This window comes from Zophobas morio, unplaced genomic scaffold (assembly GCF_036711695.1).
Source record: "Zophobas morio isolate AGI-343-1 ecotype UQ-CSIRO unplaced genomic scaffold, CSIRO_AGI_Zmor_V1 ptg000014l, whole genome shotgun sequence".
NCBI classification, from domain to species: domain Eukaryota; kingdom Metazoa; phylum Arthropoda; class Insecta; order Coleoptera; family Tenebrionidae; genus Zophobas; species Zophobas morio.
In genome coordinates, this window is record NW_026972119.1 from 6568600 (window position 1) to 6712778 (window position 144179).

At 31.9% G+C, this 144179-nt stretch overlaps 1 protein-coding gene across 2 annotated transcripts; it reads left to right on the top strand.

The window, feature by feature from the left end:
* The first annotated feature begins 19396 nt into the window (after positions 1-19396).
* LOC135128941 (homeotic protein proboscipedia) lies at positions 19397-100703 on the top strand. Of its 2 annotated transcripts, none has more exons than XM_064056020.1 (3): positions 19397-19885; positions 98905-99047; positions 99098-100703. In XM_064056020.1, exons 1-3 carry the CDS (start codon positions 19480-19482, stop codon positions 100646-100648), a joined length of 2100 nt encoding a protein of 699 aa, XP_063912090.1. In that variant the 5' UTR covers positions 19397-19479; the 3' UTR covers positions 100649-100703. The 2 variants fall into 2 exon arrangements, with proteins under 2 accessions (XP_063912090.1, XP_063912091.1); XM_064056021.1 differs by lacking the exon at positions 19397-19885 and adding an exon at positions 88802-88848.
* The last annotated feature ends 43476 nt before the right edge of the window (positions 100704-144179 follow it).

Sequence of the window (144179 nt, forward strand, 5' to 3'; positions counted from 1 at the left end):
ATCTGAAAGTCAATTTTCTCTGTAATTTTCAATCAATGTTTTGTGATGAAATATAGCAAAATAAATAGTGACAAACATATACTTACACAAAATAATGCCATAATTGTTTTAATAAAGCAAACAATATAATTCACAAAAAATGAAGCTTCTGGTTTACCGTTTAGCTTAAAAATTTAACATTTAAAACAACGTTATTCTTAAACTTGCGATAAACTACTGCCCAAATAGATTCTTAGTAACTAAATGAATGCCTCTTTCATTCAGAACTAATTACCAAGTTAATGTAAACAGTATTCCTAAGAACCCTGTACGGTAGACAAATCTAAGAATAACAGTCCTCCCTGGGGACGGCCGAAATGAAAAATGAGCCTGACGAGTAGACACTGGTGGTCAAAGCGTGTCCAACACATGCAGCAAGTGCGGGAATATTAATGTCTTGGACTACCGCGTTCTTACCACCCTTCCGCAGGCCCTGACCAGGACATAGATCATGCATTCACCCTCCAGACTCCAAGTTGGTGCGGCCCGATTTTATTGCTTAACCAAATATAAATTAAATTAACTACTGCTTCAGTAAGCAATTAAGAATTAAGGGAGTTTAGCGCGCGGAATAAAAAGCGATTTAGGTGACTTTTATTTTGAATGCAGCGGCCGAAATATAAATCACCCATAATTTTGCGGTGACGACGCAAATACTATTTTTGTTTGTTTCGCTTCCGCTTTTATTTACATATTTTCTGATTCGATTAAAGCAACGTTTTCTAGATCTTGCGGGGAACGTAAGTCGTTATTTGAAGACGATGAATGTACACATGGTTCCCACACTTCGAGCCTACTTTAACCCACTTGTTCTCACGTCATTTGACATTTAGTGATGTTGCGTTGTCCTGAAAGTTTCAAGGAAGGGAAGCTAAATGAACAACGAAGAATGATTATTTTATGTCTAATAGTAAATTTCAGATTTTTTTTAATAGCTGACGTTTTCGGCGATGATGTAAAACCCATATACCTACCTGTCAAAAATAGGAAACATACTAAATAAGTATAACTTTACATAAAATTTTGTTTGTTTCATTTGCATAATTGCTTCGTTAAACCTGCAAAAACATATTAAGTCATACTACATTACGAAAAATTCTAGGTCTGATACTGGAAAACAGATGTGTTTGATATTTTTGGGGTAACATTGACGATCAGGCAGGTAGGTACATACTATGTTAAATATTGCAGCTGTAGTTTCATACGAAACTGATTTTTCTATTTACCCAGTTATTTCAACGTTTCTAATGGAACACAGATTTTCTTTCCAAATTTTAAAGAAGGTATGATCTATAAGATCTCTAAGGAAAAGCAGAATAATTTTAGTTTTAATTTAAAATGATATACTTCGACAAATACTTACAGCTGATGACTGCTTTTAAAACGTCTTTGTTATGAAACTCATTCATTGCTTGTTCGTAATTAATTAAATACAACTTAAAACTGTTAAAAAAAACGTAATACTATACTGTAAATCAACAAAGACCCGTTTGTGGTGTACCTACTTAAATTTGTATTAGAAAAATTAGTTCTTCCAAAATATAATTCAGAATTTTAGTGTAGATTTAGGGCTGTTGCTACACTAAAATCAGTAAGAAATAAGCACCAACTGGTATAAGAATCAATGGTCAAACAACAATTGGTGGCGTTTACGGAAAAAACTAACTTGTGTTGTTTGAGAATTTTATATATGTACTTACAATCGGTCAATCGTAGTCATAATACCTGATTAAAAGTTAACCTAAAATTATAAATTTATTGTACCGACTTCAGATTTTTCTTCTAGGGTGTCACTAAGCGCGCTGTCGTCATATCTCGATAATTATTAGAAATAGAAGAAAAATTCAAAGACCAAAGTTGAACGATTCTCTGAGAACTATGGTTTGAAATTAAGTAGGTATTTGTAAATATGCAGAGTGATATAGTTTTAAGGCATAAATCTCAAGTTTTTTTTAACGAAACACCCTATATGATTTAGACGTTTTCCGGTTACTTTTGAAATTCCGATCCGACGTTGCCACGTTATTCCAATTTTCTTGAATTTTTTTAGCAATGGAAGGGTTCACAATAAAACGCAACTGAGTTATTTTGAAGTCTGCCTTACAATATTTTGTGGAAAGATAATTAAGGGTAGGTACGCGCTTTGTTGTGGTATCAAATAAATCAGATTTTAAAATACCGAGTGTTTATAAAAATTCTAAAACTTTACAATCTTAAAATACGGATATTTCAGTTTTTTTAAGTGGAACATCCTGTATTTTGTCACTATATCTAACTCAACTTTAAATACACAAAATACTCAACAAAAAGAAAGAGAAAAAGACTAGAATAAGATGCGGTAATAAAATACATTATGTTCTACTTGAAAAAATTGAAATATCGAATTTGAAAAATAATGATTAAAACGTTTTTTTATAAATACCTACTCTATATATGAAAATTTAATATCATTTAAACCACAACAAATCGCGTACCCGTCTTTATCTCTCAAAATACTGCAGACAGACTTGAAAAATAACCCTACTCTAATTTTTTTGTGAACACTTCTATTACTAAAAATTTCAAGAAAATTGGAATAACGTGGCAACATCACATCATAATGTCAAAAACAAACTATCGTTATAAGGCCTGAGAAACGGTCAATCAAACTATGTAAATATATATAGGGTGTTTTATTTTAAAAAATGAAGTTTTGTGTTACACCTTAAAAACAGAAAGTTCTGGGTAGTTAAAAATAATTTTACAGTATAGCCCTCAAAGCCCCATAGATCTGTGTTTTCTAACTTTTATTTCTAGTTCTAATAATTAACAAAATATGGAAGAATTGATTTACCCTGTGTATATAACTATTAATGTTATTGATTCCAATTTACACTTCTAAAACTAATTTTTGTAAGACTTTATTATTATTGTCGTTTAACTTTTCTTGTCTATTTTTTTACTCTTGATGCTCTTTGTACTATATTGAACTCTTCTTTTTAACTTTTACTGGGTTCCTATAGGTACCTGCAATTCAATTTACGTCCTGTTAAGGTTTCCAGAATACCGCAAAAAACTAGCACCATAAAGAGTGATAAATCAGAAGATCAGCAAGACGAAACGAAACGTTTACTGAAGGAACTCTTAAAACGAGATAACAAACATACGTAAAGATAACAAAGATCTAATCAAGAAATAAATGAGTTGCAAAAAGAGAATAATATATATTTTAAAGAAGGAATTAGTTGAAACAAAGGGAAAACACAGGCAAATAGAGAAAAGCTTAGAGTATTATGAGAAAGGATAAAAAAAGAATAATGAATAAAAGTAAATACTAATAATGAAACAAATCTCAAACATGACCTAAAAAATCTCATTAAACAACCTTGACAAGAAGAAATTAAAATAGAATATGCGGAGAAAATTGCTTAGCCAAGATGTTTAACAGAGGAGACAAAGACAGAATAATGGGAAAAAAGAGAAATTTGAGATTTGAGGAGATAACTGATACAAGTAAAATATTCCAGAATCGCAGGACTCCATTGAAGAGAGTCTTCAAAACTCACAGTAGATGAAGATGCATGGAGGTGGGATAAGGATGGCAAAATAGATAAAGAAGCACCCCAAAAAACAAATAGCATTCCATGGACTGAAGACAATAACTATAGGGGAAAAAAAGACCGCAGCAAAGCAAAAAGTTTATGAGAAGGAGAAAAGAAAGTGTAAATAATAATAGAAATAAGATAAATAGAATAACTGTAGAAGAGCTTAAAACAGAGGTTAAAACACATTAACGAAGATGAAGCTGTGAAATCCGCTAACAATAATAAGGAGTAGTTTGATGAAGAATGCAAAGCTATGAATAACCGACCGAAATGGGGCTAAAAAGAAAATATTAATAAAGAATCCGACCATGGGTGTTGTGCCCCGGTCATAAAAACCTGTAGGTTGTCCTAATCCCACTGGACAGTTGTGCACAAACTACCTGAAAGGTAAGGGACAGTTGCGCGCAGCGGTCAAAAAAAATTTCCATATAATTTTAGGTTAATATCGTAAGCAGTTTTTGCGTGTCGCAGTCAGAATTGCCAACTGGCGAACAATTGCAAATAATTTTCTTACTAGCGAATTCTGCGGGGATGCTTTTAAATGCCGAATAAAGATATTTATCTCAATTATTAATTCGATCACAATTCACCGTGGATTAACTTATGTAATATAATATTTTAATTTTTGCAAATCTATAAGAACAAAAGTAGATCTGCTGATTTTCTTATCCCTGTACTACTAAACTTACTCTGAAACTCATGGAGCTCTAAGCAGGACGTTTCTTATCAGCTAGGTACCTGTAGAAAATGACAATCTTTATAATAATCTATTTGCGGGCAAGTATTGGGGATGAGAGCTGCTACATGGGGTACCCATACTAACCGTGGTGCGCAAGTGACCAACACCCGAAAATATAAACAAGCCTCTTGATTTAAGAAGAAAATTCTCAAAGGTCTGTAGAAAGGAGAAAATTAAATATTCATATCAAAAGATTAAAAAGACTTCAAAAATTAATATTTTGCAAAGACAAAGTAAACTTAGTGGAAGGAGCTAAAGAAATGGAGAACCGGAAAGATATGCTCAAAGAAATATACGACAGAATCCTTGGAGGAAGTTATGAGTGACTCGAAAATTTAAGAATACCGCTGAAATTGATTCGATAGACAAAAATCACACTTGGGAACACGGAAAGTAAAATAATCATGAATAGGCAAAAATAAAAAATGGTCAACATTTAAAGTCAAAAGGGGGTGCTATTGCTATTCAACATAGTACTAAAATTCACAGACGAGGAATATTAATTAACCTGAATCGCCAAGGTTTAGCGTTCGTAGACGACCTGCCTTTTGTAACAATAACAAAGAAAGAATTCAAGGATATAACCAGAAGGTTAAAAGCTACATAAGAATGGAAGTAGAAATTAATGAAGAAAATTCTAAATATATATGATGCTGAGGTCTGGTGAAAGAACAGGAGAAGAAAAAATAGTATACACAACTGTTTAAAACAGTCATCTAAGAGACCAAAGAACAAAAATTAGGGATGTGGGAAAGAAAAATCTCACGAAGAATATGTGGGAAAATAAAAATAGGAGAGGTTTGGCTATAGACCCACGATTTTAGATCAAATTAAATCACAAAAAATTAGATGGTCAAGACTACTACACTAGCCGCGAAGAAAATCCTGAAAGTGGAGATAGGTGGAAAGAAAAGAAAAGAAAAGAAAGGCCAAGAAAAAAGTGGATACATGCAGTAGAAGAAGATTTAGATAAGTGAATATTAAAGTCTGGAAGAGAAAAACTGCAAACAAGAAGAAATAATGGAGAAAAATTGCCAAACAAGTCTACAATGCCTGTAGATCTACAATATATGTATTAGGAATATACTGTAAATGGTATTACGCTAACCAAAATTTGTCTGATCAACTCCACCAACGATTTGATGAGTTTATTTAAAAATTTTGCATGGTAAACACTATTTAAATTTTGTAAAATGATATATTCCTGTTCCTATGGTTTATGAATCTGTCGATTTTTTTCCTTAAGCATCCACATTTTTACAAAAAAATAATTGTATAACCATTACGGAGCAACCACTCAGTAGCTTCTTTTTTCATATATTGTGACTAAAACTACGCATATTTTTTTTCTAAAAAACTTGATTTGTTTTTGTTTGATTGTAGGTACTTCAGAGGTGATGGAAATTCTATCAAATAACATGAGCCCAATTCTTAGAATAAATATTATTTATGAATTGACTAACCTCGAATAGGCTGGTTTCGTTATAAATAAAATTCTTTATTACTATTTTCTCCCAAAGTACAGCTAGTTGCATAACATTTTTTTAAATTAATTCTAATTTAGTTTTCCTACCTTGGCTGAAATAATTGTAACTGTAGGAACATAGTTTTTATGATCAGTTTTTCGTTCAACAATAAACTGGTTCACGTAATAACTTGAAAACTTTGTTACGCAACCCACCATAAATTCCGTCTTATTTGTCATGAAACAATAATGTTCTTTGAAAAAAATAGTGAAAGAAACGATAGCACCACTCATAAAACAGAAATCCAAAAGCGATAGTCGACAGTAAAAACAAGAAAGTTACTAACCTGGGATAGTAAATAATTTATTAATACTTAGATCTATATTTTTTATTAAAAAAAGACGCGCCTAGAAATATAAAACGCACAGACTATGAATCGAAACGAATATTTTTTGAAAAAAAATCTTAAACAAGACAAATTTATTTTTTAATATTACACATTTCTATCTTCAGTCACTTAGTTACATTTATTTGTCCTATTTATTTGTACGAATTCTAGTTTATTTGATTCTTCGACCAACTTTTAAGAACAAATCATTAATAGTTCTTAGAGTTCTGGTACTTACAACATTTAAATCTAAAATAAATGTCACTCCTGACTTGATTTAACAGATAAGAAACATTTTCCAATTTCTGTACCTACATACATTTTATATATAGATATTAATTTATTTCGTCTTTGCTAGATAGGTCTCAAGCAAATATTTTATTAGCAGATCATATTTGATGATTTGTTAATACAATATAATAAATTTTTTATCGTTCATTCGTCTCTGTCAGAGACGTTTTAAGATATTTAACACTAACACTACCTCTGAAAACCTGTAGCAGATATTTCTCTATTGACCGACTCCCTTCAAGAAATTGATGACGTCATTTAAAAATATTTTTATGCAAATCTAACTACGAATGTGCAGCAGAATATAATCCTTTACCTATGACTTAAAAATCCATTCCTTTTTTTATACAATATACTCCTAGTTCTACAAGAGTTGTTATAAAAAAAAAACAAAGTTTCAAACATCAAAAATTGTAATGCACTGGATAATATTATTATAACAAATATTAAAAGTAAAACAAAACGTTCCTAAAAGTGCTAAACAATAAAAATGAACAAAAATGAGAACTAACTATACAAACATTTAGAGCAATTTCACAGTGACTTAACTTTACCGAATGAGAGCATTTTTTTAGAAACTTCTTTACTATAATACCAATTTCTTGTTAGTTCAAATTAATTTATGAATTATTTATCGTAAGACCCTTCAAAACGCCGTGTGCTGGCTTATTTTCTTCGTTTTTGTTCATAAAGTCTTGAATCCAGCTTAAAATATATTAAATCAATTTGCAAACAAATTAATTACTCAAAAATAAAAAGAAACTAGTTTAAAAGACACACGACAAAAAACCTAAAACTTATTAAACTTCCAAGCCATGCTTTTACATAAATGACGAACTTTTCCGAAGATTAAATTAAGCAAAGCAATCTTAACATGCACGGAATAGAGACCTGGCGTCTAGCCGATATTTTTCTTCTTGACATACTTTATATACAGGCGTCAATTCAACTACCTGGCATCCCTCTAAATATTAATTTAAGTAAATGTTCCCGTCTTTGTTTTTCTTTTGCACCCAAATGAAAAGAACGAGCTTTGTAGTAAAATTCATTTTCGAACATCTATCGATCACCTGTACTAAGAACACGCCTACCTTTAAAAATATTATTTCCAAACCAACGGCTTGCTTTCGGAACGTTGCACCTAAAGGTATCTCTTACATCACTCGAGAGATTAACGTAATTTCCTTTTTTTCTATATGAATCGAAAATTGTGATTTTTGGCAGCACGTATTCACTGCGCTCTTTGAAAAAAAAAAGCATGTTCGTTTAGCAACTGAAAAAATACTCACATGAGGATGACAGTAACCGCAATTCCTTCTTCTTTCATATCTGTCAAATCAGTGCGTCGATCCATCATGTCCGTCCTCACATTACTGGGGCGCACGTTACACATCGAACTTAAAACATGCACAAAGCACAAAAGATTTATTAGAGCATTGTATTTACGTTTTTTTTTTCGTATGCTGACATTTGCTGCAGTTTGTCTGATCGATTGTGAGAAATCGTCATTGATCGTCGATACCAATCTAACGGTCGAAAATAAAAATCCGCGTTCACACAGAGGCAAAAATGCGCGTTGCAACAGTATTACAAAACGATACACATCCGTATGAATGACGGGGAATGACTGAACATCACTAATGCCAGTGCCATCATCAACTGCTAATTTAGAAACCCTTTTAAACGAATTATCCTCCGCTTCACTAATGTGCTTTTGTGTTGATGTAAGTCATAATATGTTCAACAGTAAAACAAAGCTAATATCAATATGTCCGAAGAAAAAACGAGCTGTTAATGAGTTCGCTACCTGTAGTCATCACGTTGAGGTTCATTTTACCTTGACAGTTTTCATAATTTCTGCATTATTCGTGGTTTGTGGATTTGGCCATTGAGCGATGGATGCAGAAAGTTTGGCTGAACAATTTACACAAAACTCATTTTCTAGTTTACTATCATTAGTCGTTTATGTATTTTTAAAATGATGTGTGCCACTGTCTGCGGATCTATCAGCACGTGTAGGTTTGTGAATGACAACTCAAAAATGTCTCCCAGTGAATTTCAGGCTGAAGTAAACACAGCTAAAATATACATTGAAGAAATTTTGAGGTCAGGTATTTACAAATACATATATTTTAAGTTCTTGTTTTTGATTCCGAAATATGTTACACGTGTTAGTTAGTAATTTATGATGGTAAAGTACTCCAAATTTGGATAAAGTGACCATTGAAGAAAAGGAGGTTTTGCTTGATTACAATTTTAGAATAAGTTAGATACTATGTATTAATTATTTTAGTTTATTTTTCCAACAATAACATAAAATACCTATAGTTTTTCACAAAAAAATTTTTTTGCCCAGAAATTTTAAAATTTGATTTTGTGATTTTTTTACGATAACCTCTAAGTTAATAAGTTAAAATAAACATATATGTGGACTGTAAAAGGTACACAATATTTTGTACATTTTAATAAACAGATAAATTTTAATTAACGATTTACTATTTACTTAATAATAAAATAACCTAAAAATATTGCAAGGTGTCAGACAATTCGCTTTTGCAATTTGTGTTAAATTGTAAAAAAAGTAACACAATTTTGATTTTTTTTTTTACAAAAATCTACGTGTGTATAGTAAAGAATAATGGCGGATTCATAAACCACAAGTATTGAAATAACTTATTTTATAAAAATTTGTGTAGCGTTTACTATGGAAAATAAAATAAAATTTCAAAACAATCATTCCAGTAGTTTCGAAGATTATCTTTCTAACAAAATCGACACAGACAGACAGCCAGAAACGGGCGCCTTATTTTACGTAGTCTAGCTTCTTGTTGTGAGCTCGGTAACTAGAAAAAAAAGGTTATATTCATTTTAGCTGGACAAAATATACCTCAGATAACCATGTGTTAAACATTTTTTTACTTGAATACGAAAAAAATTGCAAATGCTTCATTTTATTATTTTTTTTTTTTTAAAATATATGAGTTCCTGTTTACTTTACTACTTTATTAGACAACTAATCCTCGAAACGCGCGAATCGTCTACTTTAAAATTTTTGACGGGTTTATGTAATCATCGTAAATCATTAATCCAAATTTTGCTTTTCCTGTCTTTCATCTAATTTTGCTGGAACTCGAGGAATATAATATAACTAATGTTACATTCTGCCAAATGAAATATGTATTTGTTATATACAGGGTGCGTAATTAAGCGCACGGTCTTCGATATCTCGTTAATTATTAAAGAAAGAACGAAAGAAAGAAAGAAAAAAGGGCTAAAACTGTACAACTGTACAGTTTTTCGAGCAACATATATTAAAATTATTTTTTTTGCTAGACAGAGCGTTTTGTTTTTAAGGCATAACCCACAAATTAGTTTCTTTAAAAAAGCCTATGTATTTTTACATATTCTTATTAGTCTCACATGGTTCTACTTTTCTTGAATTGCTTCAACAATGTAAGGGTTCACAAAAAAATCGTCATAATGTTATTTTTAAGCGATAAAAAGAAGTTGGGGTATCATCAAATTTTTTATCAAACAATTTTAAAACACAATTTTCATATATCGATATTTATTTTTTTTTCAAACAGAACACTCTGTTTTTTAGTGTTATTGCATATTACTCTATTTGAATTATCTTTCTTTCAATATGTCGGTGTGTCTCTTTAAAAAGTACGAAATCGCAATAACTATCAATTTTAAATATAAAAAAAAAATTGGATTGACAGAACTTTCCTCGCCCCCAAAGCACAATAAAACAAATCCAGCTTTTTCGAAAAATTATAAAATTTGGTGATGAGTATTTTATTTATTTTTTTTATGAGAACCCTTATAAGTTAAAATAAAGATATTGTACTATAAGCGTTAAAGTAATTGTAAAGAATCATGCTGTGCGTATTTTTTAAATCAGTTTTCCCTTAACAAAATTTTGTTAATGAAGTCATCAGCATTTTTGCAAACAGAAGTATACCACTTTGGATGGGTGCAGTGTAATATCGATTATAACAGTGGTGTATTCCCAAATTTTCGGGAAAATCGAATCAGCCGTTCTAGATTTAATCAATAAAATAAATTGACTCATTCATTATTTTTTTACGAGTCTCTGTAAGAAGTTTAAACATTTTTAATGCAAGGATAAATCACAAGTAGAGACTTACCATATTTTGTACATTTTGGATAGCATTTATTCGACAAAATTTTGAGATGACGTTATCAATCTTTTGAAGGAGATAAACAAATATATTTTGATTGAAAATTTATCACATATGCGTAGGATAAGTTTAAAACGTCTGCAAGATTTCAAAGCATTCGGTTGTGCAGTTCTTAATTTAATCAATAAAATAAATTTACACTTTCATTAACGTTTGAGCCACCCTGTATAAGTAATTTCAAAAACTATGGGTGCGTTGAGAAACCACAAGTATACACTCATAATATTTTGCGTATTTCAGAGAGCAAAATTTTGAGATGACAAGATTTCAGAGCATTTTTAAAGTTATATTGCAAAATATAGATACAGTTTTGAATTTTTTCCAAAAATTCTGAGTGTCTAGGGTGAAAATTCGACACGGATTCACACACCATATGTGCAGGATTTTCTTATTTTATAAAATTTAAAACAACTTACTATTATAAATTTTGAAAATGACGTCATCCCATTGCTGGTGGGGATGATTAGCCAAATTTTAGTTAGCATTTAACCATCTACATGAGATTCCTAACATACATAACATACAAAATGTGGCAAAAATCGGTTCAGTAGTTTCGGAAATTATTTGTGTAACAAAAATGGATACAGACGCCAGACAGATAAACAGACCGACAGACAGACAGACGGAAACGGGGGATCACTTTTTTTCGTACTCTAGAGGTCATTACACGTCGAGAAATTATGAAACTGGCAAGAACAAAAAAACAGAATAAGATGCAGTAAAATACAGCGTGTTCTATTTGGACATCTTTAATATAGATATTTGAAAACTGTATAATAATTCAATTAATTTGTATAAAACACTCTTTATATTAAGATTCAATTTTATTTATAGCAGAACAAAACTCAAAGTTTTGTAACACATATTTAAAAAAATATATTGGGTTTTTTTATGAACCCTTCCACGGCTAAAATATTTCCAAAAATTGGAATAATGTGGAAATGTCACATCGAAATTTCAAAAATAAATGTTATTATAAAGCCCAAAAAGAGGTCAATCAGAATATGTGAAAATATACAATATAGGTACTTACAAATATGCTGTTCCATTAAAAACAAGTATCAACTTTAGTGTAAGTAATAATTAATGAGATATCGTGTCTCTCTATGTACGTACCTTTAACAAAAAAGTTGATGATGTACCTACTTGAGAAAAAAATTTGACAAATGTTATTTAGAAATGAAAGATCTTTCCTGCCTCCTGGAACACAATTAGACACCCAATTTGTTAAACAAGATTTTTTTTATGAAATGAGCAATTTTTTAGTACAGAAAAATATATCAATTTAGATAGAACAGTAGTAATATTATAACAGTACCTACTCCAGTAAAACAAATTCACTAATTTTTTTCGGAACCCCCTGTATAAGCAAATCAAAAAAATATGAAAACAACTGTTGATATTTTGCACATTTTAGGCAGGATTTTTCTAGCAAAATATGGACATGAATGGCGTCCCATTAAATTTTAAACAGTTGGTGTTGTAGCTTCGAGTTACATTCTAAAACGCTGTAAAATTTCTATTTTTTGCAAAAAGCTAAATGTATAATAGGTAAAAAATAAGAACAGATTAATAAACCACAAAAATATGAAAGTTCATTATTTCATAAAATTTAAACATAGCAAAAATTTGTGGTTTCAGGGTTTATTTCTATAATAAAATCGCCGACAGAAAACAGACGGCAGACATACGAGTACGAAAGTGGGCGATCTACTATTTCATACTCTAGAAGTTGTGATGAAATGTCGAGAAAACATGCACTTAGTCATTACTTCATTAGCTAAATGAATCCTGTTGAGTGTACCTAATACTTATTTAGTTTTGGTTCGATAAGTAAAAAAAGGTTTTAAAATATTTTGATCAAAAACATAATTAAAATAATTGCAATTCATATCAGTCTAAGAGATACTTTGTTAAATCTGCTTTTTTTAAATTTTTATAATACACTGATACTCACTTAATGCTTATAGATCATCTAAAAAAGTTACTGTTTTAACATCGGAAATACCTGCCATATATTAACGTGATTCTGTAAGTAGCGTAGGCTTTCGAAATTCTTGGGACCTAAATAATGTTAAGGTTATACACAAAAAAATTATGTGTATATTACAAAAAAATTCTAAATAATTTTTATTGAAAAAAATGTTTTAACATGAGCTGGTTGTGTATCAGAGGCGAGGGTATTTCTGTGTGATGAACTTTAAACCACTTTCCTCGTTACACAATAATAATAATTAGCCCTACACACCCTGATTTGCAAAAACAGATATATCTAAGAAATATTCAGGAGTTACTTATTTTCATAAAAAATTGGTATTTACAAATATTTTTATAACAATATTTTGAAAATTTCTAGTTAATTCCTAGACACCTAGTTGAACAGAGGAGAAATGCATGGGTTACAAAAAAATTGCGCACAGACACAAGATATTAAAATATTTAGTATTTTTCTCACACTCAAATAAGACTGTGTTAGTCTGTTTATTTTTTAAATCACATAATTGGATATACCTATGGACTTAGGTATATCTATACAACGTAAACAATCATTCTTAAAATTAACACTAAGTAAATAAATGTTACTTCTGTTGTTTTGTTAATTCAAAGTATTAGATCGAAACCTATCGTGCGCGTCCTTCAGTACCACTTAAAACAACACTTTAAAATTTAACGAAATAATTAATTACTCCTATTATTTAAGTACATTTTTGCCAAATAAAATTAATCCAAGAAATGTTTTGCTTGGAAAAACTTAACATGTACTTAAAATAGCTGCATCCATGTTTTCAACAAGAAGAAAACAAGACCCGTAAACCCCTCTTATGTGAACGTTCAGTTTCTATTAATCCTCAACACAATTCAAACATTCTCCAAATGTCAAGAATGTGTCGCAAACTCGAGTAAAATATTTTTGAAATACGAACCGTCAAAAACACAATCCTTATGAATCTAATACGGTTTGAAATTCTGACTGCCCAAAGCGTTGTTATTAGACATCATTAATCAAGTGTTGGTCAGGAAATGAGTCAACCCTTCGGCCCTTGTACGGCCGCACTCCAACACTTTACATACTCTCTCGGACATTGCGGCGGCCGTCTTAAGACACATGGGCACTATGCATCTTTTCATACTTTAATGCGTTAAAGATGTGAATTCAGCTGGAGTTGGTATTGTGGGAGATGATTAGCTTCTGGGTGGTACTTTGCTTGAATGCACACTTAATTTATCATTTTATTATTGAATAGGATTAAACTGGCTGTGGGTTGGTACACACAAATGGTAGCATTGGAAAAAATATTTTGAAAGGAGATGGGTTTGTAAAAAGTTATGTGTAGTGATGCAATATATTCTCTTTAAATTTTTTTTAGGCTGAACATACGTAACGGTATGGGTCGCTGTTACGATAAGTGTCATACTCATAATAATCGACTAATAGTTACCTTCCTGTAACAAACTGTGATGTTGTTGTAATCGCCAGTATTAAGCTGACATTTTCGTACGTAAAAAGTTCATTTTGTTAATTGGAAGTAACGTATAATTTTAAGTAACACCGTGACAACGTTGTTGTCGGTAAGTCGTGTTCTGTACTCTTACAAATCTGACATTAAAATACAGTTAATCGGTAAATACAAAAATTGAATGAGCAAGTGATTTTAAATGATGATGGCAGTAATAGCCACAGGAGCTTAAATATAACTATTATATTCGTGTAAAACTCATCCAAGTGAATAACCGTACAAAAAGATTATATTCGTACTAGATAAAACGACCAAAATGAGCAAAGTTCTCAAAGAGTCGATTGTATGTTTTGTTTTACCCTTTTTAAAAATAAATAATGAAAAAAGTGGGTAAAACTGTTTATACTTTTCTTTTCATTTCTAAGACATTTTTAAAGAATAAACATTAAACAGTGTATATATTAGGTCATATACATAAAGATTAAAATTATTGTACTTAATTAATGTAATGGATCTCTTAAAACAATATTAAAAAAGTGATTTAACAATTTTTTTTTAATTAAATTGTGTCTTTAAGATAAGCAACACCAAAATAACAAGAGTAACATACCATTTAAAATATGTAATAATATCTATTTAATATATTTTTTTAATTAACTTAAACTTTCCGAAAGAGATAAATATACAAATATTATTTTTGTTGACTTTCTATGGTATTTAGTAGATATTGTTTAATATTTTTAGGGTAATTTGTAAAGGTAAAGGGGATTAAACCGCAGATCAACTAGCATATCACGATGCTGCATAAATCAATTATGAATTATTATCAATAATGTTATGGAATAAATTAATCATATTTTGTTGAGATTAATGGACAAATTTTGGTCAAGGTTTTACCATCTTCAATAAATTAACTTAAAGTAGGTACACATAATAATATATCAAATACATTAATTTCTATCCCCAAGAACATCAGAGGGAAACGGAAAACTACTTCTTGTTACTGCATGAGAATCAAAAGTCAAAAAAATAAACGAATTAAAACAACCCCTTTGAATGACACAGTACTTTCTTCAGATATAATTTGACATCTAAAAGTAATTTGTGATTTTTTTACTTCTACAGAATAAGCTAAGGAAGTATTGTCCATCGGGCGACTGGCTACTTTTACATTTTGAAAGACAAAGGTCTCCCGTTTCTGTCTGTCTGTCCGTCCACCGTTCTTGTGAATTTTTGTTAGACAAATAATCTCGGAAACTACCGCACCGATTGTTGTCAAATTTTATATGTGTATTATAAATATCATAAGGATGGTAGAACGCTAACCAAACTTTGTCTAGTCATCGCCATCAAAATTTAAAGGGTGTTAAATTGCAAATTTCCATAGTAACGAGTTAAATTCGTAAATCTGGTTGGCTATTTATTTTTTAACAACCTTTAAATTTTAACCGGTTTGATTCATTTTATTATTAAATTAGGAACGGCTCACTTCATTTTCCCGATATTTTCGGAATACAATACTGCTATTATTATTAATATTACAGTGCGCCTACCCAAATTGATATAAAGTATTCCAAAAGCTATAAGGTTATATGGCCATCATAAAATTATCCCATTGTGTCGAAGTTAAGTTGTTTACAATAGAAAAGGTTTTAAAGTCGTAAATAACGTGTCCTCTGCAGCTTGATCGGCTGCTGTCGGTTTGTTCAGGGGTGGCTTTCACTAAATATCTGAGTACCTACTACTACTACTACTACCTGCAGCCACAAAGGGTTCCTAAATAACCAGTTGTTTTGAAAGCCGGCCCTGTTAAATGTGAGCAAGAAATGTTTAGAAGACGATTTATTGCAAACCGGTAAGCTTAGTGCGTACCATAAAAAGGGGGTATTTATTTGTGGTCAACTACTTTTATGATGGTCATATAACCTTATAGTTTTGGGCTACTACACATACCCTTGCAAAAATGTTGATGCTTTCATCAGAAAATTTTGTAAAGGAAAAATTCATTTGAAACAGGCCTAGCACGCTTCTTTACATTTACTTGAATACTACATACATATGTATATTTATTATAACTTATAGCCTTTTTCATAAAAAAAAAATAATAATAATATAACGCGCTAAAGAAAATTTCATAATTTTTCAAAAAATCTGGATATGATTTATTATACCCTATGAAGGAGAAAAGTTCTGTCGAAAAGTTTTGGATCAATTTTTTAATTTTCCTTTGCAATTTTTGAGTTCTAAATTTTTCATTGATCCTATTAATAGGTAGGTATATATTTTTCGACATGAAAACATTGTTATTTAAAAAAAAAATTGCGTCGTTGGCCAGAAAAAATCTTTATGATGGTTATAGTGCGTCATAATGCCTCGTTAACGCCTCTCTTAGTTAACCTTCATGTTGAATGTCAGAAAACTGAACATAATACCTACTCGTAATATCTTTAACCATATTGAACAGCATAAAAAAGTCTTATTTACAGAATCCGTATCGTTAAAAAAAGATTTCTGCCCAAAAGATAAACATTTTTCACTGTCAATACTTGTTTGACATTGAATTTAGTCGTAATTAAAATAATGTATTTTCAAGTTTTTATTATGTTGTTACACTGATGTTAAAGTAAAAAAATTGAATTTTTTTTTCAACCTTCGACATATTAAAATATATTTTAATCGCTTTAATGTGAGCTAAGTTCTAAGAATATGTCTATAGCAGTTTAACTTAAAAAATATATATATTTCCTGATGGAGTAGGAAGAAACGTTTATAAACAAAAAAACAAGACATTTTTAAATTTAGTTCTTGTTGTTTGATTCTTTTTCATAGTGGACAGAGAAAATGAATTGTCAAAAGCTGTAACAGAACACTGAAACACAAATTACAAAAAAAAATATCGCGACCGTAGTAATTTCATATTGTTCACAAAAGATTTCAGTACCTACTGAGTCCCGTGAAGTTTGCCTCAAATTCAACTTTATGTTCGATAAAAGTTTAATTAAAAGTTAGTGTATTGGTTTATTTTATTACTCTAATTTATTATTATTTCTTTTATTATATTTCATTCCTTATTTCCTCTGTGTTGTAAATAATAATGGGGAGTAGTTTTAATACAATTGTCTAGAGGAATACCTATAGTTGTGAAGATAAGTAGGTACACATCAAATCAAAAAGTTATAAAAACATTCTAATCAAAAGTTTACTCTATAAATGTTCAAGTCGCGAATCTTATTAACTAAATACATTCAATTAAAAATTTGTGTAAAGTTAGTTATCAAAATTGTACTCTAAAGTGGCATGTCCAACTTTAGACTTTACTTTTCTATAAAGCCCATTTTTTTTGTATTCGAGTCCTTCTAAATTGCATGAAATAATTTATAAATTATCTACACTTATCATTTTATTATTAACTATCAATTATCATTCTTATCTTATTATCATTTTCTGACTTTGAAGCTAATTGTACAAAAAATATACGAAAAGTCCTCCCAAAAGATAAAATTACTAAATTTTTCATTCACCAAAACGCTAAAATAATGCACAGTTAATGCATTTCATTATGACTTATCTAATTTATCTATCAAAATACAGAAATTAACAATTTAATTTAGAATTCTAAAATTGGTACTTAGCTAGTTAGGTATAGGTATACCTACATTTTTTATACTCCTACTCTTTTTTATACTCCTATACTTTGCCAAATATTTAGCAATTTTTTTAATGATTCAATTCGTATGATAAAAAACATGTCTTATGTAAGTATTACTTATACTTATACACCTTTAGTTCTAACAGAACTTGTTTTATGTCTGAAAAACATAAGCAACTTTTATTTATTTTTATTTCAAACAGATTATAAATGGTTTACGCCCGATTAATAAACCACATTAATTCCATTTTACCTGTCTATTATAGTTTTGAAACGTTGATAAATGATTTTTTAAATTTTTGCACAAAAATCTTATACAATTTTATTTTAGAGTACTTAGTAGAATTTTCGCCACATGCGGCATTAACCTCATACCTACTTACAATAAATTGGATGGTTTTAACTAGGTACACACTGCAAGTATAAATTCAACTACACTACAGACGTGGCAGGTAATCAAGAACACACAGTAAGTAAATCTTATTTACTTATAACTTTTACTAAAAAAATTCAATCGAAACTGAGAAAGATTTGAAGAAATCCAAAAAGTAAGTATTTAGAATAATATTTGGTTACATTTTTTTTCTCACAGTCCACACTTACCTCATGCGGGGTCAAAGCGCATATCTACTACCTATGTGCCATCATTATGATAATTTTCATAATTATTACCTAGAACCAATACGTGAAACAAATAATAACGGCCTGCGTAGGTATGATATGACTACAAAGGTATTGGCGGTAGGTAATTTCAATGCGTAACAACCACTATAGTCGAGACGCAGTAAAACTCAGAAAACCGTAAAAGAACAACAAAACTATATAAGATATTCTTCGTCCGAAGTTGTTCCTCACCGTGGAAGCGAATTCCTTCGACGTCGATGTGTTTAACAGCTTGAAAACATTTCTTTTCGCTTTTGCGGTTAAAATGTGAGTCAGTATGTTGAGTGTGTCCGAAACGTCGTCGTCTCCGTCAGCTGATGACGGCATTATTGATATTTAAGAATAAGATGTAAAGGAACATCAAATGATAAGAGATACTTACGCCCCTCCAGCAGCATTTCAGAAGCGCGCGTCGTCAGCGCCACGACGCTCGACGTCCCTCGGTATTTAACAGCGCATCGGCGAGCACGCGGTGCATACCATTCTTGTTCGTGACGTGTACATTGCAATAAACTCACACAACACTTATCTCGATGTACTTTTTTCGAATTTTCGGCGTGGTCGTGGCCGTGTTTTCCCCCGCACCGGGCACTAATTTGCATAAAATTTGTCCGAGTGTAATTTGAGCCGTGGCGATTTTGGCGTTCGACGCGTTCCACAAAACCAGGTATTCCTTTATTTTTTAATAATTTTTACCTTGTAATTGCGGCCAGCTCGTCACGCTAACGCAAATCCCGCCTCCCGGAGCCGGCCGGCCCACGGAGCGGCTCCGGCCGTCCCCATTGGCCCGCGCGGGCCCACGTGACCGGCCATCATCCTCCTCAATGAGAAAGAAACAAAAACAACCGTCACTAACAGTAACTGTGAACACACACGTAACAATCGTTTCCTATTTCTGGCGAGCAGCGCTTGAATTTCGCGGGTTCGCTGGTGACGTAGTGCGAGTGGTCCAGTGACTGGCAGTGATTGTGATGGTTCGCGGCGGCGGCGGTCCATGAGAGTCAAACACCCGCTCCGGATGCCGACGGGACACTTGGACGAGGACGACTTCGTGGTGGTCAAGACGAGGTCCAACAGCCCGGAGAGCGCCGGCGGCGGCGGCGGCTTCTGGTTGTCGGCGGTATCCGCCGCCTCCGGGGCGCCGCATCCCGGCTTGCCCATCGAGGGATGCAGCGAGACGGGCTTCATCAACAGCCAACCGTCCATGGCGGAGTTCATGACGGCGCTGCCTCACCTCTCGGGAGACATGGCCCATGGGCCTTCCATCAGCCCCCAGAACACGCCTCCGGGAACCGGCTACCCCATGGACGTGCCGCACGGGATGGGATCGCCGGGGGTCAACGTGCCGGAGTACCCCTGGATGAAGGAGAAGAAGACCACGAGGAAAAGTAGCCAGCAAGGTAATTCGGGTAGAGATGCGTAGGGGAGGTTGGGGGCAGTGCGGATAACGTTCGGAAATAAGTAACAAGCGATTTTGGAAAGATCTCCTCACCACACCGTCAAAATAGCTCCGGCCAATACATGTACCGGATAAAATAACACCGCAGTGAAGAAATGGTTTTTGAGTGGAGTTTCCTTAAGAGTTTAGGCAAAAGATACATTGAAAAGTTCTCTTGTTTATTTTGAGAAAAGTTAAAGCAATGAACAATATTTTGAGTGGTTCTATATAACTTTATTCTTTAGATTAAAGTAATTTCAACGCTTAAAAACATAAAAGCGTACCAGAACATAAAAATATCTGATGTTATTGGGACTCACGCTGAACTATGGGTCAGTTGGTGAACATAGATGAAATGGTGAATTTGGAACAGTTGCCAAATTTTTGACTTCTAGAGTTTGGAAATCGAGGGTTAAAACATAATACTGTGAAAATCCGGGGGTTTATCAAAGTCCAAATTTGTCTTCATAAATTATCACTGCTTTTTAGTCAATAGCTTTGTGATTGTTGCCTAATTTTTATTCAAAAGTAGATCAAAATGGCACTTAGATTTTCAAAACAGTTTCATAAGTGGTTTTAATTGGAGAAATGTATGCCTTTTTTCAAATCAATATCTAATGACTTCATAATTATTTTTATGTTATATTATTATCAATAATTATGATTATTTATTTTTCAAAACATTTTATCTATTTCATCATATTTAATACAGGCTAAATGATGACAATAAATGACATTAATATATAGGTACCACCGAACAACTTCTTGGACCCTTTTAAACCTTCAAATGTGAGACTATAGCAATAGAAGTTAATAATAATGCATTATTAACCAATCGTCTGTGAATTAGCTTAAAAATTGGTTGGCCTTATAATAAATAAAAAGTGAACGTTTGAATCCAATAGCTTCAATTATTGGTTATGTTATTTTAAATGTGTTACTAAATAAGTATAGTGGACATTTTTTATAAAACCAACTCAGCAATAACAAAATAGCAACTTGGTCATTCCAGTTTTCTCACAGTTGTTGACGATAACTGGGTTATAGGTAATCAAAATTTTCGGCAGATTTTTTCAGTTCACTACTTTGACTTTCAACTAGAATCAATCTTTGACTTAGTGAAATTGTGTTGAGTGAATTCGTAGAATTTGTCTTCAAAATCCAACACCGCAACTGTGACCACAGCGAAATTTCTTCTTGTGCTGTCAATAGTTTATTAATTTAGCCTGCCTGGTTTACTTAAAAAACCAGCTGGTATTTGTAAATAAATAATAATTACATAATTTAAACATCCATGACTAACAGTGTATTGACAACCTTTGTCCAAATTTATAGTACCTACTTATAGCTTTTTAGCTTAAAATGTTGGCAAAATTTTGAGTTAAGTTTCAAAATACAGTTACAACTTCTTTTTTTTACTACTACGATAGTTAAAATTAAAGGTCAAATGTGTTCTTTTATTATTATAAACAATTTTTTAGAAACATAGATGCACGATCTGACAGATCCATAACGTTATTTTGTCGAGGACTTGTTTGTGCGGAGCTATTTTGACGGAACAAATACATAAAAGTGACTAAATGTAGGTATGGGTTACAACAACCAGAAAATAATTTTTAAATACTACGTTTATTATTTCTCCATAGGTATAGACACATAAGTGCAGACATAATTGTTTTATTACCAGGCGAACTATACCTATCGAAATAAAATATTTAATGTTATTACAATTTTCTAATTAATTAATTAATTTATTTTTGAATTATATTTTGACCAAGGGTCGAATGAGGAATAACTGATTTTGTGAAAATCTACTCAATACAGGATATTACCAGGTGCATGCGATTCATGCTGTACGGGCTAAGAATATTTATGTATATTTAATATAGACAGCTACTTCTATCACTATCAGCATTATTTCTGAGCTGTTTAACATGATGACTTACCTGCATCAGTTTTAATTGTCATTTATTTTCAAAAAATGTTTCTGCTATTCGTCACACATCGTACAATTTTTTTTTATTAAGAAAAATTTGTAAATTTGATAACAGAAATTTTGATGTATACCGTCGGGCGATACATTACAATATTTTATGCAACACTTTAAAGCTTTATATATTTTTTTTATTGTTCTTAACTTAAATCCTTTTCCAATTAGCTATACATACCTAATTAATTCTTTGACGATGTACAAAAGTGCGTAATTTAAGCACACATTATGAAAGTGCAAACTTTGTAAACAGTAATTAGAAAAGTTAAAGGTTTTGAATTTTGTTTCCATATTTTTTCTTTTGTTATCGACTACTTAGTTTAATGTCTCAGGAAAAAATATTAGTACATTTTTTTATATATGCAGGAATACCGTTCAGAAAATTATACTTACAGTGTTTGATGTCCAGTATTTACCAAAATTACATATATTTCTTTAAACTATTATGATTATAAAAACATTACGAGAATACACAGTATGAAAAATGCTACAATATCTTAACAAAACTTCTTGATCAATACTCATACTTAATCATTTAATAAACTTATTTACGAAAGCTAAACTTTTTTAATTTTCTTCATTTCTGCTTAAGATATTTAGAGTTGATTGACTTTTAAGCTGACGGCTGCAAATTTGAAATTCGCATTATAAAAATTCCATTGAATATCGAATTACCTCATGATTTTTTAAAAATATACGTAACAGTGTGCATGCATTATAAATAAATAAAGTGGATGCGATACTTTGTAGATTCCTTTTAGTGTCGCTGCTATATACTTTTAATTGTTGACTACTGGTAAACTAAAAATTTACCAAAATTTAAATTGTTTTTGGCGTTTGGTCAAACATTTCATTTGTCTGACGCTTACTGCAACAAAGTTTGGCAAGTAGTTAAGGATAGTGATGTCAAAAAGCTACAAAATATTTGCTTCCGTAATAATAATGTGACATATTCACTCATTTTCGATCATCACGTTATAAATACGTCTCTATTATTGTGCACTAGACGTTGAATACATAATGCGACTGAAAATTTTAACCAAAGCCAAAACATGTCTTTCGAAAATTGTGTTATTTACAATCCGTATAAATATTCAAGCCCACTTCAACTATTTTATAAATGTTGTAGTATTTTACTTCTAGAATTTATAAATTCTATCGTCACCACAATACAACTTTTTCAAATCCACGAGTTCGCCTCTATTTCCATTTCCATCGCTGTGTTTTAAAAAATTGCTTTATTGTTAATGGCTACAAAAACCATTCGTGATGTTCCTACAGTTGTACCGTGTATCATATTGCAGAAAGACATTAAAATATTATTGCCTTTAAGCATGCAATGCTACTGTAGGCGTTGACATTTCTGCACGCACCTCTTCTTTACTTGCTTTTTCAGATATTAATTTTTTTAACAGAGAACATACGACTTCCTTTTATGTTTTATCTATATAATTGACTGTATGTAAGGGCAAACTAAATTACCTTGGATTAAACCTTCATCATGACGGTGTTAATTGTAATCATAGTGTATGTACGCGGCTACTGAAATACGCACTGCTGATATTTTATATAGATAATGTCTATTGAAAGTGTTGCATAACTTGCAGAAAAATTAAATTACAGTAATAAATGTTCTTTTGCAATATTGAAAAAGACAGTGATTTAATAAATCGTTTTTTCCATGCAAGCGTTCAGTTGAAGTTCAAATTTCAATAAAAAAATCGCTTTCAAAATCGAGTATGTACACAAAATATTTCAGGCTAAACCAAAAATAGACAAAAAGTAAATATTCGTCAAAATTTACTCAAAAATTGCAAAGTAATTTTTAATCAAAAGGAACTAATTCATGAAAACATAGCACTAAGTCAATAAAGACATCTTTTTTTTTGTAATAAATTTAGTAATATTTTGACAGTTATTTATAGAGAACATTTGTAAATATTGGTATGACTTCGTCAATATAAAAACACTTCGTTAAAATAATCGTCATCAGCTAAAGGTTATATTATAAATATGGTACGACTAAAAACTTTTTTTATTTTTTAAAATCAACCAACACGTAAAAACTGACTACAGACTATTAACTTCTTATAGCCCTATACTTATTTATCGCGTCTAAACATTGCAAGTATCGAAAATAAATCTTCCACAGAGAATCAATCGGTTTTTTTTACAAACTTCGTGTCTTAATATTTTTATTAATTAGTACAGGTTAGATATACCTAAATATTCGACCAAATTCGAATTTAACTGTAACGGTAATTGAGTCATTAATTTTTTATTCAAAAATAGTAATTTTCTCAAAAGTGCTTTTATGTAATCTAATGTGTATTTCACATTACAATGTATTTAAAAAATATAAACTTTTCAAAGAAATATAATTTCCTAAAAGTGATGCACAGTATTATCAGTTTTCTTCGACAAATTTATTTTTGCAGATTTAGTAGTTGTGAGGTAGTGACCACAGTTGCGGTATATATCGCACAGCAGTGACAATGTTGAATTTTTAAATATTTATAATCATTAATGATTTTTAAATTATGAATTTATTAATTTTTAAAACAAGCTTGTAATGTAATGAGAATTGAGGAACGAAGCCGACGCGACGGACAGACAATCGAATAACATCATTAAAGCCTAGTAGCCACAGACGTTTTGTGAGTTAAATTATTATCATCAGATCATTAGTATAATTGTTTTGTGATGGCTTTAAATCCTAAAAAGGGATGGCAATTTCTACTGCAGCAAGATTCAAATTTATAAAACAGTAGAAATGAAGAGACTAACAAAAATATTTTTAAGTCCGTTGATTAATAAGTAGAATATTTTCAGACTTATAAAGCAAAAATTTAAAAGCGACTTTTACGCTAAATGTAACTAAAATGAACTGAGTTTTGTTCAACACGTTCTTAGTTCACGTGAAAATTCTGACCTAAGTACAATAAAAAGTGCTTTTGATTAAAATTTTATTTTTACTTTTCCCATTGCCTATGATCGACTTTTTTTTCAAAAATTAATCCCTGAGTATGAGTTTATGTGATGCACGCTGATTTGGTTAAATCTACTTATAATAAAGAAATTACTTACTTAAATATACTTAGTAACTGAAAATTTTCAGTTTAAAAAAAAATGCGTATGATATGATGTCACCAAATAGTTTTAATTTTTCAGCCACTAATTTAAGGTGAAGGTGACAGTGTATAATTTATGTTATGAATTTCGACATTTTCATTGCATCATAACATTCAACACATCATTAAAAGTGACTTTTATCGTATATCGATATTTCTATTAATGAATGAAAATGAGTGATAGTCACAGAAATACTTTATGATAAGGTTTAAAGAGCGAAATTATTAGCGAAAATGTTTATTAAACTTTATGTTTAGTAAAATTTGGAAATCTCCGTGGCTATATTTTTATTATTATTTTATTATCTTCATGTGCAGTCCCAAAAATGCAGATGATACTCTGGTTTTTAATACAGATGTAGAACTTCCATCATTAGCCTATATTACAGTGTATGTGGAGAAAAATTTTGTACAAGGAATTGAAAGAAAAACAAAAAAAAAGGAAAACAAGAACCTAAAAAATTTATTTTATCGTATGTATGAGTCATATAAACATAATTACTTATTTTGAATGTAGCAGAAACGATTTTTTTTCTATAGTCTTCTATAACATTGTGACATACTGTCAAAATTCGGCTACATTTTGTTTGAGCTGCGCAATTGTATGGAGAGAGCAATAAAAACACCGTCAAAGAAAGCCACGGATTTTTGAAAGTTTGACTTTGATCGTTGCATTTTCAACTCAGATTTTCAAATTCATAAAATTATTTCTACAATTACTATACACGTGTTAAAAAAATTGGTCGAAAATAGTTTCGACAGAACTTCGCCCGCTTTTGAAATACAATGATATTTTTTTTAAGTCACCGTGTATACGCAAATCTAAAAAATATTAATGGAATGATAAATCACAAGTACAGACTCATCATATTTTGTACATTATAGATAGGATTTATTCAAACAACTGTTGAGCTGACGTCATAAATTTTTTGAACGGGAAGAGCAATTATATTTTGACTAAAAATTTATTATCCTTTTTATAACCTTAAAACATCTCCAAGATTTCAAAGCATTCGGTTTAGCAGATTCAAAATTAAATTGCAAAATGTTGTTTTATAATTTTGATTTTTTTTTCCAAAAATGTAGACGTTTCGGGAAAACACTCTTTTTGGTGCCATAAACAACATGTTTAGGACTATGCTATTTTATACAATTTAAAAGTCATTTACTATGTACAAATTTGAAGTGACGTCATCGCATCAGTGGTGGGGATGATTAGACAAATTTTGGTTAGCGTTTTACCATCTACATGATATTCCTAATATAAATACAAATTTTCACAACAATCGGTCCTTTACTTTCAGACATTATCTATCTAATAAAAATCCGTAACGGCAGACAGACGGAGCGACGGACAGACGGACAGACGGACAGACAGACAGACGGAAACGGCAGACCTATTTCTTCGTCCTGTAGGGGTCATGAAAGGTCGAGAAAAATTAAAAGTAGAGAGTCGGCCGACGGACTCGATTACAATACTTCCTCTGGCTACGCTCAGGAACCCTTCACTAAAACAGAATAGGGCTGATAATATACTTATTATAAGCAAAAGAACTTTATTTGTATAAATTGTATACAAATAAAGTTCTTTTAATTCTTTAAAATTGTTTGCTTGAACTAACTTATGTTGACGATTATTATAGAAACGTCGTATCCCAAACTATGGCAAATCTAAAATAGTTGATGACGTTCAAAACATTATATAATACATTTCAGATTTGAAGAACATTTGGAAACTATACTTTCCACTTATACCGAATTTTATTTACAAATACCACAAAAACTGTCCTTAAGTTTCCTTAAAATTTCTGCATATATAGTTAATTTTCTTGTGTTATAAGTTAAATTTCACTTGCTGTTTTTTTTAATTGTAAGTGTTGTTATTGATCACGAATTTTTTCACTGACACTATTCAGTTTTGGTTCTGCTGTTCCACTGGCATAAAAACCAGGGCATTTTTGTGTAACTTAGCGTCCCTCATGTCACTTTAATATTTATGCCAATTCTGTCAGATTACCATAAATCTTAATAATCTTATACGTACCCGATATTCCAGTTTTCCAGAAATTTTAGGAATACAGTAAGGTTCGTGTCCATGTCACAACCAGTTTATTTAAGTATTCCCACCATGAAAACTGATGACGTCACTTTAAAAAATATTAGACAAAACGTTATTGAAGCGGACTTTATGAGATATGTGTGGTTATTTTTTTTTGTCCAGACTCGCGAAAACTGTGTGAATAATTTAATATTTGCGCACTTTTTACAATTAGTTACACATCAGGGTCTTTGAAAAAAGTATATGAACCTATTAGTTTGTCCACGGTACATTTAATTTTCTTGAAGTTCTGGGAACACAGTCTAAAGCTATGTGCACACTGCTACAATTACATTTAACATGCTGATCCGACCAAAAAGTCGACGACCTTATTTGAAGAAGGAAATGAGTATTCCTTATTTGAAATAAATATTTTACATGCCACTTTATTTGAATTGTACCTATCCTATAGTTTGCTACTTTTATGATATCAATTATCCATGCCCCAGAAAATGCCAAAGGCACACAAAAAATGTCTAAACTACATTACCGTTTTTTTTTTGGAGCCAGTAAAGTGGTCACGAAATCTCCTAGAATTTTAAAATTTTAAGATAATCATTTCTTCATCATACAAGATATTAAACCGGAAATATTTGTCAATGAACAAATGAGAAGTGAAGTTCATGGCCATAAATTTGTACACTACTGCTAGATGACTTATTTGCCCCAAATGAAAAATCCTTTACTATATTTATAACGAATGAAACATTAAAAAATAATATTCTTAGATACTCGAAAAGGTCAAAAATTACATATAAACAGTTTTCATTTTCAGGGTCTACCTACTCTGTATTCAGTTTACGTTACCAATGCTTATTTTATTCGGGTTGCTTACAAGTGGGTCAAAAAATGCTCAAATTTGGTTCAAAAATTTTACCAAAAAAATTATTTCCGTATTTGAGAGTACAACGTTCAAAAATTGTCAAAAAATTCCAGTCAACAGCTCATAGAAATTTACCTTTAGACATAGTTGTATGGTCTATGGTGTTCCAATACCGGGACTAAGACTAAAGTTATAACAAATTATTTTTAAAAGAAATCTGAATTTTAATGAAAGTGTGTTCTCTTCAAGAAGTGGAGTGTCGTTTTCCGCTCATCCAGCATTTCTTCGAGTGTTAATTTATTCATTGCTTGCTCGCCTTCACCCTTCATTTTCCGTCCAAGAAATCCTTCTCGGCCCACCACCTATAAATAAAGCAATAAAGTTTAGTGTTAACAAATGGTGTGTTATCAAGACGTTAGCGGGTCAATTGACGGGCATTAACGACGTGCTTACAATGTGGCGGAAGATGAAGTGGGCAAACGGGCAGTGGTTCGCCGGAATGATCTGTAAATGGAGTGTCGGATGTCGAGCCTGGCCATAACTCATGCCGCCGTCGGCGTCGGGACGGTAGCGTCGTGTGCTCCCTGCTGAAACGAGTGGCTCCCGCTGGGCCTCCGCGGCCTCCCGATACGATGTTTAGCGCTGTTATGTTTGCAAGGGTGCGACACGACGATATGAATGAACCTGTGGATTCACATTTGTTGAGCTTATTAAATCGACCAGTTATCATTTAGCGAAGAGCGATTGTGCTAGACAATGTTAATTGAATGATATTACCACCCGCGACGTTTGAATGATTAACGTTCACGACCGACGTGACGGTAATGCTTTACAACATCACAGGTTTTCAGCGGTGGCTTTTTAAAAAGGTTCTATACACTTGACAATTATTTCATTTTGGTTTTTATGAGGTTGGCGGTGTGAAGTGTGACGAGTGAAAAGAACGACCACGTGGGTGATGAATGATTTTCAGGAAATCGTTAGGACGATCTTCAAACTGATGGATTTTGGAATGGTGATGGCGATGGACAGGAATCTGAATCTAATAAGTAAACGTGCAACTCTGTTGCACTTGCATAAACAGAAATGCAAATAGTAACAGCTTAGAAAGAATTACTTTGCCTACGACTGGATTACGAATCTGCAAACTGTTTTTTCAAAAATATTTTTAAATTCATGATAGGTGTATGATCATGAAATTAAAAATATTTAAGTATATTCAGTTCTCTCTCTTTATACGTCTTTTTCTCAGTTAACTGATCAAATCTTATCATAAAAAACTGGTCGAAGGTTATTTGACAGGACCTTCCTCGCTCCTGATATACCTACAGCCAAGCAAATCCTGTTACTTTGAAATATAAAAAAAAATTGAATTTAGATATCTGAGTAATACCTGTAACAGTCTAAAAAACTAAAAGACATCCTATAAATATGTTTTGGCATTATTCTATTTTTTTTTTGTTTGTCTAATACCTCCCAAAGTTTTTTTAATGATACGCTAAACATTTCATTATGTTACAGAAACATACTTGTTTATATTTCAGCCGAAGTGACCATGGCAGAAAACGGATTAACAATTGCTCCAAAAATATAAATAAGTTCATAAAGATAGATTCTGTAACTACAATTCTGTAAACACTTATTACATTTAAAGTGTGTTAAATTGCAAATTTCATCACGTCGTTGGTGCGGATGATTAGAAAAAATAACTTTATCATCTCCATGATATTCCTAATATACCCACAAAATTTGGCAACAATCAGTCCAGTAATTTCGGAGATTACGTATCCAACAAGTGATGCAGACAGCAGACAGACAGACAGACAGGCGGAAACGGGAAATCACTTTTTTCGTAGTCTAGGGGTCATGAAACGTCGAGAAAATATGAAAATAGCAATTTGTCAGAATGATGGACTTGATTAGTGATTACTGTACTTCTTCAGCTTGCGCCCGGAAAGTAAAAAACTAAACTTCTAAATTAAAGTACATAATCTCAATAGGTTTAAACTATGAGCTTAGAATAAACTTAGATCTACAAGTAGATTGTTATCATTTAAGAACAATTTAGTAATTTCGCCTCTTGATGAATTCTCAAAGAAGAGTAACTTATGCCTTTATGAAGTACTAATATTATTGACAGTGAAAGCGCAAAAATAAGAAAACGCAGATTTGAAACAGGAAAAATCATGTTGATTTATATCAACGAACAGGTTTTTTCTAAGATTCTGTTATATGTATACAGTAGAACTGAAAATCATTTTATTAAATTAATACACAGGCATTTATACCTATTTATAATATAAATATATATAAAAATCGCAGTACTACATGTGTAGATAATTCTGTACTTTCTCCAACCGATATTTCTGAGCTTTGGACAAAGTGCAAACTGTGTCGACATAAATGAACTCCTGTACTTGTGGTTTACGAATTTACCTTGCTTTTGTTTATTATTATTAGAGAATGTATATAAGAATACAGTAATGTCGCACCTGTTTATATTTATTAACAACAACATAATAATTATAATAACGGCTCGCCCAAAATTATAATCGTTCCGTTTAGCTACATTGCAGCTTAAATTAGTATTTTCCTTTGTTTTCAGGAGACAAAATCAATAAAACTTCGTTTTTATTTAGCGTAGATGCATGTTATGGGAGCGTACTAGTAGTGGAATTCTCTCGAATTATAATCATAAACGGTCGAAGTTACGCATGTAATTGAAAAAACATATTTATCTGTTTCAAACATAGATGATATTTTCCACACTCGTGTGAACTGCGCCCCCGCGGTGCAGGGGCTGCGGGGGTGTTGTTTACGCCACTGATATTATCTACTTTTTTGTGTATAGTGATTATCACAAATAAAATGTCGCAAAAACAAATTGTATAATTTTTCAGAGAAAGGAATATGGGGCTGTATAGTGGGATTCCATTAATTTTGGCAAGGTGTTGTAAAACATGTGTTTGTCCGCATCATATGAATGAAAAATACTATACAACTGAATGTCGTCCGCATGCATGTGCATCTATACCACAATACAGTGCAACTTGAAGTAAGTTAGTCATGTATATAGAGAATACAACTGAATTAAGATGGAACCATGGGGAATACCAGAAAGTAGATGTAGACGAACTGATTTATTATTATTTTTATAGCCAAGAATTAGTTGAAGATCAGTTAAATAATTACAAAGTCAACTTAATGAAGTACCAGTCACACCGTAATAATTAAGTTTAATGCGAAGTAATACGATATTTAAACTATCAAATGCTTTTTACATGTCAGGTAAAATTATAGTAGTAATTTTGCCATCACAAAGTCCAGACGGATAGCATCAATTAAAGAAGAAATAAGAATGATAGAGTTAATATTTTGCAAAAAATTGCTTCGATCTGCTCTATTATTACAGTTTTTTTTTGGTTCAACATTTGACTCTAAAAGCAGTTTTTCTATCTTCAAACATTTGTTTAAAATTTTGTGAGAGTGTTTCCGTTGTTTTTCAAGCAACTTTACATCCTACATGGAAACTGTAACAGACAGTAACAGAGTAACATAATAGATCAATAAATTGTCAGCTAATAGTTTTTGTACACAAGTTCTAAATAATTAGCAAATTTTTTTGCGTTTTACTTGCCTCGCCCGTACAATAAAAAAATAATAGCATTTTATTTTGCAAATTAATTTTTTGTATACCCCTATAACATTAGCTGAAAACATGTGGACTGATAAATTTTTGTATCACGTTTCCTTAAAAATCAATATATCATTTGTTTATGGAAATTTCGGAACACAGTTTTCAACATAGTTTACAACTTAGAAACCTCTGGAAATTGTATCAGATACGCTGTCTACCATTTTTATTGGAAATGAGATATAGTAAAAATAAACTTGTGTCGTAGAAGCTGCTAGAGGTTTCATTTTACTATATCTCATTTCCAACAAAAAAAGTCAAAGATTCTAGTTCAATTTCTAATCTGAAAAAAGTGATGGAAATCGCATTCCAAAATATCCATGGTTGCTTGAAACATTTTTCAATATACCTGATGTAAAAATTTCAACAAAATAAAAAAAACTAATAAGCTGTTTAAAAGAAAAAGTTCCCTTGCATTATATAGTGAAAGTTATGGACAGGTTATATTTAAATTTTCATAACAATAACTATGTTCATAATGGAGATATTGCTTTCTGAAAATCTACTGACAACGTCATAAGAACCAAACGTAGCGACTCTTCTTAAAGCACATGCAATGCGTATGTTATTTTTTCAGAACAAAGTTTAGTGAAGGCTTCATCAACATTTTTTTGGCAAGGACAATTATCAGTTTGAGTAAGTATGTACAATATAATTGTATTCCCAAATTTTCGAAAAAATGGGTTGAGCCCTTCTTAATTTGATCAATAAAATAACTTGCTTCGTTCAATTTTTATTTTGACTCATTTCTAAAAAATATAAATGCATTAATAAATCACAACCCATAATATTGTGTAGGTTTTAAGTAGAATTTATGCATCGTTTAATTAAACATGATTTATATTTAATTAAACGATAGATCATGTTTACAAGATTTTAGACAAGTTGAAGCTGATAAGTTAAATTGTTAAATCTTGTATGCAATTTTGATTTTTTCCAAAAATATGAATATCTAGGATAAAAAATCAAGACGGATACATAGACCACAACTACAGAAGTATGTTATTTTATAAAATTTAATTTTGCAAAATTTCCAGATAGCATCAAAATTGATGATTAACATTTTACCATTTACACGATAGGCGACGGTCAGATGGGAGATCAACTTTTTCTGATTCAAGACATCGGTAAACCTCGAGAAAATAAGTCAGTAGATGTTCGTCGTATGAACCCTAGCTTACACTCAGGAAGTAGAATAATTATTTTAAATCTGAAGTACAAAATTGTTTTTTAGTAAGACTAGCATCTCACCAAGCAAAGAAAACTCTTAATACTTTTTTTAATTGGTTATTTCAATTCGTTTGGCAAATGTATCCGATGAACTGTTAATGCCATACATATTTGTTTTTATAATTTTCTTCTAAGTTAAGTAGGTAATATGTTAATGCAGCAGTTTATTTTTTCTTTCAAGGGTTCGTACTCTCTGTTTATTTGAGAAATACATATTGTTTCTTAAATCCACGCAGACCGATCATTTCCATATAAATTCGCCGCTTTTTAGGTTGGAATAAGATCTTATGCACTAAATAAACATAACAATAGTAGAACAGCAATTCATGAAGACAAAACAATGACAAAAGAATACCAAAAATGTTAAAAATCAAACATCAAAAACTGTTATTTCTGGATATACTCATATGGTCATATGCAGATGGTGTTCAAAACTAATAGATTGATTACTGCGAAATTCTAAGAGTTAGTACTTTAAAATTATTATTTAGGTAGTAAATCATAAACAAAATTTGTTTGTTCATCCCTATAGAAAAGTAAATGATGTAGCCCCAAAAATTTGCTTGGAATCTGTACTCCAACATGCTCGTTTCTACGTGGTACTTAAATATTAACGATATTTACAATCATGAACATACAATCCGTAGAATGAAATTTTACATTTTGTTCTAGAATCTACTTAACGAATTTTTTAACATTTTGGTGATACACTAATTAATTGTTCAACTTACTTCAAATATACACAGTGTAGTCCAATTATAGTACATATTTCTACTAGTACCTAATGTGAAAAGCCCCCGATTTGATCCGTCGCATTTCCATTTAATTCCTTCGAAATTGTTAGAACGGAGAATCTCAAATAAAAAATAATGTCCATTATAAGTAGTACCCCAATTTTAATTCAAAAATATGCTTTCTATGCATCAATTGTGTTTCAGAAGAGAGACAAGTTCTGACAAATAACTTTAGACCATTTTTTAACCTGCAGTATAAAATTTTTGAAAACGATTAATTGATTCTGTTTAGTGGTGGTTAATCCGCACTGGCTCAGTAACCTTAACCAAATTTTAAAATTCACCGAAAATTTAACACTCAACCAATAGAGGAGAGGCAGACAATAAATAAACAGTTGCTGAAATAATCGGCCTCGTTACAACTAATTAAAAATAAATGAAGAAAACGTGAAAACGTAATTAATGTCGGTGCATGACGTTTACAAAAACTAACACTTGTTCAAAAACTTATTAATTTTGTCAAGGAAGTAATATGTCAAATAAGTCAATATATTTGTTTAATATAACGATACAGTAGATTTATATCCGAAAAAATAAAATTTTAATTATAATTTATTTCTATAAGAGCAGCTTAAACTACCGGACCATAGACTTGTGAAATTAATGAATACTATACCTACTACTTCCGCAGATCTAAAGTGTCAAGGACTTGTCCATATAAGTAAGACCATTGAAAAATTACTCCATTTAAGAAGTATGGCGTATTTTTGTTGTACTTGTTTCAAATCTTCTTATTAACCTTAGGTTAATCGCACTTCTTCATTAATCATTACGTATACTTTTGTGAAGCACTTTTAAAGTCATCTTAAAAAATATTGAATGAATGTTTTTTATATTTTGCCGATGATTAAATAAAGCTAAAACTATCTAAGAATGAAAACACGGATAAAAAATTAAAATATTTGTCTCCACTGAGAGTAATAATTAAGTATTTCTCGCAATGTCACAAGCAAATAAATTATTTCATGTATTTTATTAATTATATTCTAATTTCTGCATAATTCTTATTAGGAACACAGTAGCATAACTATTAGTGTTATGTCTTATATATCAACATTAATATATTTTTTATCGGTGCGGAAAGTGACCAAGAAAAGTACCTATGCTATTTTTTTAACATTTATATATTTGGTTGAAAATAATTGTGAATTGCAAAATATGGTACCGCTATATTTTATAAATGTATTTAGTAATTAAAAACACGTACCTATGTACCTATGTACCCAGTAAATTGTCCGAAAATGTTTTCCGTTTGCTTTGGCAACTAATGATAACAAATAGTTAAATAGTTAAATAATTAAATAATTAATAAATAATACCCCATTCCTTACCTTTCTTTTTCATGCCAGAGTAGCTACAAAACCTAAAAAACATATCTTTTATAAAGCTTTCAAGAACGGTTACACATTTTCCATGTTGAATTGGAAGTTTGGGAACCATGTACTAATAATAATTTTCCCTATTAAAGTTAAACGGAGACGAAATAACTTTTCTGTATTTTATTGTTCAAAATTGTAGTGTAAAATTACTGTCTCATAAAACGTACGTTTAACAATATATAAAACGAACATAAGTAGTGAAACGTTTTTTTGTTGACAAGAATAGCGTTAATTAATATTGTATAATATGGTAGACAATATAATAATCATCAAGAAAATTTATCAGACAAATACCATGTTTTTCTACATATTAGTACAAATATCTAATAGTATCTACTTCTAAAAAAACATGCAACAATAATGGCGTTGATGATACATTAATCATATAAAATTCACAACCATATTAGCATTTCCCAGATAGTATCACACAGATCGTCACATTTGTACACAACTAACATTTGAACGATATGACAGAAGACAAAATTACAACCTATGCTTTGTCAGAAGAGACCCACAGATAATAACTATGTATCATCATTACGTCCTAGCCTATGTAGGAATGTGGAGAATGACCACCAAAACCAAGCTCCAAGTAAATGTTTACTTGTGCAAGCGGGACACGGACAGTCGAATAGAAGCAGTAAATAAAACATTGTAAGCAACAATACAGAGCACACTTTCGCTAACAAGATTACAATAAACGACACCACAAACGCTAGTATTATAAAATAGATTATAAAATAGGTCCTGATTCCACCAGCAGGTATGAACCAAATCATCACTAAAAGGTAACATAACCACACTACTCTATTTGTTAACATACTGTACCATTCCTGAAAAAATAAATTGAAGTAAAAGCAGCAAATGTTTATGGAAATACCAGAATTTCCACCATGGTTTCGAAAATTGCCATAATGTAAAGTCGAATTTGTTGTAATCACTGTAGAATCCTGTCCTTGGTAAAGAATATAGTGCCTAAACTGTAGTGTTAACTTTCACAGTATCTGTATTGTCTTGTCAAGAAAATTTCAAATCAACCAAACCAACAAGAAGATTTCATTGGAATCGACCTTGTCGATGGCATTCATTAATCCTTAAAACTCTAAAATATTAACCAAATTAACCACAAACTTGAGAAAAAAAGGAACGTATGTCAACTTACATGGAATGTCCGAGCAGAATACAATCACCAACATAATCAGCGAAATTCAGTTACAGATGGTCAAACTAGAGCCACATTCTCCGACACAAAACAAACATAAAACCTGTATCAGCTGTTAAAACGATATGAGCGCTCAAACAAGCAGTAAAAAAAGTTGGTTTTGATAAAAATAAAAGTGACGAGCCTCCAAAACCGAGCGATGGCAACAGGGATAAAAAATCCAAAGAAAGGTCTTGTAGACGAGGTAAGTAAAGATGATAAAGTTTAAAAACGAAAATAAGAAAGTTAACGCCAACAGCGTTTGTAAAAAAAGAATAAGTCACAGATAAACGAAACAACTCAAACAAAAAAGGAAACGTGAAGGTTCACTGGAACAAACACTAAGAAAAAAAAAACAAACCAATGAGAGAACAGCAACAAATATAGATACAAATTAGGTAACGATTTACCATGTTCGCAACATTGCTCAACATCGCTTCAGTTTCTGATTTAAATTGTTTAACTCCAAATTTTTTTCCAAAAAACCTATTCGTAAAAAATGATGATCGATTAATAAATTACAGGCATAGAAGCGTACAATTCCTGATTAGCGTTTTACCATCTACACCGACCTGTTTGAAACACTTCTAAAATTTTACAACACTCGGTAGTGTCTGGAATTATGTGAAAGAAAACATTGGTTCGACTTTTTCTTATTCTAGCTACAAATTGAAGACGTAATAGTTCTTGGCTATTTCAAGAAGAGCATTTTAAAACAATTATATCTACTTATTTCCAAGAAAAACAGAATTTATTCAAATTTTAGTAAAAAGTTATAAAATAACCAATGATTAATTTTGCAGTCGGTTCTTCTTCGTTACGTTTCATAAAAATGGAAGCACCTACCAATTTATTCCAGCATGCACATTTTAATAACCTTGTTACTACTGCATGAATGATAATTCATTAAAAGTTAAACAACAAGAGGCGGCAGGAAACCAAGCCTCAAAATCAGTACGTAGGTATAGACCGAATAATAATGCTTTCAACGCTTCATGTTGACTTTTACAATATATGACGTTGCTCTATCAAGTACTACGTCAAGCCATGTTTTTTTAGTATAGTACTTTGCGGATCTATTCGCTGTTAAATTGTTACTAACTTATGTGTTACAGTTAATCTAATCGTAATTGATAGAGAAATTCTTCCTTCTTTAAAAATTTTCCGTTTTATTCGTTACCACTAAATTAACCACGTGCTCCGTACATTATCACAATCCTCTCCAGATAACGTTGTTAACGAAAACCAGATTATAATTTAACACTTCCACTAAATCGTACTAAATACAGAGAAAACTTCCGCAAAGGATTTAAATTCCGATCCCGCAAAAATGTAGCTGTCGCCTCCTAAAACAGGCCGTGTGCACACGGGAGCAGGATCCAATTTAAAGGATTCCCAGGACACTAAATCCGTCTCAAATTAGAGATAACTCCTCAGTAATCCCTGCTCCAACTACTCATTGGCTGTCGTTGTACCCATATCTCGGCCTATCCTTCTTCATTACCTTGCACGTATAATCCTTGCTCGTCTCCTTCTTGTTCTAGCGTTGATATTACAACATCGGAAACAGATTTCCTTTAAATATATGCGCCGGTTGTTCACAGTCATGCAGGCGTGTTTCCGATATCGACTGCGAGATTTATTCTGTTGCATTTTTCCTTAAGAAAGGAAGAAGAAAATTCATATAAGGACACATTCACAATAAATTTTGAATTCGAAATTTGAACCTGAGGTACTGCTGCTACCAATTTATTATGCCCACTGACTACAATAGTTAGTAATTTTTCAGTTAAGACGAATTTTAATTGAAATTGCTTTATAAAAGTCTATGTTATCTACAAAAACACTTCGCATTCTTTTGTTAAATTATTGGTTGCTAAAAATAAAACAAATTACTGCGACTGTTATAATACAGAACGTGACGAATTGTGCAAAATCGACAACTACCTAGAAATTTACAGTTGTGGATATTCATCAAAAAAATGTGTGCTGTTGTTAAAACTGTAACAGTTTTGTTTCCTTTTTGATATCACTAAAATTTTGTTTAATGTGACAATCAGGTAGACTATTTCCTATAATTTTGGTCTCCACTTGACAATTTTTGTCGAATTTATCCGTTACAAGTTGATCGGAATCAGTATCGTTTTGGTGCAAGACATTTTTAAGTTTATATTTTGCTCAGTTTGTTTATTTAAATCAATTTTGTGGCGCCTACATTCTTATAATGTATTTATCTTATTCAAAATTTATTTGAATATCATGTTAGTTTGTTTATTTTACAGTAATTTTTGTCCTACATCACTTTTTCCGCATTTTATTATTAACATTATATTGGATGTGAAGGAATTGACATACATGTCCTTGCTGATGCTTCACTTTTTTATAACAACCTAATTAAATAGTTAAAACTATCTCTGAAAAAATGTATTAAAATATGCACGACACTGACATATGAGTGATAACTTTATAAACAATGAATAAAATAAAAGTTCGATTATTTTTATGTAATGATCCCTATAAATTAAACAAAAATACAAACAACAGTTTGAAATTCGCTTTATGTTACAACATTTCAACAGAAGTTACAATAGTTCCGCAACCGGCCTGACCCAAGGTTCGTTATTAACACAACAACAAGCAGTTCGTAGTATGCTTTTAAATTCGAAGATGGCGAATTTTACTTCCTAATAAAAATTGTATGTCCTCCACATGGCCATGAACATAATTATAAAACATTATGAGTGGGTTTGTTACCGGTATAAAAATTTTAACGCCACTGTTAAGGCGTATTCAACATGTCGTTAAATTTGAGTTCTACCTCAAGCAGATATTTTACTGAAAAAACAAAATACGACAACTTAACGAAATCTGAAACCCGGTACAAAAATGAATCAAACTTAACTTGATTTCGTTTTCCATCAAAGTAAAATTTAATGCACTTTTTGCTAATCAATTAAGCCGACCTAATGCACAAATTGATTAAGTCATATATAAGTTGTCATAAATATAATGTGATATATATATTTTTTTAGTTTAGAATTCAAAAAGTCAGTAGGTAGAGTGTAATCGTTACTCATAGGTATTTAATATAACTACATAAACGATGTAGTTATATTAATTCCCGATCATTTTGTAGTCATACAATTAATAATGTATATCCGTAGGATATGCATGTATGAAAAACAAACTTCACTAGTCGGAAAAAAAAAACATTTTAGCAGTGAAGTATTTGTTGCCAGATTTAGTATTTATTTGCACTAAAGAGCAGGACCTTCGTCCAAACGACGTTTTTAAAATCTAACGTTTTCCTTGGCGAAATTTTCAAACTGGATATGAGATCTAGAAATAAAAAGATGTCCCAAACTCTTTTCGCTTCATGCCAATATTATTATACTTATTAAGTATGTTCAAAAATATGTTGAAAGAATAGTGATTTAACACGTAATTTGTCACTCTGCGTTTAAGTAACTTTAGCATTTTAGAACTTCATCAGGTACTTAATATTATGTATATCTGGCTTTTGAGCCACATTTAAGTCAATATGCTTCAAATGTCAAATACAGAATCAGACTGAACTGAAGTTAAATATATTTATATGTAAAGAGTATCTATTATATTGATTGCTGATTGAAATTATAAAAAAGTACGAAGAATGCGAACCTCGCTTTAGAAGATATATTTTTACAACACTTTATTAATTTGTTATGAGTCCGGCCTTTCACTGTACCCTTCCGCCCACCTCGTACCCATAGAAAATCAACGTCAAACCAGAAATTTAAAATGTGTTCCGAAAATGCCACAATTGATCATTAGCAAAAAAGATATTTCGTCTCATTGAAGCGTGACTAATAAACCTTTTGTCTTGACAAAATTAATCTTCCCTGTGAGAAAAAACGTATTTCTATAATTTCGGAACATATGCCGCTATTTTAAAACATCGTGGAAGGGCAGGTCAATGATGTCGATATGATGACGCGTCACCTTGCGGCTACAGATTGATTTATGACGGGCCTGGATTAATTAACGGCACCGAGGGACATATCCCGCATCACCCACAGCACTCCCAACGCCTGCCGAACATCCCGACCACTGTCGGCTGTCGCAGAACGCTCATAATTGTTTCTTGCACGGTACAATTTAGTCATCAATCATTAAGTGTACCCTTCGTGAGCTGCATCTCCCACGAAAAATAGCCATCTTTTGGACGTTTAACGTTTACAACACTCTTCGCCTTCTTCACTGCCTCCTCCGGCCGATCGATTCAAATAATTAATTTCGTCTTCATGATCTAACTAGAGGCATAACAATATTGTGCATGTGGATGCTGGAGGCATAGGAATATAATGCATGTGAATAATGGTCGAAGCGCATTTCATCTCTCTAACTACTATAATGTAATGTAATTCGCTCAAACATTTTTATTGACAGCTGTATCCCATAATTATCATTTTTTCTAACATATTTACATTTCAATTTCCTTAGAAGCGAAAAATCAAAACACAATCAAGTCCTTTCTGTTTTTCTTTTTGAATTATTTTTAACAACCGTCTGGTAAACAAAAAAAAATACAAACTGAGACACAAATTTTTTAGTGGCAAAATATTATCACGATTCTAATAAATGTACGACACTTACATTAATAACCAATGTAGCTTCCATTCACTTGAATTAGTTTCTTCATTCATTTCTTCATAGAATTGACTAGATGCAGATATAAATTCATCCTTCATCGATCGAACTAGATATAGAAGATATAACCACGTCCAAGTTACTCCAAGCATTCAAAATAGCGTGTTTAAGTTCGCTAATTTTCGAATATTGTTTTCCACTTTTATACACACATTTATATATACGTACGTATATGTAGGTATATACATTTTCAATAGGATTAAGATCAGGACTTTTCGCAGGCCGTAGTAATAGTCTTTAATTTTCATTGGCAAACCATTCTTTGGAGGATTTAAAGACATGGATGTGTGCATTATCTTGCAAAATGTTACTTTAATGTTGTTGAACAAGTATATGTGTGGTTTAAGGTGCACTTCCAGAATTTCTTGATAATCTGTGGTTTTATTTGAAACGAATACCAAAGTGCTAGTTCCTAAGCTACTAAAGATCCCCCAAAGCATTACATTGTGTCCTTTCCTTAAATAAATGTGTTCGTTCCATAGACCATGCGACTAGTAACAGAATCCAGTGAGTCCATTAATTTTTTTTTTTTCATCAAAAAACAGTGCAGTGGCACTGTAGTACAGTGTTTCTACAAATGATTATAGGGTCGAAGCAGGCCATAGAAGCGTGCCGCCTATCACTTTATATGTATTTTACTAAATGCCCAACGGCGCACGACAAATACTAGACGCACCTGTATAACTGGTGGTCTAAGTACATTACATATTATGTTATTAAAAAATAAAACTTATATGTACGAGTCCTCATCCCTTGTTGGAATGTCGTTCCTTTACTTAAAATAGTGATTTCTTATTATATTTTGAGTATTTTCCATTTTTATTGCTTTGAAGCGTATGTAACAAAATTGTTATTCCAATCTGTCAAATATTAAAAAAGTAAAAACTGAAACAAATGAAGGAAGGAAATGTGAGTCAAATTTTTCTCCAAAAAAAAAATAAAATTTATAAATTTAACACACGTGTAATATAAAGAAATACTTAATTTAGAAATGTTGGAGTCAAATAACCGAAGAATTCAACTCGGCACCACCTAGTGGATTGTTAAAAGGTATCAGGAATAACAACATAGTTTAACCAACAAGAAAAACAGGTAATGAAAAAAAAAGAGAACAGTAGAAAACGGTAGGAGGTGTACAAATGACCACTTCTAATAATAATTAATAAATAAAACAACACATAATTTCACAAACCAATTTTATTGTGATGCAAACAAATGAACTACTTTGAGTGACAGTAATGAAACATGTTCAATTTAATTGTTTAGAACAAGTTTGAAGTAAATAATACTCTGTTAAACATACTTAGTAATTATAATGGCACCTCAAACCATTATATAGCAAAAGGGGCATATCTAGCTTAAATTTATAGAGCGAAAATTCTCATCAAACACTTTAGTCATAACATAAGAAACAATTTCTTTAAAGCTTGATGGAATAAATTCGGTTATAGCGAACCAAAATACTGAAGAACCTAGCAAATTATGATGAAAGGAATTGCGTTTTCTACAGAACGAGAATATAGAAAGGTTAGATAAAATCAAGAAATTTAAAAAATCATGATCATGACGCTATCCGTAGCAGGCACGCAATCAATATCAAACATGGCTGAATAGTATGAAAAACTACTTAAATAATGTATTTAAGGCAACAAGTTGCTGACAATAAAGCTAGGAACAACAAAACAGCAAAAATATATAAAAAGCAGGAAAAATTAGGTCGTTTGCTGCCAAAAATTGTTGTTTCAAAGAGAAAACTGAACCACGAATAAATCATATGTTTTTTAATTTCAAATTGTTAATACCGTATAGTGACTATTCATGATTGATGTAAATTTTTGTGTAGGAAATTCTGTTGACAGTTAAGAGTTGTTAAATTTACTTACTGTAGTTACTAACTTGATGTCATAAATGTCACTTTGACAATCAGGTATGGCATTATAAATAAAAAAAAATCACAATCATTGTAATAGTCACTCTGTATTTAGAACAATTTTCTGAATTATATTGTGCTTATTCAGGAATTTGGCCTTCGTCTCTCTAAAATAACAGTTCTTGGGTAATTCTCTCTGCTACTGGTAGTTCGGTTTCTGGAAAAAGTTGAGTTCCTACAAATCATGAAATAATTAGATCTCACGTATAGCAAAAGAGACAATCCACCGACAATAATCTCTAAAATGTCTAGATCGTTGGCGAAGATATTGATGTCTTGGAATAATGGACAATCTCTATTCTAACTTTTCCTCTGCATATAGAGTTTCAATAATTCTTTTGTGTTAAAAATAACAAAAATAAGATGATATAGAACAAAAAGAAAAGGAATACTTTTATTCCCCAAATTTATTCAATTTTATTTTTAACAAAAAATGTATTTAGAAATAAAATGTTTATGGAGTTATATGAAGCGTCTGACCCATGTTGTTTATTAGCAGAATTCAGCATACAGGGTGATTCTAAATATGTGCCAAAAATTTGAGAAAAGTTTTCCTGACATGAAAATAAAAACAATATATTTTGTATTAACATATGTCAAAAGAACCTACAGGGTCACTCACGAGAAGCTCCACGCATAAAAAATTCAACATGCAACAAACAATGCAATTGCAAAGCAGTCTTTGATATTTACTCTAATAAGGGCCGATTTATACAAAGCGAATTAAATATTTAATCGCGAATTAAAGTTAATTCTATAAACCGGGTCTAAGTATTTTTTAAGTAAAACAAGGTTAACTGTTCTTCCAAAAAAAATCTACTTCAACACGATAGTATTTGACATTGCGTCAGTGTTTTTACAACTAAACTATGTTTTACTTTTTTACATCCCCAGCTAAAGAAATCTCATAAAAGAGTCCATCGGACGAATGGATACTTTCATGTTTTCTCAACGTTTCATGACCCCTAGAGTACGAAAAAAATGGTCTCCCGTTTCCGTCTGCCTGTTGTCTACCGACTGTGTCGATTTTTATTAAACAGATAATAATCTCCCAAACTACTCAACTGATTGTTGTCAAATTTGTATGTATATTAGGAATATCATATTTCATGTAGGTAGTAAAACGCTGACCAAAATTTCGGTAATCATCCTCACCAACAATGAGTAGACGCCATCTCTAAAATTTACAATAGTAAATGTTATTTAAATTTTAGGAAATAAGATATTCCTGGACTTCTAATTTATGAATTCGTCTTGAGTTTTTACCCTTAATTTTTGGAAAAAAAAAATTATAACAACATTTTGCGATTCAACATTGAGACTGCAGAACCGAATGTTGGGAAATTTTGCTAACATTTTAAGGTTTTCGTAAAAGGTAAGCATGGTAAATCGTTAATCAAAATTTATCCTTTTATCCTCTCCTAAACAATTAATAACGTCACCTCAAAATTTTGCCTAGTAAATCCTGTCTGAAATATGCAAAATTCACTGATAAGGCAATTTATTTTACTCACTACATCACAAAAGCATTTTCCTGCTAAGAGTTTTGATCGAAGAGGCAGAACTTTAACTTTATTTTCACAAATGAATACAATAAAAATTATCTTTTTCTGCGTTTAAAACGATTACATTACATTATAAAATTTCCTTGCCAGTAGGAAAACTAAAAGTTTCATCAATTTTCCTGCAATTAGATTGATTAATGATTAAGAATTAGCTCCTTGTATCCTGAAAAAATATTCAGAAATTTAAAATCTTTTAAATTTAGTTGTATTTGGTAACATTTTAATTTATGGGAACGGGAACTAATTACTCTCAGAAGTTATCGATAAATTATTGCTGTCAGCACTTTTACGCACAAACTTTTAAATAATTGTCCATAAAAATCCCCGAATGAGTCACTATATTTTCCCGAAATTTTGGAAGTTCATTATTAGTATTTCACTGCATCTATCCAAATTGATCAGATACCTACATGTTCTGGCAAAAATGTTGATGGCGTCATCACAAAATTTTGAAATGGGAAAACTCAGCTTCTTTACATTTACCTACTTTAACAAAAAAATCTAATTTTTATTGCACTTCAGGGACGTAGAACAATTTATTAAAAATGGTATGAAATATCAAAGATGGTTTTGAAATTTTATTACAGGTTGCGTGTTCAATTGTTTAATTTTTTTCAATCAAAAATTATTTTTCAAAGTAAGTGACCAAAACTGTCTACAAACTTATACACCTCGGCATTTCTCAATATTGTAGTTGCCTTTAAACTGTTGTAAATAAGAAAGTTATATTTAGTATTAAAAAGTTGGTCGCTATATAGAGAATGCCATTTTCAACTCTACCACATTTATAGTATGGATTATAACTTTTGTAACATTATCGCTCTTTACGTAAAAAACTTTTCAAGTAATTTAAATTTTGAAATGTTTACATCAATATCCTAGTAAACGAAAACGGATTAAAAATTACTCTGACTCAGTAGCTTTAGAAAAAATTAATAGACATGAGCAAGAGTTACTTTGTGACTTACAGTTTACTGATAGAGTTGTGAACGCAGAAAGTAACTTCTGTCTTGAATTTTGAAAAAACGAGTTATCTAAAAAAATTATTAGAAGTTAAGTGTAAGTAAATATATAATTAAAAATTTGAGGTAGTGGTTCAAAAAAATTATTCATTAAATAGGCACAAATACAGTGAAACTCATGTGAAGGAGATTGTACTTCAGATGTTAGGGAAGTTAGCTATTATTAACATTTTAGACTTTTTGGCATTAACAATGTCCATCTACAAAAGGAGCGTTTACCGAATAAACAAAAAGCTTTCATACGTATATAGTTGTTTTGGCTGTTAGGTTAAATTTGATACAAGTGGGGAAATCCTACTGTGTTTTGCAAAATAAGGCCCAAGGCCGAGTATAGCATAACAAAATAATCTGTGTATGTGAAATTAGAACCATTATTTTCTAGCACTTAAAAAATTCATAAAACTATTAACTGATTAATTAATGTGACATTACTTCTCACAATTAGTGCTTAAATTAGTATTAACAAATAAATCATAAAATCGAAGAAATAAAAACTGGTTATTAGTTCTGTAAAATTTTACCCAGTCTCTTGGTGCTCTATTCTTTAATAATGAATATTAGCGTAATTAATATGTAAATATTATGAGTAATTTAGTGGTAATTAAAATTCAAGATGTTCTGATAAAAGCACTCTTAACATTATTTTCTTCAAAGTCGCACTTACGTTACGAATAGTGTAATAAGCTTACATAATTAAGACTTCATCAAAATTCAACTAAATTTTTTAACGGTGTGGTGGTCTGAAACCCTAGTAAAAAATCGAAAAAATAATTACATTTTTGCTTAAGCAATTTGTAATATGTTTCGTATGTATTAATAAAAAGTTTTCACTTTGGTATAATCATTTTTAATTTAGGTATATAAAATTTAAATACTTTATTAAAGTGTGAGAATTAGTCGTCCTACGAGGTATACATTTTCCACGTCAAACTGAGTGACGTTTACTTCATAAATAAAACATCTTTTCTGCTGAATTTGTAAGACTTAAATTAACAGAGTTCAGATTGTTGAGGTTTTTTTTTTGACTAAAATGTTCGAACTTGGAAACATTTATATGTATCCAACAAATTTTAAAATAGTTTGAGTTGCCTTACGGTTTTGGTTACGTTACGAATTGGGCGTATTTAGGCAACACTCCCCTATGAGGACTCTCCACAGTACAGCCACCGCCTACCGAAAATCCCGACAGTGTCGGCTGTCGCAGAACGCTCATAATTGTTTCTTGCACGGTACAATTTAATCATCAATCATTAAGTGTACCCTTCGTGAGCTGCATCTCCCACGAAAAATACCTATCTTTTAGAACGTTTAACGTTTACAACACTCTTCTCCTCCTCCACTGCCTCCTCCGGCTGACATTATTAATACTTTTTGCTAGGGAAATGCCAGAGGAGGCGATTTTCATAAACAGGCTGACATGCACAAGGCACACTTTCCCATCAAAGCTCAGGATCGACTTTCTTCCTGTGAATGCCGGTCGCGAACAATTCAATAAAGAACATTGTTCAAAGGTTCAGACGTGAATATTGCGAGAAGAAAAAAGCTGAGACGATTTTCAAAATGATTGCATTAAACTGGGATGCGATTGGCAGATATTAAATTTCGGAGGGTCTAAGCACAGTGATTGCTGAAGATGGCACACAATTGAGTGATTTTCAGCAAAACAAAAATTTCATTAAACAGTAACAATAAGCAGCAAAAGCATTTTCCTGCTAAGAGTTTTGATCGAAGAGGCAGAACTTTAACTTTATTTTCACAAATGAATACAATAAAAATTATCTTTTTCTGCGTTTAAAACGATTACATTACATTATAAAATTTCCTTGCCAGTAGGAAAACTAAAAGTTTCATCAATTTTCCTGCAATTAGATTGATTAATGATTAAGAATTAGCTCCTTGTATCCTGAAAAAATATTCAGAAATTTAAAATCTTTTAAATTTAGTTGTATTTGGTAACATTTTAATTTATGGGAACGGGAACTAATTACTCTCAGAAGTTATCGATAAATTATTGCTGTCAGCACTTTTACGCACAAACTTTTAAATAATTGTCCATAAAAATCCCCGAAAATTCGCAGAAGCACAATGAGTTCATCTCTATTTTTCATAATTCCAAGAAACCATACAATTTTAAGTGAAAACCGAGAACAATGTTCAAGGTGTCATGTAACCGGTAGTTGGTATATTTTCGTATTCAATGAACACACTAAACACTCCAAACAACTCAGTTCCGAAAAAATAAAACACCAATTAATTTTAAACAGTAACAAAAAATTGTACACGGTGACTTCTTTATCAACATTTTTTTGAATAAAACTTTCTCATAAATTAGCTTGCCAAAACACACCAGTAATTAAATTACTAATTCTTGCTGCATTTTTCAATAATGAAACATCATGTATTATAGTTACACATGATGGTTTTCGAAGCGGATCCCTACATATTAATCTCTACTGTCTGTATTTTATAATTAGATAATTCTTTGAAAAATTAAATGTCTAGTTCGCTTCCAAATACCTACCAACTAATTAGTTGTTTAGTTGAAAAATCAAGTCGATAACCTTGAAGTCAAGACAGTCAAGGTTACTCGTCAAATTATATTAATGTTCGGAATTGTGAAGACGAAAGCTTTCAATTTCCGAAAGTATTTAAACTGTAAGTGTAAGCGGTAACACTTTCAACACTTCGTGAAAAATTACTCACGCTGTACTCGAGTATTAAATTAAAAAGTGTTAATTCTAATTTGAACTGACATATTTTTTTAAGTGTGTAATTTAAATAAAAAATATATTAGCTACATTACATGAACATAAATACTAATGGATGTTCCTTTACGTTACTGCTCAGATTATACATAGCACGTGTAGGTACCTATGATATGTTGTATCTAACATATAATTATCTATTCAAAACAACATTTCACTGACATTGATAACGAAAATTAATTGTAGTTAATGGTATCGATTATCTAGTAAAAAAATATTGTTTAAACTCCTTTCAGAAGATTATTCAAGAAATTTTAACGACTCCTACAGCTAGCTATTATAAATAAACGTACAGACTAGCACCGCTACAGCGTGTTTGTAGTACGTAAAAAAGCTACAAATTCGAGATTGACCTAAACAGCTTAGGACACCCTATAATTTCTGATATTAATATTCGTGCCATACACGAGATATATTACTCAACACTGACGTAATGGTAATTTGAAAATGGTAAATATTATACGCAGTTCTAAGTGAAATATTGTGTACGAACATGTTTCTTAATTGGTCTAAAGGCTAAATCGATGAAACTTTCATCTTTTCAAATGTCCAACAATTCACATGCTGGCTTGTCTCCCTCGTAAAAATAGACAATTATGATATTTCCGTATTCCAGTTACGTCAAAAGAGACAAATAGGTAAAAATTGTGTGATAAATTGGAGTAGGAGAATGAAAAGAAATGTTACAAAATTACAGGGTTTTGTGGAGAACACAAAGTATGCATGCGACGTGTGATTACAAAACCGCCATCTTAGTATGTAAAGTAAAAAAACAACCAAAAGGGGAAATATTGTGTTTGTACGAGTATTTTGTACATAGTATCATAAATGCACAGCCTTTTGTTAATAATTAATTATTTAAGTATGATACATATATTTGTTATTCATTTTCACGACATAAAATTCTTTTACTTACGAGTTCCACGGATTTTTTTTTTGTTTTTAGAAAAGTAAACATTCAAGTTAATATTACAGTTGTTCTTGTTATATACAAAATGTAAGCACTAAGCATTATTACTTTAGCGGCTGTATTTTTCTTCTTACTAAGGTTGAAAACAATTTAATTGTAATTAATTTAAAAAATCTATATATGTAATACTAATAACAGAACATAAAAAAACAAAACAAAATAGAATTGTGTATTGCGAAATAATTGTTTATGAAATATGCTATGAGCGAGAACTTTGTTAACAGGCACAGAAACTAGTTTTAACACCTCAGTTATACAGCTTTTTTCCTAGGACCTTTGATGAATCCAGAAAACTAGGAAAAGAAAAGTTACAATTGTTTTATCAGTTAACGATTTTAAAAAATGTTGCTTACTTAAAATTTTCACTACAACTAAAAAAAGTTTTAGAATTTACAAAAATGATAATAATATTAAGTACGAACTAGCTGGTTTTGTAATTCGTTTAATTTTTAAAAGTTATTTTATTTAATTGTTACATTTTTTGGAAACAACCCTTTAAAGCTATTAAAGTACAGGTAACGGAGCGTCATGCATTTCAAATTTTCTTAAAAAAAATCTTCAGATGACGTCACCAACTTCTCGGTGAGGAGAGATATATTAAGGCCATTAAGTGATCTGTTTCTGCAATATACAGGGTGAGTCACTAAGCGCGCGCTGTTCCGTATCTCATTAATTATTAGAAATAGAAAAAAAGTTGAAGATTAGAGTTGTACGGTTTTTTAAGAACCATAATTTTAATAATTTTTTTTTTTTAACTTTTAAAATTTTAATAAACACAGTGTTTTTAATTGATTGAAATTTTCAAATATCGATATGTCAGTTTTTTCAAATAGAACACCTATATTTTATTATTATTTCTTTTTTTTTGATAAGCATTTTCTAAATTTAAAGTTTCTAGTTATTGCGATTTTTTACTTTTTTAACAGACAAATCGACATATTGGAAGAAAGAGAACACAAAATAGGATAAGATGCAGTAATAATACCTGGTGTTCCATTAAAAAAACTGAAATATCGATATTTGAAAATTGTAATATTTTGGAAACACTCCCTGCATTAAAATTTTAGCTTTTTTTACTCTTTGTCTATCTTCATAAAATATTCCATAGCTAAAAAATTATAGAAAATTTGAATAATGTGACAACAGTGCATAGGAATTATAGGAATTTCAACAATAAACTATAAATATTAAGCTGAGGAAGAGTTTAATAAGAATAATATGTTAAAATATATAGAATTTTTTATTTACAAAAATACTCAAAAAACCGTCCAAACGTTTCTGACTTTTTTACTGTCTCTAGTAATCAATAAGGTATCGCTTAGTTACTTACTCTGTAAATACACATATATGGAATGCGTCTCCTTGGTATCTTATTAATTTTATTAGAGATAAAAAAAAGTCAAAAATTAGATTTGTACGGCTCTTCGTCCACTCTAAACTAATATTTTTTTCAGATCTACAGAAGGTCAGTTTATGAGACATAAATTACATTTTAAGTCTTTTTAAATTGAGGTATCTATATATCTTCACATGCCCTGATTAACCTCTGCGTAAGCTGTACGAGTATATTTTATTTTTGAAATGTTTATTTGACATTTCCAAATTGCGCCCGTTTTCTTGAAATTTCTGACAGTGTATTTATCTTTAATGTACAGGCTGTTTACTAAACATGTGGCAAAAATTTCTTCGTTCTTGAATGATTTTCGGAAGACAATTTCTTTCCCAGATTAAGGACGGGAAAAATTAAAGTAAAACTACAGTCCAACAAATCCTAATTCTTTAAAAAATTATAAAGTTCGTTTTTTGTTAATTTTGGTTTATTCGATTTTTTTGGTCTTAACTTCTATAAAGTAAAAAAAAAGTACGAATGCGTTAATAAACCACAAATATAAACTCATATTGTTATGCACATTTTAGATGAAACGTATCGACCAAAATTTAAAATTTCATTATCAATTTACCATGTTTACGATAACCATAAAACATTAGAGAAAATTCGAACCATTCGGTTTTCCGCTTCCAAAGTTAAATTGTAAAATGTTGTACACTTTTTTTTTAAGTGGATGTAAAATAAAAACGGAACACAGATTCATGAAGGACAAGTGCAACAGTGTGTTATTTTATAAAATTTAAATAACATTTATTCTACAAGATATATGGTAAATGCCATCATCAATTTTTGGGTGAGGCCACAAACCGATAAATTTTCGTTAACGATTTACTAGGTTTTCGACAACCTTAACACGTAAGATCACAGGATTTAGTTCAGCAATCTCAAAATTAAATCTAAAGTAAAATTGAATTTAGATTTTTTTTCCTAAAAAATCTGGACGCTTAAGACAAAAAAATTAAGACTAATTCATAGACTACACGTGTATAGTGGTCCAACTCTGAATTCGTTTTTATGGCACGGCAATCTCAATTACCGCAAGTATTAGGAACTCTATTGAAAATGTAAATAGCCGTGCCATAAATCATCTTAAAGGTTTACGAGCGCATACGGCCCTGTCTAGTGTAGACAGTTTGTCCCTTGATGGTTTATGACCGCTAGATTACTTACGGCAGGTCTATTGTGGAACACGTAACTCCTTCACAATAGAATACAGTCATAAAAACGAACCAGCAGTTGGAGCACTATACTAGTAGTATAGTGAACCAAGAGTTATAAGGTTATATGGCCATCATAAAAGTAGTTGATCGCAAATAAATTTTTCGCACTAAGCTTACCGGTTGGCAATAAATCATCTTCTAAACACTTCTTGCTCATATTTAAGAGTGCCGGCTTTCAAAGCGAGTGGTTATTTCGGAACCCTCAGCGGCTCCAGGTAGTAAAGAAATAGTGGAGTGGTGGATTTTCATATTTAGTGAAAGCCGCCCCTGAGCGAAACCACAAGAGCCGGTCGAGCTGCAGTGGACACGTTATTTACGACCCTAAAACCTTCTCTATTGTAAACAACTTAACTTCGACACAATGGGATGATTTTATGATGGCCATATAACCTTATAGCTCTTGGTTCACTATACGTTATTTTATAAGATTTAAATAACATTTACTATGTACAATTTTGAGCAGTGGCGGCTGGTGGGTCAAAATTTCGGGTCGGCCAAATATTTTGAGTCTACACCTTGGTGTTATATATTTTCGTAATGTATGGCTGCTACTCATTAACCACTGACATTTTACGTGCCAGGATGTACAAAACATCTCAAATGTTTCGACCTGTTAAAATAATTTTTTATAGGAAATTGACAATGTCAGTTTGATTCCAAATACTATTAATCCTTAATTCTACTTGTTCTGCTTTATCATTAATTGAGAACCACCGAAAACATTATTTTTACTGAGTTCTGCGTCGACCGGCGGCTATACGGCTTGCCGACCCTGGACATCCACAATTAAATAATAATAATTAAATAATGACATGCAGTTAAAAAATATAAAAAAAAGTAATAATAAAAGTACCAACTCTTAACTATCTTCATTTACATTTATTTTTTTTTTAATGTAGGTATATGACAAATTGTCAAATAAATTAATTGAATAATTGAAAAATTAAAATGATTTAAAACTTTAAATTCGTTTCTGAAATATCTGAAAACGCTTAGATGCTACAAATACAGAAAAAGCGCATTTATGTTGTAGCTAAGTTATGTACGAAAAATAAAATTTTAGATAATTTAATGTAATTTTTTTCGTTTATTATTCATACACAGGAAAATGTATTAAATCGACAATTATTATTAAAAAAAAATAGTATGCACTGAAGAACATCGAAGCCGTTATTGTTTTGTAATTTGGTTAGCTATCTTAAATATTAAGCGTTTTAAAAACTAAATTCGCGTTGCTGGGTACGGCGAAGGAGGATTTCGCCGGACCTGGCACAACATACGTTCCGCCAGGTCTTTGTCTACTACAGTGTACTAGACAAAGAGAACGATGAAATCGTAAGCTGCTACGAAGTCGAAACATCGAGCATAATGCATTCCTGGATACGGCGTGCCGAAATCTCGCCGGCAAACCGTGTTTATCAGCATTTAAAATTAGCAACAAATGCTTTATTTTGTACCTACAATATAATAAAATATATTTTTAATATATATGATCTATCCTAACGTACATTCAAACTTTATTTCTTTTTTTATTTTCTAATTTCAATGCTTACTAAGTATTTTAAAATGACTGGTACGGCGTGGCCGACCCTGCCGCCCCTGACCAGCCGCCCCTGATTTTGAGATAAGGTAATCACATTATTGGTGGGGATTAAACAAAGATTGGTTAGCGTTTTACTATCTACACAATATTCATAACGTACATTAAAATTTCAAAACAATGAGTCCGATAATTTCAAAGATTATCTGTTTAATAAAAATCGACACAGACGGGAAACTATTTTTTTCGTAGCCTAGCAATCATGAATTCTCAAGAAAACATGAACGCAGCCATTCGTCCGACGGACCCCAATGCAATACCTCCTCAGGTCGGGAAGTAAAAATTTAATAAAGAAGTCATTTAATTGAAGCATGTAATAAGTACAATAATAAATAATCCTAATATTTTTGAAAAAGTTCAGCAGTATCAATCAGGAGAAAATTGGATGCATACTATCCTACTTCATGGTAGTCATTTTCAGCGGTTTTTGTAAATTAAGAATTTTTACACGTTATATGAATTAATAAAGTTTTTTTACGACAAGCTTTTCTGGCCCTGTATCTTCGAAACAAAGCATACTTTCGAAAAACATCCAATGACAAACCAATCTTAAATAATCCAAAAAATAACCGCCTAAATTTTTACTTCATGTTAGGAAACACCCTGTACATAAGTAATATTTTTTGAATAGATCAACAAAGATGTGCACATCAAAATTAACAAAAATAACGAGAACCAAAATCAGGATAAAAATATGGTAACAACAAACAAAATGTTCTGTGTAAGATATGTCTACCTTAAAATTATATTAATAATATTTTAGATTTTTTAGAATCACTCTGTATGCGTATTGAGTTTTGTAGGTACTACAATCTAATACCCATAAAATATTGCAACATAGACGTCAAAAATAATCCTACTGCAATTTTTTGTGAACTTTTACGTTGTTAAAAAGCAAATCTAAGTTGTAGGTTGCATCTCAAAAATAAAATACTGTATTCGCGAAAATAATTTTAGATAATGTAGTTCAAAAAGCCGTACAACTTTGAATTGAGAACGCGTTTTTCATGACTCACCCGGTATATTCAACCATAGTTTTTTTTAAACATTCTGTAGAAGAATTTCTCAAAAATAAGGAGACATTACTGAAACACAAACAACGTATTTCAAAGCATTTTTTTTTATACATTTTGAATTAGCGATTTCAATGACATTATAAACTTTAAATCTACAAAAAAATTTCACCAAGGAAACGGGAATTAAAATGAAAACACACATTTTCGTACTTTACAAGCTGTGGAACACCAAAGAAACAAAACTAGACACTCGTCAAAATGGCTGTAGCTCAAGAATCAATTTTAATTATAAATCGGTAAAGGATATTTTGAGCTCTTGATGATGTTACTTTAAAGAAAACTGTGCCTACGTAAATTATAAAAAAAATTGCTGTATAAGTCAACTATCATCAATTCTTGCGAGTGGAGTTTAATATATTCGACACTGTCTAAGTTATCTTTAATACACATATACAGAATCAAGCAAGTCATTATGAAAACGATCAAATTAAATTTTAATAGATTCTGCACATCTCAAAATGCTGTGACTGGACAAAAGTAGCAAAATAATATAGGAAGCAAAATGTTTTCGTAAATCGAAATTTGAATAACTAAAATGTGAATGAAAATGTGTTAATAAAATTGTAGTTGCATTACTTGCAATACTTTATACTCATATATAATTATTTATTTTCGATGAATCTTAAAATCAGCCGTATTATAGATATTTGCAATTATCAAACCAACAGATTTTTGTGTTCAGTTGTAGTACAAAGACTAATTATCAATTTTATGAAAGCTAAGATTACATTAAACGTTTCCTTCTTAACCAAAAATAGAGCGAATCCACTTTTCAACTAAAACCTAACACTATTTCTCTATCTATAACAGTAATTACTTTCATAATACGAAATTACTTCCGACTAAAGTAGTACAAATCGTTGTAAGAATTTTTCCCAACTGCAAGCAAACCCATAAACACTCAATCATACTCAATTTTGCTCCAAATGAAAACCATTGGTCATTTTTAAAACTGGCCTTAAACAGACAAGGCCAGAGATTGGAAAGGTGAGAGTTCGAGTAGAGACGTGAGGTCTGGTCACTTTGGGGAGCACGCGGATCAATTCATTATACCCGAGAGGGTCCGAATTTGCACCGTCATCTTTGAGCTATCCTTATTCCAACACCCTGCACCGATTACTCGCTGAAAAATGACGCAGATTTTATTTATGCTTTTTCTAATACTCGCTGCCTGCACAGATTTATGGACGGTCGATTTAAGTGCACGATTTTTCCAATCGATTGTAAAGACACTGAATGCCAAATAGAATTGAAAAACGGTTCAAACGTATTGTAAAGGGAGACGCGACTTTGTGAGCAATAAATAATGTAGTAACTAAAGCGTGACAAAAAACGCTTTAGTGGGTTTGCTATGATAGATCTAATTGAAATCTCGCTATGGGGCTTATTTCGATTTTAATGTGCTCGGAATTGATTAGTTAGGTGGTTTTACTTTGAACTGCTCGTGCCGGCTGTGGGTTTAGATTTGAACAAAAAAATAATAGTAAGATACTCTATTTTCTGAAATTTCTATTATTAAATGGTATGACTTTGTATGTTTCTGCTTTTTTTATAAATATTATACAATTCCCAGTATAAAATGTCTGTTTAAAACCGAAAAAAACATTAAAAAAATGTCCTAAAGATATTTGGACCACACCTCATTCATCCCCGAATTATAACGCCTATTTATTAAAATAGAGACTGATATTACATTTCCAAAATTCTAGGAAAACTGTAGAATCCATTTTTACTTTTAGATTGTAAGGTAACGGAAATGTCGACGTTTCATGGTCCCTAGATTATTAAAAAATAGGTCTCCCATTTCTGTCTGTCTGCCGTCTATATCGATATTTTATTACACAGATAATCTCCGAAATTGTGAAATTTTATGTGTGTTAGAAAAAACCCTAACCGAATTTTGTCTGATCACTCCTACCAACAAATTGATGAAAAAAATTTTGCACTATTTAAATTTTATAAAATAACATACTGCTATACTTGTAGTTTAATAATCCACCTTTATTTTATTTATTATTGACATAATTTTTATAGCTTAATGTAAATTAAGAACCAAATTTTCCCGAAAATTTGAGAATATGGTACCTACTATTATTGTGCTTATTCAAGTCGGTGTACGTATGTTTGCTAAAATGTTCATGACGTCATCACAAAATGTCGTTATTGAAAAACTGACTTGAAACCTTTACTTTAATAGTCCATACATAGCTTTATTTTAACTTATAGGTTTCTTATAGAAAAATACAATTTGCAGAATTAAATGTTATAATTTTTCGAAGAAGATGTACTTGTTCGAGTACACTTCAGGAGCGAGGAAAGTTCTGTCTAAATAAGCTTTTGCCAAGTTTATATTTAATCAGTAAAAGGAATTAATCTATTTTTTATTCTTATAAACATCTACCAAAACATGCCTAAACAATTGATCTGACGTTATTTAGACAGAACTTTCCTCGGCCTTGAAGTACAATGGAACAAACTCAACTTTCCTAAGAACTATAAATTTCATTTTGCGAAATTTTATTTATCTAATGCTAATACAAAAGTTAACCTGATCTTAATCAATAAAATAAATAGACTTATTCGTCTTTTTTTTAAATTGCAAAATTATGTTATACAGTTTTGATTTTTTCCCGAAAAATAGACGCACAATTTTGAGGTGACGTCATCACATGGGGATGATTAGACAAAGTTTGGTTAGCGTTTTACCATCTACGTTGACACAGACGACAGACAGACAGGCAGAAACGACACATATTTCTTTGTGCTCCAAAAAATATGAAGATAGCCCGAAAGACTGCATTACAATATTTCCTGAGCTTACGCTCGGGAAGTAAGAACTGACCCATGAGAGGATCGAACCTGTAAAAAATAATTGAGGCGGATTGATAAACCATAACTACGGACTATATTATTTCATAAAATTTAAATACAAATTACCGTGCAAAATTTTGAGATGACATCATCAAATTGTTATTAGGAATTATCAGACACGTTCTTGTTAGTGCTTTATCTTCTATACGATATACCAAACATACATACAAAATTTGACAACAATCGGCCCGTTAGTTTCGGATATTTTCTGTCTAATTAATATCGACGCGGACGACAGACAATAATGGACAAATAAAAGGCAGACAAACTAGAGACAGAAGACAGATGGACAACGGACGAACGACAGACGTACGAAAAACGGACGACTGACGGACGACTGACAGACGGCTGACGGACGACTGACGGACGACAGACGGATGACAAACAGAAGACAGACAGAGACAGGGAGACGATAGACAGACGAGAGATGGACGACAGATCAGCAGACGAAAACGAGGGCATGAAAAACACAGAAAACATGAAAGTAGTTACTCACCGGATAGACCCTATTAATCCTATTATAATGCTTCCAAAGCTTAAGCTTAAAATACAAAAATTGTTCGAAGGTTATTTCACCCCTGAAGTCCAGTCCAACAAATCCCGCTTCTTTGAAGAATTAAAAAATCCGATTTTGCAAATTTGTATTCTTCATAATCTCTATACATTAAAATAAATACACATAAGTAATACCAGTAACCGCATAAGAATTTAAAGGATATCATAAAAATTTGTTTTCATGCCCTATAATTTTGTTTTTTTTTTTTTTCTCTACAAATCACCCATATCACCCTACTGTCCACTGCCTAACATTCCAACGCATTATGTTACGAAAACACACTTGTTTATATTTGGTCTGGAACTCCTTGCCGTCAATCCATGACACAGGACAACAGGATTAACAATTGGTCCAAAAATATAAATAAAGGGCAATATTATTGGTGAGTTTTCCTAATTAAAAATGTTTCGAACAACATTATTTCAACAAGGACACATGTCAATTCCGACACATGCAGTGTGATATTAAAAACAGAACACTGAGGTGTACTGTTCTAGAGATTTCAACAATAAAACGAGTACAAGAGTATGTTATTTTTTCAAATTTAAATCCTACCTGCTAAAAATTTTGAGGAGACGTCGTCACACTAACAGGGAGATTGGATAAATTTTGGTTAGCGTTTTACCATCTATCTGATATTCCTAACATACATATAAAATATGAAAACAATCGGTCTGTTAGTTTTGGAGATTATCTGCCTAATAAAAATCTGCACAACAACAGACATACTGAAACAGGAGACCTAAGTTTTCGTACTCTGTGGTTCACAATACGTAGAGAAAACATAAAAGTAGCCCCTTGATGGACTCGATTACAAAATAAAATTCACAAAATTAAATTGTATAAATCAAAACAGAATATTGATCGACGCGTTTCACCAACCACGTTGCCATTGTCTAGACAAAGCTAAACTCTGTATTTGTTCGACTGTATTTCTATTTCAGGGTCGAGGGAAGTTGTGTGTAAGTAACATTAGACTACATTTTTGTTCCACATTCATTGATGTATCATACTTTACTTAGGCTATAACATCCACCTTTGTTTTGGTCAATGATATTCAAGTCTCCTTTAAAATGGCACCTTCACCCATGTTCCGCCACTGATTCTTGTTTCTATTCTAGCAAATTGTTTATATCTATATGTAACTGATTTAATATATTTATGCTATGTCGTCATTAATTTTCTAGAGGGGATGAATAAGTAAAGTTTAATCGTGATTCTTTAAGTTCTAAGAAAAATGGTTAAATTTGCTTTCATTTTTCTTATCAAATTTCGTTCAAAATAAGAACAGGTACATTATTAAAGCCCAAATAAAGGAACATATAGTATAAATTTCATGTCTGAGTAATGAGTACATTTTTTAAATTTTATTCTAGCGTTATTTAAGAGCTAAACAAAGATAAATATGGTTTTGAAGACATTTAAAAATTTTTTCTAAGTTTCCCTTTCAGATTTTGTTGCAAAATCAAGAATCAAAAATGTATTTAAAAATTACTTGCAAATGCTCTATCAGCAAAAGCAAATAATTACCCGACACGTGGTTGTACGTCGTTCCCTCATTAATAAAGTATGTAATATAAATTAAAATCTGTTTTATTGCATAGTTTACATCATATAAATTCATTAAAACACATTAGAAATGAAATAATGAAACCGTGAAAACCACCCACCCACGTTTATGGTACCAAATGGACCAAATTTACATGACAGTTTGATTATTTATTTGAATTTTCCTTCACGCATGCGCACGAATTCAAATCTCCCGCCCAAGCATGAGTCGTAGCTGATATAACACAACCATTGATGGAATAAACTAAGTAATTGATTCATTTCTTACGATGAAAGCGTGCTTCCATTTTTTTTATCTACAAAAGTGCTTTAGTTTTTTTTTTTAACTCTTGCATGCGCCAATAAAATCGTCAACTTATTCTATCGTGTATTAAGAATTTAACTATAGTTCCACAAACTTATATTAATAAACTTTTTGTGATATCACTATTCTTTTTCTGTTTTACGTCTCATGTTACTGAGAGCTCCTTCGCTTTATTTTTTTTTTTGTATTTTAGTGTAGTTAATGTATACTCCATTACTAAATTTACTTTTTTTGTTTATTTTTAAGCTCTCACATTTTTATTATCGTTTTATAAATAGGATTTCTCTACCTTTAACCAACAACGTTAAATTGCCCCTTCAAAACTGATACAGCTTCAGAGTCTATTATTTATTTTCCTTTATCTGATTATATGAGCAAACTTTAAATCAATATTTAAAATAAAGCCCCTCTCGAAGTCTCACCTTACTTAATACTTCTTCCAGTCACCCCTACCACTACACTCAACACACGTATTGACACAGCTGTAATTCAATATTCCTGCTCTTAACCTTTGTAAGAAATTGATAATTGCGCCAAAGTCTCTTGATTGGGAAGAAGTTTTTATTTGGTTGATGTGCCGTGCCTTTTTATTGGCGTTCTGACATTTTCCGGCATAAAAATATTGCAGTTAATTACCCATCACTTTAATTCTTTACATGTTCTTGGGCGAGCAGGACTTGCACTTTGCTGCTTCGGGAGCACCGAAGGAACAGAGGGGCAAATACGCAAATGCGACCCCAGGCAGCGGAGAAAATCGTTTTTATAACGATTCTTCTGAGGAATTATGAATAAACAGTGGGAACTTAATGACTTGTGGTGATTATGGGAACGGCAATAATTTCAGCGCAGTGTTCCGTTAAGAAACTGGAATGTCATTTTTATGTGCGGTGGAAGGTGAGTTACAGTTGGACAGTTTGTTCGGAATATGAATCTCCGCAGTCCAGAAATTATTGCATTTTCGGGCCAACAGAAACCGTTGGCGCTTCCTCGTTGTGCTTGTTTTTTGGTTAAGGAGATATATTTTTGACCAGAAGAAATAGAAAGCAAGCTTGCTCAAAAAATGATGCTATCAGAAGGGATGCACAGTAGGCAATAAACCGAAATTTATTGTTTGAAAAAATGCAAGTTTTATGGGTACAGTTAGCTACGAAACACATCTCATGGTCACTACTTCTTGGGGTAGAACTCTTTTTTAACTAAATTGAACTAAAATTTTTAACTAGTTACTTACTATTACATATATAGGTAATACTGGAAGTGCTCAGTATGATCGAATAGTTTTACTGAAATTTATTTTTACAAATCTCACGAATAACATAAGTATTATCACAAAATTGATTTCATGATGGAATATTTTTGGTGTGATTGAAAAGATTATTATTGTTTGTATGTAAGTAATTATAGCGGGTTAAGTGAATACAACTGACATTATGAAACTCTTAAGTTTACTACATTTATACCTTTCAGTATAACGTATTTTAACGATATTTTAACCTGCCTCTTAGATATAGCTTTCTGCTTATACTTATTGTCACTTTGACGCTTGAAGTTTAAAAGATTTGTCACATCGCATCCACATCACCACGCCCGCAATGTCAAAATTGACAGAACTAAAAAATAAGGTTATATTTCACACTTCGTGACACTAAAATGATACTAACGTCCAAATTTTCTAGCCACAACTGTAGCTTTAGTTCTTTCACACTCTTAATTTGAAACAAATTTCTGTTATTAGAAGATGATTTTTAAATTATCTAAGACAACTTTTTTTTCTGTCACTTTTATTCTTAATGGAGACGGACAAATGTTGTCAACAATTGTAATTATTCCGGTTCTCTTCTCAAATAGTGGACGTATTATTGATGGTCAGGGTAAACAAACCTATACATTTATTTACTTACTAGCTGTTTTAGGCAATCACCAAACAAACCTATAGAAAATTATTCGGGCAAAAGTCGTTGTTTCAAAACCAGAACTACATAGTAAAGTAAACAAAATTTACCTAAAAATGAATCTTGTACTATGAACCGTCTTGTTTACTGTGTTGTTGGACTAAAATAACTTTCTAAATTTTATGCTTTTGCCAATGTTAGATATGTAGCTTCTTCAACTTTAGATAAAATCTAATATAGCAATAATTTTAATTTAATGAAGATGCATATTCAAAATGTTTTCTATATCGTTAGTCCTTGACTGTATTTTTATATTTTCCATCGCATTTTTCTTCCACCTTATTTTAAATAATTGGTCTCATTATGTTCTTCAGTTTTTCTACATATGATATAAAGCATTTAAATTTCTCTATTTCTGCTCAGTGTAGGTATAAGCTGCACATCTTCCTTAATCAACTAAAGCTTGTTTTGTTTCTCATCATTTAATCATTTTCTCAACTTTCACTATATTGTAATATCATTTTCACTTATATATAATTTGACATCGTCTACACCATTGTATATGTGGGGTCGTGATTCCTTTGTACTTTTTATCTAACACGGTTTTTTTTTAATTTACAAGTACAGATAAACATGTCTTTATTTTTGAGGAGAAAAAGTCGGAATAATATTATCCAAAACTATTATAAAATAAAAAAACTAATAAAAATCGGGACAGGTTGAAAAGTAAAAATATTCCGAATAACCTTAAAACATTTGCAAGATTTCAGACCATTCCGGTTTTAATTTCAAATTTAAGTTTCTAAAATATTGCTTCTAATTCTGCTTTTTCTTCAAGAATCTGGAAGTCGAGGGTTAAAAATCAAGATGGGTGTGTAAACCACAAGTGCAAGAATATAGTATTTGATAAAATCTTAATAACATTTACTATACAAAGTTTTCATATGACGTCGTAACAATATTGGTGGGTAGATTTGGAGATTATCTGTCTAATAATTATTATTGACACATACGACAGATGACAGACAGACAGACGGAAACGGATTACCTATTTTTCCATATTCTAAGAATTATGGAACGTCTATAAAACATGAAAGTAACTATTTGCCCGATGAATCCTGTCACAATGCTTCTTTAGCTTGCGCCTTAGAAGTAAAAAGTCACAATAACAATAAAGTAATACAGTAAAATGCAGCTAGGATAAAAAATTGGTCTAAGTTTATTTAGACAGAACTTCCCTCATTCCTGATGTACAATCCCACAAATCCAGCTTCTTTAAAAATCATAAAATTTACTCCTATTTTTTTACCTCTATGAAATGAAAAAAATATAGATAATAAAGGTCACAGTATAGGAAAAAACTATACGCCTCCATGCCGCTTATTTTAGTATAAAAGGGTATATATTTTTTGCGAAAAATTGGATGCCAAGGCTAAAAACTCAAGGCGGATTCATAAACCACAAATACAAGACCATGTTATTTTATAATATGTAAATGGCGTTTTCTAAAAGAAAAAAGCGACCTCATCAAATTGTTAGTGGGGGATGAGCAAACAAATTTTGGTTTTGCCATCTACAGGATATTTCTAACATAGATATAAAATTTGACAACAATCGGTCCGGTATTTCGGAGATTGTCGAATGAAAATCCACACAGACAGACGACAGACAGACGGAAACGCAAAATGTCTTAATAATGTCTAGACATTACTATTTACTAGTGATTGCAAGTTCTACCATTTCCTGAAATGCTACTATTTTTCGAGCTATCCCTCTTCATAATTTTCGTGTGTCTGTTGTATTAATAGGCCCCCGGCAATTTCTTTGTTAATTAATCTTAGCCATGGGCGGTGCATACATATTTTTTATTACGAGAAGGCCTCATTTAAGACAGTCCCGCCTTTAATTCCTTCGTTCTAACTTCGAAACCACGAAACCATAACTTTTACTTATCCTCAAACCTATACCATCTCGGAAATGTTCGTTCCTAATTCGAAGAATACATGATCAAAATCTCTGTTTTTCAGTTGTGATGTTATACATATTTTTTATTTTCGATTTTGACACGTTCTATATATAAGTACATATTTTGACACGTGTTTCTCTTTAGTTTAAGGTTCATCATAAGGAAGTTACTTTAAATTTTTTTTTCATTAATTATTTCACAGATTTTTACATCTTTACTGATAATTTCTTTCTTATTTGTGCTTGAGGAGTTTTCTTTCTGATTGATGCAGGCCTATTCTGACATCGTTTTATTCTTATACTTTTCGTTTTCATTGACAGGAAGCAGTGGGTGGTTACTCCTGGTGTACCAAACATGTTCCTCGTTTACAGGCATTGCTTTCCTCTCTATTTTCTTCATCTTTTCCTTTCTCCGTACTCTTCTGTTTGTTGTTTCATACTTTGTGTTTTTCTTTCTTTATTTTATTATCATTGCTGTTCGTATTTGGCTTCATCACTGTCGTTTGCATTTTCTATTCTCAAGAATTATAAAAAAAAGGCTGAAAATGGTTCCTAGGATTAATTTTCATTTGGAGGATTAAAAAAATCATTAAACAATGAACATTATATTTTCTTATTAAGTAAGTGGTCTGTTTCTAATCACAAACTGCCTGATGGTTAATCTCTCTTTTACCGACCCTCCACTACAGTCGAAAAACTTCTAGAAGCTCTCCTATACTCAACTCTTTTTCAATTCTTTCCATCCATTGACTGCTAACTCATTTTTTTAAACCTGCGTATTCTAGTCCATTCTTTCATCAAATCTCGTTCCTGATTCTGTTATAAGACTTATAAGTTATAACTAACAGAGTTTTGGGGTGAACTACTCATTGATGATGACTGAAAGCTTCGATCAACCTATCAAATTTATTTATAACACCACTCTAATAACAATCATTCTAATAACAACTGTTTATTTTATTATCCACTATCGCTTTTTTTCTTCACCTAAATCGACATCCAGATCGAGGATATATTTTTTGTCGCAAACACTAACCATTTATGAAATACTTCCATTTGTTGAGTACCTGACACAATAATTTTCTTAACTCTTACGTTTCTAGCTCGTTGTCCATGTTAATCTTTTCAACGACACATAGATTTAAAAGGGAACTCTTAAGTCAGAACATTTCCAAAATAATCTGGTAACCTTGTGAGATAAAAATCCAATATACTATTTAGTATTTTGACTGGTACGAGTATACGAAATTCTGACGGTTGCTGTCCAAAATTGTTATCAGTGAACTTAATACAAAATAAGTGAACATTATTCCGTAACAAGAAGTCATCTTTAAAAATATTTACCTTAGAAAGCTATTATTTACAGTTACCCAAATTTTATTGAAGTACCATAAGCAGGAATACTACAGTTCGATTAAGTGTAATAAAGACTTAAATTAGACTTTTAAAAGAAACTATATGCCTTGTATGGAAATAATTATTATTAAACTACAGATTGAAATATAATGAAGTTTACGTACCACGCAATCTATCTCAAAAAGTAGATAGTTCTTCAAGACGAAGAATTGAATTTGTAGTTATAAACAGCTAGTTTCTGTTAAGTGGGTGTTTCCCAAAAATGTTGAAAATCGAGACGAAATAGACTTAATTCCTTAATTCTGCATTCCAATTCAGAGGCCATTCAACTGAAAACGTAAACCAAGTCACTCGGCCCGTACGCGATGGGTCACTTACATTGTGGAATAAATCTCTACCGTAAATTTTTATTATATCAAATTTCTAAAAACTTGGCCCATTTTAATTACACTATAAATTTTTCTTGCTATTATTCACTTAAATATATTAGCTAAAAAAATATCAAATCCACTGCGTATCCGCACCACAAAACTAAATTGAATTTAAAAAAACGAAAGTTTCTAAGGTCTCCTGCAGTAGGCAGAAGGTCACCTCAACAATACAAGAGGAGTAGGTGGTCCAGGAAGCAGGATGACTCGCGCCCGGCAAATCTTTGATGTTGCTACTGCATGACTTGCATTAAACCAGATGCAGAGATGATACAATACACATTTTTTTTAAATCATAACTCCGCACTGCCGGCTACAGTCATGTAAAATATGAATGTGTGAAACAATTAGACACACATTCACAACATACTCTTCTAATGGAGTGTTAATAAGTGTGTTAATTGTGGCAATTGTTTAGTAGTGAATAGTTTTAAATCTACACGATTTTTTCAAGTGGGTTGTAAGTTTGTGATGTTAACTGTTTCTCAGACAAAACTGTGTGTGATTCCGACACGTACAATTTTTTTCTCTTGAGTACTGTGAAAAAGTACCGTCAGGTATCATCGCATCTAAAATTGTTGTTGTCAAATGACGAAGATGCTATTTTAAGATTAACAGTTATAAAATATAACCACTTCCATGTGAAGATGCTAATGTTTACATCTAACGGATGAAGACATCTTAATTATATTACAACCAAATGAACTTTTTATTGTGCACAGTTTTATAATTGTAGACCACTGTTTTTCAAAGTGGATCTCATCATCTAAAGGCTAGGCTTTTAGAGTAGTAGCCTTTAATTAAATCGATCTTTTTTAAATCATTTCAAATTGTCTTAAATTTTACATCTAAATTGCAAAGTTGGAAATGTAAATAATTTAAAGAATTTATTATTATTATTATTTAATAAAATTTCTCGAAGAATATTGGATTGAAACACAATGAGGAGTACGTAGTTTTTTCAACAGAATTTACTTAGCAAAGTTTTGAGGTGACGTCATCCCAGAGATACATAGACGAATGTTGGTTAGCGGTCGATCAGACTGATCATAACCCCAAACCTTGTCCTAAATTTCAATCACTCAGAGGAAATCTAGACATATTCGGTTAAAAATATGTATCAAAGCTTTGAATTGACGTCATTAAATGTTCGGAGGTGATACCTTAAAACATTTCAATATTTTAGAACAGTATGTGTCGAATTCTGTAACATATAAATTACCTTTTGATAAATTTTTTTTTCATACCTATCAAAATTCTCTGAAAATATAAGCAAAATTTTTTGAGAACAAACGAAATTGTCGTGTATGTTAAACACACAACAATTTTAAAGTACACGCAAAATTGCACGGCAATATCTGTAGGAGACTTTAAAATATTTTGGTGAAAATATTGTTTTGCTTTCTACTGATTAACAACCAAACCTGGTGTACATGTGAAATTACGAAAAATCAGAAAGAATATAGATCAGTCGAATAAAAACATTCAACACCAGAAGTTAGACTACTAATGGATAAACGGTTTTAAGAATTCTGTTGTATCCTTTTCTGTCAGAGAAATTAATAATTAAATTAGATGCAAATAGAAATGAATGATGGAAGTATTTCTCAAAAATGTGTATCCTCATTTCACTTTGTTGATACAACTTTTCCTAGAGGCAGTTGTTTGAAAAATCTTTTTGCAAAGATTTCGAACATTTTCGAGAACACTACTCCCAAAAATTTTCAAAGCAACAAAATTTGGACAACTTACTTCATATGTTCCTCATTATTTTGGATTCAGTGATGATAACCAGAAAGAAACAACAAATAAACACTATGACCTGGTTTATTTCATTCATCCACTTAAATTCCTAATTTTCTTATTTTTCACTTTCAGTTGCTTGAATTTTCCGTTATTTCACTTTCTTCTACTCATTAACAACATTTCTTTTTTTCTGCTAACTTCCGTATTTGCTGCTTGAATAAACCGTAGGTTCGTTAATCTCACACATTAAGGTTATTTTCTCACTTCTGCTCTGGACAATTCTGATTTCTTTTTATTCACACTTCTGACACGTTTTTTTCACATTTTTACTTTTTTATCAGGTTTTATGTTACTGTTTTTGAATGTACTGGGCATTCTGGGCATGCCAGAGCGACACCAGTTTTTAAAAAAGGAAATACATATTTTTCAGTTGGATAAGCTTCATCTAATTTCAGTTCTTTCCAAATTTGCAAAAACATTTGAGCAGGACATTTATGCAAAAGTCTGCCTTAACGTAGATAATCAAATGTCTGTTATTACCATGGTATCCTTTCAGGTCGATTCACGGTCACAAATTTATCATTATAAGTTGAGTGTTTCCCAGGGGTCCAATCTGGGACCTCCACTTTTTGTCCTATTTAACAATGACCTTCTTCGGTCATTAAGTTATAAAATGTTGCCATATGCAGATGATTTAAAAGTGTATTATTTAGTATAAACTATTGTTGATGCTGTAAACGTCAGGTTTTTAGCCATTAGAGTATGAAAAAAATGGTCACATGTTTCCGTTTGTCCCTTTAAATTGCATATGAACATTATGAGTTTCTTCTAGAATTTAAAACACTAACCAAAATTTGGGTAATCATCCCCCACAAAAATTTGATGACGTCATCTCAAAAGATTCTATATTAAAATGATTTAAATGTTATACAATAATATACTCATACACTTGTGGTGTACAAATCCGCTATGGGTTTTTCCCCTAAACAGCCAAATTTTCATAAAATAAAACAAAAATGTATAATATTAAGATAAATAAATCAAAATTGACACCATTAACAATAATATGTATTTAATTAAATATAATAAATTAATACATATTAAGGTGATTCTTCGTGTCCATCGAAAAGTCCTCAGTTCTACTTGTAATATAATTTGTATAAATGCACCAAAGAAAAAAAAAATATGCGCAGTAAGGGTGCCCAAATATACCATTGGGCATACCAATATTTTATCTATTAATATGGATATTCATTTGAATTAAACCCGAAGGTCTCGTGTCCGAAGCGCTGACTAGGTGGCTTCTTTTTTTTGTTTTAAACTGTGACTCTTATTATCTATAATTTTTACTGACTAAATCAAGATTTATTCATCCTATTTTTTTATTGGTCAGAGTTAAAGGACGGTGTATCTCGATGTTTTATTATTAATATTACACTGCTCGTATCAGAATTGATATACGTGTCCTAAAATAATGTTAATTGGAACATTTTCAAGTGGAAAAACTCACTAGAAATACGGGCATAATCTTGCTCTTTATCAGTGCATTCATAATTTTTAAACAATTGTTAATTCGTTTCCAGGGACAGCTTGTCCTATGAGACAAGATTTTTTTATTTCTTTTGATATTCTGGCTATAAGTTCGTGTTCTTCATGTTTTTTTGTTACTACTCTTACACAAATCTATTTACATTTTAAAATTCATATTCACTTCTGTTATTAACTGTCACTTTTAGTTTGATACTGAAAAAAGATGAAATTTATTTCTTTGGCTAAAAAGACACAAAACCTTTTGTACATTGAATACAAAAAAATACTTTGGCCAGCTCATTTTGTCGTGTTGATACGTGTATTAACATGGTAAATTGTCATACTAGTGAATCTTTGAAATATTAAGTAAATATGACCCACATTAATATTATTTTATTGGTTTTTAAGCTGGGGGTTTGTTATTGTTGTAAACTTTATTAAATAATTTATTAAGTTATATAATTTTGAAAGCCACGACTACGTCAGAGACGTAAATTTATCCGTTTGACTTTATGTTACTTTTTGTTTGTTTCTTATTTATGTAGCTAATCAAGACTTAAATTTAAAAAAATTTATATGTGGGATATCCACAAGTACCGAGGTCCTTAGCATTAACTATTAAGACTTTTTGGTAAAAAGAAATACATAAGACTACTAATAATAATCAATGAAAAATATTTTAAAATTTTATGATACAACAAAATCTTAAGCCAATAACCTAAAACAGAAACTTTTTTTTTTTCAAAAATATTAAAACAAACAACTTCTTATGACAAGTATTTTTGTTCAAGAAAGTATAGATTTATTTATGTTTTCGGGTTATAGATGAGTCCGAAATTTGTGAAATAAAACAAAGTTAGTTAGCAAAATTTTAAAAAACAAAAATTAAAATTAAGTAAAATATTTTATTTCTTATGCTCATTTGCTTAACATTCTTTCAAGTTCCCTTTCAAAAATATAGGAACACTCATAATAGTCATAAATCACCTACACTGAAAAAATTTTGAAAACAATTTATCGAATCTAAGCAAATAAAGTGGTTACCCGATTTGGTTGTCTCAAAATAAGTTATTGTACAATGTACAATTAAAATTTTTGGTTTCTGTCCAGAAAAACCCACACAAATATTCGAAATAAATTAGAAAGGAAAATAAATTAGATAGGCAACAGCACTGCGTCTATTTAAACGAGAAAAACACCATTTTCAAACTGGTTTTAGAACGTAAAATTGATCTAAAATTATGGATTTGAATTTTCTAAAAAGAAGTTTATTCTGCTTAGAGAAAAGCTCAAGTGGATAGCAGATTAACACATAAAGAATATTGAGTAAAATTATATCCAGAAAGGAATAATCAAGGACAAGATTATACAGGGTTGCTAAAAAGTATGGAAGCGCTGAGTATCTCTGGAAGGGTTGGTTGGAACTTCTTGAAATTTGGACTGTACTTTAAAATACTGAAGCTATATTTTGTGTAATTTTTTTAAACTATAAACTTCATTTATTTTCAAGATGCAAGGCTAACTTTATTAATTATTGTTTTCTGAAGAGTAATTTTTGTTTGAATGAGTATGTTAACCGTCTTCACAACTCTAGATACTGATCCAATACAAATCTACACTGGATGGAGGAGGTTCATAGACAGTACCCCCAAAAAATTAATGTTTGGTGCGGCATTATTGGTATTAAAGTCCCTTTCTTCATTAACGAAAATTTAACGTCTGACAAATACCTCCAACTTTAGCAACAAAGAATTATTATTCCTCGACTTAGACAAATATTCCCCAACCATGAAAAGCTAAATTTACCTGCAGAGTCCACCTGGTCCCAACAAGATGGAGCACTACCTCACTTCGTATGTCAAGTACGGCATTACTTGAATGAAACTTTTCCTGGAAGGGAGACTTGACTTTTTCTGTGGGGTTATATAAAAAATCGAGTTTATGTTAATAGACCACAAACCATCGATGAACTCCAAGAAAGAATATTAAATGTGATTGCTAATATTCCTCCAAATATTCTAACAGATTAATTTAAAAACTTCTTCGTGCAACGTATTTTGTGCATTTGTTGTAAAGTTATTGTTTTTTAAATGTTAATTTGATCTTTTTTCTATAATGTAATGTTTTATTTAAATTTTTCAAAAAACTTTTCATAACAATTTGTTCGTTTTTAAAATCATTAAATCGTAGTATTGTTTTTTCTAGAATATTTTGTAAATTATTTAGAAACAGCATTTAAATCCATCTGTTACACTGGCACCTTTATTTCAGTTTATGTTACTTGTTAATATTAGTTTAGTGTTTGAGGGCATATCAGCAAAATCTAACATAACCGTAGAACAGTTTTAAAATATTGTGAAGCTTCTTCTTCAGAGTTTTTTCAAAGAACATTATTTTGATGGAACGGTAATAATAATTACATGGACCTATAAAAAATTTAAGTAAGTGGCTCAAATAAAATATATGTGTTTGTTATAATACTGGTTTGTCCGAGAATTTCTTACAAAATCCTGTTTTATTCATTAACCCTAACATTGTCCCAAATTTTTGATTTGCATTGATATATTTACAACGTCTTGTTATCTTTTATTTTTTTATTTTAATACACAACATCGACTTTAAAGCATAGTCTATAATGAATTAATGATATTTGCACGACTGTTCTTTCAGAATGTTGAGTAGTACATTACTAATTATTTTCCACATTTTGTACTTACATCAATTCATGAAAATAGTAAGTTTTGTCTTATTAAGTTTAAACATTACATATAAATTAAAAAAATTAAATTTCAGTTTCCTAATAAATTTTTCCCAGTTTAAGCTTTCCTTCTGCGAATGTCTGCCGTCGCTCTTAGATCTCTGCTTTCTTAGATTTCTTATCTAAACTCATGGTTTCGTACTGTCACTCGTTCCCTTGGTAAAAACCCGGGAACCGGGGAAGAGTCATTATCGACAAAATTGTCTACAAAGTGGGGAATTTAAATCTCTTACATGAATGTTGTTAAGAATGATTAATAGTAAAATTGAATGCAATTTGCTTAGCAGCTAACGTTGCTTCGTCTGATATCTCGTCACAATCGGAGCATGGCGATGTGATGAACATAGATGTTTTAGTATGAGATGATAGTATTATTAATAGTGGTGTCTGGTTGTGGGTGATGTGCAAGTCATTCTACGTCACTACTCTCCCGTTGTTTTCGTGATCGATACCGCTAACATTTTCGTGTCATCATCGTCGTTGTCGACGTCTACGTCGACTCATCTTGTAGAATTTCGACGCTGCAGGACTTCCGACCGATCGGCCGAATGTCGAAGAGCGAAAAGGCAGAAATAAATTCGTGAATTATCCATTGTTGAAATGCATTAAGTTTTTCTTTTAATTGAAAGTAAATTCTTTCATGGTTGTTGAGTACGCTGTCCGAATGACTGATGGATGGGCTGCGGACGCGGTTACAATGCCTTACATGGCCTTTGTGTCTACGTTTGTGTTAGATCAATGAGTGAGACTGCCACTGTTACGCTCTGTGACTGATACTTCTTTGATCATTGATTATCGTTGCGTTTATCAAGGACCGAGAAAACGATACAAATCGGAGATTTGCGGCGAACAAAGAGAGGGTTCGTAGTTGGTTACGTAATCTTGGTTTCTTAAAGAGATAATGTCTTTAAAATCGAGATGTTTTTGAAAACTAAAAGCTTAATTCCAAGAAATTCTGGTAAATTTTACTGCAATAGATTTTGAGAATATTACTGATAATACACTTTAGTAGTTGTAACTTTAATACCAAAATAGTTTTTTCTAGTTTTGTATCAATCGAAAACTACAATTTTTGATTTTTTGATAGTTGCCAACTAAATTATCTGTTTATATGTACTTGCAAGCGAAATTCGAGTAGTAATAAACATGCTGACAGATTTTGTTATACTATTTAAATGAAGTTATATAAAGAATATATTTTTTTTTATTTACTCAAAATAAATACTAAAGAAATTGGCCGAAGCTTATTTGACAGAACTTTCCTCACCCCCGAAATACAACCCAATAAATCCCTCTTCTTTGAAAAAATATAAAAAAAAATTGCGATTTTTGTCTTCTGATAACCTCTATAATTTAAAAACCAGTAGTGGCGTAAATAACACTCCCGCAGCTTTTTGGGCTCGGATTTTTCAATTCTTCAAATCTCCATTTTCTTCGTTTCTTAATTTTTCCGATTTCCAATTTTTCGAGTTTTCAAGTTTCAATTTTTCAGTTTTTCAATTTACCAAGTTTTAAATTTTTCAATTTTTAGATTTGTAATTTTTTGATTTGCAGCTTTTCGCTTCAGTTTTTTATTTTTGTTTTTTCAATCACTCAATCTTTGAGCGGTTTGATTTTATGATTTTTTGTATTTTCAACTTTAATTTTTTCAATTTTTCGTTTCTTCAGTTTTCGATTTGCGATTTTTCAAGTCTTCATTTTTCTTGATTCTTCAATTATTTATATTTATTCGTTAATTTAATCTTCCACTTATTCAAATTTTCGATTTATTGTTCGTTCAGCTTTTCAGTTTTTCCTTATATTTACAGCTTTTCGATATTTCTATTTCAATTCTTTCAATTTTTCTTTTTCTTATTCCTTAATTTTACGATATGTATCTCTTCGAGTTTTCATTTTTAAATTTTTCAATTTTCCGAGTTTCCAACTTTTTTCATTTCTTCAGTTTTTCGATTTGCAATTTTCCGTCTTGGTTTTTTAATTTTCTTATTTTTCAAATTTTCGCTTTTTCAATATTCTAATTTTTTAATCTTTTTCCAATTTGAAATTTTTCAATTTTTGGAATTTTCAATTTTTTATTTGTATTTTTTTCATTATAAATATGTAATATCTAATAAATATTAAAATAATATTATATTTTTCACAACAAAAAACTTAAAACATAAAGTGGAGCCTAGTTGCATAATCGATATTTCCGTATACAAATTTTCCATTTTAAACATGTTTTAAGTTTCTTGTTGTGAAAAGAAGTCTACGCATATTAAAACAAAAAGACAAAATGAAAGCCCGCCCACCCGCCCTATCTCAATTGTGATGATTTTTTTTATTCGCTGAGAGCCAAGGAAGGGGGCAGAGTTTAACTGCAAAATACTTGTTTCTTTACAAGAAATTAAAAACAAATTTTTGAGTATCGTTTTGTTCAACGAATACTATGCACATTAAGAAAAAAAGGCAAAACATAAACCCCGCCCACCCACTCCCTCCCAATTGGCATGATTTTTTTATTCTTAGAAACTTAAAACACGTTTAAAATGGTAATTTTTGTAACGAAATAAGGATTTTGCAGTTAAGCTCCGCCCTCTTGGCTCACGACGAATAAAAAGAATCATCAGAATTGAGATAGGGCGGGTGGGCGGGGCTTCTATTTTGCCTTTTTTTTTTCTTAGTATACATAGCCATCTTTTCACAACAAGAAACTTAAAACATAGGGGGCAGCTTAATTCCAAAATCGATATTTCCTGATACAAATTTTCCATTTTAAACATATTTTACGTTCCTTGTTATGAAAAGAATTTTACATATATTAAAACAAAAATGCAAAATGTAAGTCCGCCCACCCACCCTATCTCAATTGTCATGATTTTTTTTATTCGCGGAGCTTAACTGCAAAATACTTGTTTCTTTACAAGAAATTAAAAACATGTTTTTGAGTATCGCATTCAAAGAATACTATGTATAATAACAAAAAAAGCCAAATATAGAATTTTGACGATTCTATAATTTTTCGATTTTTCGAGTTACTACTTTTTCGAATTGGGATTTTTTGTTTTTTCAGATTTTCCTTTTTCAATTTTTTCCGACTTTTTAGTTATTCGATTTTTCAACTTTTTGATAGAAAAGAAAATTGTAAAATCAAAAATGAAGAAACAAAATAGTATAAATTGGAAACTTTAAAAAATCTAGAAATTGAAAATTAACACCATGAAAAATTGAAGAAACAAAAAATTGAATAATCGAAAAAATAAAAATCGAAAAACTGCAAAATCGTAAAAACGAAATATGTGTTGTAAAATCGAAATATTGAAAAATAAGGAATCGGATATTGAAAATCCAAATTTGTAAAATTATAAAAAAATAGTTATAAAATATATAATAAAAATATAATATGTGAAATATATAAATATAAAGGAAATAAAACGACAGAAAATTGTGATAAAAAATGGAAAAAATAAAAATTAAGAAATCGGGGAAATGAAAAATCAAAATCAAGAACTTGAAAAATTGCGGAAACAAAAAATTAAAAAAACGAAAAATTAAAAATTGCTAAACTAAATAATACATAATCGAAAAATGGAAAATTGCTATAAATGCTACTGAAACAATAATGTCAGACAAAAGGATGTAAATGTAAAACTGTAGGTAATATCGAATAATTGCAAAATTGAAAAAGCGAAAAATCAAAAACTGAGAAACTAAGAAATCGAAAAATGGAAAATTATAATATGGAAAAATTGCGAAATTGAAAAACAGCAAATCAAAAAATTGAAGAAACGAAAAATTGCAGAAAAATAAATTATGAAACCTAAACAGTGAAAAATTGAAAAATTAAAGAAAAAGGAAAAACGAACAATTGTTATGATATCAAAAAATTGGTCGAAGCTAAATAAATCCAGGTTTTTCGAAAAATTGTGAGATTAGATTTTGCAAATTTTAAATTCTTTGGATATGACGTCAGCAAATTGTTGGTGGAGAGATTGGCGAATTTTTGGTTGCGTTTTACCATCTACATGATAGTAAACAGACAATAGATCCAGTACATTCCAAGATTATCTATTTCACACAAATCCGGACAAACGACAAACACAGAGACAAGCGGACGGAAACGAAAGACCTATTTCTTCGGCCGACGGACTCGATTACAACACTTCCTTAGCCTAAGCTCGGGAAATAAAAATGAAATTTAACCTTCGTCAAATTAATTATTTTTTTAGCTTTGTAGAAGTAATAAATATATAAAATACCCGATTTTTTAATTGTTGCCACCATTGCAAACTTAAAATTTTAATTTAAATATTCATTACCCTCTCATTAAATCCACATATCAGTTAGAATCTAACACGAGATTTTTCAACGCCAACACACACTACACACCGCCTTACATTCTTCGTTAACAATACAAACACAAAAAGCCGAATTCTCTCTTTTTCTGTCTTTGTTGAAACTTTCAAAGTGCCGCACCTCCGAAACAATTCTTGTTTCCTGCGGAAATCCAAGACGGACGGGCCCAAAAATTCTGGCAAATTAATCATCCCGCAAACAAATTTCTGTGGTCACTCGACCATCGTGTAGTTGAATGGACGGTACTTGGAGCATTAGCTGTCCGTATTCCAGCCTGTGGTCAGATAAGAGACACATAATAATGTAGAGTGTGAAGTAAGGGACCCCACAAGAACGACCATCTAGATTGTAGATGCTAATAGAATGACCGCTGGCCGCTCACGACCCTCGCCTCATGTAGACAGCTCTAGTGACCGGAAGCAAAAACAAGCAAAATGGATATATTTCCTTTTTGTTTCAGCCCCAACTTATATATTACGGTAGATAGGGCTGCTGATATCAGAAGTAATTGAGAGTTGTGAATTGAATCGGACAATTAGCGATAAAGCATTAATTTAGGACGATGGAACCAAACGACATAAATCAGATATTGCAGCGAGTTCTTAACCCCATTAAATAGTCTTTAGTGCTGCGGAGTACACTTTTGTATTTTTGATTTTGGAGTATCGCTAAGAAAACTGCTGAAATATTCTTTAGTTAGAAACAACGGACTAAATTAAAACCCTTTTATTATAAGGTTTCTTGCAACAGTTTTCTACTTTTTTTCATAATTTTAGTAAAATGTTAAACGTAAATACATACACAAAATACACTTTTTGTTTTTACTTTTTTCTGTTATTAATTCCCATTATAATTTATGAAATTTTTTATAGCGATGTATTAATTAATTTGTGCTAACCCATTTAAAAAAAAAGTGAAAAATTGGAAACGTATTTTTGAAAATACCTTCTACTCATACTTAATTTGTTACCTTTTTACCAACATACGAAGTGTTTAAGTTTTTCGACAACTATAGGATTAGTTCTGTTTAATTCAGTTTGGTAGGCGTGACCAACGAAACAATGACCTACTAGAACAAGCCTATATAATATATACAGGGTCGCCAAAAAGTATGGAAGCAGTTGAATATCGCGAGAACGGTTTGTCGAATCTTTTTGAAATTTGGGCTGTTTCTAGAAATACTCAACTTCTATTTTCTGCAATTTTCCAAATTTTATATTACATTTGTTTTTGAGATGCAAGGCTAACTTGTTTTTTTTTTTTTAATAGCAATAGTAGTCAAATATTTCGTTTTTAAATATGTAGTGCATTTTTTTCTGAATTCAGAAATGTAAGGCATGCATTATTTTATTTTTCCCAACATGGTAAAACAAATTCTCAAAATAAAAATGCTGAAAATCAGAAAATTCTAGCTATCCTTGACAATACTATCATCTGTCATAATCCTGGTGTGGTACACCAAATATTTCAGATATGTGTTGTTTTATAAGATATTTTTCATGGTCCATACACGGTAAAAAAAAATACAGTTCGTTCCAGGATCTGCGAAATCAACATTTTGAAATTTTAATCAGATACTAATATTAATTTAATTAAATATATTTGTGTTCAAAAATACTCCGCACCCTTTAGAAGAGAGAGTCCTGTTTAAAGAACTTTAAGTGGACAATTTTTTTAGAGTTTAAATTAGTTTGTGGGCAAAATCCTAATAATGGGTAACATACAAAATGCGCAGTAGGAAAATTCAAAGTGAGCATTAGTATATAGAATTAGCAACTCTTTTCTAATAAATACCTACCTCTGCAATTCTTGCAATAAATCTTTTGTCCGCGATGACGGCTAAAATTATAGCACCACATAATTAGTGACCACATCGCCTCATGAATAGCATAGAAGCTTGTGTATCTAAATCTTTTATTTTTTATTTTATCGTGTTGCTTGAAAGAGCACACCTTCACTCGCATGAAGGCTGATAGTCTAAATAAATCCTATTCAGTGGTTATAACATGTGGATTGATCGTGCATCATAAATAACCCTGGTGCCGCAAGAGGCCGAAATAAAACTACAAATTATCAGGGTATTAATTTTTCAAACACGTAAAAATAAAAATTGGAAAATTCGGACAGATATATTCAATTATTCATCTTCGAACTGGTACATATATGTATTTGATATAAACAAATTAAATTCCACTTTATTTAAATATTTTTTTATTTTTGTTTCGCGCTATAAGTGTTTCGTCTAAATTTTCCAAATAGATGATCCATCTTCAAGTGCAAGGATTTGCTTATTTTACTTTTCAGTGCCAAAGAATATATACCGATGTGTCTAATCTAAAGTAAAAAACAACCAAGTACCAACAACAACTTTCAAAATCAAATGTGTCATACAAAACAGGTCAAACTACAATAAATGTTCGACGAGTTAATGTTAAAATACCTTTTTCTTATAAAAATATGTGTTTTGGTTTTTTTGATTATTTTTAAATATAGATGTTCCGTGTCAAAAATAAAATAGGCATATGAACTGTTATAAAGGCTATAAATCGTCACTAAAAAGAATAATAAGTTGTCATCTTATTTACGGAGGAGTGGTATGTTAAATTTTAATATGCTTACTAAAAACAATGGCGTTCACCAAAACCCAGAATCGTAATTATCTGTAAATAAAAATGGATGAAATACTTTTAGACTCGTTAAACCCTTTGATAAAATGGTCTTGTAAATTGGATATTTTTTGTTTTTGCTATAAAGTATAGTGCAGCAAGCAATATATTGGTTTTATGATTTTGACTTCACCAAACTCCTCATTTGCGAGCAAACAGAATCTTAAACCAGTGATTTTCAATCTGTGGGTCGCGACCCCCAGGGGGGTCGCGAAGCCTTACTTGGGGGGTCGCGGACCGAAAGGGAGATAAAGGTACAGAACAACGTTTGTAGGTTTTCCACTCACCACTGCAATAAAATGACAATCAAAATCAGTGAGAAGGCTGTGCCTGTTTATTTTTCAATATTTTTTCAAAACGTGGTTCTATGTTTGCAACGCAAACAATCAAATCGTTCTCTAATTGGAGTCTATTTCTTTTCTTGTTTTTAATGTTTACCATTGTAAAGAATGTTAGCTACGATGTGGCAAATGGTACTAACAATTTCAACGCTTCATTTTGTAGCTCTGGATATTCTTCTTTCTCTTAATCCAGGAGACGTCAATTGTTTCTAAATGGAATTCCATTTGCAGCATTTCGTTGGCAGCTAGGTGAATAAGATTTGCTTTTATATTTGTTGTCAGATCAGCCAATTCCACTAACATATCCAAAAAAGGATTTATTATTCATCTTTGCCCATTCAGAGGCGTCTTCTGGAAAGTAACTTAATAGTTTCTCTTCCAGGTTATGCAATAATAATGATAATAAAAGATATGGGGGGGGGCTCGCCACAATTATTTTTAATCGTTAGGGGATCGCGTGTTCAAAAAGGTTGAAAAACACTGTCTTAAACTAATACGGCTGAACAGATAAACAGGTTTTGTTAGGATAATTTATTATGTTAAAAGTTTATAATCTCGGAAATCCATTACGGTGAGTTAAATTTTCATTAACAAATAATAATAATTTGCTGTAGCAACTAAGGTTTTTTAGGGTACAAATAATGGCACTAGGACAATTTCAATATTTCTAAATTTTCTTCAGACAGATGTGAGTCACTAAGCTTGCATTCCTCGATATTTCTCATTAATCATTAGAGATAGAAAAAAGTTAGACCAAAATTGCACAGTTTGAGGACTAGATTCTAAAATTAACTTAAATTAATTTTAACTATACACAGTGTTCTGTTTTTATTTTAATTTTTTTAAATGCGACACACTATATATTTTACATACTTTGATTGATTTCTGTATTGGCTTTACAATCAAAGTTTATTTTTCATTTCCGATGCGATGTTGCCATGGTGTTTCCATTTTCTTGAAATTTACCAAAAAAAAGACAGTAGAGTTATATTAAAAATTTGTGTCATAATATCTTGTGGAGCGATAAATAATAATTAAATAATACAAATTTTCACTATCTTTATATTTTTTTACTGCATCTTATTTTCTTTTTTGTTCTTTCTTTTATATTAATTATATTTTCTATATTTAAATATGATATTTATTTCGATTTTTTACTTTTTTAAGAGACACATCGACATATTGGAAAAATAGAAACAAAAAAAAACAGTAAGATGTAGTAATAAGATTCAGTGTGTCTATTTGAAAAAACTGAAATATCGATACATATTTCTAAATTTGCAAAGTTTTTGATTTTTTTTACAATGCAGCAACAAAACACCCTCTACAAAATATTGTAAGACAAATTTTAACAATAATCCTATTGCGACTTTTATTATAAACCTTTTGAATTGCCAGAGAATTTGAAGACAATTGAAATAATGTGGTAACATCGCGTCGGTATTTGTTGGTTGTGAAGCATATTCTATTAAAAAAAAATAAGTGGCGTGCTATGCTTCAAAAACAAAACACTCGGTAGAGTCAAAAACAATTTTGGTGTATGCTACCCAAAGAACCGTACAACTCTAGTCCGTAACTTTTTTCTACCCCTAATAATAATTATTGAGAAATGGAGGAAAGCGCGCTTAGTGACTCACCCTATATACGTCGAAAGAGCAATAAAGAACACGATAAAAACAGCCATGGATTTTTGAAAATTTGTCTTTCATAGAATTTTCCAAAATGTGCAAATCATTAAGAGTCATATTTTTTTAGAATTACTTATACAGAGTGTTTCAAAAAATGAGTCAATGAAGCAATTTATTTTATTGCTTAAATTAAAAACGACTGATTTCATTGTCCCAAAGTTTTGTAAATACATAGCTGTAGTTAGTTGTATTCACCGTACATTTACAAATTGACATTATGTGTCCTTGTGAGAAACCAGATCACGTCATCACAAAATTTTATTGTGAATAATTTAATTCCTGGCGGTTATCATAAAAATAAAATTTGAAAAATCTAATTTTATAATTTTTATAAGAAACAGGATTTGTTTGATTGCACTTTAGAGCCGAGGGACGTTCTATCTAATAATAATTTTAAAACGTTTTTTAGGCTTTTTAGTTTATTAGCTCCTTTATTACTTGAAATATCGGTGTAGGGTAGAACTGACACTAATTACAAGTTGAGTGACATACTCATAAGTTACCAGTGTTGAGGCGATTACCTCCTCCAGGTTACCTCCTTCACCTTGATATTTTTTAATGTCACATGTTTTATACTATCATTTTTTAAGAATTAAATCATACATGATTTAAATTTAAATGATAGACAGGATGACATCGAAAGGGTTGTTGGGTGGTATTCATTCTATAAAATTAAGTTCCCCTGGACACTAAAATTTTAAGTGTAAAATTTCTATAAATATAATTTTGAAGTAACAAAGATTGTTTTTGATCTAAAAACTTAAAGGGGTTATGTGCTGAGTTGAAAGCTTCTGTGAAAAACTGAAAAGGAGAAATGAAAATGTCAATAGATAGATACTTATTTTATCTGTAAATACAGTAGCCAAAGTCACTTTTTTGGGTCTATTATTGTATACTTGTTAACTTATCATTAAGCTTAGCTTTCGCATAAATCGTAATATCAACTAATGAAACAACTATGAATAAATTCATCAGATACAAAGAGTCTTCATTTATTAAACTGTATTTAGTACTATAAACATATGGACCGATGGCACGTCATAAATAACCCCGACGCTGTAAGAGCCTGAAATGAAGCTACAAATTATCAGGGCATTAATTTCTCCAGAAACATAAAACTTTGGAAACCTTAAAGTTTTAAAATAAGAAAAACAAATTTCTTGATAATTTGAATATGTGGCTGAAGAAGTAAATCTTACGCTACAAGATGTTTTTATCGTGGAGTCTTTGCTCGAGTTCCGCGAGGGAGAACCGAGGGTAAAAACCTTGTGCATGTAGATTAAAATCCGCCGCAACGAGCCACCACCAAGTTAAATATCGCTGCAGTTTCCCCCACCCCCGCATATAAATCTCTGGCAGGTCCCACTCCGGCTACGATAATATTTAACTAAATTCTGCCTTCACATAACTGAATCAGGGCTTTCTGTCATAACTTCACTTCGGATTTGGTAATTAACTTGTCTAACTATTCGCTCGATAGTCTTTGGCAGGGTATGGATTGACGGATTCTGCTACAAAAAGAAGAATCCATTAACGAAACATGCACGGTTTGAAAACTTTGCCCTTAAGGTTTCGTATAATGAAGGCTCGTAGGTATGAACGCATGAATTATACGAAAATCGTCGTCGCAAAAAATAGACTTCCATAATTCATTAGCGAAAAGGACTGCAAGTTTTTCCATATTCCTTTATGGTTCTACATGCCCAGTGCAATTACTTTCTAATTATAACTTAACCCACTGAGATATTGTTTTCGCATTTTTAGAACTTTAATATCGCATGAATATGCAACCGACTGCATAAATAAAAGGACGGTTTATAATTAGATCTTATTTATAAGCTAACGTAAAGTAATAATAGTTTTTCCATATAACTAACTAGAATTACTATTCTGTTAATTACGATTATACAATATCATCCAAAATAGTTCTCATACAGGAAGGCTGTGATTAATAGATATATGTAAGCTTATCTCATTTTTTCCAATAAACATTAGCTCTCTATCTTAGCTTTCCATCTATCATGCCCTACTTGAACTGATTACAGTCTCCCATTATGATAAAATTTTATTCATCGTACATATGTATTTATATAAGAATATTTTTCTGCCACACTTTTAAAATGATTATATTTCTATTAGTGTAATACGTATTTAATGCATTTATGCCATTTTAGTTGATATTTCTCAAACATGTAACTAAAACGAAATAAAATAACAAAATAAATAGTCATAACCATTTAAATGTACCACTATGTTGCAATTTCTCCAAATGTTTGGATGCCACGTATAAACAGACCAACTACTTATTATTCATTTAATTTATTATACCCAAAGCATTTTGTTACCACAAATTTCATGACATTCATGTAATACATCTAAACCAAGATTACTTAAGTACATGGAAAGAAACGTACAACCATGAAACTAGCTGACAAAATTGAAAGTAATGTCCTTACAAAATGTATAATTTGTATCTTCAGTTTTTTAAATTAAATAAATCTAGAATAAGGATTGCTCAAACCTCGGTCTGCAATTATTATTATTATTGTCGTTGCTACACTCTTGCAAATCCATTCATTCCAGTCCAGTTATTTAAAAAAAATTATTCACAAAAATAATGAAATGCAAAAAAAATTCTTTGAAAAAACTGCTGATGTAACCAAATATCATCTACGAGCTTTTGGACTAAAATATCATGCTTCTTTTTAAGGAAATGAAATATCTCTTATTGCACGTTTTTGCATTTGTCAACGCTTTTTCAGTAGTTCCAAAATTAAAGTCTAAAATGTTGTTACAGAATTTTGACTTTTTTCCCAAAATCTGGAACCCTAAAGTAAAAACCCAAGATGGATTCATAAATCATACATGCAGGAGTATGTTATTTTATAAAATTTAAATAACATTTATTCGGAAAAACTGTAAGATGAGGCCATTAATTTCAAATTTCAATTGTAAAATGTTGTTACGTGAGTTATTTATGTAACAAAATCGACACAGAAGCAACAGACGGCAAACAGACAAACGGAAACGAGAGACCTTTTTTTCGCACTCTAGAGGTCATGAAACGTCGAGAAAACGTAAAAGTAGCTAGTCGTCTGATGGACTCGATTACAATACTTCCTTAGCTTACGCTCGAGAAGTAAAAACAAAATATTTAATAGTATTTTGGATACATTATGTATTGTTACTTCTTTCTATCTCATCAAAACTGACAGATAAATATCCAGTTTAAACAATTAAAAATTCAGAGCATACTTCTAAATACAAAATTCAGCCAAATTTTATTTGCAGATTTAAATAGTAATTCAAGAACTTTATCACCACTAAATCAGCTGTGACTAATTTTGTCTACGATTATTTAGACTGAACTTGCCTCGTCTCTGAACACAACACAACAGTTTCATCAAAAGATAATTATTTGATGAAATGGGTAAAGTAAAAGTAAAGAAGCATGCTGTACATGTGTTTCAGATGAGTATTTTTATAACAAAATTTTGTGAAGTGTATTATTAATACTAATATTACTGTATTTCCAAATTATTTAGAAACTAAAGAATGAGCCGTTCTTGATTTGATCATCAATATTTATTTTTTTAAGATAGCCTGTAGATATGTTTGCAAAATTTTAGAGCATTAAAAATCTGAGTGTTTCGGATAAAATATCAAAATGGTTTCATAAACTACAAGTGTAAAAATATGTTATTTTATAAATTTAAATAACATTTACTACACAAATTTTGGTTAGCATTTAACCGTCTACACGACATTTTGGATTTCGGAGATTATTTATTTAAAAAAACGCAGACGGCAGACTACAGACACATATACGGGGACATGAAACGTCAAAAAAAATGAAAGTAGCCAGTCGCCGAATGGAGAATATGACTGTTCAAATAACTTATTTTAAAATTTAAAAAAAAAATAAAGTTATACTTAAAAAAAATCACATTTGAGATAACAAAGGTTGTACAGTAATTACTTCACAAATAAATCGAGAGTATCAGAAGCGTGAAATTGAAAAATTGGTCGAAAATTGTTTCGGCAGAACTTCCCTCGCTCCTGAAGTAGTGGGAAACATCCATCATTTTCGAAAAATTGTGAAATTAAATTTTGTGGATTTTATTTTTTTTATGAGAACCCCTATAAGTTGGAATAAATATACAGGGTGTTTCTTTCATTTGATACAACCCCTGTAACTTTTTTATTCTTGAAGATAAACCCGTAGTTCTTTAACCAAATTTGTATCATTCTCAAAGATTTATATGATGGTAAGCACACATTTTTATTATCACTGGCGGTAGAACCGGAAATGACGTCAACTTATTTTTTTTTTAATGGAACACTGGGTATATTTTTTCATAAGTGGAAAGATTGATTTTTTCACTACAAAAAATCAAAAGCAACCAATATTCTAAAATCAATAATAAAAAAGTTATCTAGTAAAATATCTCCAAAATTTTCCGTTTATTTCAAAATTTAGTTGCTTGAAAAACAATTGAAAAATTGTTGCCATCACTAGATCTTTTAAAATGATACAAATTTGCTCAAAGAACTACAGATTTATCTTTAAAAATAAAAAATTTACAGGGGTTGTATCAAATAAAAGAAACACCCGGTATATAAGTATATTTAGTAGTTTTTACTTTACAAAATTGTGTGATGATATCATCGTACTGTGTAATACTAGTAATAACAGCATTGTTTCAGGAAAACAGCGTGAACCGTTCCCGATTTAATCAATAAAATAAATTGACTGATTCATTAATTTTTATGAGTCACCCTGTACAAAAAATTTGAAAACTTTTAATACATCATATTTTGCACATTTTAAATAGGGTTTATTCGGCAAAATTTTGAGATGACGTCATCAATTTTTTGGGAGGGGATAAATGAATAAATTTTGCTTAACGGTTTATCATGGTAACGATAATCTTAAAATATTTATAAGATTTCAGAGTAATTGGTTTTGTAGTTTCAAGGTTACATCGCTAAATATTGATATTCAGTTTTAAATTTTTTCCAAAAATGATGGATTTCTAGAGTGAAAATTCGACACGGATTCATACACCACAACTGCAGGAGCATCTTATTTCATGATATTCCTAATATACATACAAAATGTGACAACAATCGTTTCAGTAGTTTCGGAGATCACTTTTCTAATAAAAATGGATACAGATGCCAGACAGACAGACAAACAGACAGACGGAAACGGAAGACCTCTTTTTTCGTACTGTAGAGGTCATGACACGTCGAGAAAATATGAAAGTGGCAATTCGGCCGACGGACTCGATTACTATACTTCCTTAGCTTACGCTGATAAACAAATACTGTGATTTGGTAATTTGTAATACGTATTATTATGTATAAAGTCAAAATATCTGGTGTAAACAAAAATTGTATTTTCCTGCAAATTCAAACAGTATTTCCTGTGTTCTGTAAAAAAAAAAATAATAATCCACTATTAGAAGAAGTTGGACGCATTTTTGAAATCTAATCTTGGTATAAAACCAAATTAATTAAGGAAAATTAAATAAATAAATAAATAAATAAATTGTTTATTCCCAAACCCAGTAATAGGAAATCTATAAAGACAATAGTAGTACATATATTACAACATATCTAACAATAATAATAATTAAAAAACTGAGTATAAATTATATAAAATTAAACTAATCACATTAAACTAATTTAAAGCAACAATGAATCTAGAGTGATTTTGAAAAGACATTTAAAAGCTATAGATTTTTTTTTTACAAGCTTTTTGTAAATTAATTAACAGCAAAATTTGTACTATTAACTAAATAAACGGTAAAGGGCCTATGCATCAAATTCAGTTGACCATCCGTGTACAAACTATAGTTCAAAAAGAATCTTCAATTTGAAGAAAATATGTAACAAACTACCGTATTTAAAATTTTGCTAGAAACAGGAAACTTCAATGCAATTTTTCCTATTCTAGCAGACAGAATCGCGTTCCAAGCAGCAAATTTCATCTTCTGTCCATCTTCTATTAAAGGTTTTATAATTTGTATCCAAACACATTTCCTTCACAACTTGTACTTTACGTTTAGCCCTTCTATACCTGTGTTGTTTTTAAGGTTGCACACGGACGTTTTTAAAAACCAAATAAATTTTACAACCAAATTTTACAGTTAGTTAGAAACTACAAAACCAGTCTCTTTAAATGTTCTGAATAGCCAGCTTCTGTGAAACTGGTTTCTTGGTACACTCTTATGTTTTACCATTACTTATACAGGATATTTCAGAAAAATTAATAAGGAAGCAACTGATTTTATCAACTAACTAAATTTTCCTATACCTATCTAAATATATTTATCCCTAGTAAAACGTGAAGACGTTGTCACAAAATTTTGTTAGGAAAATCACTTGAAATGTACGCAAAATATAAAATTCGTACAACCAAATTTTATTATTTTCCTGAGAAATTGATTCTGTTTCAGGGGCGAAGGAAATTCTGTCTAAACATATTTAGACCAATTTTTTAAGATGTATTGAAGCTGAGGACGAACACTATTGACCAGTATAGAGAACGAAATGAAGAGAATTCCAACAACAAGAAAATTACATAAAAATGTTTACAATCTGTCTGATTTTATAAATAATTAATGTCAAAAAATTTATTTTATTCTAGAATATATTATTTATATTTATATTCACTACTTACATACCTCACATAACTTCTTCTGATTCAAAGGACAATGCTAGAACTGTCAAGCTTAGCATTTACTATTTTTAGCAAAATAAATAGAATGTTGAAATCTACATGTAAGTGTGTTACATGACCGAATATAAACTACACTACAAAATAACCTATTAAGAATTTCATAGAGCAATAACCAATAATGAAGGCACTAAAAGAGTTTAAACTAGTGGATGCATTAAAATTTGGTAATTACACTCAGTACGACGAAATATTACAGTGCTACAGCAAAACCTCCATTAACGATCTGCTTTACACAATGGAATGGTTTTTATATACCTACTCGTAACAAATCCTGCCATAAAATAACACAGACGCCGAAATTCCATGAATATCGATAATTTATAAAATAAAATATCTCCCTATGGTGGAGGAATATGAAAATTTGTTGTCTCAGTTCTGACACACAATATTTTAAATTCCTACGTATGTAAATTTCAATAAACCTGGAAAGATTATTGCTAAAATATATTATTTTTTATAAAATTTTATGCACCAGACAATCATTTCTACTCAAAAAACAAAAACAAATAAAAAAAACAAACAACGCTGTAATTAGTTGTATAAGATGTTATAATTCACCAGATGAATATTTATCCAGCTTCAACAGGTTCGTGGCGTCGGTTATGGAGCAAAGCGTGGTGGAAAAGCTATAAATATATTGACTGCCATAAAACAAATATGAAGGAAATCTCTGTAATCTGGCACCTGCTCTTACATATTGTCGACTGTCACAGCCGGATACAGGCACGCGCTGCCTCTGGCCCGTTAGCAACTCCGGGTCCGGAGTTATAGTACCATAAATCCCCGCCAAAGCACTGCTGTCGACACAACCACTCGCGCCACTCTACTAACCACTGCTAACAACTCCCAAATTGCCATTTAGATATCGTTTTACTATCTGCATTCCCTACAACTTACCACAAAATGCAACAATTTTAAATATACATTAATTGTGTTTCCGAGGAAATGAAAAATACGACGACTTTCAAATATGTACAAAATTAGAGTTACGATCATGTTTTTCAACGATGTCTAAAACTGTCGTAAAAAATATTGCACGTAATTATACAAATTGGCAACAACTACACTTTAGTTATTCATTTATTTTACTTACTGAAAACAACTAACTTTATGTAACGTGCTAAAAAAAGCTTCACAATGCAACTGGTTTCAACTTTAAATGAAAAATGCACTTTTTTAGAATATAAAAATCGTAAGTAGCAGATTAATATTATTATTTTGTTGTCTATCTCGAAAATTGTAATTTTTAAAATGTTATGTGTAATAAAGATTCAAGGATTGATAGACGTCTATGGAAAAAAGCTGAAATATACAATCATTTTAAAATTGTAAACAATGAGGTTTACAGCAAACATAGCCACTACACTTTACAGTTCTAATGTCACAGCATAATCATGTTATCTTTAATACTTATTTGGGATGGTAAAAAGCTAATAAACATAAACAAAAAGTTAATCATAAAAATTATTACATTAACTGATTACACTATTTTTACATAAGAAATAAGTGTTCATATAACTGTATTGTCACGTGCTTTTTTTACAGTGAAAAATTCTACAAACATGAATCACCTGAAACACGAAAAAATTTTGAAAATACACCAAGGTAACAACTTAAAATTAATTGATGCTTTTTCTGTTAGCTCTCTCTCAGCATGTTTCATTTCCTGATTATTCTTCGCTTTTAATAAATTTTCACTTTCGTTTTCGTTATTCGTTCATCTAAGTTGTACTATCATGTTTTTTATTTGTCTGCCGAATTCCTGTCAAAATTCAACTACATTTTTCAATCTTTTTAATTTCGCTGCATACATCAACAAACATTTTCTATATATGTTTGTAAAGATAAAATGTAATTATACGCGTAAAAATTGCATTAAAAGTTTGTAAAACTGGTCATTATGTAGGTATCTGTCAATTCTTTAAAACTTTATTTTGCATTCCAAAATTCTAACACATTAATATATACTAAGTCATTATTTGTGAAAATTAAACATCTTTCAAATCTTATGAACGACTACTTAGTCCGCTGATCCTCAAACACGTTATTATTCTAAACATACTGCTCATCTTTCGGAAATCTATTTTTTTAAATTAGATATTTTAAGACGCCACTGATCGCAGTGATGCATTAGAAGAATGTTCTATAGTACAATAAATTTTCCGAATGGAAACAAACTTTAAATAAAAAATGTGTTGTCTCTGCTAACTCTTTCTTCTAAATAGTAAGTATTTTACATTAAAGCTTTTAAGCTAGCAGCTGGCTATTGATACCATGAAACAGGCTGGCTTCCCACACACAAATACTAAAAATATAAAAAATAAATTTTGATGAAAAAATTTGTCTCAAAATGTATTCCTTTCGCTGAACTTTAAAAAATGTTTGAAAATGGAAAATTAATGGTCATGCTATTACGCATATTTAACAAGTTATTAAAAACAATTCAATTTCTGAAGTATTTGATTACCAAATTGGCAAAGACTAAAGCAAAATATCGCTGTCAAATGTAAAGCAGAAACGAATTTTGTACAAAATACTGATATAAAATTTATTTCACTGATTCGGTAACGTAATATTTTCAGGATTTTGCATTGCGCTGGTCTGCAAACTAGCAGCTCTTTTATGTAAATTCGTTATTTGTTTGAATAGCAGACTAACCCATAATTTAGGTCAGTTTTACGTTTTAATCGAAAAAAAAAAGATAAAGATAAAGAAACAAATAAAATTACAAAAATCTTTTTTCTCTTCTTATTTCGCCTTGCTTTTCTTTTCTGATAGTGTCACCTGTACATTGTAGCAAAAAAAAAGTATAATAATATTCTACGAGAAGAAAGGTGGTAAAGAAACTGATACTTATGTAAATAGTGATCTGTTTTGTAGTAGATTTTTTATAAAACGATGAAATGTGTAAATAACATGATAATTTTGAAAACTTTAACAAAAAATGTCGGATATGTTCTTCAAACGTATTATCTCGTGTTATGCCATAATTTTGTAAAATTGTAGACTTTTTATGATTCTGTCATCAACAAATCAAGATGAATTAATTATGCAAAATTATTTTACTAATCCAGAGCAGTTGCATAAAAAAATTGTGTATTCCTCGCTTGAGAAACACCTTAAGGTTCCCGAATGATTTTTTCAACTCGACCAAGCCCAGTCAGAAAAACAACATTCTCGTGTATTAGTCCAAAATACCATTTTGTGCACTGGAGTTTAGCCTTGTCTAGATAATACTAACATGGTTGGCGAAACACGTCGGCAATATTTTGTGCGTTATATTAGTTTCACAAATAACTATTTTGTAGATATTTTGTGCCGTTTAAAAAAGTGAAGTTTTTCGTTTATTAACCATCTAAAAGTACTCAACTTCGCTTATCTATCATTATGACTAAAACTCATTTTTTTTTACTACCATGGCAGCTAAAACAGCTTTTGTGAATGCATGTTTACAACTTATTTTTTATCTCCTTGTGACAGATGTTAATATGTAAGGTCATGCTGTGTCCGAAGTCGTTCGGAAATTTTCGGTATCAGCAGTCGCTCCACAAAACGTCGGTCGAGTGGAAGTATAGTTCTACTCCCTCTGACATCAAATGATGGTAAAGTAAATTTCTTACTGGCACGGAAAATGTGTTTTCGAACATCTGCCTAAAAGTTTTAGGATTTTTTTTTTGGAGGCATACATCTATAAATTATGCTATATACAATTTAAACTAAGTAAGTAGACGAAACAGTCCTATCTGAAATACATTCATATCATTTACAGTGAAGGTGCTATTTCGTATACTAATAAAGTTTTACTACCTAAAAATCGTATACGGGCAGATTCATAACAAAATATTAATTTGTATGTGTTTGCGCATCGGTATGTTAACTTTCAACATGAAAATATTTTGCCTTAGTAATAAGCCGAGTGAGTCTGACTGTCTACAATTTTTCTAAATATAACTTTAATTTTTACGAAGATTTTAAATTCGTACGATTCGTCTGTGAACGATGAACGAAAATCCCCACGTCGTAGGTTGTTCAACCGTTGTTACCCTAAATAAAGCATAGGGGCATAACATTTTATTACTAGACAAAAATAGTCCTTACTATACATCTATGAACTGTTAGACGTATTTTCCTATCTGTTAGATTAGATAAGACATACTATACCATATACTTAGTAGGTGCAATAAAGTCAGTAACTTTTTAATTTTTCGTATAAATTTTGTATTGGAAAATTTGAATACTATTTGAAAGAAATCTGTTTTTTTTTTTTCTCTAGAAATAAGTAGGTACATGCCACCTCATGTATTCTGGAAAATTCTTCAGTTTGAAAAACTCGAAGTTTGGAGGGTCATTACAAAATATTACCATGCAGAGTACAGAGAAATCGAAGTCTGTCAATAAATTCGAATAGGTTCAATTTGAAAAGACACAGAATTATACATCACTTCAATTTAAAACATGTTGACGACGTACATACTTTCATAAATAATGACCTCGAAAGTAAGTAACTTCCTACTCACCATAGTGTGTGTTACTTATAAATTTTATAATAAGTACAAGTGAAATTCTGTTTGCGAATTTACTAATCACGATTTAAGATTTGAAAGTAAAAAAATCGTTTCTAGCCTGAACGTTGTTGTACTATAAATAGATACATTTTAAATTATGTTTTATTATGCGAACGCTTTGTTCCGTCGATATTATCCTCGTCCTGATTACGAAACCAAACGTAAATTACAAAAAATTCAAAACCGTTATTGTGGCTATAAAAATCGAAAAAGTTTTTAAACATAATCTATCAATGTTTACGTATAAAACATTAATCAACTTATCGCCACCAAACATAAGAGAAAGACTTAATGCAAAGAAGTAGAGATGGATCATTTTAAGTTCAACATAGTGAGTCATCAGAATCTGACAACGGACTGTCAGTCAGTAGCGTAACATGCACACTTCAGAGGGGGTAGTTTTTATTTTTTTTTTATCGCAAACAATAGCATAGGGAAATATAAACTTAAGTGAACTGGTCAACACGGTAGCACCAATGCGAATGAATCTATTAGCCACTAATCTAAACAAGTACCCTTACGCTAGAAAAGTTCACTATGATAGAGAAAAGATGATGGACGCCTCTGAAGGTGCGCCCACCCCTTTACGCAATTTTACAACTGTGTCGATCTTAGAGTGCACGATGGCTATGCATCCTGCTGAACTGCGTAGTTCCCGAACTATCAATTTCAAATTCAAAACTTGATTTTTAATAGATACCTACTTGTCCAATAATTGTATAAAATTATTCAGTTCAATCGAAAAAAATCTATTTCGGGCTAACCTTTCTTGAAATAGATTTCGTAAAAGCGCCTTCTCATCACAACATTAAATTACTATCGATGTACTCCGAGGAAGTATTTCTTCGATGTTGCTTTGATGGCGGTGAACAATTCGACAAAATTTTACTTTTCCAGAAAAATTCTGTCGAATTCGACATTCTATTCGTACCAGAGATTCTCAATAGGGTTGAGATCTGGGTTTTGAAGAAGCCAATCCATCACTTTGACCACCCTATCGCTCCGCCGCGTCGCTGCTTAACTGATGCTTTTACAGTGTGCTTGGGGTGGTTGTAAGACTGGTAAACTCATGTCACTGAAAAACTGTCTTCGCCAAAGAGTGACATATCCAGTGTTACAATGGGCTCCATCAAGCCTAAAGACGGAAAAACATCGGAAGCTCGACCTCCGATTTACCAGTGCCGTACCCACTCCATCAGATCTACAAAATTGAACTTAAATTCGTCAGAAAATAACACCGTTGTCCGTTTTTTACTTTCCAAGTGTAATCTGAAAACGGCTACTTTCATTTGCTCTCGACGATCCATAAAACGTCAAAAAACATTTCCCGTTTCTGTCTGTCTGTCGTCTGTCTGCCCTTTATCGTCTCTATTAAACAAATAACCTCCGAAACTACTGGACTAATTGTTGTTTTTGTATTATAGAAGGTACCTAAGCGAAATATTGCCACCTTAATGCTAGAATCTGTTTTTTTGTACTTTATGTTTATGTTTAAAATAGTTCAAATCATTATTTTTTATTATTCCTACTGTCATTTCATTAATATATTTTAGTAGTTAAGGATTGTTACGTGAGTAATAGTTGCCCGTTATAAACACAATGTAGGTGACGTTTTTGTCCTGACAGTATTAGAAACATGGCAGATATGGTTCAGGTATCTTACGTATTTTAGAACTATAAAACGCTATTTAAATTTTACATAATAACATAATCATGTATTTGTGGCTTATGAATCTGGGTTGATTTTTACCCTAGGCATCCAAATTTATGTAAACAAATATTTGCCCTGGGCCTTTTTGCAGAATTAATTACACACAGTGATAATACCATTTGAACAAAATGCAAACAAATTTTTATTTGTTTTTCTATTTTATTTATTTGTAAACAAAAATAATTTTTTACCATCAGAGTAAAAATGAAGTTATTAATGATTAAAGAATCTGAATAATTTGGTTAATAGTAATTTTTTAATATTTCAAAAACAGTATAAATCATTCTTTTGATGTAGTATTTAGTGACCTGTACAGTTAGCGCAATGATTTCCAACTTAACCCACCTCGAATTTTTCCAAATCACGGCTGCATGTCCTTAAGCAAAGAAAGAAAAACCAACCACCTTGTATAAACTGAACGTCACAATTTGAATTTTATTATCCGACATTGAATATTTTGGCGCATCAAAAAAAATTTAACTCAGTCCTAAAGCGCGAATTAAACAACAACAATATAATTTGAAAATAAGAATAAATAATATTTAGATACTCAAGAATCGTCGGTTAGAAAAACCGGATTTTAATATAATAAGCGGGCAGCGGCTCGAAGGCATTCGAATTCTCGTTCTCGTTCTCGTTCGTCTGGTGTACAGAGCGAGGTAGTGTACGTGATTGACGTATTCCTCATCAGTATTCCGCCGTTGCGATTGGACAGACGCAGCTGTCAATCAAAAAGTTTTGCACGCGCCTCCCCTAGTGTTCAGTTTTCAAAACCCCCAACTCGGCAATGTATTGGAATATTTTTATTCCCCGTTTACGGTTTTAATACTTCGTATAAAAATTAAATGGAAATGTGTAGGTGCCTACTTCGGAAGAGGGTGAAATTTAATTCACATTTTAAACGATTTTAAAACCGTTTTAAATAACTTCAATTTTGCGTGATCTTGTTTTTTAGACTTAATCCTAATTGAATACTGCAACGATCGAAGCTAACGAAATCTCGTGCAGCTATTTCGTTGCCACATATATGGGGGTTTTTATACATTAGGTTAATCGATTTATCGACTTACCCTCGTTCATTATGGATGGAAGAGCCCCACATGCTATTAATATCTGGAAGATATTAAATGAAAGAATCGCATCATTTATTTATAATAATTACTAAGGTAAATTGCTAACGAAAATAAATGCCGACACGAAGTTGTCAAAATCGAATGACACGCTTTTTTCTTTGTTCAAAATTTTTTGATTTGCTGTACAAGTGTCTCGAATTATGTTTATCGGAAAACCGCTTGTTTATTTTTGGAAATGTCGACATACGTAAAAACGGAGTTTACTGACAAGTGAAGGTGAAAATGTTAAATTTTTAATGTCAACATAACTCATAGAATTCACTTCTTGATTATTTCTGTTCCCTGCGGTCGCAAAACACCGTAATGACTAGCATCATCAACATTTAATTAAGACATCTCTTTTTGTAGAAAATTGAAATATAAATCAGAATAGTAGAAAATACAAATGTAATCTAAACTGGAGGAAGAAAAAAGTGTGCAAAAATGGATTATGTCAATAGACAAAGGATACAAAAATAATATACAGGGTGAATCAGCTAAAAGGGGCATTTCGAACAACTTTTTTATTTATTAGCCAAAAGTAATGATAATAAATTTGCAAATGAAGAATAACAACTCGAGTGCATACATAAATTCACTGCTTTAAAAAAAGCAACGGAAAAAAGTAGGTATGTTGTAGATATACTATTTACCATTTTATTATTTTTGAGATTTTGCAGTTTTTCTTATTTCAAAAAAATGTAAAAAAATAGCTTTAATGGCTTCACTATTTGACTATTCGTAAATTATTGTAATTTTTCTTAAAAAAAAATATTAATTTGTAATGTTCAGAAAAGCATAAGAAGTGAAATAATTTCATGAGTTGAGAGTTGGACTTTACTGACTATTTTTCTGCCAAGTTTATAGTAACATAAAAATTTACATAAGTTAAAAAAAATGACGATTTTTTTTTAATTATTTAACTTTCTGTCAATTAATTCATGTTAATGAAGTGGTGCATACCTACATAGAACTCATACAAACTAAATTCCACTACCATAGGTTCATAAATAAAAAAGTTATAGGAGGTTCCTCTTTTAGCCGACTCACCCTAACATATACCTATCTAATTTTTTATCTTGCCCAAATTAATAATTACTAAAGATTAAATAGTGATGAAATAATTTTAAGATATTTTTTAAGTCTATGAAAAACTATAGGTAACTAAAATATTCGTTTAGCTTTAACAGTAAAGAAATTGTTATGTATATATTATAAAATCGGTCAGGTGTAGAAAGCGTTTTTTATCCCTTTGGCTGCAACTTATAATTTTTCTAAAATCGGTATTACCTCTCTGAAGAAAAAGTTGCCGTAGTATCCAATAAAACTATATTAAAACTGAATGAAAAAAATTAAATCGATGTGTTAGAGTATTAGTTAGAAAAAAACGCTTTTTTCACATTTTTAAGGATATTATTTACTTCCAAAATTTCGGCACACGATAAAGATAATTTTCTAAGAATTCATCAGTACCATACCAAGACCATGTACAATTATCGCTAAAATGGAATATTTTTCCTTGAGATTTCACAATTCCTCGAACATGAAAAAGTAGGAATCCGTTTCCATCTGTCGTCTGTCTTTTGGCGATTTAACTAAAAAAGTAATCTTCGAAACTACTAAACTGATTGTTGTGGAATTTTAAATGTATTTTAATGTCATGCAAATGATAAAATCAGCAGTAAAATTTGTCAAATATTTAGTAGCTAAAATGTGCAAAATTATATGCATGTGTACCTGTCATTTAAAAATCAAATTATATATTTTCACAATTCAATTTAAAAACTACAAAACATTTCACAGATTTAATGACGTCATCTCAAATTTTGTTAAATGAAACTCTCTTGAAATTTATGAAGTGCCCATGCATGGCTTCTGTATTAATTTTAATAGTATACATATATTTTTTTTTCAATTCTACATACAGGATGTCCCAAAAAAATAAATTAAGCAATTATTTCCACTGTTTAAACCAAAAATGCTTTACTTGATTTTCCAGAATTCTGCATGTAATGGCAAAGTGAGCGAAATTGTATATAAATAACTTTGGAACAATTTTTACTTCCCGAGCGTAGCCTGGTCTGTTTTTCTGTCTGTCTGTCTGTCTGTCTGTCTGTCTGTCTGTTGTCTGCGTTGATTTTATTAGAGAAATTATCTCATTGATTGCTGTGAAATTTTATATGTATTAATATTATATGAACAATTTAATAAGTCACGTCAAAAGTTTGCATAGTAAATACTATTTAAATTTGATAAAATAACATATTCATATAATTGTGATTTATGAATTCGTGTCGAGTTTTTACCCTAGGTATCCAAATTTTTGGGAAAAAATCAAACTTATAAAATCACATTTTACAATTTAACACAGAAACTGTAACATATGTCGCCTTGTTAAAATGTTAAAGACGTTATCACAAAATTGATTATAGCAGAGAAACTCACTTGAGGCATATGCATAGCATGTTTCTTTAGCTGCAATTTAAGACAACACACATATCTTTACTTTAACTCATAGGGGTCATCATAAAAAAAAATGAAATTCAAGCTAGATTTGTTGCAATATACATCAGAGAAGAGAGAATTTAGTCTCAATCTGTCTAAATAACCTTAGACCAGTTTTTTTTGTCTGAATTTGTCAATATAAAAATTCCGGGACATAAATTTACTACATTCTTTAAATCTACAAGCAAAAATAATTAAAAATTATAATCTTATTTTAGAAACAGTGTACCTACTATAGTATTATAGTAGCCCTCTAAAAATAATATTTAATGAACTTAGGACTATAGCTACTCTATATTGGTTTAACACTATGAACTTAGTCAGTCGACCTAGTTTAAAACCAGATTAATATAATATTACCCGTTCTAACTATAGTACGAGTATAATGTAAACAGAAATATCTACTTTGAACAGACTAATGACACTGCAATCTTAGAGAAGTTTAAAAACAACAATATAAAAATGCAAACTTTACTTGAGTTCCACAGGTGACATTTAAAAGTTGAATTAACAACCTACGTCTGATTTATTAAGACGAAACATGAACACATTTATACTTTATTATTTTTATTTTTAAACATAATAATAAGTTTGTTTTTGATAGTTCCAGCGCTGTTCGTCGTTTTACACAATCCTAATTTTAAAATAGCGTCCGGACGTATTCTTGTTTTCGTAGGTCGATTTGGTCACTTCCTCTTCTATCGTCGCTTAAACGAAATGACACCATTGTTTCAACAACCACCATGTGTTAAGTAAGAAGCACAGAGACGCGTCTGACTGATATTATTAGAGCAGTCATTTACGTTATCCTTCATTCAAAAAAAATCAGCAAACAAAACATGCGACGCCATTTTTTATAATTATGCAAATAAAAACTAAATATGAAACGCATTAAGATCCAAGGGCGACGCCGACCAAACAATATAATTTTTGTATTATTATATATTGTTGAAAATACCTCCATTTGACACAGAAAATCTTTGTTATTTTTATAATTGTTTTTTGTATTTAAATTTCCCACAGGCATACATTTCTGTTTAACAATTGGAAGCATCCATTGTTGTTTACAATGCTACTGTGTCATTATTTCAATTACAACAATTTCTATAATAACTGTCCTGAACATTACATGATTTTCAAGTCCATGACAGAGGATTCACTGATATCCATTTTTTTATGTACTCAAACACTATGAAATTGATGTGATAGTGCTGTCGGTTAGTCTATTTATACTACAACTATTGTGAAATGTAATGTGTTCGCAAGCCCGTCATTACTTTTGCGTGCAATGGCGATTCTAATGAGTAATGGCGACTTAAGTGGATTTTGATCATAGAGAGTAAATGAAGAGCATCGGCTGCTACTTGTAATAATAGTCCGTCCGGCACTTAATCTTGTCTGTAATTTTAACTTGAACCAAAAATCTAAAAAACGGGCTATTTTTAACATCGTTAAACAAGTTCCACAGGTAGTTTACAATCGATAGTCGTAATCTTGTTAAATTACGGAGCTATTAAAATTGATTTTATCGTTGTAATTTCTAAATGTGGATCAATAATAATGAAACAACGAGTAATTACAACAATTCCGTACGCTGATTTATAGTCTTTGAACGAAACCGTCGAAAGGAGATAGTTTGATATTAAATTCCACCTGATGGTGACAGATGTCGACAAAGTTATTCGGAAATAGGAAACGTATCAAAAGTTTCACAATTACTATTCCGCTCAAATCATCTCACATATTAAAGACGATCTGTTTTTTCCAGAAAACGGACTTCCACGCAGGTTAAGGACAGCGTACACCAACACGCAACTATTAGAACTAGAAAAGGAGTTTCACTTTAACAAGTATCTGTGTCGTCCTAGAAGAATAGAGATAGCCGCTTCTTTAGATTTGACAGAGCGACAGGTACACGATCTACTTGCGTCAGAAACGCTTATACAGTACTCGTTTTACAGGTGAAAGTGTGGTTCCAAAACCGACGCATGAAACACAAGAGGCAAACCCTGGGAAAGCAAGGAGAAGACGGGGACGACAAGGACTCCATCAACAGTGATGGTGGCAAAAACGGAAAGTTGTCGTCCGACAAGTTTCTCGACGACGAAATGTCGAAGAAAAGTTGTCAGGGGTGCGAAATGCCCTCAGCCGGACTGTGTGGCTCCCACGAGGAAATTCCCGACATCAGTTCGACGAGAGGCAACAATAACAATACGCCGAGTGCTACAAACAATAACACTAATTTTAATAATAATAGTAATGGAGCTAGTAGTGTAGGGAGTTCGAGTCCTTTTGACAAACTCATAGCTGAGGAAGATTCGAGGTCGAACGAAGACAGTTCGCACACTTCCCCGCGGATATCGAAAAAAGGATCTTCTTCTAATTCTGTCACCGTTAAAGTGGAGAATCGCAGGAACTCACCAAACTCCTGCGACCGGAAAATCGGAATGAGTAAAATTTCACCAATCAACAACAAGGAAAGTGTTAACTCTGCGGAAGCTGTGTCCGTGAAGATGTCACCAAAGGGTGCGTCTGTACCCAGCGGGAACGTTCACCCGAGTCCTCTAGGAATGGCTTCGAACATCATGTACTCACATCTACAGAGATCTTCACCTACAACGGCAACCGCTATAGCTTCTGCCACTGTCACAATCCAGAACGTGGGGAATTCGATCCCTCCTTTTGCGTCTAGAGGGTCCATGCCACACTTTCCGAATCAGTACCAAATGAACAATCAAGAGTATAGGGGAGATAGAACGAAACATTCCCAGCAGCACTTCCAGATGACCCAGAATTTATATCCTGGAGAAATGTACAACCCCGAGCATCCGACGGTTAACGAAGGACAGCCGTATCTTCGAAACTCGAACCATTCTAGCCAAATGTCCCACGGAGTAAGTCGGGATATGACTACAAGAATGGCGGGGAGGGGGAGACAATCTTACCCCAGCTATCCCAACCAGCAGCAGTATTACTACAACAAAAATCACGGAACAAACGAAGGTTATGCATTAAACCACCAGAATTACGTACAAGGTTACCAAAGTGATCATCCCAACTACAACCATTACGGGTACCACTCTAATATTTATCCCAACGATGGTTCAGAGAACGTGGCACATCTGCCGAACTCGGTTCACATGGGACATGAGACAGCTGCGGGGTACTACCAGAACGAGAACATGCATTTACAAAAAAACCAAGAGTATCCTAACAAAGTGGGCTACTACGAAAATAACCACTACAACGCTAACCAGCAGATGTCGAATAGTGATCCCAATTACATTAGCCCCGAAGTATTCCCCAGTACGAACAATCCGGCGATAATGACGCCCCCTGCGAGTGTACAGACTGAATCTAGTGACAATTACAATTCGTTTCATCAGTTCTATTCCAGTGAGTCTTCACAAAATCAAGTAGCGCCTACCGGTGAAAACAGTAATAGTTCGTCGGACTTTAATTTTTTAAGTAATCTGGCTAACGACTACACGCCGGAGTACTATCAGATTTGACTTTGTGCAATGGACAACCCTGTATACTGTTAATTTTTACTGTTAATATGTGAATCATGTGATTTTTTATTTTTAACGTCGTTTGGTTTTTCTGTTCTATCGACATTTATATATTTTAATTGTTCACGTTAAATGTATACACTTTATGAATAAAATGCGCTTTTAACTAGCCATTTACGAAGATTTAGACAATCTAAATTTATCGTTTGAAATAATCAAAAATGTTAACAATCAAATTCAGTATTGTATTTTTTCAGTAATTTCTTCGCACGACTTCTGCCGGAATTCTCATTATTAACGTAAATGTATGTACAATTTTAGAGAAGAGAGTAGTTTGTTGTTGAATGTAAATATTTGCAACTAAATGTAATACTAATATTGTACAGTTAGAGACACATTGGTACACTTTAGCATTTTGATTCGAAAATATACGAATGTAGCTTTACGTGTTTGATTTTTTGAAAGTTTCGACTATCCTCAAACACCCAAATCTGTATAAAGTCCAGCAAACCCCTTCGTAACTCAATCTACATAAATAATTAAAATAAAAAGCTGGATCAAAGTCGAGCGAGGGCACATCGGAATTGGAGCTCATTGAATTGATGAGAAATATACATAGTGCAAATCATAGAACGGTATATTGGAAATAAGGTGTTTGACAGTGATGGATTACCCTGGGAGCTGAGTGAGTCATCTAACCCCGAAAGCGTCTCTTTCCCTCTTCGACGTTAAATCAGCTGATCTCAGCAAAGTTTTGATGCGGTCGCTTTAGTTCAGAAGGGAAGGTTTTGTTGCCGGAAAATAACATTCAACGAGTTTTTACAAAATTCCTGCTATACAAAAAAAGTTCAGGGTGTCAGAAAAAAAGACAGTGTGGTAATAGTGTTCTAGTCACCGGCAATTGTAACGGGCAATTTTATTGCATGTTTGAAGTAGGTAGCGCCATCTGTTAGCTAGAGGACAAAGGTATAAAAGCGTTTGATAGATAATTTAGAAATCTGAAGACAAAATGATGCACATGTAAATTTGATAAAGATTTCATTATGTGAGTAAAAATTAATCGGAAACTAAAATCACACTATATATGCAAGTGTACTGAGTTTCACTATAGAAGAGAAATTCAATTTTGTTAACAGTTCTGTAAGTTGTCACATTTATTTAAGCTTAAAATGTAATGTTATCAACATCACCATCTACAATTCAAGCATTTTTTTTTTGTTTTTATTAATGGCACAATGTACTCACTCAGTTTGTTATTGCTGTTCCAAACCTGTAAATTTCACTAGATGGCAGTATGTGTCACTTCCTTGAAAAACTTATGTAGATGGCAAAGTTTGCATTGATCCCAGACGTACTATGAAACCAGAAGAGTCAAACATACGAAATCGATTAAATATGTCACGAACAATTAACTAAACCCAAGATTAAAAAATATTATTATTATTATTATTATTGGAGAAGCGACCGGGCAGAGGCGTGGCCTGTTGTGCCCGCGCTAACATCAAGTGATGGGGTGACAGTATTACTCTTTAGTTAGTACAATAAGTATCATATTTGGATTTAAATATTAAGGTAGACTTCGCTAATACAACTTCTTGGGGTAGTGCATTCCAATCATGAAAAACTCTGTTTGACAAAAATGTTTGTCTAACCGTTGTATGAAAGTTTTCCTTAAGTAATTTAAGGGGATGTCTTCTAGTACGTTTCGAAAGATTAAGAGTAAATAATTGTTTAATTGGAGAAAGAGCATTACTTAGAGCTTGATAAGTGATTATTAAATCCCCACGTTTGCGTCTGTTAGAAAGAGGGCAAAGTTTCATTGCCTACCACAATACGAAGGTCGGTTTCTACCAAAAGGAATTCTGGTTGCCCTACGCTGTACCAGCTCCAAGCGTGCGATATCTCGTTTTCAAACAGGAACCCAGGCAGTGTTGGCAAATTCCAGTAACGGTCTCACGAATGTTTTAAAAAGTTTTCCAAATATGGATGGACTAGCTTTGGCAAACACTTTACTTAACAGATAAAGCATCGAATTAGCTCTCTTGGTGACACGCAAAATATGCTCACTCCAAGAAATATCGGAGGTAACGAGAACGCCCAGGTCGATGTGAGATTCCGTTACGGATATCTGCGTGTTTCCAATGTAGTAGGGGTGTCTCGGGTTTTTATTACCAATATGTAAGACTTTGCACTTATCAAAATTTAATGGAAGTAACCAGTTACGAGACCAATCATATACAGCTTGTAAATATTTAATTAACGAAGGGAATTTATCGCAGCTATTATATAATTTAATGTCGTCAGCATACATGGCGAAGGAGGATGATATAATTCCTTTGATGTCAGCTGTATAGGCAATGAAAAGTAATGGACCCAGCACAGAGCCTTGCGGTACGCCACTTACGACATCAACATATCTGCTGAATGCATCCCCAACTTTAACGCGAAAAGTTCGGTCGCTTAAAAACGAGCCAATCCACCTCAACAGACTACCACGTAAGCCAAGCCGATTTAACTTATGTAGGAGACGTAGTTTTGGCACGTTATCAAACGCCTTAGAGAAATCCAGGTATATGATGTCTAATGCTCGTTCAGAATCAAAGCTTTTGGTCCACTCCGATAAACAGCAGAGGAGGTTTGTTTGAACCGACCTCCCTGGCAGAAAGCCGTGCTGTTCATCTGGGACGAGATCTTGTTCCAGTAGAAACTTCATTACCTGATCATAAAAACTTTCACCACAAGCGAAGTTAAACTTACTGGTCTATAGTTCGAAGCATCAAATTTGTCTCCTTTCTTAAAGATCGGGCGTACAATTGCCGTCTTCCATTCGGAGGGAAGAGAACCTGACTTAAACGATTGCTCCATTAAAATCATAAGCGGGGTGGAAAGAGACTCCGCGCAATTCTTTAATACATTGGCCGTAACGAAGTCTGGGCCCGGGATTTCGAGATTTTTAATTTTTTAAGTTTATCCAGTATTAGGTCTCTGGAAAATTCTACTTCGGAAATATACGAGCCCTAACAACTAAATATTGGGACACCAAAAAATTTTTATAAAAAAATCACCAAACTTTTTAACAAAAATGTAATTTATTTTAGATAATTAAAATTTTAAAATTAATTCGTTTTGCAAAACTGTTAATGTTTACAGCACAACAAAAACTGATTTCTAACTCAAACAGTGACATAAAACTCTAAAACAACGTAACATTTTGTGACACATAAATATTGGGACACAGCAAATTCAGTAACTGGTCATATCTCCTTTTGCCTTAATAACTGCAGGAGTTCTTGCCATCATACTTTCAACTAATTTTCTACAATACACAGGAGTTGTTACCGTATGCTACACTCGCTAAATTTCCCGTTGAAGATTGAGAATCGTTTGTGATGGATGATTTCCTAAATATTTTTTTATTTCACGCCATACCGTCTCTACTAGATTAGGATCTGGGCTATTCGATGATCAGGGCAAACATTTATATTATTATTCTTTGTAATAAGTGTTGTAGGTGTGTAACTTGAAGCATCATCCTGTTGAAAAATATAAATATCAACAGGATAGACTGCTGCAGTAGTTGTTAATATTTTTTTACAAAGTCTCTTGATATTTGTTTGAATTTGTAATTTCCCTTCCATCAACGTTGTTAACTGGTCTTTAAATTCTGTTAATAGACATGCACCCCCAAACCATTTTTCTGCTTGCAAACATGACTCTTTGTTTGAGATAATCCATATCAAAATTCCTTTTTTATTTCAATAACTCTTTTTCGACTATTATCTCACCCAGACATCAAATTTGGACTCAGCGTTATATATTACTTTTCTCCAATTTTTATTTTGCTCATACGAGGGTAGCGCCAGAAATTCCCGGCCTGGCTATGAAAGAAACGGCGTAGACTTACAATTAAATTTTATTTTTCAATGTAGTCCTCCCTGACATCAATGCACTTATTAGATCGTTTCAGCAACAATTCAATACATTTAAAAAAATATTCTTTCGGCTTGGTCCCAAAATGTGCTGAAACTGCAGACTTCACCTCTTCGTCGTCTCCAAAATGGCATCCTCGAAGGTTTTTTTAAATTTTTTAAACAGGTAATAGTCACTGGAGGTCATATCTTGGCTATAAGGAGGGTGATCGATTTGTTGAAAAGTTCAATTACGAATTGCGTCTTGCGTAATTGCAGCAGAGTGCACGGATGCATTGTTGTGCAGCACACCATCTTTCTAGTGAGTTTTCCACGCCTGGAGTCTCGAATATTTTGGCGTAATTTACGCACAAGTGCTACGTAATATGTCGCATTAACTGTGGTGTTGCGTTCTTTAAAATCTGTAAGAAGAATCCCAAAAGATGGTAGGCATCACCTTTTTTGTCGACTGACAGACTCTGAACTTTCTTGGTGGTGCTTCTCCTTTTCATCTCCATTCCATCGACTCTCTTTTGTACAGAGGCTCTTAATACAGAACCATAGTTTCATGCCCTGTGACATTTGTCTTCGGTGCGTCCACAGGATTTTCTCCACAGAGCTCCAAAAAAGACTGAGCAGATTCAACACGACGCTGGCGCTGAATTGCTGGGAGATATTTAGGAACTCACATTGCATTAATTTTATTCATGCCTAAATGATCATGGACGATTCGGCGAACGGTTGTATCTGAGAGCCTCGACTTTTGTGCTATTTCTTTCACCTTCAAGCGTCGATCATCTAATACGAGATCCTCAACAAGACCAATATTGTTGTCCGTTAACACTTCCATGGGCCTTCCTGTTCTAGATCATCTTCCAACGATTTCAGGCCCATTCGAAACCGTTTTGACCACTCCTTCATCACAGAATATGTCGGTGATTTTTGGCCATACACCTCGTCCAACCGATCTTTAATGTTTTGAGAGGAAATACCTCCTGGAGTGAGTAATTTTATACTCAATTTTCGTGACTTCTGATATCGTGATGAACAAATGTGTGTTCTCAAAAAACTATTTGGCGTAAGCTGCATTTTTGTATGTTTCAGACCTAATGAGACTTGAACTGACATATTCCTAAGATTTTGTCCTCCTACTGTACCTGGATCTATGCCAGGCCGGGAATATTTGGCGCTACCCTCGACACCACATTTCTTTTTTAATTCATACTTAGGTTTTATTCTAAACTTATGTAGGTAAGTATGTCAAAAATTGTTCACATTATTTTTGTTTTCTGATTCCTAACCTTTTTTTAAGTGAAACTGTCATTTTATAGTGTTTGCTGGAACAAATATAATTACTAATTGGTAAATTTTTATCAGTTCTGACAATTAAGACTTATTTATGCCAATTCTAATGCTGCTTACTTTGATTAATACGTTTAATTGTTATTATTAGTTAACAAAACTGTATACAAATTTGAAGATATTTTCATATCAACTTCATAAAAGATTTGTCGATTATCGGTTGTTATGAACTGAAATAACTTGATGTTCTTAGACGTAACAAAAATAAAATCATTGTTATAATACCTACATTTTTAATAGCTATTAGTCATGTAAAGTCCCTCGATACTTTTCAGGGTGTGGCGAATAACAGGGGAACCCAAGTATGTATCAAAAATTAAAAATATATATAAAATAAGAATTATAGTAGCTTTTACGCTGTAAATGTTGCATAAATCGTGCATACAGAAGTGCCATCACAGCTACATAAAACACTTCCTCTGAAAAACACTTATCAAAATGTATGCATGAAATAAAGGTCGATTGCGAGATATAGATCTATTTCATTTGCTACACCTCCCACTATTCGGTTCACTGTTCTTGCTCAACATAGATGTGTCATCTAGTGAGCAGAAGCTAAACTAATGGAGTTTAAAGGGTTGAAAGCCAGTAGCACAGGTTACCTATAACCACCTCATCAATTTTGCATTTCAGGGTATAGATGGCGCTCCTTATATTCTGAATATAATAATTTATGGTTGTCTAGCTCAGAACACAAATTGGCTATTATAGACGGAACTTCGCACTCCAGAAGGACAATTTGGACAATATACAGCTTATGAAGCTTTTTCGGCAAATTATGAATTCAATTTTTTATAATAACCTCTGTAAGTTAAAATAAAGATATGTGTTTTGTTGAAGTAAAGGTAAAAAAGCATGTTACGCACACGTTTCAAGCGTAGTTTCAAGTGAGTTTTTTCCATTACAAAATTTTGTGAAAACGTCTTCAACATTTTACGTATGTGCAGTTGGACAGGTCACTTCAGTACTAATAATAATAACAATACTGCATTCCCAAATTTTTTAGAAAAAAGAGTGAGTCGTTCTTGATTTTGCCAATAAAATAAATAGCCTTATTCATTAACTTTTTCGAGTCATCCTGTGCAGGCATTTCTAAAAAATATGAATGCACTGATAACCCACAAGTACAGACTTGTGGGATTAATATTTTGTGCAAGACATATTTGGCAAAATTTTGAGAAGACGTCATTAACTTTTTGGGGAGAGAATAAACGGATAAATTTTAATCAACAGTTTACCATGCTTACAATAACCATAAAACGTTTTCAAGATTACAGAGCATTCGGTTTTCTAGTTTCAAAGTTAAGCACGGATTCATAAACCACAAGTGTAGGGTAAGTTTATTTCTTTAAATTTAAACAACTTTTACTATACAAAATTTTAAGGCGACGTCATTACACGACATTCCTAAAGTACATATAAAATTTTAGAACAATTAGTCCGGTAGTATCTGTCTAATAAAAATCGACACAAACGACAGACAGAGAGACAGAAATTGGTGATCGTTTCTTTATACTATAGAGATTATGAAACGGGATAACATAAAAGTAACCACAAGTAAAAATTCTTATTACAATAGTTAAAATTATGCCCCGTTAAAATTGCCATTTAAATCAGTCATAGCTAACGAATATAAATTCTTTGTAATGAACAAATTTTGTTGTAGAAAACTCTCTTTAAAGCTATCGCAAAGCGATATTGTTACGATAAATTCTCCCGAAGAAACGTACCTTCGAAACAGATAAATATGAATATGTATATAATTGGTAATTTTTTTAATGAGAACTTTCTGCAATTGTTGTGATAGTAACAGAAATTGCTACAACATCCTTTAGCTGTAGGGAAAAATATTTGCTCTGAAAATAAATTAATAAACACTAAAATCGTGAAAAAAATTCTATATAATTGGCCAATAAAACAACTTGTTTAAATTATCAATACTTGGTAGTTAAAGCACCATTTTTTTAATGCTGACTTGTTTCATTTCGCCCACTAGTTACACAATTAAGTTATTGATTAGCGACAAAATCTGACACCTAGGTATGTTAATCGGACAAAGGTGTTAAATGTGGTATGATTTAACAATAAACAATCAATTTTATGATTTCTCTTCCAACTGCTTTCTCATCCAGTTAGTGAAATAAAAAAATATGGCAAACAGAATGTATATTTGAAAGTACACATTTTTTATTCAGAATTTGTTAAACACACGATTAGCAAAATAGTTAAAAAGAATGTTCATTATATTTAAAAATATCCGAATCGGATTGGCAAATATCTGTCTGTAATTCACTTTGGCAGTTCATTATGACGTTACGTATAATAATATAGGTAGCAGGAATCTTTTGGCGTGATCTCGACAAAGCTAAACTCTTTAGGATTTATATGTTTTCGGTGTTGTGGAGAAAAACGTGATCTACTCGTATTATTATACTGTTAGACATTTTAAGATAGCGTAAAGAAAGAAATCTAATGATTTGCCACCCAAATATACCAAATTATACCTTTTCATATAAAAAAAATTCTGATCAAATAAATTTCAAATGTTAGTTCATTTCCATTAAAACACCCAACTATACTTGTTTACGAAATAAAAAATATGTCCATAATTAAAAACATGAATAATAGAAGTATCATTTTTCCAAGAAAAAAATTCATATATTCTACAGTATTTAACCAATTTACATGTACGTCATGCAGCAACAGTAACCATAATTTCACACAAAAAAATTCACAGAAACATAAAATACTCTTATAAGTTTGTTTCTTAACACAATTTTTAACACGCAAAAAAAAACAAAGGAATCAATCGATGACGCTTTTAGTTACTCATTTAATCTGCTAGTTTTTGCAAAACAAATATATTCGATTTATGGACAATGACATTCGTAAGGTATGCCGGTATAATAAAAAAATAATATTTGGACAGCTTTCCCTAACCTGAAAACTTTTTGATCACCCGATATATAAGACATTTTTTATTTTTTGTAAACTACTTAATATACCTAACTGATCATTTTGTTTTATTAAATTTTGATGTATATGGCAAAGTGCAAATAAGTCTTTGTAAATATAAATTTGCAACACAAAAATTAGTATTGATTGAAGTTAAGTACATTTAAGCTTAAAAGCAGTTTTCAGTATACGATCTTGAGAAGGTATTTAATATTAAGTTTTACTTTTTTTCTTTTTAAACAAAATGTGCTAGAAATTTGTGAGGCAGTAATTTTAAACGGGTGTGGAAATAAAAAACTTCAAATCTCTGCATTTGTTGGTAAAATTTTACGCTTCATATTAATATTAACTGTGAGAAAATTGTTAAGAGAAAACTATTTAAATTACGATAATCTACAGATGGATCTCCAATATGCAAAGAGTAATACTAATAACATAGCAGTGCAAACTGCATAAATTAATCAAAAGTGCATTACTAAATGGTTCGACGATACTCGTTAACTTTTTATTAGTTTTAATTTAATACACAGATAAACATAAACGACTTTCTGTTCCCATGAGATATGAAAGTTGTACTAACGTGTTTACAAATTTTATTCTCCATCAACTTGGATCTTTTATTATTTATTTTGAAATAGCTTATTTTCTCTAGTTTATTATTAAAAACTTTAGTTTTTAAATTAAAACTTCCGCACACCTGTCTGTTCAGTTGGTCAGGAGAATCAGTTGCAACTAGACTTTAATTCCTTTGTCCAAGTTAAAATTCTTTGCTGGAACGAATCCCTTACGATATATTTCTTTGCAAGTGCGAAAGCCATTGGATTCACTACCCACATATTTAAATACATACAAACTGTTTCACTTCCTTAATGCGGTTTTAGTACATTGCTGCTGTAGCTTCTAGTAATTCGATCGATATACTTATATTAGCGCTGGGACATCTATTAACATTAATTTTTTAAACTGATTTTTGCACATCCGGAAAAGCTACATTTTGATTTTATTTAGTATAACAATTACAAAAACTGGCTATGCGTTCCGCCTATCACATTGGCATTATCTAAGTAAAGTAGACAATATTAACCTAAAGTAGAATTACAACTACAGTAGCTTATATCCTAGAGAAGAGTAAACAACATTTAAATTGCATGTTTTTAATCCAGAGGTTCCCAGGTTGTATTGTTTGCCGAAAATACGGAAACCTGGCAAATCGACTCATCCAACTGCTTCTGTAATTAACGCATGTGCTTATAACTTATAACTTATACGGTTTTAAAGTGGTTAACAAACTAATTTAATAACTTGCTATTCAGAAAATAAAGTTCTGCAATTAAGAATTCCCTTGATTTGATTAGTCACACTAAAATAGTATATTACATATCGAAGGTGGTAAGAAGCTAATTGTGAACGAAGTTTATACACGAGCGAGCGTAGCGAGCGAGTGATGTAATATGAGTTCGTAATAGCTTACCACCAGAGTTGTGTCATATACTTTTTCTACGATCTATAATGAAGAATCGCTTTCAGAAGAAATTTTTTTCGGAAAGCAAATATTTATAGTTGCTATGGAAACTATTTAAACAGGCACGTAATATATATATATATTACGTGCATAATATATATATATATACATATATATATATATATATTACGTGCCTGTTCATTCATTACATGCCAGTGGGTGTAACTATGGTTTTACTATGAGGCTAGACAGTTCGTAATTCATGGATTACTATGTGGGAGTAGAAAATAGTATATTATTAGCCAAGGTTGCAGAGCCAAGCATTCTAGACCGAGCGCAAATTAGAACCCGAGACGCGCAGCGTCGAGGGCTCTGAAGCGCGAGGTCTAGAAGTGGCTTTGCAACCGTGGTTAATACACTATTTTTTTCACTAGTAGAAACCATAAGACAATAAACTGAAAAAATAAACGTTCAATTTTTTGACGCAACATGATTTTGTTTTGATTTCTAATCAAACTTAATCTAAATCTTCAACACAAAGAAAACCGTTAATACTTGTTGCTGAGTTAATCATTTTATCTTCTACCGTCTACCAACTACCATGCGTATACTCAAGTAATGTTTGTAGCACACATTTGTTCATTTTTTAAGAAATAATCACATCAAACATTGCGTACATAACCTCAATTTTTCTTTTTGAACCGGTGGTCGCAAAAGTTGAATTTGCTACCACTAAATGAGTCGACATTTGCATGCGTCCTGGCTGCTAGTGAAAAAACATTATTTTGAAATAATTAGGTAGTAAGGTCTCTACTTCCAAGTGTTCCAATACCGCAAATCTTAGTTTATTTAGAGGAATTGATGGTTCAAAACAGCTTTGAACAAAAAGTCATTAAAAAACGCAATTAAATAACTACCGTCTACAATAAACAGAACATTTTTCAGTTCAACGGGCATTTTTTCCAATAGCATGAAGGAATAGCAATGCACAACTCATTGTTTTCTTTCATGGATGACTTTTACATAAGCCGATTTGAAAAGCATTTGCACGATAAGCTTCGAATATTTTCAACGGATATGGCTGAAGTATGGATGATTTTCGACATAAGTTAATGCGATATTCAAAATTCAACAACACCATTAAGTTTTTTTCTTGAAACACTAGTACATAATTAGAAATAATAATAAGTTATAATTTGATGTTAGAGAAAAATACCAGTACATTTCGTTACATCACTGCTGACTCCCATCACTGTCCTCTTCAGAAGATCAAGTTTTTAGTCAATCGACTCCTTACCTTTCCTCTGAATAACGAAAGGTTCAACAACGAGTTCACCATCATTAAAGATGTAGCTACATATACCAGTTTCGAATCAGGATAACTCGATAAATTAATTATTAAGATTAAATTTAAGAAACTGGTTGCTGAATCGCTACTTTCAAATAAAAACTCAGAGAAGACGTTTTTGACCACCATCTCAATTGAATGTTCAGTAACAAAGGGGTTAGCAAATGTTTTCAAAAAGCTTGGTGTTAAGAGAGAGTTTTCAAAGACTTCTGGGAAACCCAAAAGGCCTAATGAATAATCGTGGATTTATTAAATGAAATTCAGAAAGCACATGGGTCATTTCATTCGGAAGGTTTGAAAAATTAAGTGTTACTCTACTAATTTTTAAAACGTAAATTTTGTAGACGTAAACTGTTTGCAAGTACCTAAGTAGCTAAGTTTGTCAATAATAGTTGTAAGTTTCAAGGCATTCACAAAAGTCTAGAAATATTCAAAAGCAAAAATTATCTAATGAATTCAAATCGCGGACACAACCTGAACTAGCGTAGTTGCAAATAATAATTGTACTTTTGGTTAGTATTGTCTAGATAATGCCATCATGGTTGACGAAACATGTCGACAATTTTTGTAATTTTGTGTTTTCGGTGTTATAGTTATGGAGTAATAAACGTTATAGTTCCTTGGTGAATATTGTGAAAAGCATTTTCTCATTACATGGGAAGCGACATCTTTGATTTTCTAAATAAAGAACATGCATTTTGAGTTGGACTACACTAGTCATCTAGTAGTCATATGAAATAATACATAAGTATTTAAAGATTGTCAGTTTATTTTCACAAATTTAATATTTTTATGCGTCGAAAAATACTTGCATAATGGATTATTATACCAAAGAAGAAAACATTTCCCTAGAAAAATAGCTGCACTGGAAAGGCATGTTTAGCATAACTATGGTAACCCGGGTAGGTTAGGTAGCATCGTGCTTGCCCGCTACATCTTGAGTCGTGGGTTCGATTCCCGCCCTGCTCTGGGTGTTGTGTTGTGAAATTACGAGTATGATGGAAAGTGCAATTTTATTTTTCGGTTTTTATTTAGAGACAAATGTAAATTTTCGCTGAGTGGTGAAACCTAAAGAAAAAATTATCGGTACTTTGGGGTACTTAATATCACCATTTGGTTGTACAAAACCATCAATATATATTAGGTGACCGGATTATTGGACCAATTTAAGCCTATTCACTTTTTTTTTTTGATTTGTTGGAAGAAAAAAACTAGCAGTGGGAGAAATTGCTGGTGAAAATAATGATACCAACATAACATCTGTCTTGCGCATTTTACCCTGGAAGTCCAAGAATATTTAGACACAAATCATCGGAGGCATCAGATTTGGCTCCAAATTTCTTCTATTGGAGTTATTTACATGTACCTGGATATAACTTACAGAGATTTGGAAAGATTGGGAACTGCTACAGTTCAAAGATGAACTCAGTTATCTTGGCAATATTTAATACACACAGAAGAAATTTTTACAACGTGTTCAACAAATATTGTTAAAATTGACAATAGAAGTAATCAATGCTGAGAGAACTTTCTTGCTCTGCTGTTGCCAAATTTGATCGAAATGTTTGGAGCTATTGTCTTTGTCATTTTTTCTAATACACCATTTGTTGATTTTGCTTAAAATTTAGCAATCAGTAAGTTTCTGGTTGCTTGAAAAGGGCTTTTAGTTGCAAAATTACCTAAATATGAACGTTGCCAAATTTACGATCATCAAATGGTTCAACAGAACTATCTGTCACTTTTAAAAATTCAAGAAAGTTAAAATTTGTACTAACTAAAACAGTATTTTTGATCAAGCTGTAAATACTGGATTAGGTTATTTAAATTGGTGGTAATCTGACAAGACGAAAATCGTACCAAAGACAAATTGTCAAAAGTCCATGGCTGTCTTTGATCATGTTTTTTAATGTGTTCTCGTATTTGAGCATGTCATCTAATGCAATTTTTTGTATTTTTGTTTTTCGAAAAATTTAATTTCTGCATTATATTTAACTGAAAAATCTCCTCACTTTTGTGGGTACTTTTGCTGTGTAATGGTAAATAATAATAAATTGGTCAAATTAAGTTGCCTTGATTTAATTGTCACTTGGTATGAGTATTAGACAACTGTAAGTAGTAAATTATTTTAATTTCGTGATTAGATTATTTAAGGTCTAAGGAAGGTTTTGAAAACATTTTTAATTCTCTACAACATTTCCCTTTACATTTGTGTTAAAATTTTGAAGGCAGAAAATATCGTTTAGTTAAATTTACGTGTAAATGCCATATCTGTCCGAAACAAATCATTACTGGCTATATTAGGTATGTGCAGTATTTTATGTTACAATTTTTCTGATTATGGATAATAAAGGCCACATGACGTTTGTCAAACTCGTAAGTGATTAATTTTAAACTTAAATTCACTACACCGCTACCCTTGATAAGAAATAATTGTCATGTCATTAATAATAATAACATTAATAATAATTTATTGCCTAACACTACAATGTACCAAACAGGACGCAGTATAATATGTATAATATTTCATAAACAGTGGAAGTAGAAAAAAAAAATGTATAAAAGAGAATGGATAACTTAAAAAGAAAAATTAAATAGAAAAGGAATCATTGACTATGCGTTCACATGTACCTACATATAACTACCAGGTATTTTAATTAGCAATTAAATATATCACAATTGGCACTGATTCCTTTATACGATCTATATATAGCTGAGAATTTTCCAAATAGATCCGAATTGAATAAATCTACATCAAAAGTTGGAACTGAACAAGACGATACTGTTACGAATGATCGGTAATTCAAAATCGGCGTGGGTAAAACTAAACAATTTATTTCTCAGTAATACAAACTTATACGACTAACTAGACAACGAATAATTCTGACTCAACTTGGCCTCTATTTACATCCATACGTTCCTTTCTAGATATTTCGTGATCGAGGTTTTTCTGGAGTACCCATCGCGACTTCCGCTTTCAGAATTTTCCTTATTCGGGCGCCGACATCGGTGACGATGTATCATCGGATCACCGCATTTACTAGAAAACCCATAGGCGTCGTACCTAAAATATAACTACTTACAATCGATTTAATTATCCAATAATTTGTATAAAAATGTAAGTCGTATGTTTGTTCTACGCATTTCGAAGGTAGAATTAAAGATATTTAGTAGCGTCTCATACGGAAACCCTCTCTCTAGATAACTTCCTGTGGTTTAACCAGATGTTTTAGAAAACTTACATTCTAAGTTTTCGGTTTGTACTTTGTAAGTCACGTAGAACGCATTCCATACAAAAACGCAATACTCTAATTTAGATCGAACTAGGCAAGAAAATAAGGCTTTTAGTTCCGATACAGCTTCGAATTGGCCACATTTATGCAAAATGGATGCATTTTTCCTGAAGAATGTCGAAATTCTGCTTGTCAAAATATCATATAAAATTTAGCTGTATTTTCTGGATATACCCAATCACTAATCACTGGCGGTTATTTCTATTATTTTATTTTGTCATTCTTTTTAAAGGCCCTGTCCATTAATAAAACTTAATAATAACTCTTCATAAAAAATAAAAACAACACATTAGAAAACCTGCCCTAAAAACCATGTACGCCACTGGTAATTAATTAATGTAAGATAATGTATTCCAAATAATGTGTTCAATCGCGTTACAAAAAAAAGTTTTTTTTTTAATTTATTCAGTCTCTCCACAAAAAGAGACTTCTTTGAAGTTTTTATTTATCAGACGCTCGACACACATACTTATTTATTTAAATTTATTCACTCAATGTGAGCGACGAAGTAAGAAGATAAATTTTACTTCTTTACATTTTTTCTTTTTAAAAACATTTTCTATGTTGTGTTTTCAACTAAGAAAGTATTAGGAACAGTATTTAGCTCTATTCCTTCTGCGGAAAGCCGTAACAGTTAACGGTGGCATTTTCCCATACCTACTTGAACGACACATAATTAAATCTGTAAAGAAGCCAAATCTAGTCTTAGTTGTAATTAACACACAATTAATAACTGTATTTTTTTCAAAATGTCTAAAATGTGTTGTGTACCTATATGTAAATTCGTTATACAAAAGATAAGAAATAAAGTGTGCACACCTTCTTGAAATTTTCAATATACTTACGCAAATGGAATTCCTGACAACATCATAATAAATACTTATATTTATATTCCTGTATCCAACCGCAAGTACGCAAACAGCAGTGTTTATATCTATTTCAAAACGGGTTTGCGGTACTAATCAAGAAATATAGAACGTTCCTAGTTGTGATTGTTTTGATATCATATTTATTTATTTTTAATTATGTATAATTACACATTCATTTGTCTTACGGGTAATTTACTCCGTTACATAATCAAGTAAACAAATTATTATTCCGACACATTTTCACCTTTTAATTAACTCAAAATATTTCACAACAACTTTACGGAAGCTATAAATGATTATGTCTTACTCTTTGCAAGTAACATACTGTCATAAATATGCATTAACTTATACTTTGTATCGGTAGTTATTAAATGTAACATAATAAATGCACGTCACTGATAACTTTATAACAATTTTTACATCCAATACTCTTCACTATACGAACAAAACCAAATAAGACATATCCGGCAGACAGTAGCATCGAAAAAAGACAGATGTCAAATATGGAAATAGAGCGGCCGTCGACATTTCCATTTTACTGATTGTGCTCATTGAACATTCGACAACCCAATGACTGAGTGGCTGCTTTTCTATTCCTCGGAATACAGAAGATTCTTGTTCCAAACCAAACAGGAGAGACGAATATCGACCATAGGGCTCCGATACACCAAAACCAAAAAAAAAAGTAACTATGTTAACACCACCTACAGAAAAGTTAGATTTGTAGATAACTGTCAGCAACAAACATGTTCTTCTTAAATTACAAAAAACGTGTAAAACGTGGACAACTTCATTAGGTATAGCGGGCCTGCCAGTTAGAACGAAAAAACAGTTTTTTCTTGTTTTTTATTTTCGAATGTTTAGAAAAAAGTCCAAATCATTGGGGCGTGAATTTCTTATTAAATTAGTAGTGAGTGCATCTGGAATTCCATTGAGCTCTTAATCCTAAAAGTTGTATGTTAGACCGTCCGTTGTGTACGCTGTCACATTCTAAGTAGAAAGGTTTTAGCAAACGGTGGCCCCAGCCCGATCCATCATGGCTTGTCAGGGCCGGCTACTCTCGCCACCCCAGCCGCCCCAAGGCTCCTCCAGCCTGTCGTTCAATGTTCACCCCATGCTCTAACTTTCTACAATACCAATTATTACTAATATTTAATGTTCGATCGAAAAAATACGCTCCATTTTCTGGAAGGTTCTAACGGTGGGGCAAACGTGAGGGCGAACTTTCGAGCACGAAATGAATCTCGAGCTTTTCGATGTGTTTGAAATTTTAGATTTTGAAAAGTAAATAATAAACCAGTTACGTCTTTTATTGTTCCGTTGTTTTACAATAATATGATCAACTTTTTGCTTACGTATGATACTGAGATTCATTTCACAGAAAAATGTCAAAATTTTATTAAATTTGTTATTTTTAACGATTAACTTTGGTTAATATTTCAGCAAATAGGTATAACATTTTAATTATAATAAAAGTAAAAATCAAAAACAAGTTTGAAAAGTTTATTTATATTTTCTTGCTAACTACGTAAACAATTCTTTATTAGTGCAGATAGTTGGGATAAAGTAAACCAAACTAAAAACATTTAGACAGAACTTCCCTCATCCTTGAACTACCGTCCAACACATCCAACTTCTTCGAAAAACTATAAAATTTGATTTTGCAAAATGTTATATATACTATTGTTAACCCCTATAAGTAAAAAACGTAGATAATACCAGTCGCAGTGTAAAAAATGTTATTATCATACGCTCCAATGAGCTGAGCTTTAACTCTAAAACGTCATTATATTTACAGTTTTAATTTTTTGGAAACAATGAATGAAGGTAAACACTCAAAGCAGATTCATAAACCACAAGAAGGAACTATTTTTAAAGTATAATTTAGGAAATATCGTTGTACCCTATAAAATTTTATTGACAATAACGAGATGGACAGTAGTACAATAGCAAGAGATATTTACAATTTAAAATCCAGGTCCAAACAGGGACCATCGTTACTCACGAACGAAAGTGAGCATTATTTTACGTGTACATACGACTACCTGTTAAATGTTCTCCGACAAATTCGGGTTGAACCATAAATATTTGTTACCATTGCACTACTGTCCGCCTCGTTATTGTTAATAAAATTTTATAGGATACAACGATATTTCCTAAACTATACTAACTTCTTCAGACCTATTTATTTTTCCCAATTACATGTTATTTCGACTGCCCTTTTTTTTTTTTTGTTTTTTGTTTCAATACTTTTGTTCACAATTAGATATCTTAAAACCATCACCATCGCCCTGATGCGGGCGAGGGTGAATGTTGACCTGAATGGCGTGTGAAATCGTAGGAATTTCCAGTTTGGGCTCTAATTCACCATCATCTGAGGATGATTTATTTGAGTCATGCAAGTCCACAACATTTGTTTTTAGAATTGCATGCAGGTTAGAAAAACGACAGCATTTGCTCTGACACAAATTATTTACATTTTACTATCCAACTGTCTGCTCCGGGAAAAAAAAAATTACATTCCTTATACATGTTTAACATCTTTACTTGCCAATCAACATGGACCTACCTAATTAAACTTTTATGACTTAAGCCAAATCACCCTTACAAGTCAAACTGGCTAACGCAAACTACAACAAACAAATTTTCTGGTATATTTATTTAGACAAATACCAGAAAAACTCAAATAGATGTTCAGATGTTCTCGGTGTCGATGTTATTTGGATATTATTACTATTATTACTTTCGGGTTTGCGGGCGATATTGGTGTTTTAAAAAAATGATGTTCTTTTTGGAATTTTGATGCCGCCACCAAAAAAAACAAAGGTAGTAAAAAAATTATGGAAGGTTTTTTGATAGAATTTCCCTCGCCCTTGCAGTATAGTCCGACAAATTTCGCTTCTTTAAAAAATCATAAATTAGATTTTGCCATTTTTGTTTGGGATAACTGTTAACCTCGTGACATAATTAACATCCCCGCAACCCCTAGTCTTCAACTATGAATTATATTTAAAGCAGATAACTAATGGGAAAAATAGAGATATTCTCAATTTCTCAGATTAAGCTTAACTTCGAGTGTTAATGTTTATACGTCGCCGGATTCGACTATGCACGTTCAGATTACAACCATCAGCGGTTAAAAGAAAATGAAATTTTATTGATTCATAGTCTTTTTTCCAAAGACTAATAAATTTGAAGAAATGTAAGATAACAGACAAATTTTGATTAATGATTTACCACGTTTTAAACAATTTTAAAATATTTCTTTTTTCACAGCATTCGGTTTTTGTAATTTTAAAGTTAAATTGTAAAATATTGTTATACACTACTGATTTTTTTTCCAAAAATCTGTATGCTAAGGGTAAAATGTCAACACGGATTCATAAATCACATATGCAGGACTATGCTATTTTATAAAATTTAAAGAACATTTGTTTGTTCGGCAGAATTCTAAAACGACGTCATGATTTTCTGGGAAGGCCTTAATAAAACAAATTTTGATTAACGATTTATCATCTTCCTTATATTCTTAAAACGTTTGAAATATTTCAGTACATTCTTTTTTGCAATTTTAAAGTTAAATTGTAAAATAATATTTTTAATTTTTTCCCAAAAATTTCGATATCTAGGGTAAAATTTCAAAACATTTCTAAATTACACATACATATACTATGTAATTCTATAAAATTTAAATAACATTTGTTCTGCAAAATTATACCTAAAATGACGTCATCATAAGAGGCCGTAAACGAACAAATTTTGATTAACGATTTACCACGCTTACGACCATCTTCAAAAGCTTGCACTTTTACACAATTATAATGCCAAAAATGAGGTAAAGTAGTACTTAGTAAGTAAAATCGTACGTTTCACCTCACATTTTGTTTTTTTAATTTATTATAAGGTGCGTTCTATTTTTTTTTTTTTTTTTTTAAGAAAACACCAATTTTGTCGTTGAAGTGTTCTTTTTTGTAAAAATATCAAAGACAGCTGTTTCTATATGGAATCATGGTCAAAATAGGGTGAAATGTTAAAAAAAGCATAAAAAAAATATTGTTTTAGAGGAGCATACAAGAAAAAGTTTGATTAACGATTTGCCATGCTTACGATAACCTCAACACGTTTGAAAAATTTCAGAGCATTTGAATGTCTAGTGTAAAAATTCAACAATAATCACTTCCATCGAAGACTGCTTTACTCTTCAAGCCGATCTGGATAATTTCTCTCAATGGTGCCTAAGAAATCGACTATTTTTAAATATTTCGAAGCGTTTGATCATTTCGTACTTTCGTAAAGAGTCACCACTATTCATCCAGTATGTTATCAATAATATAAATTTAAAACGCGTTAATAAGATTACTGACTGAAAAAAAAGTTCAGGTAAAAGTGTTCTCCTTCTAGAGATAAAAATTATTAAAATTTATGTCCAAATTAGTTGTACGCGTCTGATAAGAAGGTCATATTTCGTTTCTACAGCAACAAAAGGGTCTCTTATTTTTTATTATTGCTACAGTTGCTAGTACTTACTAAAAAATTAATTTTACCTATATATCCTTCAGTAGCGTCTAAAAAGGTTAGATAGGGGTTAATTTTCCCCTTATAATTTTGATAACACAAAATAAATTTTTCGGGCTTCTTAAACTTCGCGAAGAACTGTCATTTTTGTTGTATGTACCTTTCAATAACACCCTGTATATCAAATCCATATCAATCACATTGAGTCTGTGCAGCGTTTGTTTCTAAAATTTCTAATGCATTTTGAAGATGGTGTGTATCCTGAAAGGAGAATTAATCAGTCTTTTCTTCTAAATCGATTCAACGTTAATTCTCTACTCAATAGAAGAATTGCTTCCGCCGTCAGATTTTTTGTAAAATTAATAAACAACAAAATAGATTGTATATGGCTAATGAGTAAGCTGAATTTTCTAGTACCAACATATAATTCCCGTCAACGTGATGTCTTCTACTGTCCTCCATGTAATAGTAATGCTCGCGAGAAATCTATTATTTCCATGTGAAAATTTTGTAACCGGATTTTTAAATCTTGCGACCTGAACGTCATATCAAGAACTTAGTTATCATCAATAATATTTTCCTGGAGTATGGCATGTAAAATGTATACTAATCTGTTTTATTGTATGAAATGTACAATATTTAGCTTATGATACTGTATTTAAGAAGGATATTTGGTTTCTTGTATAAGTATATTATTTATTCTAGCTGAACCCTCAACACTTTACACTTTATCACTTTCTTATGGTTTTCCTTTCTCTGTAAATGGGTCTACCCCGTTGAAAAAGATGTAGTTTAGAATAATATTAATAATAATAATAATAACAAGGGTCCATAAACCACATGTGTAGAAGTATCTTATTTTATAAAATTTAAACAATATTTACTACTGTAAATTTTGGAGATGACGTCAATAAATTGTTGGTAGAGATGATTAGCCAAATTTTGATTAGCGTTTTACCACCTACACGATATTCGTAATACACATGTAAAATTTGACAACTGTTTCAGTAGTTTTGGAGATTATCTGTGTAATAAAAATTCGGACAGACGGCAGACAGACAGACCTACACGATATTCGTAATACACATGTAAAATTGGACAACTGCTTCAGTAGTTTTGGAGATTATCTGTCTAATAGAAATTCGGACAGACGGCAGACAGACAGATAGACGGAAACAGGAGACCGATTGTTTTATACTGATAGGCCAGTGCCGGAGCCTTTGAAAATGATAAAAAGTGAAAAAAAAATTAGGACAGGATGATACCCATTGGAAAAGGAAGAAAATATAACAAAAATAAAAAGAAAAATAATTTACGGACGATCGGAGGTCGGGAAGTGGAAGAGGGTGAGCTTTTAAGGGTAGAAAACGGTTTATCACGATTTCCGGCAAAACTACAAGTCCTATCGCAAAAAGTTAAATAGCAAAGTTTTAGGTAATAAAAAGATCTACAACTTTTGTATCTACACTTTCTTTACATAACCTTAAAATGTATGCGAAAAATGCAAATAACCGAGTTTTGGGTTTTTTATTTTTATCTCCAACAAAAATTTCTTTTTTCGCGAAATTTGGTGAAAACTTACATATTTATGTCCCAAATTCACTGTAATTTTTTTGATTCAAAATATTTATTTTTTCGCCTTATTTCGATTTAATATCGAAAAACCACCCTAATTTTCAATAGAAAATTCTCACGTTAAAATATTTGCTTTTTAAAAAAAAATCTGTGTGCTTTTTGTTTGCTGAAATTTCTACTTTCTGATGGTGTAAAAAAAAATATAGATTAGTATGCCAAATTTTCACAAGAAATGCAAAAAAACGAAGAAACTCGAATTCAAAAATTTGTTTCTTAATTATTATGTAAAATTTGGAGCTACTTATTAAAATTTACACGTTAATTATTCGAAAAAAGATTCTGTTACATTGATAAATTAAAAAATTTAAATCGAAATATACTACTATAATTAACAACCAAATAAGTTCATAAACTTAATACTTTATAAGACATCTATGTACAATATGTTGTTAAAGTTATAGGATAATTTTTAAATTATATGCATAGGTGCCTATTTAACACCTATTTTAAGATAGATTATATACCTGAATGGCCTACGGAAAATTTTACCCCATCAGAAGAATGAACAACATCGTTTATAACACGTGCAGGCTGAGTTACTTGAAGAGAATCTTGACGAATTGAGTTATTTAACAGAAACTTTTGTAATCTACAGTCACAAGGATTTTCCTGTAAACAAGCAGAAGAAGATGCTGATGCTGACATAATTAAGATGTCGATAGAAACTGCCAGAGATGCTAATAAAACTGTCATAGTTGTGGGTCAACATATTGATCTTTTGGTCCTTTTGAATCAATTGAAGAAAAACATCGTAAATCCATTGTCTTCTAATATACAAAATTCTCGTGTCACAGTGTGTGTAACCAAACTCCCCCGAAACGGCTTGACTGATTTTTATGAAATTTTCTGTCTACAGTACCTACCTATGTCCCCGGATTGAGTTCACAAGCGGAGAAAAAAACTGTATTTTCTATTTTACAAAAAAATGACATAGGAATAACATTTTTTGCTTAATTCAAAACGAATAAATCTGCAATTAAAATTTTAATATTATAAGGCTGTGCCCTTAAAATCGAAAAAAAAAACGAAAAGTAACGAAAAACTTAGAAATATGAAAAAATTAATTTTAAGAGTACATGTCAGGAATATTGAAGTTTTAATTGCAGATTTAGTTTTCACGAAATTTTATGAAAAAAAATTTTTTTCTGGGAGATAAAAATAAAAAACCAAAAACTCGGTTATTTGCATTTTTCGCATAAATTTTGAGGTCATGCAAACAAAGTCTAAATACAAAAGTTGTAGATCCTTTTATTACCTAGAACTTTTGATTTTTCAATTAATTTATGTAGGTTTTCATAGCTCCAAATTCTCATATGAATTTTGTGAGTTTATCTTTTCATTGACATGAAACCATACTTCACCGGTAGAAATTATTTTTTGCGCCAATTCTTTGTTGTTATTCATATTCACAAACCTGTTGCAAAATTCTAATCTTCATATGCACTGCTGTGATACAGTAAGTATACATTTCCAATTTTTTACGTTTTCGGTGTTTCTTCCATTATTTCTGCAGCATGAGCAATAACTTCAGGTGTTTGGGCGCGTCACTCCTTACTTTTCGCAAAAGGCTAGCAGTTTCTGCGAAGAGTTTTATCGTTCGGTCCAAAATTGTTTTAAATTGCATGTAGTCGATAACAAATATTTGGGAATTCAACTTGAAATTCCTCCATGCAGGCCAACGAATAAGTCCATTCACCATGAACCTTAAACCCATTCCGATAATAACTCTTAAATAGAAAGAAGTTTTGTGTTCTAAACTGTAAGCCATGGTACCAAAAATAGAACGTTTGCTCGTTGGTTAGTTGTGAATTAAAAAAAACTGATTTTTTTTAATTCGGAAAACAGAAAACATGTGAAAGTAAACTGAACATAACAAACGGAAAATCGGATAAAGTGTTAGCGTCAAATACCAATTATGGAATTAATCATGCACATGCATTTTTCGCTACGCTTCCATCTACCAAAATGTCAAAGTTAACTTGATGATTTTTTTCCATGAACATCCGTTATTTCTCTAACGTTAAATAACTCCCTAGGTTCACTCCGATTTTTGAAAATTTGACTTTGCTTGTCATTTATGTTTCGAAAACAGATAATAATTTACAGATATTATTTAAAAAATAATTTTATTGCTTAATTTCAATATGTGGTTACACACTTTTGACTTATTTCCTTCAATAATGCCAGCAATTCAAATTTTATTATTACTTCTTGAGATCAGGAGAACACCTGTACATACATATAATAACTAATAAGTATGTATCTACAACTTCTTGAAGGATTTATTACAATAGTAGTAACCATAATTGAGCATCATGATTATCTTTATAACAAACATTTCTGAAAATTCTAGGTATTCATTTGGGCCTGTAATACTTTACTGTCGGTATTCGCAACTGAAACAGTAGACAAAGGTTCAACGAACACTTTATTTCAAAAAACAATGTGTCGACTTTCCTTGAAAGCATCTGTTTCAATAAAAGTTAGTTTGCATTTTATATTAAGTCGTGAAACAAGTGGCATCAAAAAGGGAAGTAAGTTTGTTGGTTTTCGGTACTCCCAGAAAATTATAGTCCTAGTGCAAATTTCACTTTATCATAAAACAAACAACGAAAAACCTTATAACAAAGCGACCGCAGAAAACAACACACGGCCATCCACCGCAACCCATAATGGTTGCTTGTATCAGCCCCCCACTAATTAGCTATTTATCAACAACATACCAATTCGGGCCGCCTTTTCCCCGACGGACAAACATCGCGCAGGTAGTTTCTGACATCCGGACTTTTTCTTTAAATCACGGCCTCCTTGGCGTTTTTTGTGTGTTGACAAAGCAGGACTCTGCTAGGATACAATACAGTGTGTGAGTATAAATGTAACGCGTGGTGTGACGGTATGGAATGGATCTTGCAGAGTATGCGAGCGTGCTAATGGGTAGTGACGGGCAGAGTGATGGATTGGTGGGAACCCCCGTGCAAACAGCGAACAGAGACGCCATCCGAGCAAGGCCCAGCGTGATCTGGACGCAACACTCCATGCAGATTAACACCGGAAGCCGCACTTACGAACTACGGCAGGCAGTGGCGGCAGATCATATTTCGAAGGAGGAAGGCAAGTAATTTCAACTCATCCATTATTATTATTATTATTATTGCAAAAAAAGTAACAATGATAATAGTCTAATAACAATAATGGTAATAATTAAGGCCCGGATTTTAGGCAAAACGTTGTATTTTTATTTTTTAAAACACGGTGACGAAACTTGTATATTGATGACTTTTAAGTAAAAAGATACCTAACATCAGCGTCTTTTTTTTCGGTCGAGCTGCCTAAAATCATTAAGCGCCTATTTCATCTTTTAGACGCCTAGACATGCCTAGAGCTGGAATTTGGAATTGAAAATGCCTAAACAAACAGTTACTACTGTAACTAAGTAAAGAGCGGATTCTAGGGCAAATGCCTTTTCATTTTGGTTGTAGGCAAATGCATGAAAGTTGTATGTAAATGTAGATCTGAGAAAATCCTTTTATTTGAGCCCTACTTGTTTTTATCTATTTGCCTATTTTTGAATATGAGTGTCTTTTTGCATTTAAAATCTGAATTTTCTATAAGCCTAAGCACCTTTAATATTTCCAATACAATAAAGAAAGATCTGATTGGAGTTTTGGGTAAAAAGATCGGAGGAATTCCGTGAGCAAAATACGGGCAATTTAATAACCCAAATCTATTATTTTTTTGCGTAAACCATTAAAGAACCCATTTTATTGCACAGCTAAGTACGTAGGTAAATTTAAAATAAATAAAACAACCATTTACAGACCCCGACACAAGTTGAGTTTGCTTTTTTAGGAACAGCGCACCAAGCCCTCCTTAACTTTTTTTTCGAGTTTTTTCCCTGTGTGAATTAGTTCCGGAATCACTATAAAGATGTCAATGATTTAATTTCCAACGTAAAGAAAGTACATATTTCTTAAAGCTCATTTGAGGATCCAGGTCTTCGACGAAACCTTACCGGATTGTCCATTGCCTCCAGAACCTGTTCTGGCAAGATGGGGTTTATAGATTGAAGCGATTGTTTTCACGATATAAAAAAGTTTCGTTTATTTGCTATTCATAATTTTGTTATGTAATTCTAAATTAAATGAAACATTTTAAGTCATTATGGAATTTGACTCCACAGTGTCGAAATGGATCGCCGATGCTCAATAGTATTTCCAATAAAAGCATCTCAAACATAATTTGGCATATATAAAAACCCATTTAACCGTCTTAAAAACAAGTATAAGTAAATTAGAGACCATGGGGCTGACCTTAAGTCAGTCTATGGGTCTGGTAGGGCAGTTATATAAACGATTGCAAGATACCCTGGGGACAGTAGATGAAGGGGCGTTTAAAAAGCTGCAAGGTACCTTAAAATACCGGGTGCCAAGAGCTTAAACTTGTCAGCAAAGTATTACAAGGTGAAAATGTAGAAAAAGGTTTAAAAATGACACCCACTGAAATTTCTAGTTTTAAATATTCTCGTGTGATGTTGACAAATCCTTCTTCAGGTATAAAAATGTCCTAACAGACAAAAGGAAAAATGTCTGTCGAAAGTTTAGAAAAATATCTAATTTGTTCTGCAAATTTTAACGAAAATTAGAATCGCTGATTATGTAAAATAATAAAATAATTGTACTTCTCAAAAAAACCAAACGTTCTTAGAAATTGCCCCAGTTTTTATCGCTTATTTTAGGGAGAAGTTAATATAATAATGTTTTATATATTACCTACGTCTTTTTTTCTAGTCAAAAGTATTGAAAACATTTTTTCTTATTAAAAGTTTTACAAAATTAATACAAATCCTGTGGCTTAAGTAGGGTTGTTGCTGAAAAATTCTGTAGCCGATGGAGCAGCTTAGATATTGTCAAATGTGGCACACATCTAAAAATATTCTATTCCCAAATGGCACATATCACTTATTTAGCTCATGCTTTGAATTTATTGCCCAAAAAAAATCGGCATCAATGTGAAGAGGTAGATATTTCGATATCTTGTGTTAAAAAAATAAAAGCTCCTTTAAGTGAGAAAGTTTATAGGGAGAGGTTAAAATATTTACCCCTGCCACTCCAATCTGTTTTAACGTGCTGGGGAACATGGTTTGAGACGCCTATGTTTTACAGTGTAAGATTTGATTGTAACAAGGAAGTGAGTGAGCTATTCTTATAGTAGTACCTAAATGTTTATTTTTACCCTACGGGCTTAAAAGATTCTTGATTTACAACACTACAATTTTTTCCTAATTAACAAAAACCAAATAAAACATTTTATAAAAACCAAATAACTGATTTTTTTCCTTTAGATGATGCAGGATATATACATTGTCCATGGCCTCTCTACCTCTTCTAAATCCCGCTTGAATTTCCGGTAATATACTCTTTTCGTTCATCTCTGTCACCAACCTTTCATTTAACACCATTGCGTAATGCGTACAGTTTATATGCCGTATTAAGGAGCGTTATTCCCCGATAATTCTCTACTTTTTCTTTATTACCTTTTTTATGAATTGGGCATATTTGCCCTACTCTACACTCCCTGGGAAAACCTTTACACGTCCACACATCATTCATTAACTCGCTCAATCTTTCAATCATCCCATCCGTCCCAAATATCCACACTTCGTTTACCAACCCATCCCTCCCCGGTGTTTTTCCTCTTTTCAGTCTTCTTGCTTGTTTTCCTACTTCCTCTACTCGAATCTCCGCCTCCCTTTCTCGACCACCATTCCCGGTTTTAGTGTCTTGTGTTACAATTCTCTCTTCCTTTCCATTCAACAGTTCCATAAAATGCTTCTTCCACTGTATTATAGGTATGTCTTCACTAATCATGCTTTTGTTCTTCCTTTCCTTATTTATATACTGCCATGCCTCTTGCTCAGTTCTTATGGCTTTAATTTTTTCTTCTTCTTCTTGCTGTATCTCTTCTTTCTTTTCTTTGCATCGTTTTCTATAATTATTTTTTGCTTGCTTACTCTTCTTTTCTACCTTTCCCCTTTTTCCACCTTCGTAAACATTTCCTTGCTTCTGTTTTTAAATCTCTGCATCTCCTATCCCACCATCTGTTTCTCTTTTCTAAATTTTTCGTTACAATTTCTTTTCTTATGGCTGCCTTTTCAATTTCCCTTTTTAATTCTTCCAGTTTCTTTTCAGTTCCTTTTTCTTTAAATTCCACTTCCAACATTTTTTTTTATAATGCTCAATTCCTTTTTCATTGCATACCCATATCTTCTTCTCTTTTCCTACTTCATTACTTAAGTATCCGCTCCTTCTACTTATGCCCCTCAATTTTACTTCCAGTGACATGTGATCGGAGTCCACTCGTTCTTCTACTTTGAATGTTTCTACCTCTTCTTCTGCTAATCCGTTTACTATTACGTAGTCTATTACCGACTCCTCTCTTTTACCTATCCAGGTAAATTCCCCCTCCTCGTCCCCTTCCTTCAACCCATTCAAGACTTCCCAACCTCTTTCTTCAAGTAATTCCCATAGTAATTTTTCGTCTTTGTTTTCTACTTTATCTTTCGATTTTCGTGTGTTTTCCCCGTCGTCTACCCTGCTTTTGTTCACTATTCTGGCATTAAAGTCCCCTCCTAACAGTAGAAATTCTTCTTCGGACTCTTCGATTTTTTCTTGTATTTCTTGTTTCGTGTTTCTCCTTCCTCTACTATATATTGTGCAGATTCTCCAACTTTTTTTATTAACAGTCAGTTTTCTTTCAAACATGCCTTCCATTTCTTTCGCCCCCTCTTCTATTTCTTTTATTTCTTTCTTCACTCCTGTTATGATTCCACCTTTTGCTCTACCCTTGCGTTTTTCAAATTTAACAAAGGCTTTCACAAATGAAAATGATGACAATTTTTTTTATACAGGGAAAGACATTATTCGCTTGACATGGAAAGGAGCTTCTCTAAATATAAAACCTTTTTATTTCAAAACAAACAAAGTTCTATAACAAACGATTTCTAGGAATATAAATAGAAAAATACCTAATTTCAAATTTTGGGGCACCACTTTTAATTTTTTTTTTTTTAATTTTTAACCGTCTAAAATCCGGGTCTTAATAATAAGTTCACCTGTGTTCATTTACTAAAACGCTTAAACCAGTTCTTCTTATTAAACACATCCACATTTGCAATATTTTGATATCACATTGTAACATAACATATTTAGATCTAATACCTCAAGGACATCAACTATTCAAGTTTAAAAATATATATAATTAGGAAATTGGACAACAACATTTCATTACTCCAACTATTTCAATAGTTAAATTAAAAGAGTGATATCCCAAATTGTTGCGTAATTATTTATCAAATATTTAAAACAGAAATAACAAAATTGTATTACTTAACAAAATTTCCTGATATAAGACCAGTAAAATTTGGAGCACCCCCGGGAATATAGGTATACTATACTTAACTTGCTCATCTAATAAGAAGATTATATTGATATAAAATTATTTTCGGGTTTGCATGGTGTGGAATTTAAAAAAAGGCTTCTAGTTTCGCTCATTTCTTAAAAGGCATCTTCAGGAAGTGAAAGGCGAAAGAACGAAAAGTTCAGTGAAGAGAGAAAAACCGAGGTTTAAGAAGAGGTTATGAGCGGAAATGTGTACGCGGGGACTAGTTACTATATACCTACAAGGTGATTCACGAGGAATAAAAAGCCTGAAAAATTTTTTGATGCAACCAACTATCCCTTGCAGAGCTTATGTAGATTCAAAATTCCATTTTTAATAAATCTGTAAACATAACAAGCATATCTAAAAGTTTGTCAGTTTTGACAATAAAATCATTGTCGTCTTCGCTTATTCACTATCAACGAAGAGGAGGAAAAGCATAAAAAGCTCAAACAAGTGAAATGCTAACGGAAAAGCTGTTTTAATAACGAACAAAATATAAAAATAAAGCAAATCAGGAAGGAGATGTTCAAAATGCTGTCGACCACTTCTTTAGCATGCGTCAGTGCGATTCCAGAAAGATCTTCTCACTTTCATAAACATCGTTGGCGTTACAAATCTACAAGCGACAATTATTCGTTGTCCCAGATCTTCTCTATTGTTGATAGGTGTTTAGTAGACAGGATCTTTGACCATTTCCCATAAAAAGTAATCTAGTGAAGTTGTGTCAGGAAGCCAAGGATTCTTGATTCTGGATTCTTAATTTATGGAGTAGCCAGTAGGTGCTTAGGCCTCGCTTTTGGGCCCATTGTACAGACATTAAACATATAAGTTTTCTCGAATATTCAAAGGCGTTTTGGAAGACAACCATTCAAATAATCCTATATCAACAAACCATTAAATTAGATCCAATAATCAGCAGAAGAGACATCTTTCAGAAGATTGCTTCAGGCCAGTATTGCTTGGCAATAAATCATCTCCCAGACATCCCCAACAACTGCAACCATAGTTTCAATATAAGAATTAATAACAAAACAAAAAATAGACTAAGGGGGAGATTCTGGAAACTCCGATAAGTTGCAAATCGCTATCGAAACTGCAAATACAATGCAACAACAATACACGTTGCTATGGTTTTGAATTTGCAGATCCTTGCAAGGCCTTATCGAGTTTCGAGAATCTCCCCCTAATTTACTTGGTACATACGGATGATACAAAAACATATGCAAGTACTAAAAATCATTTGCATAACTTGTTAAATCTAACAGACAAATGTAAAACTCGAGCAATTATACAAAAGGTGTTCAACAACTTATACTTCATGTGATACAAGATAGCGAAATTATCAAAATATAGCGTCGAGAGCTTTCTAGTAGGTACAGCGATAATGACTCATCGTCGATGACGCGGCCGGATGACGTTCGCTACAGAATAACCTGAAAGCGGAATTTGCGACTGGTATTACAGAAACACCTCGATGGACGCACATCTAGGAGGAACGTATAGATTTAAATAGAGGACAGCGAGTGTCGAGAAAATCCAGATAAATTGCGACGGAATTATTTTCTACATAATCGCTCTGTAATTAGTCTTGTAAATCCGAGTTATTGAGAAATTAATTGTTGAGTTTAACCCACGCCGATTTTAAATACCCGTTGATCGTAACAATACGTACAAAAATTCTTCTCCCATTGAAACTAAACTAAACGTAAAAGACCTGAAATCTTTTAGTTTAGTTTTCCAATTTTTTCCAATAAAATGTCAAAACCGACCTAGTCGAAAACTTTACTAACTAAAAATATTTAACTAAACCTAAAACAAAGAGTCACTCACAGTGTAGAACATTCAACCTCTCTTGCGTATTCAGACTTGATATGATTAACCAGTAATATTCAAAATATACGTGAAAAAATCGAATCCAACATAATGATAATAAGCCGAATTAATTGATTAATATTTAGAGACATTTATTAAATTTTTCTCTTTATCTGATAGATGCTTTGGTTGTATTTTGTCACTCATTCAGGAGAAACATGTAACCCAATGTTATTCAACACTACTAAAATAAAACTCATTAATTTAAAACAGACCTCCACATCGTTTAGAACTATGGAGAACAAAAAGAACATAATTAAGATTTTCTTCAATATAAATAAAAATAATATTAGCAAACTCTAAACATTTCAAAGAACAATATATCGATGGACAAACAAAAATCAATTGATTTCCAGTCAGACTCCCAACGCAGCCTCCTTCCCGTGACGAGCTGCCACTGCCGGCAACCCCATTTTTATGCAACTACACGTACTCGCTTTATATTCCACTATGAACTTGGTTCTAAGATAAAAACGGGCAGCTGCTAAACGTTGGAACTATATACGAATTATATAAAATGTTTTTCTTTTCCCGTCAGTTGAACTTTGATTGTTTCACGGGAAAAGAAAAATCTTTTATTTAAGAATATGCTGAACTCGAAATAACAGATAGTCAACTACTTATGAATTACCTAACTAAATAATCAGAGACCGTTGGTAAGTGTCGAAAATCATTAAAAGTTTGAACCGCTACTTGTGGTTTGCACATTGTGGAACTCAGTTTTATTACAAAAATGTGTAAAAGAAAGCACTAGCGACACAAACTGAAAAAAAATCCTAATTAACTTCTTATGACGTTAATAGTGTTTTGTTTTTCTCTTTTGGTCACTCAATAATATGTTTTAAAATGAATGCATTCACCCATTCACTTTATCACAACTAGAATTAGTGAGAACAGAAATTGAATAAAAAATTTTATAAAGATTTTTATTGACTATCGAACAAGTCGTTTATAAGGTTTTTTTGCAAAGACCGGTTTGAATTTGTTCTTAAAGTTATGCTTTTTACCTTTAATTTTTCGGATATTAGATTCACTGATTAAATTTACGTTCGCAGTGTTTTTACATTTTTATTATTGTTTGTTTGTATATTTAAAGAATTCTTCACATTAATGTTTCTTCAATGCAAATGTTATAGATTTTAAACATATAATTCATAATATACTTTACTATAGTTCTTTTACCACTATATATGTAGATCCTAAAAAAATTCACTACATTACATTAACTAACATATAGAGAAAACAGGCGTCATTCTGATTTGTAGGATAACTTGATACCAACACCAAATTATTAATTAATTTAGTTGTTTTTTTTTGCAATAAATGAAAAAATCATCAGTTAACATAATGAAAACAACAATAATTCCTTAGGTTACCGACAGAATTTGGTAAAAAATAATGTATTTTGTATTTCCTGTTGAAGTTAAATATAAAATTTGGATACTAATGTTTTCCTAAAGTTTATTATCATCATATCACAAAAGATGAAATCAGGAATCTCCTCTTTCCCTCCCGCAAGAGGGGAATATACCTGCTGTATTTATTCATCATTCATGGATTTAAAAAAGTTGAATTTTTTAATAGTTACTAAATTTTTATAAATGAAAAAATTAAAACGTGTAAGGCTATGTCACCAGTAACGTAGATTATAAGCTTCTAATACGAACATTCTTCAAAATGCTTAGAATGAAAAAATAAGAAAAAGGAAACAATATGTATTTCCACAGAGCTACACAGTGATGCCTAAAACACCTTAGAGTACCGGGCCAAAAAACATTAATCTAAACCTTAGTACATATTTTAAAATCTAAGCTATTTTATTAAAATTCCTTATTGCTCACCTAAAGCCTGGCCTGTTAATCTGAATAATAGGGTTCGTAAATTCTAAATGTTTGGGGTGACGTGTGGGAAACTGACGACGAAATGGATGAACTTAAAGGGGTGCAAATAATCTCTGTAAACCCAAGTGTAAACCGCTATAACGCTACTTTTAGCTGTTTGATAGGTTAATCAGTCATAATATAATGCTTGAATTAATAACGTTTAGTCAACAAGCCACTGTGACGGAATCACTGCAGTTGGACGTTAATAGCTTGTTAATTTAATTGATTAGGTAAGTACATTTTGAAGTGACAGGTTCATTTGTCTACTTCATTTATACTCGAAAATTTGAGGAGTTATTTTTGTACTGTTATCGCAAGAGAAAACTCACTCACTCGCTCACTGAAATACGTTTATAATACAAAGAAGAATACTTGCTAAGAAAATGACTGGTCGGTAATGTGTAGTATTAACAGGATAAATCTAGTACTATCGCTTCATACAGAGTTAAATTAAATATCTTAAAAATTGTTTATCACAGCACCTTGAAATTTTGCTCTTGAGAATTTGAGATCTAGCAGTTTTTGTAATATTTATTGACAAGATTTTTTGAAATACACAGTTAACTGGTTTGTTTTAGATAATTGGAAAAATACGTTACCTCTACGGAACTGAATAATGGAGGATATGATGAAAATTGAAGTAAATATTTGTGCATCTTTCTCATTTATTTTCGCTCTTTTTGACAGTAAGTATTTTGTGCCACTATGTATAATGGCATTCCTGATTTATCCTCTTCAGTGTATCACTAGTACCTTACCCACAATGTAAAAGTGATTGCTGTCGTTCTTACTTTGTCTTATTAAGTTATTAGTTACGTTCGTTTACATGAGTATTTGGCCACACCTCAAAACGTAAAATCAACAAAATTTAAGAAAAAAAAATCACAATTTCTTAGGGACTCCTTTGTCAAATGTGTATGCTTAGTGTTTGCGTTATCAAATAGCAGTTTCTTAGTTTCTTGGTATTATAGGAATATTTATTTGTTTCATCAGTAGTAATGTACAAACATTTTATTTTTCTTGATCAACGTCTGAAGTATAGGGTTTAACAGATAAGAAATCAGATCAAATACACTAATCCGTTTTAAAGCTACAAGTAAGGATGAGCATCAAGGATTTTTGAGTGATGTTCATGGAAAACCACCTTAGATGATAAATCGAAGCATTTTAGTGGAAACATTACGTACTGGTTACTAGATAACTCATCATCATCAATTATATATTTATCGTTAAGTTTTTAAATAATTACACATCTTACTGCCTTGCAAGATAGATAGCTGAAGTACAAAATCTGCAGTTAACGTCAAATTTGCTTTACTGGATAAGAACAATCTATACCGCATGCGTATAGATTGTTCTTATTGTTCATATTTTGCAACAAAGATTTATTTGATATTTTAAAATTTCTGTCTTTGAGGACAAGTGACAAATGACTGAATGAACTCTGTCATACCACTGCTCTCACATATTCCAGATTTTTAGATAGGTATTCGTATTTTTCTCACGTTAAAATAAATGGGTTCATACAATATTTCCAGAAAAAATAAAACGACAGATAAATATAAATAAACGTGGTCAATGGAGTTAACCACATGACGCCTAAAAATTTCGTGGAATTTTTTTATACCATGGCTTTGCACAGTTTATTGTTATTGCAGTAGTTTTCTGCACAAAGCTTTCGCTGTAAGGGATCAAAAGATTTGCGAAAATCATGAGTCGATATAACAGAGAAGGTGTCAAGCTGTCTTTACCCTTCTGTTTTACTTAGCCGACATGCGTTCCCGGTCACGTCCGACTTGTCGGTTGTCTTTAGATTTGATTAATAGCGCTGTTAATAACACTAGATTTCCAAATTGCTCGATGCGGGACAGATAACTAAGCCACATATCCCAATCGGGGGCATTATCGAAATTATCATCTAATTTACTCCACAATAAAAAATCAACGTTGAAATGCTCGAAATTCCAATTCAAATAAGGAATGTAAGGAATTATTCCAGACAAAAAATATAACCTATTTAAAATATTACAAATGCTAATGGTGTCGTTTAAGATCCTTTATCGAATACATAATGGTTGAATCCTGTTAATGGAAACAAAAATAAATAAAAATCAGCTAAGAAACTGGTTTAAATGTTACTCCAACTACCAGCTTTGATATAATGCAGCTTTGTTTCCAACTGCAATATACAATTGTGCATAAACTCAAATGAAGCTAATCCGAATTAATCTGTTATGAGTAAGTCTACGGCTGATGTTCTTATTACAAATCCGTCATAATCAATCACTGATTCCAATTGTGCTAAGGAAAAATTTTGTGCTCATTTGAAAATGATTTTTACGTTAAATATGTTCTGGCTTACCGGATAAGTAAATAGCATAGGTAACAATACCACGCTAATTTAACATTGTGTACGTTAAACTTATTGTAATGCAATAACTACCATAAAGTTAAATTTGCTTGCATGAGTCTCTTATTACATCCGTTACGAAACAAAAAACCTTAGAATGCTTGTACAAAAGAGCGCAATATATCAAATAATGAATTGAAATTTTTAACCCAACCAAATTTTGTTTTGTTTCATTTGTTATTTTGTTATCATCTTTATTACCATGGTCTGCTCATTATTATTATTTTTTTTGCTTTAGAAGATCTGTCTTGGGACATTTTTTTAAGATATAATTATAATTAATTCACAAGGTATTAACAATATCTATACCTATAATCTCTTCGTTCTTGCTTTATAGATAATAATAATAAAAGCAATCAGTTACACGGATTTTTTTGCACTAATCCATTTATGAAACCCTGTTTTACCATAAAAATAATCGTATGATTCCACTCGTAATTAAATCGTCATCAATCACTCTTTAGGGTTTGATATGTAAAACAGTTCCACACTTTTACACTTTCAATAATCCGTCAATATTTTAGTTAAATTAGCATGCGTTCCACATATTTTTTAATCTCAGATATCAACCCTTCCTCTTAAATGTCCTGCTGAAATTGGAATTTTCTATTTATTTGAATAATTAAATTCGACTTCTCGGACATGTCTACATCTTCAGCAATCAGCGAGATTTTGTCGCTGAAGTATTATCCAGTACCTACATGACATTTACGATCCAAATATAATGTACACTGTTAAATAATTACATTTACTAAAAATTCATTCTACTGAATTCAATATGTTGAGAACAAAATAGAGAAGTCCATATAAATACTAACATTTTTGCACTAAGGGCGAGAATTTATATAAGAATTATTATTAGAATTAAATTCACTCTATTGGATACAATGTGTCACTAATATGTAGGAAATGCAAAATCAAATGAATAAGATAATATATATAAGCGACATCTTTAGGTACTTGCTTTTAGAAAAGATAGTGCCCAAACTAAGCGCAGATTCAATTACTTATGTTTGTGTCTTTGTTTTAATTCATTTTGATTCTTGTCATTTTCAAAAAATAAAACATATTTCAAGAATTCTTCTATTGCTTAAATTATGTTACAGTTCTTCTAGATAATACAATTACAATTACGCTTGTCAATGCTGTACATACATGCTTTCTGGACGGACTACTTCTATTCTATGCATCATCTGTGTGCTGGCAACCGTCCCTTTGAACTAATCAATTATATCTTATACGATCCGTGACTTTTAAAACGACTGTTTAATTTTAAATAGTCATCAAGTTAGCCTTGTTTTTTTATAGAAGAGAACGTAGCAAAAAAAAAACTCCTGCGCTTTACACAATACTGTTGTGTGTAAATGAACTTTGACAAAATTATTTACGTTTTACTTCCCGAAAGTAAACTAAGGAAGTATTGTAACAGGGTCCATCGGACGAATGGCTACGACGTTTCATGATTCCTAGAATACGAAAAAATAGGTCCGCCGTTTCTGTCTGTTCACCCCACGTGTCGATTTTTATTAAACAGATAATCTCCGAACTACCAAACTAGTACATGAATTTATTAAAATTGGTGTTTGGATTTAATTACTCACAGACAAATAATTCGACCTATATTTTCTAATGAACAAAACAATGTTTACAACGGCTCATCTTTTATTAGGAACACTGAATGCAACGAGATATAGAACTGAAATTTTGGAGTCATTTGCCCACCAACTAGAAGACAAAGAACTGCAGAATATATTTTTCTAACAGAAGCGAGCTCCTATTCATTTATACTGGAAACATTAAACATTTTTAAAGGTTATTTTGATAATTGCCTAATTATCGGAAGTATATAATAATAATAATAATAAATGCTGTATCGATTGCTGGGTCTAGAAAAAAACTAGAAACGGCGTTCGGGATCCATCTAGAGAAATGCAGGGATTTAAATAGAGGCCACTGTCGGGAACCATTGGTCAGTCGAACTACGTCGTAACGTAACACTGGTGTCGGAAGTGAGACCTGAAATTAATAACAGGTTTTGTTACAATGACATCTCGCCAGATCGGACAAGAACTCTGAAGAATTTATGCCTATTGAGACTAGAGCTCAAGCGGCGAAAATGGAGGAAAAGATCATGGCTATGCTTGCAAAAATGAATGAGAAAATGGACGCGAAAATGGAAAAAATAGACGAGAAAATGGACGCAAGAAACAAAGAAATGGAAGCAAGAATGGATAGAATGGACGAGAATATGGACCCAAGAAATAAAGAAATGGATGAAAAAATGGAAACAAGAAACAAAGAAATGGACAAGAAAATGGACGTAAGAATGGAAAGAATGGGCGCAAGCATGGAAGAAATCAACCAAAAAATGAATGCAACAACAGAAGAGATGAACGAAAAAATAGAGAAGCAAAAAGATGACATAATCACCAGCCTAAGTGAAAAATTCCAAAAGGAAGTGGAAGAAAACAAGAATAAACTAGAAGAAATCAAAGAAGAAGTGAAGGAGGAAAAAACAAATTTGGAAAATATTGTACGACGGAAAATGGTCTCAATGGAACATCAGTTAAAGAGTGAGTTAGAAAAATCAATAAAATGTATAGAAGATCGAGTGGACAGTAAAATGAAGAAATTTGAACAGACAATGAAAAATGCAGCAACCACTAGTTCATGTTATGTGACGTCGGCCCCCCAGAACGATTCAGCCACCCACATATGATGATCAGACACATTAGTCATCGTACAAAATGCAGTTTGAGGCAACAGCGACGGCGAACCTTTAGGAAGAAGAACAAAAAGCTACAGCGTTGGTGATAGCTTTGCGAGGTGCAGTGCTAGCGATACTCCAAACTCTGTCTGAAGAAGATAGAAACAGATATACTGCCCTAGCTACTGGTCTGGAACTTCGATTGGGGGATGAACATCTGAGACAGGTTTTTGCAGCTCAAGTGAAGACAAGAACCCAGAAAGTTGGAGAGTCCCTTCAAGAATTTGAAGCAGATGTAAAGAAACTGGTACGTCTTGCATACACCGACGCACTACCAATTTTTCAGGAGAGGCTTGCGACAGAAACCTACGTAAATGGCATTCGCGAAGGTGAAGTTAAGAAGATCGTACAACTGTCATTCATCATCGGAGGCCTTGATTCGTGCGCTGGAGGTAGAGGCGGCGTACGGTTCCTCAAGAACATGCTACAAAATCAGCGTATCAGAACGAGAGAAAGAAGAAAACAACAAGATGGAGAAGCTGCTAGAAAAATTATTACCTCAAATAGATGACCTTTTTCGAAAACTGAAAAATGATGTATCTCGTAAGCAAAGCATGGAATGCAATAGGGATGGGCGCCAGGGACGTCTCAAACGTGATTGTCGTGCTCGATATATAAAAGAGCCAGTACTCTTGGGAATGGATTCGCTGGTGAGATTAAGGCCGCCAGCGAAGTGAAAATAAGAAGTTTCACCAGAGGTAGTGGTTCAACTATACCGGGAAAGATTTATGAAAATCCAGCAGCAATCACCATCAATACTGGTGCTGAGGTACCCATTGTACGTAAAGGACTCGTGAGAGCTGAAGATCTAGCAGCTATACCCGAAACGATCAGATTGAAAACTGTAACTGGAAAGTCGACGCCGATCATGGGCGAAGGATCGGTAGAAATCTGTATTGGTCAGCTGAGAATAAGACATCGGGTCCTCGTGGCTAGTATGGAAGATGACTTCATTTTGGGAATGAATTTAATTAGCCGCCATGGATTGACAATTGATCCAATCTATGTCTTGGAAATGAAGAGTTCAAGAGTTCGTTGTACTGAAGCTTCTCAGAACTGCAAACACTGCTACGAGGTTGAGCAGCCGAAAACATGGTTCAACCGGAGGAAGAAAGCAGTCGTAGAAGACGATGAATGAATAACAGTTTGGTGTAGAAAGCACCAGGACGAAGACAAGGAAGGATATTGGGTCGCTCCTCGGATGGAAAGAAGATGAGATGGAACGACCTGGCTGGTCGGAAATATTAGACGAGTCACCTTCTTTCAAGGCGTTATGGGCTGAATGGGATTCTTTACATGTCGAGAACGGATTGCTTAAGCGAGCCTGGGAAACTCCGGATGGAAGGCATGTCACTATGCAGGTGGTAGTCCCGGCCACCAGAATTAAGGAAGTACTTCGGGAGATGCACAGTGAGAGTTCTGGTGCTCATTTTGGAATCAACAAGATGCTTTCCAAAATTAGGGAAAGATTCTACTGGGTCCATTAACGTCGACAGCTGGTGCAAGAAGTGTAGGACCTATGCAGCGCTTGAAAGACCTAAGGCTAAGGCGCGAGGGCCGATACAACCACAAAACGTCGGCTCGCCTTTTGGAAGAACTACAGGAGAACTAGCGAGTCCCCTCCCAGTGCCCGAAGAAAGAAACAAGGATACGAAGAAGGTCAAAGGTTAGGACGATGGCTTACAGGAGAAGCTGCCGAGCTTTTACGAAATGCTGCAACACCACAATAGAGTGGCGACTGGTATAATGAAGACACGTCACGAGCTCCGAGACAACTCAGTAGGGTTCCAGACGGGAGATCTGGTATGGCTTTATAACCCCCGAAGTCGGAATGGTTGTTGCCCGAAGTTGCCATCAGACTGGAAAGGTCCCTATACTGTCGTGACGAGGATCAAAGATGTCGTCTACAAGATTCGACGAGGGCCGAAGAGGAAAATGAAGAATGTTTACTTAGGCCGCCTCATGACGTACAACAGCAGCAGCGCCGTTGACGTTTCTGAGGAGGAGGCAATGTTATGAAATACACCCTTACGCCGCGAACTTTCTGGTCGTACGCCGGAGTTGCCTCATCGAACGCAAACGCGGCGTTCACATAAAGACAAGTCTGGAGCCGACTACCGAAGTCTCGATTGCGGGGTCTAGAAAAAACCTAGAAACGGCGTTCGGGATCAATCTAGAGAAATGCAGGGATTCAAATAAAGGCCACCCCGTCGGAAAGCATTGGTCAGTCGAACCACGAGTCCAGCGAATGTTAAGAGGAGGCAGATAAGTTGCGCCGGAAATAGGTTGTACATAGTCGCTGTAATAGTTAACCGTGTATATTCGAGTTATTAAGAAATAAATTGTTGAGTTTTACCCACGCCAATTTTTATTCGCCCGCTCATTGTAACAATAGTCTAAGTCACTTGCTATATGTGGATGATATAAATATATATGCCAGACCAAAAATCAATGGACAAATCTATTAAATTTAACAGAACATTTTTCCGGTGGCCTTGGAATGATCTTTGATATTAAGAAATGTAGGACCCAAGGATTCAGAAGAGACATAACTCAAAACAGAACGGAATAGGGCAAAATATGTTAATCATGCTTCAATCGGTCCCATAAATATGCATTAAATACTTATTTTTTTAATGTGTAAATCTGAGTCGATAATCTTACGTTTTATTTCACTGCGAACTATCCGAGGTGTTAAATAAAACATTGACATTTTTTTATTCACTCATGAAAAGTTAAACATAAACCGTTGACTAGTTTTTTGCGTCCACGTATACATTTGGACTGCAGATCATAGAAGTGAACCTTGTGGTATCAGCAAACATTGTGGTTTTGAGATTAAACACTGTCATACTACTTGACAAGTCATTAATATTGACCAATATTGTAGCAATTCCAGTATTGAAGCGTGAGGCACACTTCTAGTAATAGTTTTTTACTACGGGCAAGTAGTTGCTGGGTTCGAATACTTACATCCCATGCACCATAATGATTTAATGAATATCTGTAGACGTTGTGGTGATTCTAATAAACAACTACCTTGCGAATTATCTTGAGATTGTTGCCGCGACATCTTTCATGTGCAGGATTATCCGAAATTGATTTAAAAATCATTAGGCTTAGAGCTAATTATTTGAAGTTAATTTTCAATTCATGTAATGGTAACTTAAACCAATGCAGACATATCAAACGCTCATTGATTCAATTCAAACACAATTCAAAGTTTTAAAAGATGACTTGACCACTTAAATCAACGACGTAAAGAATTCGATTAACCCAGCTGATGATAACTAAAGAGCGGATTTCTGTCGGGCTACGTCACGATTATAGGTGTGGACGCGCTGCTCAGTAGCGGGTGAGAGTCACCGAATTTAATCGTCAATTATTCCATAAATACGGTCATCCACTGTCTCATGATAACTCTTTGATAACTTTGAAGAAATCTGTAACGAAGACAAGGAAAGGGAAAAATGAAGAAGAATATTATCGTTTTTGGTATTCCTGAGCAGCTTGTTACTGTTTTAGCTGATACACGCTCCACTAAAGAATAATGGAAGCCTCAATGCCATACTCATATTTCTTCAACCAAATCTGAATATTTCAATCTCAAAATATCAAAGGTTACGACGTTTTAACGTGCTAGCGTGAATCCTCGTCCAACCAAGATGACCCTTGATGACGAATCACATGTTTTCAAATATATAGGTTAAGTCAATACATGGATCGCTGCAAAAATATCACTGTGCCAAGGGATCGTACTCCCAAACGAATCAGTTACTTCAAACATCTCAAGAGGCAACTGGACAAAATAACGAAAAACGGGGAGATAAACCTTAAAATTCGGCGGCTTCTAAAAAAAGATCCGTGACCTTAGGTCTAAGGTCAGTATATTCTACTCTAATATTTGTTCGGACTTAGTCGCCCTAACAAAAACTTGGGTTCCAAAAGATATTCTGGATAGTGAACTGTTTCCCCCTGACTTTGTTATATTTAACAAAAATGGCTGCCCTTCTTCTACGAGAGCCTCAAGAGATGGAGGAGTGTTGTTTGCCTTTAGGAATTCTCTATCGCGTACTAGAATATATTTAAGCTCTCTTGATGATAATTTTCCTGACGTCGATTTCATTGGTGTCAAAATTTTTACCATCACTGGAAAAAAAATTCATCATATATGTCTATCTAAAACTTTAAAGCTTTTTTTGACGAACTCAACTCTTGTGTAGAACTAACACAATTGGTGGCTTCAGTATATCTCTAAAAAAAAATCTAACTTAACTCAGTTACTAATGTCACGGGTAGAATGTTAGATCTCGTTGGTAAAATTCATGAACTACCCTTTAAGGAGCATATTTATCATCCTGCTCTTTACATGCACTTTGAAGGAACAGTTTGTCGATTATAGTTTACTACTTAATAGTTTTGATCCTGTTTTGAACTCATTCAAATCAAACTAATATCTACGTGACATTCTTCCGATGTATAAACATAAACACTTTCAAGTACAGTACAGTAATGGAGTCCATCGTGGAACTTGGTACTTTCATATTTTCTCGATATTTCATAATCTCTAGACAAGGCGGCAGCTAGGGGAAGGCTAGAGGATGTTGAGCCTCCCCTAGATCTAGACAAGTTATAATTAACCACATGTGAATTATAACATCGAAAATGAAAATAAAATGTAGTGTTTTATTCAATAAGCGGAACAACAAAAAAGTCTGGACCGTCGACATTGTGATGCGGTTATTGCAATTCGTAGAAAACATCTTTTAGTATAGTTTCAATTTCATTCTCATACCATAAATAATTTTCAGTTCAGTCTTCGGTCACACCTCTGTTATTACATACGGCAGACATGATTAAATTGTTTCGTTATTTTATTGATTATAAATCACTATTCAAGAATAACAATACTTTTATTAGGTATTAGTATTACAATGCATCTATCTAAACTAATGTATGAATGACATCAACACAAAATTTTGTAATAGAAAAACTCACTTGTAACAAATGGTTAGCATATTTCTTCACCTTTACTCAAACATTAGATACATATTTTTATTTTAGCTTATACTGGTTGCTATAAAGAACAATAAAATTCGTAATAATCAAATGTTTTAATTTTTCGAAAGAGTTGGGTTTGACAAACTGTACTTTATGGGGCGAGGGAAGTTCTGTGGAAGTAATCTTCGACCAATTTTTTGTGTTATGCATGAAGTTAGTATTTTGTAAATTGTAGGTAAACATCTCTCTATATTGATAGATTTGATGTGCCATCATCTTTAGGTTTTAAATATGTTACATCATGATTCATGACATAAACATGTTAAAAATGTTGATGGGTTAAGAAGGAACTTTTTTAAGTGGTTTAGTAAACTATTTAATTTTTATTTCACTGGAAATAAAGACCTTTATTATAATATTTAGTTTAAGACCCACCACTGACCCGGAAATGACCGGCGTTCAGGCAAGACTTCTATCATTACGGGTACTAAGACCAAGTAATGATATGCATTGATTATTATTATTATTATTATTATTATTATTAATATTATTATTAAATAAGTGTTTATAGAATTGAATTTTTTAAAACAAAAATGATGTATTTTGTCTAAAAATTTATTTCTTGGTGCTTTTATTAATAATATTATTATTACAACAACTTGTTTATCTGTTTTTGACCTGACTCATTCTACACCCTAAAAAAGCCGTAAACAGTTTTCATTTTATAAAATGTATACTTATACCCATATAGTCTTGGGTTTTTTTTTGTTTGTTTTTGAATACGTTAATAATTCTTCTTATACTTATCAGATTT

Excerpts from the sequence above, each read along its gene's own strand:
- LOC135128941 (XM_064056020.1), top strand. The coding sequence starts at position 19,480 with ATGAGAGTCAAACACCCGCTCCGGATGCCGACGGGACACTTGGACGAG. Across the intron at positions 19,886-98,904 it reads GAGGAAAAGTAGCCAGCAAG|AAAACGGACTTCCACGCAGG; the intron begins GTAATTCGGGTA and ends TGTTTTTTCCAG. Across the intron at positions 99,048-99,097 it reads TAGATTTGACAGAGCGACAG|GTGAAAGTGTGGTTCCAAAA; the intron begins GTACACGATCTA and ends CTCGTTTTACAG.